Raw genomic sequence first — 144,179 nt, 5'->3', positions numbered from 1 at the left:
CTTCATGATTGCATCTACATTGTTATTATTCCATATTAGCCGTTTTAGATTATATGGTTGAGTTGCTAGAGTGAGTGCACTTGCTTGCTATGTTCTTTCTTGCATGATAGTTAATCTGAAGGATTGAGGCTAATGATCACTGTCTGCTCTTTCCTTTATTTGGAAATTTGAAATAAGAGGGAATAGATCGTGATCCACTAGAGTGAAGTCAATAGTTGATCTTGATTTAACTGTCACTCTTGTGAAGGCTGCCATTAATGCAGGACATTTTGCACAATGTATCACATCTAAATGAATGGTCCTGTCTGGCTCGCATGTATGATGGTAGGTTTTCTTCTTGGGCTTGCAATAGGTTCATATTGAAGTCCCCGGACAATATGATGTTGGCGTGCGAGTATGTGTGTTTTAAAACTCTGAGTGCTGCAGCCAGTTGTTGGATATTTCTCCCCTTCTGCTTATAAGCGGAGTGGATGTAGATGTTCAAAATTAACAAAGTGCAAGATGACGGGCCACAAGTTTTGTTCATTGCATCCAGGGTGAATCCAGGTCAATGTCCTCAACTTTCCATCGAATGTCTGCTGAGATGTAAGTCGATAGACCACCTTTTGGTTTGGCGTGATTTGCCTCCTTTAGTGCTGTAACCTACTATAGGGGTTTTTATTGTTTGCCACTTTTCTTGGAATAGCAGTATATCATACTGTAAGATGAAATTTATGAAGTCTGTTTTGTCTAGTTTGGAAGATAAACTTTTCACGTTCCAGGAACAAAACTTGCAGCCTGGGCTATTTTAGGAGTTATTGTGTAAATATGTTCATGGTGCGTCATATTTTATGTTTGTAGAACTCAATTGTAATTTGTCCTCAAAGGTAGATGTTTCAGGGGGTAAGAGTGTGATTGTGATATGCCTGATTATTTGGCCGGTACCCATTGTTTGATCTAGATTGTCAGGACCTCCGGCTCATTTTAATATACCCCCTGTGCTTTGCAGTTGTTATAGTGGGCTTGGATAGCGCACTGATTCCACCTTTTTTAATTCTATGCCCCATGCTGCGAAGGCGTCCTTATGTCTCAGGATCTGGTCTGGGATGAGTTCATCTATCCAAGTTGCTATTGTTATTTCAGACCCTATTTGATTTGGATTAGGTTTGAATTCTATTTTTTCCAGATCCCTTCATTTAATGTGATTCAGGGCTAGAAGGGTCTCTAATAGCCCTCGTATTGTACTCCTGTTTAATATATTGTAGGCTCTTCTCGAGGTGTAGTGTGGGTCCAGTTCTATCTGGTTGCTGCCTTTGGTAGGAGAAGCATTCGGTTCTGTTTTTTTTCTATTGATCATGGGCCTTTTTGATGCTTCAGGTATACATTGACTAAGTAGTGGCCATTGGTGATTTACTCCGACTTGATTTTGGTGAATTTGTTCAATAGTCTCGCTGCCTTCCCGGCAATGAGAACTTTTGTTCACTTCTTTGATCACTACTTTGATGACCCTGCAATCCTCTTGGACTTCCGTTTGCCTGACTGAGTCATCCTGGGTGGGAATTTCTTTTGATTTTATCCTAAATTCTTGAGAAAGTTGATTTGTACTGGTTTTGTGTGATTTGTTAGTTAGCGTGTTGTTGAGTTCCCTCTAAACCAAAGATTTGAATATGTCATACATTTTAGTTGTTTCTGAAGTTTTGGTGCTTTTTGTTTTAGGGTTTCTTGAGACACCAGCTTCTTTTTCTATTGAACTGTTATGCTTTGGTGTGTTGTTCCTTACCATGTTGATTTTGGCTCCTTTTTCGTGACCATTCTCTATAGGTGCCGCTGATGTTTGTGGGCAAGCCTTATTTAATTTGCTTTTCCTTGCTTTCCTCAATGTTTTTCATTCCCTCTTTGTAAATCAGGTTCTCAGACTTGTTTGTTCCTTGGTTCCCACTGCATCTTTTTGTAAGTGATATTGATTGAGAATTGTGGCAAGTCCTTCTATTTGTTCTGGCTTGTTCTCGGTGTTGGGTATGTTTCTACTTTTGTGGTCTTGGAGCTTGTTTATCACTGTCGCTCTTGGGTCATTGCTGCTTGGGCTCTCCCCTCCAACTCTGTCTGTTTCCCTAGGTATTCTTTCTTTGGATGGTAATGTAGGGTTTATTAGTGTTTCCATAACTGCCCCCAGCAACTCTGACATTATTGTTGAAACCCTTCCGAGATTTTCAATTAGTGGGGGGCAGTAACAGGTATGATATGAAATGTCCTTTTCATGTTGAACCTTCGTTATCATGGTATTTAAATCTTGCAACTTCGGTTTGATCCCCTAGACGTATATTGCTAAGACATTTACTAGCTCGACTTGGGTGTCTAACTTGTCGGCATGGTATGTCATAGCAGATCCGATAATTTCCAGTGTGCTTAGTAATAATGGCCAAACAGAGCTGGTTAGTGGATGTATTTGTGCATCCATCATGGATTTATCTCCTTGTTCTTCAACGATTCTTTGATGCTCATTTTCACAAAACCCTGTGATACTAAAGGAGGGGCCAACATGGCCTCAAGGGGCACAAGGGGCACAACCCCCATTGTCTTTTGTTGTAGTGGCCCCCGTTCCGTTTGGTGGGTGGGCTGGGATGCTTTGGGGGCTACATTTGGGGGTGTCTCAAACATGCCAGAAAGCAGTTTTTGAGCACAAACTGATTGCACCCCAGGTTAGTCTAGTGATTGTATTTGTAGAACTGCTGGTGACCTAGCTGGGACACCAGGGCTTTAAAAACTGAAATTCCAGCACACAAGATCTTGACGCACTCTATAACTTTTGATTGTTGGTATTGTTGATATTGACTTAGTTGACCTAATTCTACCGGGCTCACCAACTGACTGCGTGTAATTTCCCAGTTTGTGTCTGACTCTGTATGAACTAATGCCTCGGCGACCTGAAGATGGTGTCCTTGAGTGTTTGCTGCTGGACTCAAACCATTGTGAGTGAGGCTATTGTGGCTTTTGTCATCACTTAAGGACTGCATAGTATCCCCTTGTTTCATTCTTTGTTCTTTTGCTATTTTATTATCGCCGTCTCATAATGTGTTGTTGAGGTCAGCAATTTCATTAGTGTCAATGTCATTGGTGACATTGGTTGTGTTGATTTGCATGGCTCCTTTAGCATCCCTAGCTTCCTTAGCTTCTTTATTAGTCTTTTGTTTCTCTGGGGGTAGTCTGAGGGCACACTTTTAAAAAGTTTGTGATGAGTGCCTGCTTACTAGATTTAGCATTAGTTCTGGGGATTGAATGGATGGTGCTAGTAGGGCTCAGTGTGCTTTCTTTGACGGTGTCCACGTCAATGTCAATGTTCATGTCAGTGTTCATGTCCTTATGTGGATTAGATTCTGATCCCAGTTCCTGGATTCTACTGGGACTATCTGCCACTTTTTGGTCTCACTTTTCCCATTTAGGTTTCCCTTGTGGTTTTCCTGCAGTGCCTCTGATCTTGCCGGATCTCATTGCGCAGGGACTGTTTCAATTTGAGGTATCTAAATGTATAGTGTTTTGGGAACATGCTCTGTACCAGCAATTTTAGTTTAATTGGGGCTAATCTCCCTCAACCATTTGGTGTGGCTGCCAATCTGTGGGAGAAATTTGGGATTTTCCTGTCTGCGCATTTTTTCTGCTGGTTACGTGCCACCCCAACTGTGATCTATCAATCAGTTCCCTCAGGCCTAGGTAGCAGGCCATATAAATGTATTATGTGGGCTTTTATTTTCTGCCAGGGTTTTGTGTCTAACCCTGCAACACTGTCCAATCTACTTTCTTTTTCGGTGGGCAGCCCATTTTTGAGGATGTAGAAGAATGCGACCTGGAGGCCCATATTGGTCCAGGACTGTCCTGTCTCTCGTCCCCATCGTTCCCTCAGTCAGACTTAAAAGTCATCATTCATTCTATATCTCGGGACCTGGGACTTTTTCACTCAGGGTCGTCCATATTGGTTGCCTGCATGAATTGAAGAGAGCCTTCTCATGCTCTGTATTTATCAGCATGACATTTAGGATGCAGGATCAGGAGACACTGTGGTTAGTCTCCTCTCCAATGAGACTGCTTAGCAGACTTTAGACATTGCTTATTGCTAGGTTTATTCCGTAGTGTTCTTCTTGAAACATGAGATCCATTTCCTCTCTCCTTCCGTCAGTGCAGCCCATTGCACATAGATGGTCCCTGACATGCCCTTCTGCAGTAGCAGACATATTTTGTCTTGGGGCAGTGTTATTGTTTTCTCTCTAATGTAGAGCTCCAATTTTCTTAGGCAATCCTGCTTGTAGGGGAAGTTCGACCTGGGATCTCCTCCTCCGTGCCTGATCCAGTCCTCTGCAATAGCCATGTCCTCTGGTTTGAAGGATCCTCCTTTCAGCCAGGAACTATCATACTGGCCTTCGCTTTTGGTCCAAAGGGATAGCAGGTGGCAAAAAGGGTTGAGCGAAGGTCTCGCCTTCCACTCTTGTCCCTCTCTCCCTTGGGGTCAGTTTTTCTATACTGCTTATTTGGGGTAACAGTGGACGTCTTTGTTGCTGCTCTCCTTGTGCACACATAAAGGTTCCAATTTGTGTTTCCTGCATCTTAATTGAGTCTGTATCAGGCTACCTTGATCCCTCATCACTCGGATGGCCCCTCTGTATGCTGACAATGTGGTGAGGCCTGGAGCACAGTCGGGGTCTGAGGACTGTCTCCATGTACAATAGTTTGAGCATCTTTTTATACATTTCTTGAAGCATCATAAAGCAATTCATAGATCCTGTTTCCAGAGAGAAATGTAGGCTTATTCTTGGAGCAATACATTATTCACACCTGAGGACAAAGGCTAGTGGGTTTCAACCTTAGCGTGCACACAATGAGGGCTAGTGGGTAACTTGTCCAGGTGTTCATCATGGGAGTGAATGATTACTGCACTGCATGTGATTTAAATGATATGTTTTGGCTGAGTGTTCCTAACTTCATGTGGCATCTAACTTTATGGTGTTTTGGGAACATACGCCCCTCTGGCCAAGTGCGTTGAATTGGGGACAATCTCCCAGGACCTTTGTGGTGTCACTGCCGATGTGTGGGACTAATCTGGGTTTTTCATGTTCACACATTAGTCCTGCTAATTACGCGCCACTCCACCTATGAACTGTCAATCAGTGGCCTCAGGCTTAGATCGCAGGTCCTGCTTGACCACGTCTTTATGACTCGGACATGATGGAGAGGTCATATCGGGAGATCTCTATAACTGATTTGATTTAGGTTTTGTACACACACATAACAGTGGAGAAGTGTGGCTCAGGGGTTAGAGGCGGCAGACCCAGAAGCTGAGATCGGCCCTGGACCAGGGTTCAATTCCCCGCCTCGACGGGGCTTGAGCTCAATAATTCCACGGACTCGATAATTCTCGCTCCGGTGCCTACTCGACTCACGGGTTCACACTCTGCGACTCTGGGCAATAGCTTGCTTAATCTCCACAACGGCCCCTCGCGGTGGGATGCCTGGCTTTCACCTTGTGGATACCCTGCCGGAGCTATCTCACAGGGGAATACCAGGACGGGTTCCCTAAGCAAGCGCATAGATGCCTGCGATGTGGGCGATTTGCGCTATATAAATACATTTACATTTACATTGCGTACATAAAAATCAATATTACCACTACAATGCCGTTAGCAAATAAATTGTCAGTACCTTCCTGCTAAAATCCAGCAGTGATAGAAGCCAACGGGTAACCCACCCAAAGAAAGTCAGTTTGGTCTAAGCCCGAGAGAACCAAAATCAAGTGAGCCCAGACACCTCAACCACTACACAAGTTCCAAGGAAAGGTCCCCAAAAGCTTGACTCTCCATCCACCACACTCAACACATGACACCTCAAAAGCAGGTAAAATGCATTCCCACTAGGTCACGCAAGCATAAGAGTGTCAGGGACATTTGTGGTAGTTTTTGATAGCGATTCAGCTCGGCAGAGGAAGAGAGCTTCAGTCCACTGGGAATCGATGAATAGGGTGGGGCTACAGGATTCAACCAGGTAGTCGAGGAGGAAATGAAGGGTGATCTCAAAAGCAAAGTCAGGTCAACAAAAGCAGAACATAGTTCAGAGCAAAAGAGATGGGCCAGATAGCATGAGCTCCTGCTCAAAAGAGAAAGGATAAGCAACCAGAATCAGTCCAAGAGCACAGGACAGAATGCTCCCCACAAGGGAAGCAGAGATAGGTACAGGTGACAGCAATGGGATGAAACAGAGATTGATGAAAGGCTAGTAGCAGAGCTCAGAATCACATGATCCATTTGTCAAAGGAGGAGTGCTGTCCAAGAAATCAGTGATCAAGACAGTCTGGTGCTCACCCACCTGCAATGCAGGAAAAACAAATGGCTTTTTACGTGCTCAACAGGAGAGCAGAGATGAGGATACATACAGCTCCACACGGGTACAAGGCAAAGGATAGACCTACACTCATGGAGATAATAGCAAAAGAGTAAGACAAGAGTTTTGTGTACCTCTTTTGTGACCTGTTACCAGATTGGACTGCGGAGAGGGGCCAATAGGACCGTTCTTAGCCTAGGGAAGGATTGCTTGAGCCTGAGGACATGGCATTACCGGAGAATTGCATCAGACATGAAGGAGAAAATCCCAACTGGAATTTCTCCAACATGCAGCAATGCCTTGAAAAGTGGGAACGCTTTGTTGAGCAAACCCCTGTAGGGCCATTCAGTGTCCGACTGTGCCCACCTCTGCAGTAATTCAAATTCAAAAGGTACTTTATTCGGTTAAAAAGTCAATAACCATAAAAGCAACAAGTAGAATAAAATACATTTACAGTGATTGATAAAACAGCTGTTTGTAAGAGGAGAAGTTGTCACAGTTCTTGGTTTCCATAATATACACAATTTAAATTTCATCCAAGCAAATTGATTTCTGGTATTTAAAAACATATCTAAAAAACTCTGATAATGAAGCAACAATAAAAACAGTGTCAATTTTTTGCAGTTCTAAAAACGCTGGGCAACATCTATTTAAGTTCATCTCTTTTAGGATAGGGACAATACATTTTCTACGAGGCAAAATATAAAATTTACAGAAAAATAAAACATGAATATCAGATTTTACGGATAATTCATCACAAGGGCACAAAGACATTTCATTTGACCAAGAGTTAATTTCAGGGAAGGTAAATAATCTAAAAACAATATTAAGTATGAAGCGTGTGGGAAGAAATCTATCATGGTTAGACATAGGGAGGCTTAAATATGGCTGTAATTCGTCTCCGGTTAGAATCAACTGATGTGAGGAAACAGTCTTTTTCTTAGTTTCTTCAAACAATCTTTTTTCACTCAGGTACTCCATGCACAGCTTTTTCAGTAGTTTTCTAGAGATATGTACCATTGTTGATGGGTCATCATAATATTGTAAGCGGTCAATTTCCGTCAGGAACGTTCTGACGTAATTTAACCATTTGAGAACATTTACATTTTCAAGTTTTAACACGTCCTGGAGTATGGCGCGGTTTAGTACACACTCATTTGTAGTCCATACCATGTGCCACAAAAGAACAGGCTGGGTTCTAATTATATCTGAAATATACGGCAACCCCAGCTCAGCATGGCAAATAAAAGTCACTGTACTTTCCGGTATGGACACGATATGCCACATACATTTATTTTCCACTGTTTGAACTGATTTTTTTATTGGAGTATCCCCAGAGTCCTGCTCCATACAAAGCCATAGATACACACGTTGCATTATAAATAGTTGAAATTTCCCTAATCGTTTTTTTCCCCAGTTTTTTTATAAAACTCTTTAAGGCCATTATTGTCTTAGAGAACAAGAGCGTTCTTGCCTTTCTCCGCACTTGTCCAAGAACCAGTCTCGTGGAACAGGATTCCTAAATAAGGAAAGGTAGATGTTTTTTCTAAAGGAGCATTATTTATATACATCGTTTTCATTTGTTTCTTAGTACGTGTGCCACAGTTCATGGAAAAAGTCTTGCTACAGTTAATTTTTAAATCCAAACTGAGCATAAACCTATTAAAATATATTATCAATTTTTGCAGGGCAATGGGGGTACGGGCCATTAACACAGCGTCGTCTGCATACAAGAGTGCAGGGATAGATCTTTTTCCAGCCCTGGGCATGTCCCCGCACTCTTGCAGCAGACAACCCTCCAGGCCATTTATGTAGATAAGGAATAGAAAGGGCGCCAAAACGCACCCCTGGCGTACAACATGCCCTATACCAAAAGACCTACTACATTTCCCCCCCTTTTCCATAACGAACAGTAGAAGTGGCCCCTGAATACAACTCCCTTAGGAATCGAATGATCGACTCTTCCACGCCCAAACTTAACATTAGATCCCATAATTTAAAATGAGACACACAATCGAATGCCGATGTAAGATCGACAAACATACAATATAAATGCTCCCTTTTTATCATTGTATATTTCTGCTGGATAATAAATAAATTTAGGCCCTGCTCAATTGATCCTATGACCTTTTGGAATCCGAATTGTAGGTCACTTATTACCCCATTTTCCTTTGCCCAGTTTTTTAATTTGGCTAAAATAACTCTACCAAGTATCTTTATAGATGAATCAAGAAGGGATATTGGCCTATAACAAGCACAGTTTTGTCTATCTCCCTTCTTGTAAATGGGAACAATGATTGATGTTAACCATGATGAGCTCAGTCCCTTTGCTAAGGCTGCGTTAAAAAGCTGTACAAGCATTGGACCCCAGATTTCACTATTAGCTTTGTACAAGTCTGCCTGAATCCCGTCTGGGCCAGCCGCCTTTACGCCCTTTGTGGCTTCCAGACTCGTTAGGACTTCGAGTAAAGTTACCACCAACTTTTGTACCTCATCCCCTTTCTCATGTATTGAGTTCAATCTTGTGTTGGCACCCCTGCAGTAAGGAACAGCAGGTGTCCTATAAGTGCCGTGGGCCAAGATGGACAAAGAGGGACTAAGAATGAGGCTACCGTTGTTGGTTGATGAGGCAGGGAAATGTTTTGAGAAAAACACTGCAGGTATTAACCTAGATGTAGGTGACATTCAGAGTTCATTAAGCAGCCTCATTAGAGAACTAACAAGCATGGTGTTTGCCCATGCCTGCATTCCAGCTATAATGCCAACAGTTACTGAGCATGATGGGTTCACATTTACTTCATACCAGCACCGGATATAGACTGGCCCTTAGAGAAATATCTGTGACCATCTAGATATAGGGGGTTAATGGCAAAGACCATGAAAACCAGAGGAAAGCATAAGTTATTTCCTGAATAGAAGGAGGGAACGATGGGGACAACAGACAGGACAACCATGAACTGATACCAACCCACAAGACACATTTTTCTACAGTATTCTTAAAAAGGTGGTTACCCACCGAGATAGATAGGGCTGGACAGAGTGGTTGGTTTAGACACCAAACCCTGGTGGGAGATATAGGCTTGTATGAACCTCTACCACAAGAAGAAGCAAAAAAAAGATAGAGAAGGAGAACAACATCCCTGACCCTTCCCAGTCCGGGTCCCGCAGCAACCACAGCACCGAGACTGCCCTTATCGCCGCCACCGATGACATCAAATCCCTGCTGGACAAAGGAGAAACGACGGCCCTCATCCTCCTGGACCTGTCAGCCGCCTTCGACACGATCTGTCACCACACACTACGAACACGCGTCCACAATGCTGGGATCCAAGAGAAGGCCCTGGACTGGACCACCTCCTTCCTCTCCAGCAGAACACAGAGCATCCACCTTACCCCCTTCCGCTCCGAAGCCACCGAGATCATCTGCGGCGTACCCCAGGGCTCATCCCTCAACCCAAATCTGTTTAACATCTACATGGCACCGTTCGCCCACATTGCCCATCGGCACAACCTCAACATCCTCTCTTATGCCGATGACACCCAGCTGATACTTTCCCTCACCAAGGACCCCCACACCACCAAAACCAACCTTCACAAAGGAATGAAGGCTGTTGCTGAATGGATGAGGAACAGCCGACTGAAGCTGAACTCGGACAAGATGAAGGTCCTCATCCTCGTATCCAACCCTTCGGCCTGGGACGACTACTGGTGGCCCACCGCACTGGGAACCGCTCCAACACCCACCGACCATGCACGCAACCTAGGGGTCACCCTCAACTCCACGCTCTCCATGACTAAACAGGTCAGCACCACCACAGCACCACTCAGCACCACCACAGCACCGCTCAGCGCCACCACAGCATCACTCAGCGCCACCACAGAATCACTCAGCGCCACCACATTATCACTCAGCACCACCACAGCATCACTCAGCACCACCACAGCATCACTCAGCACCACCACAGCACCAATCAGCACCACCACAGCATCACTCAGCACCACCACAGCATCGCTCAGCACCTCCACTGCATCACTCAGCACCACCACAGCACCAATCAGCACCACCACAGCACCACTCAGCGCCACTACAGCATCACTCAGCACCACCACAGCATCGCTCAGCACCACCACAGCACCGCTCAGCGCCACCACAGCATCACTCAGCACCACCACAGCATCACTCAGCACCACCACAGCATCACTCAGCACCACCACAGCACCACTCAGCCCCACCCAGCACCACCCCAGCATCACTCAGCACCATCCCAGTATCACTCAGCACCACCACAGCACCACTCAGCATCACCACAGCACCCCTCAGCACCACCACAGCACCACTCAGCGCCACCCCAGCATCAATCTGCGCAACCATTCAACAACTGGTTCAAATATGTTCTCTCAATGTTTCAAGCTTTTATTACAAATGTCACAAAAAGATGTTAATATTTCACTTCTGTTCTTGGATTTTCGTCACAATAAAATACACTGAGCATATTCTTCACAAAAGTTATTTACAAAAGTTTAAGCTATTGCCATTATAAATAAAATCACTTTTATTTAAGTATTAATTATTTAAAAAAATTAAAAGCCATTGTAATTTGTAATATCAATACATCTAAGTCACGTAAATACAAAACATGTTGCATTACAAATGCTATAGGTGTCACATTTGCGAAAGTAATAACTATGGGCATTGTAAATGACAAAGCTATTAATTTAGCTATTTTCAAAGCCAACACATAAATAAAAAAAATTGTCATTTACAAGACCAATAGCTCAAACTTTCCTAATGCGAGACCTATTGCATTGCAAATGCTTGTTTTTATATCTGTCAGTGCTTCCTGTTGAGGTTTAATTTTCGTGGCAGGCGCCTCATTGCCTACTTGTAACTATTCTCTGACCCTGCTTCAAGGGTCAGAGCAGGGTCAGAGAATAGTTGCAAGTAGGCAACGAGGCGCCAGGAAGCACTTACAGGCTTACAGCAGCAGGTGACCAAGTTGAAGTTAATTTCTTTGTAACCCTTTTGTAAAAGGTTACAAAAAATTAGCTTCAACTTTTGCACCTGCTGCTGTAACCCTGTAAGTGCTTGGCTGAAAATTGGCCCCCGCTGATTTGCGGATTTTACCGCGATTTCGCGAGATTCGCGGATCGCAAAATCACGGAAAATCCGCAAATTCCGCGAGCAGAACGAATTTTCAGCCCATGCTTAAACAGTACTAATTTAGTTTTGAAAGGCGTTTGATGTGATACCACATTTTTGCCATCGATTGAAGCACCTTTAATTTGATTTTTTCAAAGAATTTGGGGTCGCCAAATCTAAAAAGAAATCCTACTGTATTTAATCTAGATAGTTTCAACATTGCTAAAAACATTGAAACTATTATAGAACCATCAGGGGTCTTTGCTAACATTCTAGAATTGTTTAGCTGGAAGGCCCATGTATAGTATTGTATGTCTGGTAATGTTAAGCCTCCCTTCTCCCTCCTCCTCAGCAACTTTTTCCAGGAAATCCTTATCCCTTTTTTCGCCCAGATAAATGAATTTATCGCCTGCTGAATTTTATGTATGGTAATTTTATTGAAGTGTAATGGTATGGAGTTAAACAAAAAGGTTATCTTTGGCGATATTGTCATTTTAACCAGACTGACTCTTCCTAGGATTGTTAACGGAAGATGCACCCAGCTCTTCATTAATTGCATGATCTCTTTAAAGACCCTCCTCAAATTAGTTTCCGCAATTTTATTAATATCCTGAACTATCCTTAGCCCAAGATATCACATTTCCCTTTTATCCTGGGGGTTGGTGCTTAATTGGTTCCATACCATGATTTCTGTTTTATGCTCATTGACTGAGTACCCAGACACTTCACCAAAATATTGCGCTATTCTTAGAATAGTGGGTAGGGCAGTGCTCAGACCTGATGTGCAATTAAATCATCGGCGTAAAGTGCCACCTTCTAGTCCAATCTCCCTGTTGGAATGGAGGGATGTCAGATGCATTTCTCAGTCTGAATGCAAAAAGGTTTCATATAATTTTTAAAAAGTAGGGGGGAGAGAGGGCAGCCCTGTGTTGTGCCCCTAAGTATCTCAAAAGGTGAGGATAACTTCCCATTTACTAACACCCTTACTACAGGCTCCTGATATATTAACTGTATAGCTCTACAACATTTATTGCCAAGGTTATATCTTTCTAATACAGCTAATAAGTAAGACCATCTCACCTTGTTGAAAGCTTTTACAGCATTTAATGTTGTTATTGCTAATGGAGTATTGAAAGATGTCGCAATTTCAATAGTTTCAATTAATTCATAAGTGAGTTCGTGCAAGTGCCTCCCTTCACAAACCCTCTCTGATCTACATGTATTGTGCCGCCTGACAGTTTGGCTAGTCTGCTCGCCAATATTTTTAAAAAGATTTTTTAGTCTGAATTCAAAAGTGATATCGGTCTGCACAACTCACAAACCATCAGATCTTTATCTGTTTTTTAGGATCAGAGTACCTGTAGCCTCATTCCAAGATTTCGGTAACTGCATGCCCTGTTCTAGTACTTCACCCATAACTATTGTCAATAGAGGCGATAATACTTCTGCTAGCGTTTCATAGAGCTCCATGGGAATGCCATCAGGCCTGGCTGCTTTACCCCCTTACTTGAGTGAATAGCCCTGATTACTTCCTCCTGAGTAATCACTTGGTTTAAAAGATCTTATTGGTTCAGACCTATTGGGTGGATTGAGTCCGCTAGCCAGCCCTCTATCTCGACATCCGATGATCCTTCTTTCTCTTTTGTGTATAGGGTACGATAAAACTCTTTAAAGGCTTCCCTTATGTCTGAATCTCTGTTTAGAACAATATTAGATTGGTCATCTTTAATCTCCCAAATCCTATTCCCATTGAGATCTGTCTTGACCTTCCAGGCAAGAAGTTTGCTTGCCCCCTCTCCATATTCAAAGTGGGCTAATTTACTAGCTTCCCACCTATTTTTAACCCTTGTTTGGAGAACCTCTGATAGTTGTTTTTTCAGTGCTAGCCGCTTCTTCTCTAGATCTGCCTTTTGCTCCCCTGAGACTATGCCTTTCAACTGTATGTTCAATAGCTCAATATTTTCCTCTAGCCCTGTGATTTCCCTTTTGTACTGTTTGTTTCTTTAACAGGTTGCACTTGTGATCTGTCCTCTAGTGAATGCTTTTAAGGTGTCCCAGACTATTGCATTTGCAGCTGAACCACTATTAATTGTGATAAACTCCTGAACCTCCTCTTTCAATTTACCCAGTGTTGGTCAATGTTGTGCGATCTAGGGTCCACCTCTTTCCCTGATAGCTGTTATTATTTTCTAATGTTAATAAAACTGCCAAATGGGCTGAAAGGTGTGCTGGCTAATACTCAATATATGGGATATCTTCCCTAAGACTCAAGTCTACTAAAAAGTAGTCTATTCTGGACATACTACAATATTTTTTATTATAAAAAGATACGTCTTGTTGGTTGCCTACCCTTTCTCTCCAAAGATCATAGAGGTTGTGCTGCGCCATCATGGTTTTTAAGAATGCACGCATATTAGGTGTCGGTGTTGTGCTTGTCCTACTTGACTTATCTAATTTTAAGTCTAAAACCACATTAAAATCTCCTCCCAGTGTAATTGGGGCGGGAATTCTAATAAATTAGTACAGAGAATTTTAAAGGTTCACAGTCATCCTGGTTTGGACCATAGTAGCCTACTAGCGTTAATGGGTTATCCTCGATTTTTACTTCTACTATAACCCACGTCCCTACTTTATCCACCCTTGATTTAGTCACGCATAATTTTGTTTGTTTTTTCACAACTATAGCAACTCCTCTAACATTCGCACTCTGTGCAAATCACCTGCTGCACCCATCTTTGTTTTTTAAAAAGATCAACACATTCCTTCATTATTAAGTGTGTCTCCTGTATGATAAGGATTTGAGCAGAGGAGTCTCTAAGATATTGTAGTATACTATCCCTACGGCCATTTACGCGCAGCCCATTGACATTCCAGGTCAAACTTTGAATGGACATGCCTTTACTGTATTTGAACTTTTTTCTCTATCCACGGTGTTTGAGGACTTTATTTTTTTATTTTTTTCCCATATGCTCCCCACCCCATGCTGACCTGCTTCCCAACCCTCCCATCCAGTGCCCTGGAGAATCCCCCCTGCTTCTTCTTCTTGGACCTGATCTTAGTCCAAATTCTTTTCTTTGGTCTGCTGTTCCCAATAGACTAAAAAACATATTGTGTGTCTATCAATAAATGCCAATGTGTTTCAAAGTGTTTCTAACACTAACTTCCTCCTTTACCACTCCCACTCCCTCCATCACCAACCCCCCTAATGTTTTCTAACATCTCATCTGCCTCCCTTATGCTCCTGATCATGTGCATCTTATTGTTATACATTATTCGAAGCGAGGCCGGGAATTTAAGTTGTACTGTTGCCCCTAATTTCCGAAAATCATCCATACGCTTACCCAGCTCCCACTGCCTGTCTAAGGTCACTCGTGATAGATCTGATCTTATTTCAAATTTATAATCTGGGCCTTTCAATGATTTTAACTTTAATGCGGATGTGAGAATTTTTTCTTTCAATGCATATGTCTGAAAGTTGATAAGGATTTTTCTTGGCTTCACTCTACCCGGCGTTTTTCGAAATGAGTCTCTGTGTATTCTTTGTATGTCTTTTAGGATATGTCCTCGCACTCATCTACCTGAACTGCAGTCATGATTAGAGACACTACATGAAGTTTTAAATCATCCCTTTTGGGATATTTAGAATCCTCAAATTGTTCCGTCTCGAGTTATTCTCCAATTGTTCCAGTTTTTCCTGGAAACCCTGCTCCTCTCTACGCAGAGTTTGGAGCTCCATTTTAATAGTTGCAAGATCCTTTTTTAATTCCTCCACAGTGTTCTCAAGTACTTCAGTTCTCTCTGTTAAGGAATGCAACTTTTTATCAAATGTCTCGCAGAACCCACGTATTTCATGTTGATTAGCTTCTGAAACAGAGAACCCCTTTTTTATATCTAGCGTTAATGATCCTAACAACGCTTCCAAAGCACTATACTGTGCCTCACTCACGGTTCTACTATCCAAATTTATATTTGTATTTTGGGCATCTGTGAGGCCTCCATACCCGATGGAGTCATTTGTGAGGGAGTGTTCCTGAGACTCCACTCCGTTCTTACTCAAAGTTCTATCTAACTTTGTAGCCATACTAGTCTCTTGGATTTTGTCCTGAACACCTACACAAGTAGCTCCACTGGTAAATCCTATATCCATATTCGCTAATTCAACTTGAGGGCTCCCCCATCTTGTCCAGACCATGGACCTCATTGAAGTGGCTCCCCCTGGCATTATTAGATTCCTCAGTGGTGTCAATAATGATGGGTGGTTGGGATACACTGTGCCTCCTAGATCGAAGACAGATAGAAGTGTTAAAAATTGTCACACACTTTCTGAAGATGCTATCTGGCATCACACACACAAAGGTTGGACACATCATACTCATCAGCAAGTCAGGTCTTCTTCAGTAGTAGTTGAGTAATCAGCTGGGGTTTGTTGCTGTACCACACTACGAAGGTGTTATGGGCAGAACCTGGGAATCTGGCACAGGTATGTGAAAGTGTATACATCTACTAAACAACCAATGGCACGTTGATAGAATGGAAGTGCTTCCTGTCCCTATAGACCTGTTCTCTCTCCTGCTTTGGTACCAAGGCTATAAGTGTGCCACCAATGGATACAATCACATGTGGGACAGGACCAAATCCATAGAAGTCACTCTTCTCATTGGCCTGCCTGGGGATTTAGATATAACTGTCGATGAGTCTTCTCATTGCTGAAAGTACATCCTGCATTATGCCACTTAACATAGGTTGTGACAATCCACCAGATCTGGCCAGAGTGTTCTGAAAGGAACCTGTGACCAGGAAATGCAGTGCAGGCATTACTTTCACCATTGGTGTCAGTGCTGTGGGATAATGTCCTTGAAAATGTAAATGAGGCTACAACTGGTCACATAAATCTTGTAGTGTCTGTCTATTAAGACAAAACTTCCAGATGACATCTCTTTCTTCAATAGTTTGAAGGTGTTGGAATTGCCAGTATATTGGAGGCTTTTATCTCATCCCTCGTCCAAGGTGTGGATTAGACACAAATGGATATAGGTCATATTTTCCATAATAACATATACCAAAGCACATACAAAGCTGATTTGAATAAACATTAATGTACGTTTGAGCAGTACACAGAAGATTACTTCACTGCATGTACACATCACAAATGTCATACATGGCAACTTTTTGTTATGTGAAAAGTGGCTGAAATGCATTACATATAGCTGGATGCTACATTTCCCCCATTGGTCACTGTTCTGCATTTCCATCAGTAGATCTTGCAGGCTGACGTGCGTCTGGCTAAGCAGAACTACGTCATCTGAAAACATTAACCAATCTCATGCATGCAGATAACGTAGCTAAACTTCTCCCTTTGATTACTTATGGAAGCGAGGCAATGCGGGGAAGAGACGCTAAGGAGCTGAATAACACGCAGGTCAAAGCCTACAGAATTATGTTCAGTCTCCCGTCCTACACATCACCTGCTCAAATAAGGTTGTATTTCGGCCTTCAAAAACACTTCTTAGCCAGGTATGGCACTGACAACATCAGCTGGTATAAGATAAGAAGTGCCACAACAAACATGCTGAACCATCTGCTGTGGCACGACATACAGTATAGGGAGTCCTCCCAGGCAAGAAGCTACCTTCAGTCAGCCTTGGAATATACCAAACTTTTTGGACTTCGGGATGCGCAAATTGACTATCTCAACTTTAAAAAACTAGTGTGGAAAAACCTAAAACAAATCTCCTTAGTGGAGGACAAGGTGAGCTTCTCAAAAAGATCTAATGCCTGGATGACCCTTAACTCCTACAAATCACTTGCCCCGCAGCCATACTTCAATCAGGGCTATCCCAGGGTCATAAAAATGAACCTTTTAAGGTACAGACTGGGAATCCTTTCATGCGCCCAACATCTACCACCATGGATGAGGACAAAGGACAAAATATTTACAGGCTGTGTAACATCGAGAATGGTGATACATAATCTGCCTATGCAAAGATCTGCACCAAGCGTGGCAACATCTCCTAAAAGAACCTGTTAAACAGATAGGCATCAGCAGCAGGATGCAAGCAGTGCTGGCCTGCTTAAACCCAGCAAATATCCAATTAAACTGCAGATTGGTAAAATATCTTATGAGGGCTGGACAAAAAAATGCCAAAAATACCAAAAAATGCTTCACATGCCTTGTCAACGCAAGCTGTCCAGTAGACGGGAAGATGTCTTAGCTGGACCACATTAAGGATGCCCACCAGTGCAGGAGGAAATAACCTTGCAACAAGTCGAGATAATTTGAACGAAGTGGCAAATCGGGGAGTCATGGCTGGAGCAAAGAAAATCTGAGATAGCTCATCACAGCATCCAGTGAGCCAATGACTTCCTTTTAACAAGTATAATTAACTGTGATCTTAAACGGCAAATAATGCTCTACCTTTGGCTTTTAACTGGTTTTAACAAAGTTTTTTTCTGACTAACTGTAACAACTAAAAAGGTAGATAAGATGGTGGAAATCATATGGAATATCTATATAACATTTTTATTTTTTCAAGTGTTAATATTGCAATGGTTTTAGTTAACTATGCAAAATTAAATAAACTTAAACCATTGGTCACTGTTGTGGGAGTGTCCATTCCAAGCGTAAGATAGCCAAAAGTATTATATAGACATTGTACATATACAGGAGTCACCTGAATGATTTGCATTCACTGCTTTCATTACAATTTCCACCTATCATCACCAGTCTGGAGTCCACATTTGTCTGTAACAGCACTGTGCACATCATACACACTTCTTTGGTATTATGGCCACCGTCATGTTGTGGTGTCTGCATTGCACACATTACTACTGTTACCGCCGGTCTACAATGAACCACAGTAGTCGTGTGTACATGCACAGTCATGTACCACACAGATATGTGAGCAAAGGTATAGGCAGGTGAATGGTGTCATACATCATGTGACATGTGACCTCATTCAGATATCTGCAAATACACATTTATAAAACAGTTTCAGAATGTAATTTACAACACTAACATGGTGGATGCCTAGACTCTCCAATGGGACATGCAAGATAGCCGACCACCAGCTAATTTTAACTGCACTGGAGGCTAATTCTACCATGCTCCTCAAATTCATAGGCTACATTTAGAAAATGTGACCATGTCATTACAAAGGATGTGACTGCCTATATGGATTCCTGAGTTCGCCAATGGAAAATAATCATTCTGTGACCGCCAGCAGATCTGAAACATGGGGTAGGCGAATTCTACCACAGCAGTCACTGCCATTGGTTAATGTTGTAAAATGTGACTGCCACAGTCCAATGTCCGTGGCAGACTACACAAAAGACCACCTTTGTGGTGTACGAAAAAGTTGTGGTTTGGGAAATAAAAATTACTTGCCTCCAGACACTGCTGCTTACTACAACTCCTCTTCTTCAGCTGCTGTTTACCACCTCTGGGACCTACCATGTCATGCTGTATGGAGATCAGGGCCCCTTCCTTCAGATGCTGGATGATGGGGTCCTTCCCCTGAAACACTAATACCATGGCTCACTAGAGGAGCGGGTGAGTACTGATGATACAATGTGTACGCTGCAAGATTTATCCTATCCAAGTCCATGGCCCACATTGTGGCTCAGAGTCCGAGACTGACATCAGAGTATTTCATGTTAGATTGTGTGGCCCCAACATAGGACAAAACGAGTTATGGTACATGTGGCACTGAAATTTGTGGAGAAAACATCATCATGGTGATGTGAATAATCCCCAGAATCATAAACCAACTGAATGCACATATTTATGCATGTATAAACCTAATTTTTGCAAATGTTGACTTTACATATCATGATATGGCAGATGTGTTAAAACATGTATAGTCTTTACATCCAAACGAGTATGGTTTATTTGAGTGGGATGTATAGGATATGTGAGCTATTGGCACAATCCTATCAATTGCGCAGGACACATGAGGCATCACCAACATGTCTTCAGGGAGGTAACAAGACCTCACAGACCCCTTCACAGTGACCCACAACTTTAATGTGATGTATGGGATGGCCACCAGATGTACATTTATGTATGGTAAATATGGCCATGTTATGGTTATGTATGACTAGTGTGCTCAGCATCCAGAGATCAAGCACTGACAATGATTTGTGCCTTGTATTCTCCATGGCCTAAGCTGGGGCAGAGAGTATTACCCAATGGAAGTGATACACAGCGTACTCCACCTGTAGAGCTGTGGATCCTCAGAAGTGGCCTGAATCAGTGTAACAGGACCATGAGTTGGCCTAAATGCACCTTGTGATACTAAATTCGGCATGGTGCAAGATGAGAGCCCCAGACACGAGACTAATGTCCATGGACCCATTTTGTAATTGTGTGTCATTGCCTCAGCACAGGCCCCGTACTCCCATATGCCTCTGATTTTACTGTCATATGAGTGATCCTACCATTGTACAGGACTGTTGTTCATGAGAAAAATGTTCACTGTAGATAGTTTGTTACATCTGCAGCACACTTCCGAAGTGCATCACCTGCTGTGTAATTGTGCACAATAATGACTTTTGTTAAATGATATGTTAAATGTTATTCGAAAAACACTGCCAGATATGGCATACGGTGTGTTCTGTGGTATCAGGACTTCCCACACAGACACATGAAGACGCAATATGAAGTCCAAATTAGTAATCAACATGTCCACTAATCCTCAGAGTGGGAGTTCTCATTTACATGCACGGCAACCCTTTTTTGTGACCCTAAACTTGGCACATACTCAATGCAATGGTAGGAGTGATGTTTTCCAGTTTTATTCAAGTCATTTGTCCAGACTGTTCAGGTGTCAATTATGTCTGCAAAACTACTGTAGCCTTCATGAGGACTAAGTGGTGTGCTATGTTACATGGAAACACTTGTCAGACTACATGTGGTGTGGGCTATGGGTGCTTGATGTCAGAGGTATGATGCAGTGAGCATAGGTATGATCATGATAGAGGGTAGTACTCAGATGTCATTGAAATGTGCAATAATGTATTTTCTGGTGCTCAGTATGTGTGCTTCAGGCATGTAATGTGTTAAATGTTGTTAGATGTTTATGCTATCTGTCTACTACCTCTGTGTCACTCTAGCTGATAAGCTATATCTTGTGTGTCCACTCCGCCTCTTCATCCATTGCATCATACAGGTCAACAACCAACAGAAGGTGTCCATGTGGAAATCCATTGCCCGGAAAGTGCGGGCTCTGGGGGGACCTACTTGTAGGACACCCCCGCGCCGCACGGCCACCAGCTGCTGCGTGTGCCCCCTTACCTCGACTGCCTCGCTGCCTGCCTCGCTGCTGCTGACCACGCCTCCTCCCTCGAGCGGCGTGGTCCGTGAGCGCTTGCCGGTATCTCCTGATTGTTTGTCATTGTTTTGTGTCTTCCTTCCTTTGTGCCTGTATTTTATTGATTCTGTGCCCGTTTTTGTGGTTTTCCTTCCTGTTTGCCCGCTGTCTCGCCGCCCTCCGCTCTCCCTCCCTGCTTCCCGCCACCGCCGCTAACCCCGCCCCTTTTTTCCCTTCTGTACCCTCCCCGCTCCCGCCTCCCAGCTGCTCCGCCCACCCGCGCACTTCGCCTTATATGGCAACTGTGCGAACGCGCAGCGGTCACGCGCAGCGGGCGCGCCGATTGTGCGGCGAAGGCGCGCCAAAGGTAAGCCCGTCTACGCCCGTCCGCGCCTGGACCGCGCCCAGTGCCAGGACCCCTGGCCCACGAGGACCCCGAGCGACCCGCCTGACGTACACAGCCGCCACCCTCACCGCACTCAACACCGGACGAATCCCAGGATGCTACCGAGCTACCCCACGACGCTCCCACGGACCATTCAGCTGCCACGCCTGCAAGTTTACCTGCATCCGGACCTGCCCGGCACCAGCACCCGCCAAGCCGAACACCAGCAGCAACCACCTCAAGTGCATCCTGCTCAACACCCGCTCCGTCCACAGACACGCCATAGAACTCTGGAACCTCCTAGACGCCACAGCCCCTGACGTTGCCTTCATCACGGAGACCTGGATGAACGCCTCCTCAGCGCCCGACATCGCCATCGCCATCCCAGAGGGCTACAAGATCACCCGGAGGGACCGCAATGCCAACCAGGTGGGAGGAGGCATCGCCATCATCCACAGGAACACCATCTGCATCACGACCAGCACCGACAACACCCCGCCCTCCGCCGAACACCTGCATTTCCAGATCCACACCGACCCAAAGACCACCCTCAGAGGCACCCTGATCTACCGACCTCCGGGACCACGTGCTCAATTCAGCGAGGACATCGCCGACTTCGTCAGCCCGCATGCCCTCCCCTCCGCTGACTACATCCTCCTGGGGGACTTCAACTTCCACCTGGAGAACAACAACGACTGCAACACCAGCACCCTGCTCGACAACCTCGCCAACCTTGGACTCAAGCAACTGGTGAGCACCCCCACCCACCTCGCCGGACACACACTCGACGCCATCTTCTCATCCAGCAAAGACATCAATTTCAGCCACGCCACAGAACTCCACTGGACGGACCACAGATGCATCCACTTCACCTTCAGGAGAACGACGACCCACCACCACCAGCAACAGGTTGCGCGAAGAAGCTGGAACAAGATCACAGCCGACCAGCTCGCCGCTTCCCTGAGCCAGCACCCTCCGGCCAGCTCAGCAAACCCCAGCCAGGCCGCCGACAACCTAACGAAGTGGATCAGCAACTGCGCGGACGAACTCGCCCCCCTGAGGACCCCGCCCAGCAGACCCGGCAGTAAGAAAGCCCCATGGTTCACCGACGAACTCAAGAGCTCCAAGAAGAACTGCCGAGCCCTCGAGAAAGTCTGGAGAAAGGAACCCACACCGGACAACAGGACCACCCTCAAGCTCGCCACCCGGAAACACCACCAACTGATCCGCACCGCCAAGAAAACGGCTTTCAAGAACCGACTGGACAACAACGCACACAACTGCAAGGAACTCTTCAACATCGTGAAAGAGCTCTCCAACCCCAGCGCCGGAAACAAAGACATCACCCCTTCGCAAGACCTCTGCAACTCCCTCGCCTCCTACTTCCACAACAAGATCGCTGACATACACAACAGCTTCAGCACCCATCCGACCCACGCCACGACCACAGCAACGCCGCCCACCCCTACCCTCCGAGCCTGGACCCCGATCAGCACCGAAGACACCGTCCGCACGATGAACTCCGTCCACTCCGGATCTCCGACCGACCCCTGCCCTCACCACGTCTTCAACAAAGCCGACACTGCCATCGCACCCCACCTGCGGGACATTATCAACACCTCATTCGAAACCGCCACCTTCCCCGAGAGCTGGAAGCACGCCGAACTCAGCGCTCTACTCAAGAAACCCACGGCAGACCCCACTGAACTCAAGAATTACCGCCCCATCTCTCTACTCCCGTTTCCAGCCAAAGTCATCGAGAAGACCGTCAACAAACAGCTGGCCGCCTTCCTCGAGACGAACGGATCCCTCGACCCCTTGCTATCCGGATTCCGTGCCAACCACAGCACCGAGACCGCCCTCATCGCCGCCACCGACGACATCCGAGCCCTGATGGACAACGGAGAAACCGCAGCCCTCATCCTCCTAGACCTCTCCGCGGCTTTCGACACGGTCTGCCACCGCACCCTAGTGCAGCGCCTCTGCAACGTCGGAATCCAGGAGAAGGCACTGGAATGGATCGTCTCCTTCCTCGACGGCCATCGCACGCCAACACAACCTCAACATAATCTCCTACGCCGACGACAGCCATCTGATCCTCTCCCTGACCAACGACCCCGCCGCCGCCAGAGCCAACCTGCATGAAGGGATGAAAGAGGTAGCCGAGTGGATGACGACGAGCCGCAACTCAGACAAGACGGAGGTCCTCATCCTGGGCTCCTCGCCCCCCGCCTGGGACGACTCCTGGTGGCCCCCCGCCCTGGGCACCGCACCCAAACCGACGGACCACGCACGCAACCTGGGCTTCATCCTGGACTCCTCCCTCTCCATGACCAGGCAAGTCAACGCCATCTCCTCGTCGTGCTTCAACATCCTGTGCATGCTTCGGAAGATCTTCTGGTGGATCCCCACGGAGACCAGGAAGACCGTCACCCAGGCCCTCGTCACCAGCCGACTGGACTACGGCAACGCCCTCTACGCCGGAACCACCGCCAAGCTCCAGAAGAGACTCCAGCGGATCCAGAACGCCTCTGCCAGACTCATCCTCGACATCCCACGGAACAGCCACATCTCCGGACACCTGAGAGACCTGCACTGGCTCCCCGTCAACAAAAGAATCACCTTCCGGCTCCTCACCCACGCACACAAAGCCCTTCACGATCAAGGCCCGAGCTACCTCAACAACCGGATCAACTTCTACGCTCCCAAACGCCACCTCCGATCTGCCAGCCAAGCCCTCGCCGCCGTCCCACGCATCCGTAGAGCCACAACAGGAGGAAGGTCCTTCTCCTACCTGGCCGCCAAGACCTGGAACTCCCTTCCGGCCGACCTGCGCCTGACCCAAGACCACCTCTCCTTCAGGAAGAAGCTCAAGACCTGGCTGTTCGAGCAGTAACGGCATCCCCCCCCCCTAAGCGCCTCGAGACCCTACGGGTAGGTATTGCGCTCTACAAATGTCTTTGATTGATTGATTGATTGCTAATTGGCGGAGTGTTCACTTCAGAAAAAGGTGGGAGGACATGAGATGCTGGACCGGGAAGATCATGAAGGTCCAGCTGGGGATTTCCTGCCCAGGCAGAAGGTGCACTCGCCGAACCCTGATAGCCCTAATGGACCACACTCTGGCAGTGGCATACCTGGGCCTTAATGGGCCATGGAGAGCCCAACAGCAGCTAGGATTAAGTGAGTACTTCCGTGAGTAAAACAATATGCATGAACATCTATCTTTTGTTATGGGGAGCTATTACCCCTTCAAGCTTGTAGGTGACAAATGCTGCACACAATGGAAGTGTTGTTGCATGTGTAGGTAGGAGCATTGTGTTCACCTTTGACTATCATACATGTCACTAGGAACTAAGCATGCTAAAGTCAAATATGTGTTTCCGTTTTTGTGCAGCCACATATCTACCTTTTGGCTCAGATGACCTACATCATCTTTGAAAGCCATGTGTGACAGTGATCCCAAAAAGGCCACATGTCAACCTTGTGTTTGGGGTGATGCTCCCTCACTACTGTGTCTCATTTTATGGTAGACCACTTACAAATGGCATGTGACAAAATGCACTCCAGATGCAGACACAGAGCATTACATCCCCTTGGTAAGTGGGGAATGTAGAGTAACATGAGGTGGCAAACACCATTGGTGCCATATAGTTTGTTGACTACATGCTGTCATGTGTGCTTTTATGTGCTGTATGATCACATGTACAACTGTTGCATACATGATCATGTGGGTCTTCATGATTCTCAAACACAATAATTCATATTTTTGTACATTGGCCAATGCGTACATAACAATGTAAATCAGTGATAGGCATAAAGAGTCGGTGTAAACACATACAGTGGTGTTTATACATGGGTTGGTGAGTCACACATATCCAATGACATTGATGGATGTCATTAGGTAGGTACAATTGTTGCAGCAATAACAGATATGTTTGGAACACTTCCAGTAAGGAACTCTGGAAACTCACCACCACATCTACATCTCTTAACTGTACTTGTTTAGTTTAGTCCCACTATCGTTTGGGAACACTTTGAAATTGCTTTTGCCTCGCCTGGGACCCTGGACTGCTGTTTTTACCTTTGCCTTCACCCTTCACCCATACTGCTCGCGGAACCCGCTCCGCGGGTCCCGCTTCGTGTGGGGCTCCTTGTGGGAGGCTGACTCTGCAGGGCTGCGAGCGTGTTGCGGCGCAGAACTACAAGTCCCAGGAGCGCCAGCAACCCCCAACCGCCACCACCTGGGACGCTCTCCCTGCAGCTCCTCCCTGCAAACAACAAAGTTAAAAGGCGTCTCCGCTAGCTGCAAGTTGGATCACTTTGAAATTGCTTTTGCCTCGCCTGGGACCCTGGACTGCTGTTTTTACCTTTGCCTTCACCCATACTGCTCGCGGAACCCGCTCCGCGGGTCCCGCTTCGTGTGGGGCTCCTTGTGGGAGGCTGACTCTGCAGGGCTGCGAGCGTGTTGCGGCGCAGGACTACAAGTCCCAGGAGCGCCAGCAACCCCCAACCGCCACCACCTGGGACGCTCTCCCTGCAGCTCCTCCCTGCAAACAACAAAGTTAAAAGGCGTCTCCGCCAGCTGCAAGCTGGATCACTTTGAAATTGCTTTTGCCTCGCCTGGGACCCTGGACTGCTGTTTTTACCTTTGCCTTCACCCATACTGCTCACGGAACCCGCTCCGCGGGTCCCGCTTCGTGTGGGGCTCCTTGTGGGAGGCTGACTCTGCAGGGCTGCGAGCGTGTTGCGGCGCAGGACTACAAGTCCCAGGAGCGCCAGCAACCCCCAACCGCCACCACCTGGGACGCTCTCCCTGCAGGCTCCTCCCCTTCTTTTAGGATTGTACATCAGTAGCAGCCGTGTCCCGCTGCGCGGAAGCGCGCGGGAGAGCGCCCGGGAGAAGCCCAGGACAAGGGCGGGACCGTCTGTGGCCGTCCAGGGCCGAAGGAGGCCGGGCTGGGCCAGGTCTCTAACTCCTATCCAGTAACTGTGTGCTATCCTTTCCCCTGTTCATAGCTCTTGTGCATGCTGTCAGAGGGTCTAGTCTCTTGTGGTTATCTTTTGTCCTATTGCCAATATGACTAGCTCCCTTCCACCAAGTGCGGGTGTCTCTTTTCAGGGGCCCCTTGATAAATATTTTGACAAGGTCACTAAGGAGATTGATAAAGAACTTCTCCTAGCCGAAAAGCGGGCTGATCGTCGCCGTTCTATTGAACTCCTGAAACAAACATTGTTGACCACTCAGACTGCACCTAACAATTCCCAAGATTTGGCAGTACAAGGGAAAACGATTATTGATTTGGACCTAACAAGCACTGACCAAATACCGAGTATTTTTCGTGTACCCAATTGTTCTCCTGTTTGCTCTCTTATGAATAGCGAGGGTCGACATAATAGTCCAAATGCTGTCCAGAGTAGCCTTATTGATTTTACTGATCATGTTGAGCAGATTGCTGCCCCAGAGTTACATTCAACCCTTACTAATCATTCATGTTTAAGTGAAGCTCAGGGAAGTAATTCGCTGACCCATTCTAATATTGTCTCTGAATCTAAAACCTCTAGAAAAGTACGAGCTGTCTGCCCCCCACCCAGGAAGAAAAGGAAAAAGGGTGGTGTTAAAAGGAAAGGTATAGATCAACAAACTTGTCCCTCCTCCCCAATCACGCAGTTAACCGATTTTTCGGTACTTCCTGTTATTGAGGTACCCGTTGGGTCTCCCCATCTACCAACGCCCTCGGTGGATACCACAACTGGGTTTAACAAGGAGTGTTATGACATCTTTGAGAAACTCCTGAAATCTTACATGTTACCCATCCTGGAACGTGTAAGGCTATTAGGTGAAAAAATGGACCAACTTTTACTCACTGGGGTTCCACCCTTACCCACGAGCATGGTTGGCCAGCTTGCCCCTCAACCAAAGCCTAGTGTTACTACTGCTCCCTCGAATACTCAACCTGGAGCCACCAGTACCAGTAGCAGTATAACACATAATAAACCTAAAACACAGCAAGTGCCAATCGCTCCAAAAAGTGCTTCCAATACTGTTAAAGATAAGCCGAGCGTACCAAGTACCAAGCCATCGGCTGTGGGAAGTAAGGCAACCCACAACACAGGTGTAGCCAAGCCGGTCAATTCCACTTCTAGACCCAATTTAAATCGCAGGAATATGGTAGATCTTCCACCTGAGTCTGCTAATTATGTTATTATTATGACCGGTGTGCCTCCACTCCTAAATGGTAATAGGGAAAGTAATGTTAATCTAAAGAACAAGGTCATCTTTTGGTTGAAGACCAACAGACCTCTTCCGGCCCATCTTAATGGTGATATTATTTCAGTTCGTAGATGTCAGTGGGTGGGTCCTCTCCCAAAAGATATTGAGGGAGATATAGTGATTATTAACTTCAGGGAACACAGGGTAGTTTCCCACCTCACCGACTGGTTTGTGGGTAACTACGATGGTGGTATATCCACGAGGAATCTAAGTTATTTCTACCCTGAGTCCCTGGTTAAACCACAAGGTCAATTACAAGGACAATCACGTCCGATAAGTAACCCCTACCCCTTCAAATGGTCCAATTTCACCCACAGATTTAATGGGCCCCAGATCAACCCAGAAGCCATGTACCATGCCTATTCACAATCAGCATACAACAGTTCTACTTATACACCGTCCTGGGCTAACCATAATGCAAACCCCCAGTTCTCGGGTTATCCCGCACCACATGTTTACCCTAATCCTCGGCAACAGTATAGCCACCCTCCCATTTTCAACAACCCTGGCAAATTCATCCAGCAGAACGAGTTTTGGAACATCCCGCTGAGGAATTTGTATGAGCCCCTATCAGACTTGAATCATATTGATTGACAAACTACCCTTACAAGGGCTGGTGTGGGCAGTCTGGAAATCCCATGGGTTGCAGTTTCTAAACGGAATGATTTCTGTAAAGATTTAGACCCCAGGGGTCATCCTGTTCACAATGTAACTGTTACTTCTGTCGAATTGTATGGGTCCAGGGACTCATTAGCGGTGCTAGAACCTGTTGAACCATTAATTGCATCTATAGAGTCTGGAACCCTAGCAGTAAGCACTCTGGGTGAGCTCTCTGGCTCTGGTATAGTTGATGAAATGGGTGACAGTGCTGCTAAAATGGGAGTTGCTAGTTTGCAGGCAGCTGTTATCTCTATTGAAAATGCTGAGTGTTCTCTCGATAAGGGGATATCTAGTGCTTTATCAGGAGGACATGGTACTATTCTGGGTAGCTGGAATATAGCAGGTCTGGAGTCTAGATTGTCTATACCGGATTGGGTTAGTGTTATACGCAGAGGGGATGTTTGGTCCTTCCAAGAGACCTGGTCACTCCAACCACTGTTCCTTACTGGCTATTTGTCCTTTAGCAAATTGGCTGTTAAGGGACAAAAAGGTCATGCCATGGGGGGCCTGACAGTGTGGGTTAGGCAGAAAGCGGGCATCATAGCTGAAGAAGTCTTTATTGATAGTCCGGACATACTACTTGTTAGCATAAAATCCACAAGTGGCTTGGATATTTTGGTGATTAACATTTATGCCAGGGGTATTCAGGGAGGTAAGATCTCTCCATCCCTTATTACCCTGGACGACTATTTAAGTACAGCTTCAAATTTAGGGTTAAAGGTGGTAATGGGTGATTTAAACTCTTGTTTTGAACCCCTGAGCCAGGATGACGGCTCTTTTACTGAGCCCGAAGACCAGGCCTGGGGGATCCCTCAATTGGATCTAGCCCCGATTAAAAGGTGGTCTCAGGTGGCTATTTTTATTAAAGTAATGTGCTTGGACCAAGGCTTGCGTGCCCTTAACGGTAGAACAACCTCTGATAGATTAGGAAAGGATACTTTTAGTAATGGTAGACATAGTAGTAGAATCAACTATGTTTTACTGGATGTTAAATTGTGGCACTTGTTGGTGGACATGGAGGTAACATCACGCCCTGAAAGTGATCATGATCCCCTAGTGGTAGAATTAAGGGACACAAGTTTCTCAGGCCAAGATAATCATGCTCTTAATGTCATACAGGATAATGTCATTCTCACTAATGACACAAGAAGAGTACGCTGGCCAAAAATTAGTGCAGATCCTGAAGCCTGTAAAACTATCAGAGCTGTGGTATCCGATTCCCTGGATAACATTTCCAAATGTGAAACTCAGGAGACAATTAACTCTATGATCACTGATACTCACACTCTTATGTTTGGGTCTCTAAAGAAACTTTTCATTAAATCCCTCACTAAAAGGGGGGGAAGGGGGTGTACAAAAAGGTTAAATTGGTTCGATGATGAGTGTCGTCGAACCCATGCCGAATTGTTCAAGGCCCTTAAACTGAAGGATCTGTGCCTCATAAGGGATTGTAGGAAGGCTTTTAACGCAGCGAAACATAGAGCCAGGGTGAAATGGGATGAAGAAAGTTGGTCCACACTGGCTGATGCATGTAGCTCCAAGAATCTCCAGCAGTTCTGGCATTTACTTAGATGGGGCCTGTCTCAGGATGATCGGCCGAGCCCTTCATCGGTGGGTGAACAACAGTGGGTTAGCTATTTTGGGAACCAATTTAAGGGTCCAGATTGTTCTCTAAATAACATTTGTTGTCCTTTATCAGCAGACCCCCTAGTGATTACCTCTATAGAAGTGAAATCTGTCTTGAATTCCATCCCGAGAGGGAAGGCTCCTGGACCAGATTGCATCCCAGCCGACCTATTCCTCTAGGATCAAGATCTATGGGTTCCATATCTGGTACACTTGGTTAACGCTCTGGCCTCTGGTGCCAGAGTTCCTGATTCCTGGGCTGGGGCTGAAATATTGCCTATATATAAGAAAGGTGATAGGTCGATTCCTTCGCACTATCGGCCTATCAGCCTAATAGATGCAGTACAAAAATGTATAGCCCGTCTTGTCCTTGTTAGGATTCATGATTGTGTCGTAAATATTTGATTTACCGTCTTAATTTCTATGCAGGTAAGTACTTAATCAATAATAACTCAATCGGAAAGAAAAAAAACAGAGTCCGTGGTGTTAGAGTTCTTAGGGGTTTTATTCCTTAAAAAGGAATCGTTCTAGAACTGGATATCATGTTCCTGCAACCACGAGGGTTCAGGAAGGGATAGAGCAATATTTTATTGACAATACATAGCTTATATACTTAAATCACATCATAGAAACCAATATAGTAGGCGTAACAGCTGAGAGAAGACAAGATAACAGCATTCACGTGGTAGTGATACGTAATCAGAAGGCGTGAACTAGAGGTGTGTGCTAGAAACGTCACATGTAAGTGTCACGAGTGGGTGGCACAAAGCAGAAATGTTGCAATGTCAGCAGAAATCTGAGGCTTGGATGCGCGCGCAGCTGCATGACGTGTGATTGACGTGGAAACTGGAGGGTGCAGGGGACTTGACATTTACACTGGCGGAAAGAGACAGAAGTCTGGCATGTCAGATCAACTCGTACTTCTATCATATCTGATATCTGATGTTTGGGATCCATATTATCTAAACGGAAAAGGTCTCTGGGGCAGAAGCTATTCTATACTGACTGTGAGTGCGTGTATAAGCGCCTAAGTGTCTACATGAGAATGTGAGGGGGCATGGGCCTTCCATGGTAACAGGGGCTATGAATTACTTGCAAGGAGACAGTGAGGCCGGCCCTTCTGCTCTGCAGCTGGGGGGATGTTTACTTAAACTAGTAGGCAGGAATGCATTTTCGAGGAGCGGAACAGATAATTCGAAGGTTGAAGTCAGTCTTGGCAGGCAGCAGGCTGAGCTGAGCGCGCTGGGCCGCGCTGGAAGTAAGTCAGAGGTCACGAGTACAGAGGCAGCCTGGGCTGAGGCTTTCAGAGTCAGAAGCCAGGAAAAAGGCTCGATGGCAGAATTCAGGGCCTACTTCGCCAGAGCTGAAAAACGTGTAAAGTACACTACAAAAAGACGTTGGCATAGCATACTTAGGAACGGACTATTCAACCCATTCAGGGTGGGTCTAAAAGAGGACATGTTAACGTTGGACGCAAATGTATTTGCGTCTTCATAGCTGGCACAGGAGGGAAGTTACATGCACTTTAAGCTGGTACATGGAGACGGTGGGGTACACGATAGGGAACACAATTTGACCAAAAATTTATATTTCCTCATTCCCTCCTTGTTCCCTACGGACCCTTCATGATATATCGATCCTCATGAATCGATCAGTTTGTTCTTGTAATATCATTTGCTCTTCTTTCTTCCTTTCACGTTTTGAGAGAAAACTGGAATGTTCAATGCATGATGTGGCACACAGTCCACAAATCGCTGGCCCACACTGTAGGCACAGGCAGCAACTGAATACTAGGACTAGGCCAATGCCTAGGAAGGATAGGATCTTCCATCCCCAAGCAGTTAACGTTGTCCAGAACCAACCGGATCAAGTCCAGGTGCCTGGATTCTGATGTATCAGATTTGCAATTTTATGAAGACGTGTAATAGCTTTGTATACAGATGGCGCGTTTTCTGGAATGAAAACACAGCAACTTGACCCGATGACCTTACAAGCTCCGCCTCTATCTGCCAAGATGACGTCAATAACAAGACGATTCTGAAGAACAACAACCCGCATGGCGGACTGCTCTTCTGTTAAGTTACCTAGGGCGGAGGCAGTTTCATTTACTACTGCTTCAAGTGTTCTAGTTAATCTGCGTATTAGTTTACTATTCTGGACGGGGCCTAAGAAGAAAAAGAATCCTTTATTAAAATCTGTATATTGTTCCCATGTCGTTTCTGTGTAGTCGACAATCGGGAGATCTCTTCGGAGTCTATTCTTTACTAGATTTGTATTTCTGTGATAATCAGGAGGGGCTAGAAAAACAGGTGGCAGAAGGAATGCAATGTAACAGGTACCATCCCAATCTGGAGGTAAGCGTATGTATGCGGTATGACCACAAACAAAATAGGAATGACGGGTAGCTCTAAAGGTCGATTTGCCTTGATCACTGAATTCGACCACAGTAGTACATTTACTATGACCTAAGTGTACTGAACCTTTCTTACTGACACATAATTCACCAGTGACTGGTAATACTGACATAGCAGGGAGAACTGGTGCAGCTTCGGATTCAACAGTAAGAATCATAAGGTTAATTGTGTAATTACCTAATCCATATACTCCATTTTCTAGATCAGTTCCTATTCTAGTGGGGGGAGTCCCTTCTTATCAGGGTAACAGACATTAAGCAGAACTAAGTTCAAGTTTCCCCAAACCCAGCTCCCTTTGAAAACAGCAATATCAGGATCTAAGGAATTAATTATTCTAAACCATGCACCACAGGAGCCATTGTGAGTGAACGGGTACGGAAAGAGGGGCAGAGCTCCCTTGTATTTCTGGTAAGGAGGGAGTCGGCCACATATCCAGCAGTTTGTAGCATTGTTAGTCTGATGGGAGTGATGTAACATACTAATGAATGTGTTGTTGCGCAGCGCAAGTCTGTAAGAAAGTTCGTGTGGAGGTAATTCACTAAAAGAATGTTCAGCAGAAATATTGTAAGCAGATTGTTCACGCTTGAAAATAGGGTAGTAGATAGGAAGCAGTATACTTGCAACAATAATCAGAATACTTAGAAAAAACATAATCAATAATGTCACTATACAGTGACTGCGGAGTGATTTGCAATATGTACGTTTCTTGAGTTGTCTCTCTCTCTCTCTATCTCGATCTAGGGGATACATGTCAGAAACTATTTAACCGATTCACCTAGGGGAGGACTTAAACAATTAAACTGTCTGACTTGCTAGATCGAAGTTTCAGTTTATACTCCTCTTGGGGAGTTTTCTCTCGTTCGGGAACTTTAAAGTCACTTGGCTCAATACAGTCTTTGGAAGGGGTGGACGAGTCTGGGTCTGGTTTCAGTTCATTGCATTGTTTAATATGACTCGTATGTATCCACCCCTTTCTGCCTTCCACCTTTATGCTGTCCTCGTAGTAAGAAGGACGGTCTTCGGCTCTTTCCAGCAGGGCTCCAGCGGACTTTTCCTGTCGAAGTTCCTAATCAAGACCAGATCTCCGGGACGGACATCATGCGGCTTTACATCAGTGTTGTCAGGGAAGGCTGCAGCAACCTGTGAACGACATGATTGGAGTGCAGACATCAAGGAGGCAAGGTAATCGGTCAGCATATTACAATCGACATCGGTAATTTTCTTAGGAATGGGCGTCCCCCACATATTCGGTGGTCTGCCAAAGACCACTTCATACGGGGATAGTCCTGATCTCGAGTGGGCGACCATCCTCATATAGAACAATGCAACTGGCAGGGCGACTATCCAGTCGACCCCTTTCTCTCCACTGATATCCTAGCAGCAAGGAAACTTGTTTCATTAATTCGGATGAGAATGGCTGTCCGTTATCTGAGTACACGACACGAGGCAAGCCGTACCGTGGGAAGAATTCTCGAACCAGCTGCCTGGCAGTGGTTGGAGCAGTGTAATCTGGGACTGGATATGCTTCGGTCCAACGGGAAAGTGCACAAACAATTACGAGGACATATTTGGATCCTCGACAACGGTCCATCTGGATATTATCCATCTGGAGGACTTCAAAAGGGTGATCGGGAGGATGAAATCCACCTTGCTCTACGGGGACACTTTTTCCTGGATTGAACTGACAACAGATCATGCAAGTACGCACTTTCTGTTTTGCTGCTGCTCGTAAGTGTTTATTGTGCCAGAGATTCTGTAAACTGTCTAACATCGCTTTCTCTCCTAGATGTGCAGGACTATGTGCTGTATTGATTATGACTTGAACCATAGAGTCAGGGAGAAACCATGTAGATTTTCCCTTCGTCATCCAACCTTGATCTGCCTGGATCCCTCCTAGTTCAGTCCATTTCTTTATTTCATCTGGGGTAGCATGTGTCTGAATATCGATTACATCTAGTGCGGGATCCCTGACTGTCATACAATGTGTCGGTACTATTGTCTTTGTCATGTCAGTTGTCTGGGTGTGAGTCAATGCTGTATGTTTTGCTGTCTGGTCTGCCAGGTCGTTACCCTGGGAAACAGAATCTGTAACTTTAGTATGTGCTTTACACTTCATGACGGATATGCCTGAAGGCAGATGTATTGCTTCTAACAGTGCTTGAATGAGGGGACCGTGTTGAATCTTGGCACCATGAGAGGTCAAGAAACCTCGTTCTTGCCATAACATTCCGAAGTCGTGTACAACTCCGAACGCATAACGGGAATCAGTGTATATGTTAACATTTCTGTTCTTGGCTAGTATACAGGCTCGGGTCAGAGCAATGAGCTCTGCCGCTTGAGCAGACAGTGTGTCAATACGATGTGTTTCTTTGACTTCGGTTTCAGTGGTCACTGCATACGCGGCCACTAATTCTCCTGTACTTGTTCTCATACATGAACCGTCCACATAAAGTGTCAGGTCTGGATTTGTCAATGGAACATCGGTTAAGTCTCGTCGAGGCTTTGTTACTGCATTAATGATCTCTATACAATCATGCGGAGCTGGATCTGTCATAATCGTAGGTAACAAGGTAGCGGGGTTCAGAATGCTGCAGCGTCTGATTTCTATGTGTGGCTGGAATAGCGTTAATTCATAACCTGTCAGTCGTGCTATAGTTAAGTGCTGAGTCTGGGTTCTGTTTAAAAGAACCTCTACAGAATGTGGAACTTGTACTGTTAACTGATGTCCTAAAACAATTGAGTCGCTCTGTCTGATCGCTAATGCTGTCGCTGCTACGGATTTCAAGCACGCAGGGAGTGCCTGGGCTACTGGATCCAATGTACTTGAAAAATAAGCGCAAGGCTTATGTGAACCTGCTTGATCTTGGGTGAGGACAGACAACGCTGTACCATCACGTTCTGTAACAAAAAGTGTAAAAGGTTTGCTGTAACATGGTGTTGCTAAAACTGGTGCTTGGCATAAAGCTTTCTTTAATTTTTCAAAGGCTTGTGTGTGTTCCTGAGTCCAAGGGAGGACAGTCGAAGTCGCTGCCTCCTGCGTTGTTAACTGAATGAGTGGTTTGGCTAGAAATGCATACTGAGGGATCCATTGTCTGCAGTACGAGGTGAGGCCTATAAAGGCCCGCACTTCCTTTTGTGTCTGGGGTTGTGGCATATTTACAATTAACTGAATGCGATCAGGAGTGAGCTGTCTCCCCACTTTGGACAGCAAGTGACCCAAGTACACAACTTGCTGAACACAGAATTGTAGCTTCGAAGGAGACACCTTGTGTCCCTTGTCGGCCAAAAAATGTAAAACTGTCAGTGATGCTTGTTCACATTCGGGCTCACTTCGTGCGGTGATCAGCAGATCATCGACGTATTGCAGTAAAGCGGTGTTAACTGGCATTTGAATACAATCTAGTTGTCTTTTCAGTGCTTGACTATAGATGCTGGGGCTTTCTGTGAATCCTTGAGGTGCGCGGGAAAATTTGAAACTTCGTCCATTTAAACTGAATCCGAAGAGGTATTGGCTCTCTGGATCAATGGGTACACTAAAGAAGGCGTTCTTGAGGTCAATTACAGTAAAGAACGTTGCTTCAGAATCAATAGCAGTCAATAGGGAAGAGATATCGGGGACCACAGGATACTGTGGAACAATGCATTTATTCAGTTCTCTTAAATCAATCACCAGCCGATATACTGGCGGTGCATTGGGATCAGTACGTTTAAGAATCGGAATGATGGGTGAATTACAGATATTGGAGTCGGTCTCTACGACCACTCCTTGGGCAATGAGCTCTTCAATGATTTCCAGTAAAGCCACTACAGCATCGGGTGGTAACTTGTATTGTCTGATTCGGGGTAGAACAACACCTGGTTTGAGTGTAACACGGTATGGTGTGATATGCATACAACCTACATCAGTTGGGCCTTGTGCCCACAAGTGATTTGGTACATTTTTCAATCTGACATCAAACTCTCGTAATACATAGTGACCCTTGAAATCCCGCAGAAAGAGTCTAACTCCCTCCGGAGAACAACATATTACGGCTCCTAGAGCCTTCAATGTCGTTATTCCTAACAGATTTTCTGGACATGATTTCGTAAGTAACAGGTCTGTAACACGTGATAGTGGACCCACAGCCAGGGGAACGGGTTCTGATACCTCGTTTACAATAGGCTGTCCTGAAAAACCAAGGGAAACATTCTGTGAGCCTGAGAAGGGTGCCCCTGGGACTTCGTCATGGCTGATTGTTGTGCGGCTTGCCCCTGTGTCAATTAAAAACTTTCTGTCTTTTCCCAATACTTGACTGTGTACATAAGGACCCTCTTGATCTACAGGAATTTCAATAAGAGGCAAGCCCAACTCCCTCTCTAGGCTGTTTCATGTGTATCGCTGGTAATCGGGGTAAGCAGATTGGGCATACTGGTACATCTGTTGGGAAACTTGTTGAGTCGCGGCAATGGGCTGTGGCTGTGATACCGCTACTGTCTGTGCTGTATGAGATGAAGCATGCATAGGCTGCGTATTCTGCATGGGCTGTACGTTCTGTGAAGTCTGTTGCTGGGCCTGGTCTTGTCTCGGTGGATGCGGTCTCTCTTTAGTTTTACCTGTTGCTATGTTATGTTTCAGAACTGGACATTCATGTACGTAGTGACCTGGCTGCTTGCAATAATTGCATGTCCCTTTAACGGGAGCTGTGGCGTGACTTGTCTGGGTCGTACCCTTTCTCTGGCTGTCGGCTGGAACTGATTGGGCCACTAACATTTTCATTTTCGTGTCTTTCATGCGTTTTTGTTCATGATCCTGTTCTTCTCTAATTCTGTTCTGATGGTATTGTAACATTTGTAACATCTGTGATGGCGTATTTGCTTGCCATGTACTCTCGACCTTGTATACACGGTTTTTAACTGCTAACAGGGAATTTTCCACTAATTTTGATACAAAAAGATGCGGGTACGACTCGCTACTTGGTTTAAGACCACTATTAATAATAAAACATTTCTCGAATCTTGAATAGAAGTCACTAGTATCTTCATCTGGTTTCTGTTTACAGGCCGAAATTGCATCCCAATCTTCCTTTCTAGTTGTCAGTAATCTTGGCAGAACCTGTACTATCAAACCTGGTAATGCTTTAGTTTTCTCCCCAAGGCCTACCCCTGGGGTACGTTTGTTCTCCTCGTCTTCTATTTCTGCCCATACAATCTTTTTCTCTCCCACCTCCCATTCTTTTTCCTTGAGTTTCTCGTAGATGCCCGTGGGCAGCAGTACCTTTAACATTTTCATGATATCTTCATATGTGTAATCCCCCATCAGTAACATGTCTTTAAGTTCTCGGTGAAAACCTGCAGGGTCTTTGTCATGACACGGTACTAGTTTCTTCATTTCTAACAGTTCTAACTTGGTCAGAGGCGTGTGTACATACACACGTTTCAAGTTATGATCGGCACCCATAACTGGATGCACTTCTCGTAAGGGGTTCTGACTTTCAATACCATGCAGACGCTCCATATGATACATTTTTCTTTCTGGGGGCTGAGCGGGAACATATTCGGAGCTTACGAAAGTGTTGTATCTATGTCGTTGTTCTAGAATTATTTGTATTAACTTGGTACTTAGACCTCTCCATCTATCCATAAGTAGTGCTTCTAATGTATCGTGTAAGGGACCTGGATCAGAATGTTGGTTTCTGTATAACGTGAGAAGGTGCTGAATCATGTATACACCTGCTAATTTCTGCTCGTCTGGGGAAAGGTTCAGAAATGTCTGCGCTACTGTGTCATCATTGTATATGTTCGGATTGTCAGCCCATAATACTGCTGACCGAGCTAGTTCTTGTTCATCCATAGAATTGAGTACGTGGTACCCTATTCGGTCTCGAAGCCTTTTATCAGTCTCTTGGAACTGATGTTCAGGGGAATTCGGTTTGGTTATGCCAGAGAGAAAAACTCTCTTGCTTTCTGGACGAATGCCTTTCCTAAGGTAAGTTCCCTTACCTACATACGCTATCGTATCTGTAGTCTTTTCTGGTTCTTCAAGTTCTTCTTCCTCCTCGGAGGAAGCGTTTTCTTTCTCTTTTTCGTGTATTTCTATCACTGCTTTTCTTATTCTCTTGTACATACTGGCTATGCAACTCCCCTTATCATGTTTTCCTTCAGATATATTTTGGCCCCACTTGTTGAGTGCATCTAATTCATCCTGTTCTGTTTCAGGCCTGTCTCGTTCTCTTATTAGGCAATTTATAAAAAAACGTAGTATATATGCTTGAGTGTCAACTTTCTGATGCGCCATGGCATCCTTAATACTTTCAGGGTCTTTCCCAGTCTGAACAAAGTGATATATTCTTTCTAGGTGCTCTTTCATTCCTGAGAATAACAGTAGGTAATCTGCAGCATGTCGTAACCGTAGTGATGCCATCATCATTCTATCGTCTTTGCCGGGTACTGGATCATATCTGCAAACTGCAAGTGGTTCTTTGAGTATGTCGAGACGGGGTGATTTGAACGTGAAAGGACTCTGCATATCCCTAAGGTGTAATCTGTGTGTTAATGGCGGGGTCCGAAGACCCCCTATCGCACCTCCTGAGGCGGAAGCTTGGACATTATCTCTCTGTGGAGTCTGTATCTGTACTTGAATTTGTCTTTTAGTAGGGTCAGGTAGAAGCGGTTTCGGTAAATCAACTTTAGGTGCGGGAAGTGGTGGAGGTGGAGGAATGATGGGCTGTCGAACGGGGAAACCTGGTTGCAGTTGTGGCGGGTTGCCACCTCCGTCACCGTCAGTAGGCGGGACGCGGACAGGCAGATTGGTGTAAGCGGGTGCTACATCCTCTAGATAGGAATTCAGGAATATGTCTTTAGTGGTCCTGTGAGTTACTTTAGTTGGAACCAATGGTGGCGGCAGATTTTTCGGTATTTCTGAAGTGGCCTCAGGCGAACCCTCGGCCACGAGATACATACCGTTTACGAGATTGTTTCGTGCGCGGTCTATTTGCTCTGATTTTACTCGGATCCCTTCAGTAACTAATTCATTTTCTTGGGCTTTATCTGATTCTTTAAGTCTGTCTTCTCTACGTAGTGCTTTTTCAGCACGCTTATGTGATTCCTTACGCCAAAACTCTATGGCGTCCTTCTGAGATTGTCTGGCTTTCTTTTTCCATAGTGCTTCCTCTACCTTCATGATGCACTCGGCATCCCATGTTCCGGTAACAGGCCATCTGTGTCTCTCGTCTAGATGCTTAGTATAATCGGCCCATAAATCTAGATACAATATGGCATCTAAGCCATGCTTGTGGTACATAAAATTTCCAGGAGTGTCCCTAGGGGGGATAGGAATTTCTTCCTCTAGTATCCCTTTCCTAGTTCCTATCTGCTTTAACTTGTTGAAAAACGGCATCTTGTTTACTTAATACTGAATGCTCAATCCTTGCTACTTAATACTGAATACAGCTAGTTACACAAGAACACGATAATGCACATTAAAAACAGTCACACTCATACCACGACATTAATCACATGAAAAGACATTTGAGACATATATGACTACCCCCTATACCGGATGTACTGCTAAACAGCACAGATACACTGTCAGAGACAATGCAAAAACTTGAATAACTGATGTACTGCTAAACAGTACAGATACACTGTCTAAAACAGTGCAGACCGGACTTGTGTACCCAAACCCGTCTAGATACGTCCCAGCAATGGTACTCACCGGGAAGCACGGAAACAGAAGGCCTCGGAAAACTCGACTGGACTGGACCGGACTCGACTCGACTCGACACGTGGATACTTCGGAAACTGGTGGGCCTCTTGACACCTCGGACCTTGCTTCTTTCGGCTAGGCTCTGGTCGGGATCCTCCGCACTCCTCACCGCCTCGTCTGGGTGCTGATTGCAGTCTTCGTCACCTCCGTGGGCCAGAGGGAGATACAGGAAATCCTGCCGGTACGCGTAGTTTCCGTCTAACTGATGGCAGGGGACAGAGCTTGCAACGCACCAACCGGCGCGTGGGGTGGGGGAGGGGTCCCTATTCGGGCGCCAAAATGTCGTAAATATTTGATTTACCGTCTTAATTTCTATGCAGGTAAGTACTTAATCAATAATAACTCAATCGGAAAGAAAAAAAACAGAGTCCGTGGTGTTAGAGTTCTTAGGGGTTTTATTCCTTAAAAAGGAATCGTTCTAGAACTGGATATCATGTTCCTGCAACCACGAGGGTTCAGGAAGGGATAGAGCAATATTTTATTGACAATACATAGCTTATATACTTAAATCACATCATAGAAACCAATATAGTAGGCGTAACAGCTGAGAGAAGACAAGATAACAGCATTCACGTGGTAGTGATACGTAATCAGAAGGCGTGAACTAGAGGTGTGTGCTAGAAACGTCACATGTAAGTGTCACGAGTGGGTGGCACAAAGCAGAAATGTTGCAATGTCAGCAGAAATCTGAGGCTTGGATGCGCGCGCAGCTGCATGACATGTGATTGACGTGGAAACTGGAGGGTGCAGGGGACTTGACATTTACACTGGCGGAAAGAGACAGAAGTCTGGCATGTCAGATCAACTCGTACTTCTATCATATCTGATATCTGATGTTTGGGAACCATATTATCTAAACGGAAAAGGTCTCTGGGGCAGAAGCTATTCTATACTGACTGTGAGTGCGTGTATAAGCGCCTAAGTGTCTACATGAGAATGCGAGGGGGCATGGGCCTTCCATGGTAACAGGGGCTATGAATTACTTGCAAGGAGACAGTGAGGCCGGCCCTTCTGCTCTGCAGCTGGGGGGATGTTTACTTAAACTAGTAGGCAGGAATGCATTTTCGAGGAGCGGAACAGATAATTCGAAGGTTGAAGTCAGTCTTGGCAGGCAGCAGGCTGAGCTGAGCGCGCTGGGCCGCGCTGGAAGTAAGTCAGAGGTCACGAGTACAGAGGCAGCCTGGGCTGAGGCTTTCAGAGTCAGAAGCCAGGAAAAAGGCTCGATGGCAGAATTCAGGGCCTACTTCGCCAGAGCTGAAAAACGTGTAAAGTACAATACAAAAAGACGTTGGCATAGCATACTTAGGAACGGACTATTCAACCCATTCAGGGTGGGTCTAAAAGAGGACATGTTAACGTTGGACGCAAATGTATTTGCGTCTTCATAGCTGGCACAGGAGGGAAGTTACATGCACTTTAAGCTGGTACATGGAGACGGTGGGGTACACGATAGGGAACACAATTTGACCAAAAATGTATATTTCCTCATTTGGATAGATTCAGAAAATATTCTGACTCCACTACAGGCTGGATTCAGGTCCCATGTAAGCACTTTAGACCAGGCCTATCGTTTTATGTTACTTTTCTGGAAGACGGTCTTTTTAGGCAAGGGCAACCTATATGCAGTATTTGTAGATCTCAGGTCTGCTTTTGACCTTGTACCAAGGGCTGGTTTATGGAAGTGCCTTTTAGATATGGGCATGCCAGCCCCTATTATCAATTTGTTAATTAGCTTACATAGGAATACCTATGCCCAGGTGCGTTGGGGCAAACCTGGGGAGGTGACTGAAAGGTTTTCCGTGGCTAAAGGTGTTAGGCAAGGCTGTGTTTTAGCCCCTACCCTTTTTTCCTTATATATCAATAGGGTTGTCAACTACTTTGCTGATCACCCCACAGATGCCCCTTCATTAGCAGGAATGAAAATACCTCTACTCATGTTCGCTGACGATACCCTTTTAATATCTAAAACCAGACAGGGTCTCCGGCAGGCCCTCTCTAGGTTTGAGCTATTCTGTCACGAACATGAGTTGGAGGTAAACGTTTCTAAGACTAAATTTATGGTCCTAAGATGCCATAATCAGATTTCCGCAAGGGTCACTTTGGGGGGTTTGCCCTTAGAACAATTGAAGTTGTTTACATATTTAGGAGTTACATTTAGCGACTCCCTAAGCTGGACCCCCCAGATTGAGCTTATGGCCTTGAAACATCTGCAGATTGGAGGTGCGCTGATTAAAGAGCACAAACGCTCCTTTACTAGGCCTATCTCGCCCCTTATTAAGATCTATGGATCCAAGGTTCTTCCCTCTGTTCTTTATGGGGCAGAACTTTGGGGGTTTAGCAACTTGGACCCGCTGAGATTAGCCCAAAACAAATTTCTCAGGGTGGCCTCAGGTCTGCCGCAATCAACCCCAAGGATCCCACTTATGTATGATCTAGGGTGTCTTCCGGTTGAGGAGCAGGCTAGATTTCGCCCATTGGCATTCTGGAGGCGCCTATGGACGACGCCGGAACTTATACTGTGTGCCAGGGCCTGTCTAGATGTTAGAAATACCTCTGGTTCATCGAACATAAGTTGGTTTAGAGATCTTAAATTGTCAGTTTATGCCTTGGGGTTAAGTAATCTTTGGGTGGCCCCTGATTCGGCAGTCTTCCCCACAAAGAAAATATTAAAAGCACTGTATTGGGACTGGGTGACCTCAAACCGTCACCAGTGATTGCCTGCCAATAACCTTTCTAGTAAGTTCATTGATCTCAAAGATGCCCCCAAGCTTGAAAAATATTGGGACCTAATCACCAAACCAATGGATCGCAAATTGTTCCATCAGCTTAGATGTGGTACGTTGCCTTTAAGGGTATTTTCCAATAAATGGTGTTCAAGTGGGTCTGAATGTTGTCCTCATTGTCAAGTTTTGAGCGAAAGTGTTGATCACTTTTTGTATGTTTGTCCACTGTATGCTGCTCCAAGGTCCAAATGCTTGGCCCAGTTTGCAGATCCCTGGGTACTCGCTCAGCTATTGAGGCTAGCAGACTCTTAAGAACCGACCTATCCCCTCTTATTGTTACTGGTGTGGCTAAATTCCTTGGATGGGCGTGGGTGATTAGAACTAGGTATTTAAAAAACAGTCAGTGCTAGGCTTGCCTGTGAACATTTTAATGTGACTTTTAATTGTAGATCTAGGTCTTCCAGGTTTTTATATTCTATTACTAATTATTGCTATGTACCCATTATAAGAATGTCTGTTATAATTGATTTAATACTTTTTAACACCACAATGAATTAATGTTTTGTACCCATTATAAGAATGTCGGTTACAACTGATTTTATGTGAATTTGTTATTTTATCATGTATATTTTGTATGTACGTCTTTTAAGACGAAATAATCGAATAAAGACTTCTTAAATTGTTTGGGAACAATATGGTATTGGTGACATTTTAGTCATCTTGCCGCCGCCTCCAACATGCGCTCTCCCTCTTCCTTTCCCAATGTTATGATACAGCCATGTCCTAAAAATAAATCTTCTGGGGCCTCATTAATGCATGCTCTCTCCCCAAATATAAATTGAAAATTGCAGACTTTATTGAGTCTCAGGAACTCGACCTGCCCTTTCTCCCAGAACCCCGGGCAGACCGCTCAGCTAGTCCCGACTTTTGCATAGCAGCGCCATCAGGCTTCTCATTACACAACCAGGACAGACCACCTAAATGGGTGGGGGGGAACTTGCCCTGATTTATTGTGATGCCTTTAGGGCATCTTCAAGAACTATCCCATCACAAGTTTGCAAAGTTTTTCTCTTCAACTTAAAAATAACTAATAATTTTACCTTTCAAGGCATCTTACTTTATCGCCCTCCTGTCCTAAAGGCATTTTTCAGAGCAACATTAGCTCTCTCCTAGTGGTCTGCACCTGCGACAATGTTTTTCAGGGAAACATCCTTTACAACGCAACTTTTACCACGCAGTGCCTTTACCACGCAACTTTTACAACGTAAACCATCACAACGCATTGCGCTGGGGGGCGCTCTAGGATAGGGAATAAGTTTAATTTACTATCCAACACCTTCCCTAGTGTCAACGGGGACTGGAGTTGGAATAGTAAATTAAACTATTCACTATCCAGCACCCCAAAGCGCTATGCATTGTAAAGGTTTTCGTTGTAAAAACAGCGTTGTAAAGGCATGCGTAGTAAAAGCATGCGTTGTAATGTCATACATCCCGTTTTTCATATTGTGGTCCATTTTAACTTTCCTCTCGAGGCAACGGCAAATAACCATACCATAATCCTGCTAAATACCATGGGTATGTTAGGACTAACTCAAACTATTAATGAACTTATGCATGTTTCTGGACACACCTTAGATAGTTTCTTCAGGAATAGTGCCCTGACCACCATCAAGGAGAACTTACTCTTAGTTTGGACAGATCACCATGCCGTCATAATTGAAGTCAATGTCCCACAAGCTCACCATCTTAACTTAGAAAATAATCCCTGCTCCCATGTTCACGCTTAGTCAGCATCTGTTGCAATCTCAAGCGAACTTGCCAGAAGATACTGAACAAGCCTTTCATATTTTTAACAACTGGCTAAACTCTGCAGGCGATAAACTAGCCCCTTACAAAAACCGCTTCAACAATGGGAAAACTCCTTCAGCCCCTTTGTTTTCTGAAGTGCTTAGACTTAAAAAACAAAGCTGTAGAAGAGAGGAAAGATGCTGGTGGGTACAATATATTGAGAAGGAGCTCTCCATTTACAATACTATCTTATTTAAATATAAAAACTTTCTTATCAAGGAAAAGAGCAAATGCTACTCTCCACTAATAGAGAGAACAAAAAACTCCACCAAATAACTCTTTCAGGTGGTATCTAAGATTAGTACACACCCTGGCAATGCAGTAAGAAGCACTCTCAAACCTTTTGTGACACAGTAGCACTGTCTTTCCAGGATAAAGTAGAATAAATCTATTCTAATTTCAAGGTAGCTTCAACTTCGGCAGCAATGCATGTTAGTGCCCAGTCTAACTCCAGCCTATGCTCCTTCTCTAAATTCTCTCCAGTTACTAGAGATCAGATTGTTCTCCATTGGTTCTCAAACAGGCCCCTGAAATCATCCATCTTCAATTCTATGTTTAGTACTGGAGTCTTTCCTTCCATGTGGAAAAATCCTCTATATTTTGCCTCTCCTAAAGACACACAACTTGGATCTGGCAGAATGTGGAAATTTGAGAAATTGATGTACATAAACAGCGTTCATTTCCCTTTTTTCCACTCCTCTCCCTGTAAGCACCATGAATACCGTAAATTATTGACCGCATCACTCTGCCAGAAAAAGCCCGTACCCATATGTACATGACAGCCATTCTAGGCACCATGGCCTTTTGCCCATTGGAATCCCCGGCTTCCCTCCTGCGTGTATCTTAAACCCCCTCTCACATGCATAGACCATGACACTCTCTCTCTCTGCACGACCCTGCTTTGAAAGGCAACCCTCCTGCTTGATCCACGCAAACCCCCCATTTTCCTCTTGAAGAGGCATCCTTCGTCTCAGCTGACATAACCCCCCCAGCTGTATCTGACTGCCCCTGTTCTCTCATGTACAGGTCACAAGACCTTTCTCTCTGTGCGACTCTGTCCCTGTGCGCACCCTGGCTCCCCCCTCCTCCCTCACATGGACAAGTCATAAACGTTCCTCTTCTGCAAGACCCTGTCCTTGGGAGTCACGGCCGCGCCTGACCAGCACCTCCTTTCCTTTCATGAATAACCCCCCTGTTAAGTAAACCCTCCCTCCGCGATGGACTGTCCACACATGTCCGAGGCCATCGCCTAAGCCGGAAAATACTGTTTATTGCCCCTTATGGTATGGAGTCACTCCTCTTCAAAGAACCCACTATTGATCCCGGCTTCCCCACCCCTTGGGATACGATCAGGCGCACATCTCCTAATAATCAGCGGAACACTCAGCTGCGTCATTGCCCCCTCCCTTATCTACAGTTCAAGGGTCTCTATTGATAACATATGTGGGGTAGGATTGACACGAGGATTATAGGGATGTCTTTTCTTTGTGTCACAATGTCCTGATTGTAATGCCAAGTGATTTGTAAGGTATAAAAGAAGACGTCTCAGCTCACTTGTTAGAGCACCTCCCGAAAGACACTGTGTTTCGTGTCCGAAATGACAGGCTCTCCTCATGAGTAATAAACTCTGTTCTTGATTCCTGCCTCCAGCGCCCGTCTCTTTATTTGGTAATTATTCAGAATGGAAACTAAGAGGCGTCTTGCGCCAGCAGCCTGGGCATCGAGGGTAATTTGGGCTCACCTTTTACAATTGGCGCCCAACGCGGGGCCCATCAGTGACATAAGGTCCAGTAAGAGAGATCCAGACGATGAGGTGAATATCTAAATGATCGGAGTATACCTGCCTTGAGAGGGCCCTCGCCCGGCTGCCGATTGAATGAACTTCACCGATTCTGAACGGACCTCTCTTGAGCGACCTATTGTCCTGACTGGAATCCCACAGGAATGCTGCATGGAGAAAGAGAACAATCGGGCGCTGGAGGAGGAAGACGAAGAACTTTCCGTATGGTCCGGTCCGGGTAAGATTAAGTAGGGCGTTTTGCGCCTGATTGGTAGGATGGTTTTATCCATCTGATTGATTGATTGATTGTATTGGAATCGGTATTTGAATACTGATATTGTTGTTATTGGTTCATTTAGCTTTGGATGCTACTTGAAATATTGGTTCTCTTCTTGAGAACGAGACATTCTCTGTTTGCAAACGGCGGCGAATAGGAACGTTCGTCCCTCTTTGCAGATAGAGAAGGGTAGGTAATGCAGACTTTTGTCCCCGTTGTAATCCGTCATGCCTACTTTTCTCCCCACTGATTGTTTGAAATCGATTAATAATCGATTGTTGCTCTTTGAGATCTTCCCTGTCCACAAACAGAGACGAATAGGAATATTCTGTTTCCCTTTGCAGATTGCGAAGGGCAGGTAATGCAGACATTTGTCCCCGTTGTAATCCGTCATGCCTGTTTTTCTCCCCACTGATTGATTGGTTGCCTGGACATTGTTGTTCCAGGAATTGTTTCGTTTGAGGTATTTTCTACCTGCAAACAACGTGGAGTAGAAATATTCTATCTAGTCTTTGCAAGTAGTAAAGGGTAGGTTATGCCCCTTTGTGAATTCGTCAGTCCTACCCACTCCCCACTGATTGTTTATTTGGGGGGTAGCTCGCATGGTCCGTCCAGGAGACTACCCTTATAGAGGACATATGCTCCCCACTCACGGGCCATTTAGTGGAAGTAGATCATCTGGTCCGTCCAGGAGGCTACCCTAGTAAGTGGAAGTACATCCTTTGGTCTGTCCGGGATGATACCCTAATGAAGGAATATATGTTCCCCTTTTGATTGATAATCTAGTTCCACCCGGACCATTTATTGGAGGTAACTCACCTGGTCCGTCCAGGAGTACCCCTAGTGAAAGGACATATAAAAATGAAGTGATCACCGTACCCTACTAACAGAAAACTTTAGCTCGAAACACGCTAAGGAAAAGAAGGAAAAATAAAAAGAAATCGGGCAAAGTCAGTAACCCCCTGATGAGCTTTCGACTTCACTAAAAATAAGAAACATTAGAAACAGTTCGTAATAAGAAATATAAAATGGCGAAAAGTTTGACATCAAAAATAGCCACGAGGTAGCTAGGCTCCACTGCCTATTCCTGCTCCCAACATGTCTGCCTCATTGCCCACCACGCCCAAATAACGGTCACATGAAATAGAAACAATTCAATAGGTACCTACCCCCATTCCGGAAGCTCCCGAAGTGCAACAGGTCCGCGGCTACGCCCATCCGGGAGGCGAGGCCTCGATGCATGCAGGGCTCGCCTGGCCGCAGTCGGAAGGGGAGGATGTGGGGCGGACGGCCCAAAAATCGTAATGACCTCTCCTTTTCCCCTCTTCTGCTGCCCTGCAGGCCACGGGGGGGCTGTCTTGCCTCGGCCACCGACCACCCCCCCCACTCTCTCTCTCTCTCACCTGATCCGGCTTTCGTCGAAGGCCGAAGCCAGAGCGAGGATGGCGGCATTTCTTTGAGCTATAATGGCTGCAACTACACTCAACGCCTGACAGTTGCAGATAGTCCCGCCACATGCCAACGCCTGAGAGTGACAGGTAGTCCAGCCACACGGCAACGCCTGGATAGTTGCAGGTAGTCCCGCCACATGTCAAGGGGGGCTGTCTTGCCTCAGCCACCGACCACCCCCCCATCTCCAATGGCTGACACGGCCAATACCGAAGCGCTGGAGCCGAAGAACGGCGCGGGATCGCTGGAAGGGGGAGGCGGCGCGAACGACCCTCCCCCACCTCCCTCCAGGTGGAGGCTTCCAGCGACACCCCAATGCTCTTGCTTAAAGAGGGTCAACATCGAAAAGCGGTCTTTTGCCCAGGACGGGCACACGCCCCATGCCTTCTCTCCTCAACTTTGAAGATTCTATGAGAGCCGGGGGGCACCCCGATCCCTCCGCATGGGCGCCCCCGTCCCCCTCACTGGGAACCGCGACATCGGCGCACTCCTGCCAGCGCCAGCCTCAGTTTGGAAATGGCTAAAATACAGCCAAGGCACAGACTTGTTCAGTTCCGGAGGAACACCAGAATGACCCGGTAGGAAAAATTGTTACCGCCCTCCCCACTCTTTGACTGATGGTCCATATTGCTAAACTGTTAACCCATTGCGAAAAACTTTTGAGACCACCAACGGAAGGTTCTGGTCCTACTACGAGTCAGTGGAGGCAATCTGACTATGCAGGGACTTGCCTGACCTCGCCCAAAATGGCGCCCACACAAAATGAGACTTTTTTTAAATAAACCTTGTTGCACCCTGACTGCGCAGCTTTGATGCTCCGAGATATGTATGCAGTTTTTGGACAATGAAAGTAGATAAGAAGGATATTGAGTATGTGCTTGGAAAAGAAAGCGATATAAGATGGATGTTGATTATGTGCTGGAACAATGAGCTGATTTAGAGTGGGTACTAATTATGTCTTGGAAGCAATAAATTGGTATGAAATAGGAACTGACTGAGCATTTGGACAATGAATTGGTAAATATTAGATCTCTAGTGATAGTTGGACAGTGAGATAAAATTATTAAAAAATTGAATTATTGGCATGCATCATACTTGCAGTATAGGAAAGTTCGATATGATTTTATTTCGCTGCTGCACTTTACGAAATGAATGACCACCAACTTTATTCTCCGTAGCCGGCCCACTGGGTTGTAGGCCCGCATTTTGTGCGCCAACCTTTTTCATTAAAATCTTTTTTGAACACGCAAATATTATCGTAGCATTTATATTTATGAATGTTGTTGAAATGTATGACTACTGTCACCGGCATAGGCAAAATACATGCAGTATGATTAAGGTTGAAGGTTAAAAAGGGCCCGGTATTTAGCAGCTACACTATGTATCGCAGGCAGCCGAAAAGGTGTTTTTAGGCGCCCTTGAGCGATACCACAGAAATACCACCTGACCGCCACCCTTGCACACGACCTATTAGGCCACGATCGTGTGATGCATGCAGATCCGCAGACCATCGATGATTATCTATCTGACACTGCTGGTCCCTCTGGGCTTAAATGCCGAGATGGTAGAGAATGCACCACAGGGAGATAGGTCGAGTATGTGGTAGGTAAAAACATTTTCGGATTTATGCGCGCTGATGTGTTTTGAATGTTGCCCCCACCCCCCTTCTTCTCCTCCCTTTTGCAGGTCCCGCCGGAACGTCGACTGAAGTATGGAAAAGTAACGATCGAGCGACCGACAAAGGAGAAAAAGGGGATCTGAGCATAGTACTTATGCTAACAAGCTTTGACAGACGTAGACGTAGATATGACTGTTCCTCCGTTAGAACGTAACGATTGGGAGGATGGACTGACATAGAAACCTGACGGGTACTGTATGACGGAAATTGACTCGACATTAGCACGCTAGATAACGCGATTATGACGTTTAATTAGATAGGGAAGAGACTAGGAAAAGTCCTGAGGTAAGGGTACCCAGGCACCACCCGTCTGGGGAGTTAGAAATATTGTTGATGTTCAAAATGTACCACCCCCTTCTCACCCTCTTATAGATATAACCAAGCTGTCTGACTGTTCTCCTGATCAATACCCTCTGTTGCCTCAGCCTGGAGAACATCCAACCAAAGGAAGAAAATAAAAAGTGGTTTAAGATCCACCTATGGGCAATAGCCCGACCAGGTTAATTTCTGACCGGCTGACCGAGGTGTAAGTATTGGCAATTGGGAGCGCTCGCAGAAGTAGTAAACGAGAAGAGAAGGAGGAAAGGTAAAAAGAACTCAGCCCATGGATAAATAGGATATTTAAAAATGCCGCAAGGAGATTTTCGTTTGGCCAAAAACTGTTTTGTGTTGAACGCTTTTGTATGTAAGACATGTACTGTCTTCCCTTGTCTGAGTTTGTGTGTATGTAATGTACGAATTTATGTCTTCCCTCTGTCTGTGTTCGCGTGTTACCTGACCCCTGTTGTTCTGTGTTGTGAGCGCACTAAATGACCTATTACCGTACACGTCTTTCTCTCTCTCTCCCCTCGATCTCTTTCTCTCCCTCTATCCGTCTCTCTCTCTCTCTCTCTCTCTCTCTCTCTCTCTCTCTCTCTCTCTCTCTCCCTACATATCATATGTGTACTGAATAGCTCGTTTAGATTGCGGACGACTCTCGCTCTCTACGAGAGTCTCCCTATTTTCTCTTCCCTTTTATGGAAAAATGGTGCCTTGCTGACACCAGTCTGATTGGATACTTATTGAATACGAAGGTGTTCAGCGAAATTGTCCGAAACCAAAATGATTGTATCCCGCCATATTACTACCTCTCCTTTCTGCAAAATGAATGAACTGGAATTGGCTGAGAAGGAAAGGACAGGTAAGACGACTAAAGTCCCCCAATCTGGCCTTTTATAGGGGAACTGCATGTCAATGGCACCTTATTTGTCGGCGCACCAGAGACAAACGCCAACGCCTAGATTGACCCCCAACGTCCAGATTGCCCCATCCCCTTTGCACCCAAGCGCGAATGTCCGAAGCATCCCCGCCCCATTTGATAAACCCCAGCTGCTGTCCCGGATATAAAGATGATAACCATGAGTAACTGTCGTCCCTCGAGAAGAACATGTTTTACCTGACTCTTGATGATAGCGCCCCTGCCATATTTGAAAAGGTTAGCCAGCCTTGAAGGGAAATGTTAGACTGTTAAGGCTATGGGTAGAAAGACGAGTCTCCCTGGAGGTTCCGAAATGTTGAGTTTGATGAAATGCACAGTTGATAAGAGTCTGACTTTTCTTAATATGTGGCATGTATAGACGATGAATAAAACTTGGCATGAATTCAGTAGGAATGCTGACATACGCACTGCTTGGTAAATGAACTTCTGACTGTGACCAATGGGCGTACCTCCCAAGTGCGAAGGATTGAGGGAGGAATTCACGTGCATAAAATGTCTTCCCCTGACCAGTTCTCTAAAGCTTGTTTTGTACCTATTTCAAAGATATACGATCACCGGAGGAGAAGGGTCGGACGTGACACACAGCCTGGCCGCAGATCATGGGACACCTGCGACATCGACCAAAGGTGGAGCCCCAGCACGACAGGAATACGGGACGAGACAGCACTCTCCAATGTGGTAAAATGAAAGGATGAAGGGCTGTCCTGAAGCCTTTTGTCTACCTACCCACACGTGCCTGGAGCTTCCGTCCCCCTCTTCAAGCCCGGTTGATGGGCTTGCTTGCTTGTTATCATTTGCTCCCTTGGTCCCTTTGGTGTGTCCCAGGAAACTCTGCCCCCACTCCGCCCTCTCACTCCCAACGACTATCGAAACCACACACCCTCTTTTCCACATGACTTCTTGTCGAAAGGAAGAACAACATCCAGGTGGAAATAGGGTACGCCGCAGGAATATGGGTGCCGAGCATAAGGCGCCACTAAAAGGATTGGTTAGGGAACAGGACTGTGGTCTAACAGCAGAGGACTGACCGCACCCTGCAACGCGTAAGGATGGACCCGAGCTGGACCTATAGCTCCACCGCCGGTGCTCAACAGCGCCAACGAAAGGACACGGACTAGAGCCTACCAGTGATGGCTCACTGCTAAAAAGACTAGAGCCTACCAGTGATGGCTCGCTGCTAAAAAGACACTGCGACGAAGAGATCTTGTGAATTGAACTGAATTCCGCCCTCTACTACTTGGTCAAAATGTTCATTGGTCACATTTTTTAAGTCAGAAACATTTATGCTATGTAGTGCTTTTGAAATGATAGGAACTCGACAAATGCAATTTCCTTTGTGCTGCATTCTGCCCATCACATCAACTGTCCATGATTATATGTCAAATGTTAGTATTGACAAATGCTAATTCTTCAACTACGCCTGTTTACTTGTACCCCTATCAAGTACAAAAATGAACGCTGTAATGTAAAAAGGGGCGACTGTGGAAATTTGAGAAATTGATGTACATAAACAGCGTTCATTTCCCTTTTTTCCACTCCTCTCCCTGTAAGCACCATGAATACCGTAAATTATTGACCGCATCACTCTGCCAGAAAAAGCCCGTACCCATATGTACATGACAGCCATTCTAGGCACCATGGCCTTTTGCCCATTGGAATCCCCGGCTTCCCTCCTGCGTGTATCTTAAACCCCCTCTCACATGCATAGACCATGACACTCTCTCTCTCTGCACGACCCTGCTATGAAAGGCAACCCTCCTGCTTGATCCACGCAAACCCCCCATTTTCCTCTTGAAGAGGCATCCTTCGTCTCAGCTGACATAACCCCCCCAGCTGTATCTGACTGCCCCTGTTCTCTCATGTACAGGTCACAAGACCTTTCTCTCTGTGCGACTCTGTCCCTGTGCGCACCCTGGCTCCCCCCTCCTCCCTCACATGGACAAGTCATAAACGTTCCTCTTCTGCAAGACCCTGTCCTTGGGAGTCACGGCCGCGCCTGACCAGCACCTCCTTTCCTTTCATGAATAACCCCCCTGTTAAGTAAACCCTCCCTCCGCGATGGACTGTCCACACATGTCCGAGGCCATCGCCTAAGCCGGAAAATACTGTTTATTGCCCCTTATGGTATGGAGTCACTCCTCTTCAAAGAACCCACTATTGATCCCGGCTTCCCCACCCCTTGGGATACGATCAGGCGCACATCTCCTAATAATCAGCGGAACACTCAGCTGCGTCATTGCCCCCTCCCTTATCTACAGTTCAAAGGTCTCTATTGATAACATATGTGTGGTAGGATTGACACGAGGATTATAGGGATGTCTTTTCTTTGTGTCACAATGTCCTGATTGTAATGCCAAGTGATTTGTAAGGTATAAAAGAAGACGTCTCAGCTCACTTGTTAGAGCACCTCCCGAAAGACACTGTGTTTCGTGTCCGAAATGACAGGCTCTCCTCATGAGTAATAAACTCTGTTCTTGATTCCTGCTTCCAGCGCCCGTCTCTTTATTTGGTAATTATTCAGAATGGAAACTAAGAGGCGTCTTGCGCCAGCAGCCTGGGCATCGAGGGTAATTTGGGCTCACCTTTTACAAGAACACAATAGCTACTGACCTATCACTCACCTCCAGTCACAGATCCGGGTTTAATCCACCGTTATTTTGCTCACTATGCTACCCCACTTTGGACCCAGCCATATACAAAACAGCTTTGAACCTGTTCCTCATGGGAACAGTCCAGCCAGAACTGCCAGGCCAGGTCTTCCCTGGATCACAAACAGGAATCCTGTGACCGATTTGGGTGTTTCACCCCAATCAGCCAGGCTAGCTTGAATCCAGTGGCAAAGAGAGCAAGGGCCCCACATCTGGGCATACCCTTGGCCACTTAGGGCGAACATAGCAAACACAACAAGATGAGGGACGGAGTGCTGAAACGTTTAGCAGTAGGAAGAATATCATGAGTAGCTAAGAATAATAGTTTGTGCAGGAATATGAGTGGGTGAATGAGTAGCAGAATGAGCAAGACAGAAAGAACAGGAGTATAACAAAGGAAAATAAATGATAGGAATAAGGGTAGGAGCAGATGAAAAGTAAGAGTGGCATTTGGACAAGAAACGAGAATGTGAAGCAGGAAGTGTATGAAAGGTGGAAGTCAGTCTAGAGGTGGGAGTATGAGTAGCCATAGAAGTGCAGGTAACTGTAGAGGACAGGGTAGGGGTAGCAATATAAAGCAGAGGGTGGTAGGGGTCAACAAAGGGGAAAAAAGAGCAGGGGTAAGTACAGGTTGGGTGTAGGTGATGGTGTGACCTCCCTTCCAGTGTCATCACCTACTGGATGTCGGTCACTGACCCAAAGACCCTGCTCATAAAATTGTTTTGTTCATTAAGTTAGCTAGTAGACAGCTAAATCAGTTTCTAGGCTATACCAAAAAAAAGGACGAGCTGTTAGTCTGCTACGTGTATATTCTTTGATGATCTCATAAATTAACTAATTCTTTAAATTATTATTATTATTTCAAGTAGAGTAGATGTTTCTTCGTTATTGGCAATCATCAGACATGGCTGTATTGGCACTTCTGCTCTCATGTAAGCAGGGACATCTTTATAATTTTCTGGGCCCTTGTACAAAGATATATTTAGGGGGCCTGTCCAAAACAACGTTGAATTTATTATCCATCTGTAGCCTATTCATCCCCTCTTACCCCATTTTGTAGGGATTTTGGGGACCTTGCCACGACCATATTCTGAGGATCCTCTTTTGGATAAGTTAATCCTATTAAAGGGCATAGATCTACAACAAGTTATTAAGGTATTACCCATTGAGATACGTGGGAAAGCAAGAAGGACTAGTATAAGCAAAAAACATTAACTTACAAAAATGACAACCCTAATTCATCAATAAACATCAGGGAACCTGAAAAACGAGAAACGTACCTAGGATTTTTTTACAAAATGAAAATTGTTTGCTAAAAACGTGGGATGTATTGCATCATGTTCAGGAATATTTTATACAATCTGTAAACCTTTTTTTAAACTTCTATAAATTCTGCACAGTCTACTTTCGATAGCAAAAGAATATCTCCATGTACAGAGGTTTAAATACAGGCTAATGCTTCTCAAGGTTGCGCTGTATACAAGATTACATATGTTTTACCTGCCCAGGTTGTTACTCATTAGGATTTAGAGATCTCCTACATTCGAAATTTTTAGTCATCTCTGAAATTGTATAAACAGACATTGAAGCCAGCAAACCGGTTGATTGACCACACCCGGGCAGCAATTCTTATCTTGTATGCTGCAAGGATCTTTGAAGCTTAGCTACTGATAGCTTCGACATTTCTTAAATTACACAAAAGTTGAACACTCAGATCTGTAAGAGATGGGCAGTTCTGAGGTTACATCAATCATGCTAAAGCACCTCGAAGATAAATTACTCCCGTGCTGACCCGCATCTTATAGGATCAGTATATAACACTATAAAGTTCCCTATTAAGAATAGTTTACATACGTCTTTCCAGCTAAGTCTTCTGCCAGAACTACATCATGCTACACATCCTTATAGTCGCAAACTTCGTATAGCAAAAGCTATACCAGAGGGTACAATCAGGCACATGCATCATTGTTGGCTTTTGTGATTTCTTAATTGGTATTTTTAAGGAATTGCAATTAAGAAATCGCAAAAGCCTATGCATGAAGAAATAGCTGACAAATATACGAGTCGCAATTAAGGAATGCCTCCCCCTTTATTCCTATGGGCTTACAGGTCCATAGTAATGAATGGGAAGACATTATCAATTTGCGATTCGCAAATTGAGAATACGATTTCAAGGGTGCACGCGTGTCCAAAGGACACCCTGTTGCACCCCTGAAATGATGTTGTGCACACACATGCCCAATAAATACAAATAAATTGTAGGTAAAGTAATCTCTGTTTGAGCAGCATTCCAGGTAGGTAGGGCAGTAATGTCAGCAGAACATAGAAGGTTCAGGCAGACATTTATTAATACTTTATTAGAGGGGCCCTCTGAAAGGCTAGTGCCATGGGCCAGAGCCCAGTTTGCTGCAACGTGTCCCCGCGTGTATGTCCTATAGTGCTGCCTACAAGGTGGAGAAGTGTGGCTCAAGTGGTTGGAGCGGCAGACCCTGATGCAGAGGTCTGGTCCGGACCAGGGTTCAATTTACTGCCTCGGCGGGTCTTGGGCTCAAATTTCCCCGGACCTGACAATTCTCGCCTCGGTGCCTATTCCAATCATGGAGTCCCACTCTGTAACTCTGGGCAATAGCTTGCTTAATCTCCACAACGGCCCCTCGCAGCGGGATGCCTGGCTTTCACCTTGGGGATGCCCAGTAATGGGTTATCTCGCAGGGGAATACCAGGACGGGTTCCCTAAGCAAGCGCTGGGACGCTTTCGGGCAGCCATGCGCTCTACAAATCAAATTTCATTTAATTTCATTTCATTATACATATAAGTCTGCCGGGCTTTAATTTGGAAATTGTTATGTGTTACACGGCTCGCGCTTAATTATATTTCTCTTAATTTACATGTATCATCTCCTCAGAGACGCAGTCAGGACCAAAGCTCATTAGCAGATGTGACTATTAAAGAGTGTGGCATGTTCCATACAGCACTGTGATGCTCTGGCCCTTGCATTCATTGATCAGCCAGCCCTCTTAGATGCACCAGTTTGCATTAAGCTGTAGAGATGAACTACCCTTGTCTGTTGCAACCACGTTCTCAACATCGGAGTAATGCTCCTCAATTTTTTTTTACTTTGCAGACATAAAACGATTTCATCCACAGTGCAATTTTTTAAAGTGAAACTAATTCGAAAATTCCTGTACACCCAAGAAATGAACTGCGAAGGTAACAAACTATATATTACTCTCACAATTAAATTGTCATGCATCTGTAAACTACATGAGACATCGCTTAGTTCGCGTGTGATACATCGCATACCATTACTACGATTACATCACAAGTGGTTACTTGCTGTAACGGGCAGAAGGTGTTGGATTTGCAAGCCAACAGCTTACCTACAGTTGCACAAACTGGAGTGGGAATAATAAATTATTCTATTCCTAAATACAGCGCGCCCCCTACAGTAACGGCATATATTCATGACACCCAATAACAGGCATCATCATTATATCAAGAACAATATATGCTGGCTAAGCAATTTGCGTCTTTACAATCGTGTGAGGAACATGGTGCTCATTTATTTGAAGGGAGTATGCTGGTTGCCATCTTTACAACAGGCAACCTTTGCGTCCTTAAATGTATTAGTTTAAGCCTCTATCGACTTTGAGGGTAACATAGATGACGTATGCTCTAAGCTTCTAATCAGTGGTGGTTGGTGACTGTTCACAATGGTGTGATCTAATAGTTCGACACACATGCTGAAGATACAGCCCAAATGGTTTGACTTGTGATTTGGATTTTATGACAACAGAATTGCAGAAGTACAAAGTAATCGGAAACATACAAAATGCTCTCAGTTTCACGTTTTCTCTTGGTTTCTGGTACACAAATACAAGGCCTTCCACCTACCAAGTGTTATCTGTTCAAATATTCTTCTTGCACAGTTCTGAAGTCCTTAATACTTGATAGAATTCAGCATGTAAAGTGCCATCAATAGCAGGGGTGCGTAACCACTGACATACACAACCTGAAAAAAACCTTCTCATAAAGATCCTCGCCCAGGATCACCCACCCTACTAAGCAGCGCATTATCTGTACCAAGAAGTCGGTGATATAAACAACTACGTGCACTCTGGTTTTCAAAAACATCTGACAGAACAGTGCTGCTAAAATGCCCCTGAGGTTGGAGAAGAGTTAGTCATGTAGAAGAACTGTGTCCCCCCTACTACCCTAAATGCATAAACTAGCAGTGGGTCAGGCACTAGCTATCATCTAAGAGAGTGTTTGTCGTTTAAACGTTTTTTAAAAAACACTACAATAATGCAGCACTTCCTGTCCTAGCGCTTTAAAAAAAATGTATGCATGTTGTGTATAAGCCACACTGGTGTACATTCTTAAAAAACGTTGACAACGCTATTGACTGCCCTTAAAACCACTTCAGACATGTTTAACAGCAGCATCGCTTCTGTGCAGCGTGGCTGAAAGTTTGGAAAAAAGCACTCAGGTGCAAATGTACACGCCTCTTGCACCACCGGTGCATCACGTATTGTGACGTACTGATGGCGCGTTTTACTGCTAAATATTTTCAAGGACGGGAAAAGTCGCCCTTGGTGACTTTTCCTGTCCTTGTCACCCTCGGTGACTTTTCCTGTCCTTGTAAATAATGCCCCTTTACACACAGCACTTTGATTGAAATGGGCATTTCATGGGTGTTACTGTGGGTGTATATAAAATACAGACATGGATATGTTTTTGAATCTGTGGGATAAAGCACGCCTGCTGTATCTAATTTGGAAGCAGCATGTTCCTTCTAGTAATCCTGGGAAATAATCCTAACAGGAGATTTCAACTCAAATCTATTATACTCTCCAGAAGAAGTCAATAACGTCACTGCAGCAAACGCGACCTGGGCAGTACAAACACAATTTTCTTCCATCACAAAACGAGCTGACAATGTAGGACAGCAACTGGTAACCTCGAACATCAAGCGTTGAGTGTACTAAATGGCAGGATGAAAGAGGATAGCCCTGCCACCTGTACATATCATGGCCCTCACTCGAGCTCAGTCTTAGATTATACATTAGTAACTCTCCCACTCTTTGGGCACACAGAAAGGTTTCTGATAATATGCACCACAGAGAGTGATCACTCGGGTCAGCATTTCAAACTAAAAACGACATTTCCAAGACATATAAAGGCCCCGATGGTGGAGTGGTCTACATCAACAAGAAACCTAAAATGACTGCGATGGACAAATGGCACACTACCGCACATAGCTGTGAGGGTGAAAGATCTGATGGTGACCCTTGAATTACAAAAAACATTTACGATTGAAACATGGATTACTTTCCTGGCAAATCTTTCACAGTCAGGGGCATCAACAAAACTGCCAAGTAAAAAGAGGACACCTTTGTCAAAATGCTCGAACTATAAGGAAACAATTATTGAGAAGCACAGTTAGATTGACACATCAATAAACCCCATCCTTCTTAATATGGGATCAAGTATGCCAATTAAATAAAAAATTTAAAGAACACATTTGGGAAGATAATAAACACAATGCAATCGAACCCCAGAGTTTTCTGTGATCAAGTGAATTCTCTAACTAGAAAGGCAAAATTCATAACTGCGACTTGTGTCACAGAGTCTGCTTGGGTACAGCATCTAATTACCACGTTCTCAGTGTCAAACGAGGTCGGGGCAAACTCCCTTGAAACCACTTTTAAGGTGGAGCATGTAGCTTTGGTGACCCCAAACAAGCACAGTAAAAGGGTGGATAAGTTCTCCAAAAACACCCAAACAACAGGAAATGGCATACCACAGAATGGGGAAACACAACAGCCTTACCTTCCCTATTCCGAAAAGGAATCTCAAACGTTATAGTAAAAAGTAGGCTTGATGGGGCCCCAGGCCTGAATGGAGTACCCCAAGCTATTTATAAACAAGATCCCAATGTTTGGGCAACAAAGATGTACTGCTTCTTTTGTCTGGTAGGCTCAACCAGCCGCCTCCCAGAAAGCTGGAGAGGCTCAATAATTAATCCAGTATTAAAAGGAGGAGAGTGCACAGACCCCGCCAATTATCGACTGATTGCATTAATAGAAGCTGAGGCCAAATACCATGCATCCTTGATTTTAGCAGACTTGACAAGTTGGTCCGACGCGAATAAAAAAATCCCCATTAACCAGTCAGGCTTCTGCAGGGGCACAGGTACAATGACAAACCCTAGGGCTATTTGCTGATACAAGCCCACAGCAGCGACAAAAAACACATCTATGTTTTGTGGATTTTAAAGTGGCGGTCGACCGTGTCATTAGACACATTTTGTGGGGTAAATTGAAGCAACAGGGTGTACCAGGATCAATCTTTAAACCAATGATAGATCTATATATCGACACCTAGATGCAGGTAAAAGTCGCAGATGGCCAGAGGCTCACCTGGAAGATCTATACAGTGAGGGTTTAAAACAAGTTTGTGTCTTGGCCCCACACTTGTTCAACCTTTTTATGGCCGACTTAACACCAAGGCTAGACGTGGTTAACTCGCACTCTCCGCATCTGGGTATACTGCCATTAACACACCTGTCATACGCAGATGATTTTGTCCTCCTAAGCCACACGCAAATTGGCTTGCAAAGAGCAATTAGAGAGCTAGCTGACTTTGCCAAATCAAACTAGATGGAAGTAAATACTACAAAAACAAAAGTCATGGTCATAACTCACAGTCTTCATAATCATGCGATGTTCACAATCAATAACGCAAGGTTAGAAGTGGTGAGCAGTTTTAAATATCTTGGGTTACATTTGGATCGAAGGCTCTCCTTTTTAAAGCAGAACAAGGCCATAAAAAAAGGGCAACGCCCTAACAGTTGCATTCTGTAGTTTATCAAAAACTCTGGAAGGCCCACTGTTTACCCACTACTAGCAGTTAGCAAAGCTAATCTGCTTCCAGCTATTGCATACAGAAGTGTTGTTCAGTATGGAAAAAATGCTGCAATCTTGGACAGCATTCAGACACGAGTGTAGAAAAGGGTACTTTCCTTGCCATGCGACTCCTCGTCAGCCCAGGTTCAATTTAAGTTTGGGCTGCAACAACAACAACTATACAAAAGGTATGAGGCGATCAAAATTAGGTATAAAATCTGGCTTAATTTTAGGCTTGAGATCTATAACACGCTTTGGGACCCCTAGTCTGTCTACACAATGTACTTAAAGGCTGCGCTACAAATCACCAGGACGGCTGACCTTCGGCAGTGGAAACTACCTCTGTCATCATTTCAGCTAATTATAAAAAAGATGGTAAAAATGCACTCGCTACTTGAAGATAATGCAATATTAAGATGACTAGCCCTCGCCTGGATGGTATTGCATTCCTATAAAAATCTGGCTTGCCCCATGTGAAAGGACGCATTGCTGGAGTTGTGTTACTTTTGTGACACACTCCAGCAATGAGTCACTTTTGCGCTTACAGATATGTCAGAAATACTGACGTATCAGTAACTCCTTGTGACATGATGCGTCATACATCAAATATGACGCATCAGGTATGTCGCAAGGAGTGCGCACTGAGAAGTGACGCAACGCTGCTTTCACGCAGCGATGCGTCAATTCTCATAAATGAGGACCCAAGTTTTTAGAGTTATGTATGGTAAAGTTGCCCTCTAACGCAGACTTTCCCAGCTGGAAGTATCAGGGTTCAAAAGCATGCACTCTCTGTGGGTCTCCAACACAGGATTTTATGCATCTAATATGCATTTGCCCAGCCTTAGGTCCTTATCGCCGTCATCTGTTGAGGAGATAGTTCAACAAAAGAGGCATCTCTGCCTGTTGAACTGCCATATTCAAATGCCTTGACACTAATGATCTGCAGCTCCTTTGCCACTTTATAAACATTTTCCTCTGTTATAAGAAAGTCATGACACAATGAAATTGGCAACATAGTCGCTCTGTGGTCACTGTCTGCCTTTTAACAACAATAATGCTGTAAATAGAATTAATCAATTATTTTTAATGTATTGAACAAAAAATATGGTGTATCGCCCTTTCATATCAATTTTAACCTTTCAGATGGAATGTTTAAAGCAATGGAGGTAATTATAAGTTTTAACATGTATATATGTCCGTGTTTTTTAGAGGCACAATGCAATTGGTGTTTTGGAAATTGTTCTGGTTTTAGTTAACTAAACAATAAAAAAAATCAATTTCAATTTTCAATTTCACTCCTGCTGTATTTTATTTTTACGGTACAAAAGGCTGAAGATGGCTGGAATGCCAAAAACCGGTCCTCGGAAGCTTGTTTCCGGTCCAGGGAAGACATGGCTTGGCAGTTCGGGCTGGACTGTTCCCATGAGGCACAGGGTCAGACAGATTTGCATATAGCCATGTCTCAACTGGGGTGGCAGAGTGGGCTAAAGAACGGTGATGGATTAAACCCAGATCTTTTGACTGGGTGTGAGTGTTTGATTGATTCAGATGCTCCGTCCATCACCACCCCCTTTTGTAACGTATTTTTTTTTAAGCAGCATGTTCCTTCTAGAATGTGCTGTGAACTTTTGACTTACTGGTTCCATTGGGTTTCTAGGCATGCTGAGCTAAGACAGGATGGGGTCGGGGAAGGGTGTTAACATTTCTTTAAAAGTTAAGGAGTGATGACACAATGTAAGTAATGGTAAGTTTTAATTTCCAACTCAGGACTTTATAATAAACTGTTGTGTAGTATTTACATTTCATAAAAATGAAGCTAAATATAGGTTTGAACTCCCGTTTTTTCACGATTTCTCTGCAATGATCACAAAAATGTGCCACATGAACCTCGTTTTGAAAGAGAGGGAAAGGCTTAACAGACACTAAGGCCCCCATTAAATATGGCTGGCAGACTTTGCCCGCCTGCCATCCACGTGGAAAACGGGACCGCCCGCGATCTAAGTGGCGGTCCCGCAATGCCCATTATGATGCACCCGCCACACTGCACCCGCCGCAATATTATAAATGCATGGTATGCATTTGCATACACAAAGCAGCAGGCACCGCGCGGTGCCTGCCGCATTGTGTATGCAAATGCAGGGGGGTACCCCAGGTACCCCCCATGTTCACCCCCCACCTCGCCTTCAACATGGGGGCCCGTAGGGGGCCCCCAAAGTAAAGACCGCATGCTTTTCCGTGGCGGCATTGCCGCCACAGAAAGGCATCTGCTGAAGCCCATCATAATATGGCTGGCAGTGTCTGATAGACACCGCCGCCATATGAACCCTTTTCCGCCCCGGTCGCAAGGTAATATCGCATAGTAATATGGCAGGGGGAAATGGGTGGCGGGCGGGCAAGGGTGTCGGGCAGATCACCACAGCATGGCGGTGGCGATCCGCCCAACATCCTAATGGGCTCCTAACTGTTCACAAGTGGAGATGCAGTAGTCTAAAATGAAATACACAATGGCATTTGCTACTTTCCTCATGATGATATAGTGGAAAGTTGAAGAGGTTGCCATTTTTGAGTTGCTTTGTATGTGAGTGGTATTCCATTCTAGTGCTTAGTTTTTTACAAATCTTAACAGTGTCAAAACTATGCAGAAAGATCTAAAAAAATATAATCTTGAAACTGAATTCAGAGGTGTGTATATAAATGTGTAAATATTTTAAAAAATACATTAGAAATGATAATGTATATTGGAGTTTGATTAAAAGGAGTATCACAGTGTTGACAAAAAAATGTATCAGATGAAATGTATGTGAGGGTATAGGTTTAAGAGGTTAGTGGTGAATGTTTTGGGAATAAGAGAAACATGTTTTAGATATCAAAACATCCTGTGCAGACTAGATAGATTTGTCATTTGCAAACTGGGAGTTGTGGTACTTTTAGTAATATTATTAAACAGGAATAGTGTAGTGATAAATAAAGGATGTGAACATGTTGTCCGCCTGTACATGAATTAAAAAGAAGTAATACTTTTAGATATGTATTGTGAAATGTTTGTCAATGTGGTTTCTAACTTCATGACCACTTTCCAAATGCTTAGAATGGTGAGATATGGTTTTTGTGCTTGTTCATAGTTATATATATAGTGGGACTTTTGAGATTGCTTAAAGATGCAGGGAGGTATATATTTTGGGAAAAATGGCTCGAAGGTGTACATCTATTAAGAAACATATATGTTTACATATTGATCTATGATCAGTAAGGCTGATGAAAAATTCATGTATATGGTGAGGGTAGCATTTTTCTTTAAACATGCTTTGTTTAAAATTGAGAAGGATTAATAGTGTAGAATGCTTCGAGAATTCTTGTGCTTGCATCAGTTTAAGGGTAACTTTTTTGAGATATGCTGAATATTTGTTTTAGAAGCAGAAGAAGTATTTAAGAAATGATGTAGATATGCCATTCACAAAGGGTTTTGTATTCACAAATTTACTGAGGAATGTAGTCTTTACACAATATGGGTTCTAGGTTTGCTACAATGGTATTTTCTACATAATTACATGGATCCATGAGTAGAGCCTGAGTGTTTCATTAGTGCATGTGTGTGCCTCAGTATTTCATTGACTACATGGGTTGTGGGTGGTTGTTTAGATGGTTGTATAGGTTCTGTATAAATGATACAAGGATTGTGTAGTTACAGCCTTGTAAATTTAGTGTTAATTTTTAAAAAGTGTAGTAGGAGAGATCCAGTGCAACAGAAAAAAACGAGTTGAGAGAGTATTTGAGGAGACCTTTGCTTTGAAGAGGAAGCTTTTTATTTTGATTCTAAATAAAATTAAGACTTGACAAAATAGTGTTGTGCATGAGGAGACAAAACCAGAAGACAAGATCAGTAAATTGAAGTAACTGTTGTACAGTTTTTAGTCGACAATGGATACATACATCTTGTACAGAGACTTTCTTTAATGAAGAAAGCTATTTCCAGGATAACAAAGTAGTAAATGCTGTTGATTATAGAGGACAATGTTATGAAATGAAGAATGGTAGTCATTTAGCAAAATAGGTGATGGTACTTAGATAATAAATGTAGAAGAATGTATTGCAGAAGAGGTACAAAAAATATGAAGTTAGGGTACTGTATACAAATGGAACTGTAGCATTGATTCTAGTATTAGACAGCAATCCACATAGATATTTAGAACATTTCTACTTATCTTTCCAGGGTAACGTTTAAAACACAAAATAAGTTATGGCACTCAACAATGCAAACTTTAGGTAGGAGGCTGTATTATGTGAAAACTCCTGCTGTATGTTCACTAGAGATAAATAGAGCACTTTTGCTTGGTAGTGTCTCAGATGTGGAAAAGCGTTGTGGTGATGTGCAGTTTTGTTTCTTTGGTCCTGAGCAAGACTCTAGGGAAAATTAAGAGTTGTTAAGAGGAATATATCACAGTTGATCATTTTAAAAAAGAGATTACAAAATGTACCATAGTATACTGTAAAAACAGAGTATGTTTGTACATGGTGTTGATGCACGTACTAGAAGATCAAAAAACAAACGTTACCTGTGTATTTATTTGCAGAGGGACAATTAGGCTTGTCTATACAACAAGTTATATGTAAGTAGGGTTACAATTGGAAGATAAAATGAACAACACATAGATATTAGATACCCATTTTGTAAGATAATAAAATGTCTGCTAATATAGAAAAACTATGAAGAGCCCCAAAAACAAAAATCAATATTTATTACTCTTTCCATTGGGGAAAACTGTGGAGCCAAATCTTGAAATTGAGTTTGAACTTTTGAATGGACTATCCTAATCTATTAATCAATCAGGTGTTTGAAATGTCAGCTACTCATCCGAAAGGGCCTCAAGGCGCTGAGAGGGTTGAGGGGGGTCAAACAGCTCCTGGATGATTATGGTAATTTTTAGAAGAGCTAGGTCTTGAGGTCCTTTATGAACTTGGAGAGTGTTGGTGTTTGCTGGAGGTAGAGAGGAAGGGTGAGCCATGCCTTGTCCGTGAGGAGGGTGAAGGAGCCTCCTCCTGTTCTGGTCTTCTTGATGGTTGCTACCATTGCAAGAGATAGCTGAGCTGAGCAGAGGGATCTTTGGTGTGGTTGGAACGATAGACAGTGGCTCATGTAGGTGGGTCTGGTGCTGTGAGGGGTTTGTGGATGTGGGGGAGAAATTTGAAGGTGAATCTCTTTTCAATTGGGAGCCAGTGTAGTGTCTGTAGGTGTTTCCTGCTATGGCAATGGCCTGGAGTAGAGAGCATTGCTGTAGTCCAGACTTCTGCTGATGAGGGCGTGGGTGAAGGACTTCCTATGTTCAAGAAGAATCCAGTTGAAGGTCTTTCAGGGTAGGCAGAGGGTTTGTAAGCCGGAGGAGGTGACAGCATTGATCTGGCGATCCATTTTGAGTACGGAGTCCAGGATGATTCTGAGGTTGAATGCCTGGTCCGTGGGGGAGAAAGGGTTTCCAAGGGGGGGCCACCAGGTGTTGTTGCAGGCATCAGGTCTGGGCCCATGAGTACTTCGGTTTTGCCCATGTTGAAGACATGGCTTGGCAATTCGGTCTGGACTGTTCCCATGAGGCACGGGGTCAAGACTGAATTGCATATGGCCATGTCTGAACTGGGGTGGCTTGGTGAGCAAAATAACGATGGATTAAACCCAGATCTGTGACTGGGGGTGAATGTTTTGCCGTTGTGCAACATTCCGTCCATCATCTTGTGTGTTTTGCAGTTCACCCTATGTCAGAAGGGTATGCCCAGACAGGGGTCCCATGCTCACTAGGCCACTGGAGTCAAGCTATCCTGGCAGATGAAGGCTGGTAGCCAGAAACCGGTCCTAGGATGCTTGATTCCAGTCCAGGGAAGACATGGCTTGGCAGTTCGGTCTGGACTGTTCCAATGAGCACAAGGTCAAGACTGATTTGCACATGGCCATGTCTGAACTGGGGTGGCTTGGTGAGCAAAATAACAATGGATTAAACCCAGATCTGTGACTGGGGGTGAATGTTTTGCCATTGTGCAACATTCTGCCGATCATCTTGTGTGTTTTGCTGTTCACCATATGTGGGAAGGGTATGCCCAGACTTGGGTCCCTTGCTCACTAGGCCACTGGAGTCAAGCTATCCTGGCTGATGAAGGCTGATAGCCCGAAACCGGTCCTAGGATGCTTGATTCCGGTCCAGGAAAGACATGGCTGGGCAGTTTGGTCTGGACTGTTCCCATGAGACACAGGGTCAATACTTATTTGCATATCGCTATGTCTGACCTCAGGTGGCTTAGTGAGCAAAATAACAATGGATTAAACCCAGATCTGTGACTGGGGGTAAATGTTTTGCCATTGTACAACATTCCGTACTTCATCTTGTGTGTTTTGCTGTTCACCCTATGTGGGAAGGGTGTGCCCAGACGTGGGTCCTGTGCTCACTAGGCCACTGGAGTCAAGCAATCCTAGCTGATAAAGGCAGATAGCCAGAAACCGGTGGTAGGATGCTTGATTCTGGTCCAGGGAAGACATGGCTTGGCAGTTCGGTCTGGACTGTTCCCATGAAGCACAGGGTCAAGACTGATTTGCATATGGCCATGTCAGAACTGGGTTGGCTTGGTGAGCAAAAAAAATTGGAATAAACCAAGATCTGTGACTTTGGTGAATGTTTTGCCATTGTGCAACACTCCGCCCATCATCTTGTATATTTTGTTTTTCATTTTGAGTTGTGTGCAGCTGTTCTTCATCCACTTGGTGACTTCTTAAACATTGTGTTTTGAGATGTTAGGTACGTTGGATAGGGAGAAGATGAGTTGGGTGTTGTCTACATACAATACGATGTTCAGTCTGTGTGATCTGACAATGGATGCAAGCGGGGCCATGTAGATGTTGAACAGGGTGGGGCTGATGGAGGATCCTTGGGAGACTCCCCATGTGGTTGGTTTGAGTTCTGAGAGGATACGAGGGGGTCTGACACTCTGCATTCTGCCAAAGAGGAATGAGCCGATCCAGTCGAGGGCCTTGTTATGGATTCCTGCGTGGTGGAATCTGGGGGCTACGTCGTGGTGTGAGTCTGTTAAAGGCAGTGGAGAGGTCCAGGAAGGTGAGGCCTACAGTCTCTCCACTTTCGAGACGGTAGTGGGTGTTGTCTGTAGCTCCGAGAAGGGAGATTATGGTGCTGTGATTCTTCCTGAAGCTTGATTAGGAGAGTCGTGGATGTTGTTTTCTTCTATGAAGGAGGCTAGTTCACTGTTGATGGCCTTTTCCATGACTTTCGCCAGGTATTGGAGTAAGGAGATCGGTCTGAAGTTCTTGAGGTCAGTGGGGCCTGCCAAGGGATTTTTAAGGAGATGGTTGATTTCAGCATGTTTCCAGTTGTTGGGAAGGAGTTGTTCTCCAAGGCGCTGTTGATGATTCGTTGAAGCTCTCGGGTGATGATGTCTGCGACTCTGTGGTACATGTGGTGGGGGCTGGGGTCCGTGAGGGCCCCACAGTGGGTTGTCTTCATAGTCTTTTGGGTGTCTTCGATGCTAAAGGTGGTCCAGGTGTCCATTGTTGGCTGCGTAGTGTAGGGACTGGTGGGAGTAGCTTCCTTGTGGAGATTGCTGTCATGGAAGCTGTGATAGATAGTCTTGATTTTGTGATGGAAGAAGCCACTGAGTCTGTTGCAGAGGTCCTGGGAGGGTGGAACGTTGGTAGTCTCACTGTTGGGTTGGGCAAACTCTTTAATGATTCTGAACATTTCCTTGCTGTTCTGTGCGTTGGTGGAAATTCTGTCCCAGAGTTCTTTCTTCCTTGAATATCTGATGAGTTTGTGGTGGGTGGCAGTGGCGATTTTGAAGTTGTCGAGGTGTGTTGGGGTTTGGGAGTTCCTCCAAAGATTTTCAATGCATCTGCAGGTCTTTGTGGATTCTCTGAGTTTGGTGGAGAACCAGCTGGCTTTCTTGGCTTGTGGGTAGGAGGTTTTCTTGAGGGGCTAATGGTATTGGCATAGTCAGTGATCCAATTGTGAAGGGTCCGTGTGGTGGTGATAGTTCGTTCTCTGTGGTGGTGGGAGCTGTGCTGCTGAGGGAGGAGGTGAGTTGGTCGTCGGGATCTTTTTCCAGTTCCTGCACTGGTGTGGACGACTCCGGGGGATATTCATTTTGAAGGTGAAGTGGACACAACAGTGGTGAGTCCATGAGAGTTCAGATGTGTGGCTGAAGGTGATGGAGTTTCCTCCTGTGAAGATGGGGTCAAGGGTGTGTCCTGCTGAGTTTTTGGGTTCTTATATGATCCGCTTGAGTCCAATGTTGTGGAGGTTGTCCAGGAGGGAGGTGGAGTTTGGGTCTTGGCAGTTGTTGAGGTAGAAGTTGAGGTCTCCCAGCAAGATGTAGTCAGTAGAGGTGATGGCTTGTGGGGTGATGATATTGGTGATGGAGTTGGAGAAAGGTGTGCGGGTCGGTTGGTCTGTAGATGAGGGTTCCTTGAAGGGTGGTGGACAGGTTGGTCTGTATCTTGACGTGAAGGAATTCTATCAGGTCGGTGGGCCCATCGCTGTAGGTGCTGAGACGGAGGTTGGATTTGTCAGTGATGGCAATGCATCACCCGGGGTGTTTGGGGAAGTCCTTCTGGGTGATCTTGTAGCCTTTGGGGATGGCAAATGTGATGTCATGTCCCGAGGCAGCATTTGTCTAGGTTTCAGTAAGGAAGGCGAAGCCAGGGATGTTGCTGTTGAGGAGGTCCCAGATTTCCATGATGTGTGCCTGTGGAGGGAGCGGACATTAAGAAGGATGCATTGCATGGTTTGGGGTTTCATGGAGTTGTGGTGGAAGGGTGGAGGTGGTTCCCGGGTCTCAGTGAAGGAGAAGGAGTGTCAATAGTGTCAGTAGGTAAAAGGTCCATGGGTGTCAATAGGTGAAGAGGGCTTGCAGTTGTTGTTTTTGCTGATGTTGAGTGTGTAATGAGACCAGGAGCTGTACTATTGGCAGGTCAGAGGACCAGGGCTTCTGGCACCGGTTGTGGTTGGGTTGCGGACGGGTGCAGACAGGCTTGCCTTTGGCACTCCAACAGCACGGATGCATTGCGGCCCCCATTAGGTAGGGGTCGGGGAGGGCGGGACAGCTGGGAGGCAGGAGAGGGAGCACACAAAGAGGTTACGATGAGGCTGAGAATAAAGGTCAAAGGAATAAGAAGAAAAAAGTAAGATAATAGGGAAGGAGAGGAGACACAGAAGAGGAGCAGGCTAAACGGAGCGGAGCGAGGAACAGGGCGTCGAACTGCATACAATGGTGGGCGCTGAGGGAGAAGTGCTCACTGTGGAGCTGCACTCACTGTGGAGCTGTGCGCCGGGAGAGCAATAACCTGGCCAGAGGTCAGGGGTCTTGCTTTGGTATTGTGCTGCTATTTAAGTTTTGGGTTGTTAAGCTTTGCATTCCCTTTGTGGCGCTCACCATTGTGAGAAATTGGCCTGGCATATGATGTCGACTATTCTAGTGGACACCTTGCACCAGTCCAAATGACCTTTACTGATGGTAGGTTAAAGACAACCTTATAGAAATCTATCCTAGTGGTAGCTGTGGAGAGCAGCCTTCAGGTTATGCCTTGAAGGAATGTAAAGCAGATTGTTTTACCAGTCTATATTCTCTTGAAGGATCAAATGAAAGAGCACCACACCAGGTATATATATAAATTATATGTATTTATTCTAAAACACACCCCTCTGGTCTCTTTATGAGGCTAGAGTCAAAAGTACAACACAAGAACTTAAATAGCACACAGTAAATAGCACAATATACATTTTTCCCTTAGAACCTCACAAACCATATACTAAAATAGTGGCATAAGAACCAAATGAGGGATAGAAGTTAGACCTAGGGCCTGTCGAACCGCTGAGGCAACCAGGAACCACCCAAGGTAGGGACACTGGAGACCCACGGGGGACACGTGCAGTGTCTAAACACAGCTGCGAATCACCATAGGAGTGGAATGTGAGGGAACCTCTTCAGTACTGGACACTTCGAGAGTCAAGACCCACGGGAGCACCAAAGTACTCGTGTTACCTCATCCAGGGAAGCCGGGTGCATAGGTGTCTTTTCATGTCGGGTTTTATCGTCGATTCCTATGAAGAACTGCAAAGAAGTGCTGCAGGCAACCAGGAGCGAAGTGTCTGGATGGATCCAAGGGTGGATCGGAGATAAGAAGAACTTGAAAGCAGAGGGGACAGAGTCTGGGCCACTAGCCAGTGACCAGGATGGCAACAAGAAGATGGCAGCCGATGTCGGGTGCTTTAAGGTGAAGTATGTAAAGCTTGACTCTACAGCCACGAGTTCCCGGAGGCGTCAATGACGACCAGGAGCTGGATTCAAGCTGTCCCACGTCGGATGTCGAGTGCTGCAGCATATGTATCCGGATTGGACCCAACAAGCCTTGGCAACAGCAACCCACGCAAGATGACAAGATTGACTTTGTTGTAGACCAGCGAGGTCTGGGGACTCACCATTTGGAGGGGAGTCAGAGCACGTCTGGAGCAACCAGAAAGCTCAAGAAACAAAGTATTGCCCTTCGGAGGGACCCACTAGCCAACATACTAGAGATCGGGAATGAGCCAAGAGCTGCAGTGAAGAAAGCGGGCTCACGGAACACTCGTGGAGTGTAGGCCTATCAGCTTCAGTGCAAAAGATGCTCTGGGGCAAGGGCAACAAATAGGCCAATGCACAACTTTGGAAATCTTTGGGAAGTAGGTGCAGTTGCAAAATTGCAGGATGTCCAGGAGTTCCGGTCCCACGTCTCTCGTGTTGACTGCAGGTCTCAGCTTTGCTTGGATCTCGTGTCGGCCTCAGAGATGTCTGGAAGTCCATGTACTGTGTCACAGATTCTTCAGGATCCGGTGGGAGCCTTGAAAATGCAGACCTGCAAGATGCTTCTTTGGTGCCTGTTTGAACGGGAAGGTCACTCCTTGACCCCAATGGAGATTCCTTCCGTCTTCCAGTTGATATGGAATGTCGAAGGTCCAAGATTTCTTCTTTAGAGTTTCATCCAGGGTAATCTAAAGTCCTAGTGACTGGGTTCCCATACTTATACTAAGTTTAGGGGGTTGTACTAACTCTAGGGTCCCACCTATCGGAGGACCTGGGGAGGGAGTGGTTACACCCCTTGCCCTTTGTCCAGTTTCATTCCAGAGCTGGGGCAGAGTGCCCCAGCAACTGGTTTGAACTGGGAAATGCATGGAGTACCTTGTGTGAACCAGGCAGTGTCTGAAAAGCATTCACTGAATGCAACCCACCCTGCCCCAATACAATAAAGTCTGTCTGGGGAGGTGCTGGCACCTCCCTGGACAGGAAACCTATTGTCCAGGCCTCCCCTGCCGGAGTTTCATCCAGCAGCAGGAGGTCAGACTCGTGTCTGTGGCAGCAGCATCCATTTTGTGATGCTGAGGCTCTTTTAAACATTTACCGGGTAAGTAACTGTGTACATGTCTTCTCCCTCTATAATGGTGGAGTGCTACCCCCGCCACCAGAACTGGCAGGGGGGTAGTATTCCGAAGTGTTTGACACCAAACATGACATGTTTTGATAAAACCAAACTAAAGTTAACATTGACTGCGAGGATTATAATGCACTTAAGAGTATATGGTCTAGCCATATCACTCTGCCTTCAGGATTGTCAAGGCCTGCCATTGGAGTGATTTATAGTTTAACATGTATCTGTTTTAAATTATGGATATAGTTATACTATATCCCAGTAAGGGGTGCTTACACCACCTTACCCAGGCTGCAAGTGTAGACCTGTGGTCCAATTTTAGAAGGCTTCCCATGGGTGGCATAATACAAACTTCAGCCCCTGGTAGGCCTCTTGGGTACATATGCCCTTGGTACCTAAGGTACCATATACTAGGGACACTTAAGGGTTACCCAGTAACCAACCTGGTATGTACCTAAAGTACATGTAATCTATTTAGAGAGAGAACAGTTAGGCTGTGGTCCTGATTAACAGGGCCACAGCCAGACTAAAGTCGCAAAACCAGTGAAACACACCACAAGCTGGGGGTAACCATGAACTCCTCTTCTGAAATGTGAAAAAATATAGAAGGGGAAATAGCTGTAACACACTGCTCACAATCAGTAATAACAACAGTACAGTCTATGCAATTAGTTGCCTTTCTTGAAAACTCTGGGGCTATATATGTTGCAGAAATCTGTACTTCTGAAGTGACTTTCCTTCTGGGAATTGCTGTTGCTAATGCCACTGATGTAGATAGTCTGCCAGCTTCCCTCTACTTGATTGCAGGTCAGAGATGTTTTCTATGTTAGGTTTTAATATGATACACCATGGACATCATCCCACATGCATATTTGTTATTTGTCCCGCTAGCTTGGATCTTTTCATAGAGTGTGCATTGTATTCAATTTGGAGCAGTTTTAATTCTGTTGAGTTTGGGTAAGAATTGGTATTTTTATGGGTGTTTTGTAGATATGTTCTGTTCGTGAGTTCAGATGTTGAAAGTTATTTTTTGAAATTGTTCTTTTTGTTAAATGTGTTTTTAAGATAAAGTTAAACAATTATTTTACTAAACATCTGGACTCAAAGTTTGTGTAAAATATGTTTAAATGTCTATTTTACATTTTGTCATTTATATTTGTGACTACTAATGTCATTGCGGCGTTCGATGTTGCTGTGAAGAAGGAAAATGCATTTTTGATGAAGTAATTTCGACAAATGTATACAATGGAGAAGGTTAAATCAGACTTTTACTAAAAATCTAAAGTGAACTTTATGTAAGATATGTTCATTTATGTGTTTTATACTTTGTCAAAAACACCCTGTATTCGCAGTGTGTCCTTGGCAATGGCACTCATTGAATCTTACAGGCACTACCTGTGCAATCATCAAGGAAGTCCTTTCTCCATCGCTCTGTAAAGGTTCCTCCCGGCACAGTACTTGTTAGGGGATGAAGTCACCTTGGCTATTGAGGGTCTTTGTTACCTCCAGTAAGTCCCACACAGTTCGCAGCCCCCTTTCTGCACCACTCTACAAATGTGTTTCGTGGAACACTACTAATGTTACATTGGATGCCAAGGGATCTTGGGGACCAAGAAGCCCCCCTGGTACTTTCTGTAAGTCCTACACAGAGGGATTCCTGGTAGTTGGTCAGAGGCCCCACCCCATTTTCAAACCATTCTGCAAATACCATTTCTACTCAAAAGAGCATAAACATTCATAGAAAAAAACTCAGGTTAAAGGAAAATTATAGTTCGGAATTAGCATTTAAAAAAATCTTAGATATTCACTGAAAAATCCAAAGGTTACAGTGACGTTATAGTTAGGCTCAGATTTCACACGCACAAAACCCGAGAAACTTAGCAGTTATAGTTAGCTGACCTAACTATAACTCGCACCACCACATGGTACTGCTTAGGACCTCACATATTACATCACTCATGACATGATCAGTGGGGTAGGTCTGACACGAGCTCACACATATTAGACTGTTCACTGTAGATTACGATGTGCTTTGCATAGATCTCAGGTGCACTTAGGCTGAATATTATGGGTTGGATTCTGTTATACAACAGGGAAAGCCTATTTTAGGTACTTACATGACCTTATGTTGTTTCAACAGAATAGGCTACATATTATAAAACCCCTCACATCTTTAGACCCGGAGAAGGGTCTTCCCTACATTCACTGGCCCTAAAAAAATACCAAGGATTTGTCTGGATCACCAGAACATGACACATGTCAACCTAATCAAACATAAACCGCATTGCATTTTTGCTCTATTTACCAGATGGTTGTGCTCCCTAACCTTGCCTCGACTGCCAAGTATTTATCCCTTTTTAATCCCTACCACAGGGATCCCTTAATAAACTTATCAAATGGCACCCTTGAGGTAGTTTTAATATCATTTATTCACTCAACTGTCAGCTCCACTCAACCACATATACCAACACAGCTTCTGTTTTGAAAAGATGTCCGTCAAAGAGCCCTCTTGTGGAGTCCATAGGGCATTGCAGCGCCAGCTCCACGAGGAGCAAAAAGCAAGATGATAAAGAATGACACCCACATGGGTGTGTGACGGCATCACTTCGTAAATAGAAAAATCCCCTCACATTTTTCTTTTTCCAATCATTTCATTTCCTTCTTTACTAGACAGGAACAAGTACCCTTTTTTGTTGGTACACTTTTAACAACAATTATGCCTTTACCACCAGTGTAGCGAGTTTTGTTGTAAAGGCATGATTGGTAAAGGCATATGCATGCTAAAAGTTTCATGGTAACTACAGGTAAGTGCTTAGTGCTTTAAGATGCATGTCTGTAATGGCAGGGTTTTTGGCTCTATTTAGCAGTGATATAGATCTTAATCTTGCTCACATCTAGGATAGGTATTCTTAGCTTGTGTTGGCCCTTTTAAGCCCTTTCTTCCAGACCTAGAAGAGGATAGCTGCTTAATATGATGATAGATCCCTTATTCTTGACTCTAACCTGTCTATTGCCTATTGGCTTTGACATACTTGACACATTGGTATGGTTTATGTAGGTATTCTGACAGAGCTAAGGGGTATTTCATCCCTTTCAGGCCTACAGGCCTAGAACTAGAGGGACTCCATCTTGATGGAGCTGAGAGGCTTTTTAGAGTAAAGGTAAAGTTTATAGTTAAGGCTGTTGTTCGCTTGGAGAGAACCGGCTCAGGCTGGCCCTTATCGAAGGAATGTATTTTTCTCCACTCCGAAGACACAACTTCAGGCTGGCCAGCTGGGAACGTGTCCTTGGTACAGGGAGGTACAAGAATTTGGTGCGCGGCAGGTTACTGGCCGTAACTTTCCATGAAAGGACAAGCTTCCATATTAGCGAGCTACAGGAGAGGAGGAGTGTTCATTCCAGCTTGTGTGCAGTTCAGCCTGGAGCTCAGTTCAGGTTGGAGCTCAGTTCAGCTTGGAGAGAGAACAGGATGTCTGCTGGAGCTGAAGAATAGAGTGCAGTTCTTGAATGGAGAAAGAAGGCAGACGATTGCTGAAGATGAGGAGAGAGAGCGGTGCAGAGAGCATCAAAGAAGGCTGTCAGCTGGAGCAATTGAACCAGAGGCGTGGTGATGTGGTGAAGGAGGGAGAGACAGAGAGAGCCCTAATCCCACCAGAGGCAGAGAGAAGTCTTCCTTCTAATAGGTGAGGTAGTCTGAACTAGTCCCCTTTACACTTACACCTTAATCTTGTTCTTATTCCCTAGGCTATTGTATGTCTAATCTTTTCCCTTTCAGCGGTGTGTTAAAAGATCCTATGTTTAATCCTTTTCTTTAAGCGGTGTGTTAAAGTTACTGCTAGTTATAGAGACCCCATAGTTTTGTATATGTGTACTTTATTATTGTTACAATAAACATCCCCATTAATTAGTGAACTACAGTGCATGAGTTTTTTTATGATAAAGCTAGCTTAGCTTCTAGCCAGTTGCCGTTGAGCCACTGATGGATCAGAAGGGAGTAGGAGCGCTTAAATCAAGTAATAACTCAATCACATAGTGTGTATATCTTTGTCCCCATACAGTGAGGGTAATCCCCTTTCCTAGTAGGTATTACTGTTTGAACAGATGCTACTCCTGATCAGGTAAGTAATAGTGAATAATTAGGGAGAGAGGAGACCTGCAACTAAGGGACCAAGTTAGTACACCCTCCCATAATCCTGTAAACAGCGTCTTCTGTTCCAAAGCATAGGTAACCTTTTTCCTCCTAGTCAGATGTTACAGCCAGAACAGATGCTGCCCCTGATCTGGTAAGTCTGAATAAATAGGGAGAACAGGGAGCCCTTGAGCTAGGGAATTGTTGACACTAAGTAATTTGGCTATCCCATAATATTATTGTAGTAGCAGACCCTTAGTGAAGAGATAGAAAACTGAAGGTGTTCATAGGAATGTGGTCGTCGTTGATATACGGCGTTAATGAGAGCACTGATTGTGTGTATACCCACAGGATTGTGGCTTGTGTAAGTGAGAGCGTTGGGGGGGATGACCAACGTGGAGGTTTGCCGGATTGCGAACCGTTTGGAAATAAGGGAGAGCACTGGGGCTACAGACCCACGTGTGTAGACACGCCAGATTGTGTGTCATATCTGCCCCAGGGTAGATTAGTCTGGGTCTGAGTGGCCGCGAGACTATAAGGTATAAGTGTAGTGTAGGGCATGGATATCCTTAGTAATCAGTGAGTATTCTTAGTATCCCTATAGATTTAGTGGTGTTTCTAATAATATGAGCTTGTATATTGCGAGTTCCCCATCCTCAGGTAGGTACCCAGGTGCCTGGATAGATGGTCCTGAGGAGGGATGTGGTTACGTTCTGGCTGGGTTGGAGGGGCCCCTAGGGGCTGATCCCATCTAATCAGAAAATCCGGCCATTACAATGTCACACTACTATTCATGCAATTACACACATGTGTCTTTAAGACAATTATGTTTTTAACACACATGCCATTAAAATGAATTTCACTGCAAAGGCATGAATGGTAAAGGCAAGCACAGGTAAGTACAGAGTGGCATATTTACAAGCCCCTATTGCCTCCACAATGTCACTTTCAGTGACATTGTGATAGCGATAGGGGCCTCACCTTATTTAAAAGGCAGAGTCAATCTACTTAACGTGGCTTAACGTTACCTTGTTAATAAGGCACCCTTTCACGCTGTGCTTAGCGTGAAAGGGGAGGGAAATGGGTATTGTGGTAGGCGTTTAACCGCAACACCCCTTGAATTTGGAGCTGCTCCTTATTTACAAGAGCAGCATAAATAGGATGCTGCACCAAAATGAAGACCAGGGAATCCTGGTCTTAAACAGGCTGAACGAGGAAAAATGCTTGATTTTTCCTTGTTTTTGATCTTTCCATGTGTGTTGCCTTGGGCAGCACGAGTAGAAATAGCAAATTGCCTATTATTGTTTATGTGCTGAATGGTCACCCTTCCTGCATATAAACAATCATTTTTTTTTTAAATAAATCAGTTTTTCAATTTCTATGTGTGTAGCATTAAGCAGCACACAGACAAGCAACAAAACAGGATTTAAAGATTGTTTATATGCAGGAAGGGGGACCTTGCTGCACATAACAATCTTCCCCCAATGTAGAATTGGCACTAGGCAGCTAAACGTAGTGCCAGTGGTAGGGGAAAAGCATGGCTGCACCACATTCTTGTGAATATGGCACATCCCTGCATTTTCAGAATGGAAAAGCATGGTGTAGCAATGTTTGCTTAACACCACACTCCTCCATTCTGCAGTAAATATGCCCTGAGTGTTTATATATATATTCACTGAACAAATCCAAAGGTTACAGGGACGTTATAGTTAGGAAATGCAATTTAAAAATTCTAGAAATTAACTGAAAAAAATTAAGATTACAGGGACGGTTTAGTTAGACTGACATTTCACTCCTACAAAACAAGAGAAATTCAGAAGTTATAGTTAGCCAAACTAACTATAACTTCCGCCCCTGCAATGCAATGCTTGTGACCCCACATATTACATCACTCATGACATGGTCAGTGACATCACTCATAACATCTCATATGACATCACTGGTGACATCATCCAGTGACTGTGAGAGTTTTTGAAATATTTATGAGTGTTAAATATGTATACCAATGTGTATTGATGAATCAGTGTGTGTGTGTGAGTGCCTGTATGGATAATTTAGTGGGTGAATAACTGACTGTATAAGTGAGTGATTAGGTGTGTCAGTGAATGTATGAGTGAGTGACTTGTGTGAATGTCTGTATCTGTCTGTCAGTCGGTATCTAATTAGTTGTATAATTCTATAAGTGTGTGACTGAGTATGTGAGGTTCTGTATGGGTGTGCAATTGGTTGTCTGAATACATGTATGGGTGTCTTAATGTCTGTGTGGGTGGGTGAGGAGTTGTGTAACTCCCTGTATGGATGATTGAGTGGGTGAGTCAGTGAATCTATGGGTTAGTGAGTGTGTGTATAGGGGCTGTATTGATGAGTGAATGTGTGTATGGGTGTATCGGTGAGTGAAAGAATATGTCAGTGGTATATAGGTGAGTAACTGCATATGTGAAAGGCAGTATAGGTGAGTATTCGTCTATATGAGTGTGCGAGTGTCTGTGTGACTACGTGATTAAGAAAGTTGCCTTATAGGTGAGTGTGTACTTGTTTCAGTGACTGTATAAGTGAGTGAGTATGTGTTAGTATCTGTATGAATAAATTAGTATGTGCATGTATAACTGGTTAGGTGAGTAAATGGCTGTCTGATTGACTCTATAGGTGAGTGAGTAGGTATGTGATGTCAGTAGATCTATGAGTGACTGACAGTGTGTGAGTGCTGTATGGCCATATGAGTGAAAAAAATACTGGCTGTAGTAGTAAGCGAGTTGGTGTATGAGTAGCTGTTTGTCTCTCTCCTTAACCACCATTTTTTTTCCTTATTTCCTTAACTGCTGTGTTTTTCCTTATCTCCTTAATTGCTGTATCTCCATTATGGTAATTGTGTCTTTACGCCTGCATTTTGTTTAAGTTAGTTTACCTTTTTTCCTCCTTGCCGATTGTCCCTCTCTGCCTTCTGTACCCTCCACTCGATTGTCCTCCCGCTGCTGCATCCCCTGCGGCCTGCCCCACTGCTCGCCCATTTGCCGCCTGCTCCCCCCTCCACGCTGCTCCTCCCTCCCACCTCCCCATATGTGGCGGCCGCTGCGCAGCCACCCCACTGATGCTTCAAAGGCGCGTCTAAGGCAAGTCCTTCTGCGCCCATCCGCAACCTTCTGTGCCTGGACCGTGCCCAGCGCCAGAACCCCTGTCCCCCGTGAACGCCACAACGTCCATCTCCACTATGACACCAACGCCCTCCACGCACTCAACACCAGATGATCACACACCTGCTTCCTGGCTGCCCAGGAGTGCACCCAAGGACCCTTCTCCTGCAGGCACTGCAGCTTCACTAGCATCTGACCTGTCAACCCACCCACCGAGAAAGGATGCAACCACCTCAGGTGCATCCTACTCAACACCCGCTCTGCCCACAGACACGCCGTTAAACTCTGAGACCTACTTGACTCTACCTCCCCAGAAGTCGCCTTCCTGACAGAGACCTGGATGAACCCCTCCTTGGCACCCAACATTGCCATCGCCACCCCTGATGGCTACAAGATTACCCGCAGGGACCGCTCCAACGGAACAGGAGGTGGAATCGCCATTCTCCACAGGAACACTCCCAGAGTCTCGACCAGCACCAACGACACCCTCAGCATCGCCGAACACCTTCACTTCCAGATCCACACTGATCCCCATACCACCCTCAGAGGATCCCTAGTCTACAGATCCCCAGACCCCGGCCACAGTTCTGCGACTCCATCGAGGACTTCCTCAGTACGCACGCTCTGGCTTCCACAGACTACATCCTCCTCGGGGACCTGAACTTCCACATTGAGATCAACAACTACACCAACTCCACCGCCCTGATTGAAAACCTTGCCAACCTCGGACTCAGACAGCTCATCACAACACCCACCCCCTCTGCCAGACACACGCTTGACCCCATCTTCTCTGCAAGCCCCCTCGTCTACTTCAGCAACACCACCAAACTCCACTGGACCGACGATCGCTGCATCCACTTCACCTTCCGAAAACCCATAAGACACCACGGCACCTATCAGATCTCCCGCCATTGCTGGAGCAAAGTCACTGAGGGCCAGCTAAACACCACCCTTTGCCTGAAGCCCACTCATTGACCCCACCGACATCAACACCGCCGCGAGCAACCTCAGACAGTGGATCGACGACTACACAAACACCGCCGTGCCCATCAAGAACCCCTCCTACAGACGCACCAACAAGAAAGCCAGCTGGTTCAGGGGGGAACGCCAGGCCTCCAAGCAAACCTGCTGGAAACTAGAGAAGAAACGGCACTGTGAACAGACACCGAACAACTATACAGCCCACAAGAACGCCATCCACAGACACAACCACCTCATCAGATCTGCCAAAAGGGCCTCCTTTAAAGACCACCTAGACAACAACGCACACAACAGCAGAGAACACTACAATATTGTGAAGGAACTCTCCAACTCCAGCTCCAACACCAATGACATCCCACCCTCAGCTCCCTTGCCACCTTCTTCCATCGCAAAATCACAGACTTCCACGACAGCTACAACACCTGGACCGCCTCGACAGCCACCAAGACCACTAACCTCATGGCCACCATCCACACCAATCTCCTACCCACCTGGACAAACATAAACAATGACAACACCAATAAAATCATGAACACCATCCACTTCTGCTCTCTGTCAGACACATACCCACACCACATCTTCAACAAAGCCAGCACCACCATCGCACCCTATCTCCACAAGGCCATCAACATCTCCTTCGAGTTAGAGACCTTCCCGGAAAGCTGGAAGCCTGCCGAGATCAACGCCTTTCTCAAACAACCCAAGGCTGACCCAAAGGACATCAAGAACTTCCGACCCAGCTCCCTGCTTCCGTTCCCAGTGAAGGTCATCGAGAAGACCGTCAACAGACAACTGACATGCTACCTCGAGGAGAACAGCATCCTGGACCATCCCAGTCTGGGTTCTGTAGCAACCACAGCACTGAAACTGCCCTCATCACCACCATTGATGACATCAGGGCCCTGCTGGACAATGGTGAAACTGCAGCCCTCATCCTCCTGGACGTGTCAGCTGCCTTCAACACTGTCTGCCATCACATCCTACGCACATGCCTCCATGATGCTGGGATCCGAGGCAAGGCTCTGGAATAGACCACCTCCTTCCTTTCTGGTATAACCCAGAGCGTCTGCCTCCCCTTTCCATTCCAAAGCCACCAAGATCATCTGCGGTGTACCCCAGGGTTCATCCCTCAGCCTGACATTGTTCAACATCTACATGGCACCGCTCTCCCATGTCGCCCGACTGCATGTCCTCAACATCATCTCACTCGCCGATGACACCCAGCTGATCTTATTCCTCACCAAGGACCCACTCACCGGAAAAACCAAACTCCACGAAGGAAAGAAAGCCGTCGCCGAGTGGATGAGGAACGGCTGCCTGAAGCTGAACTCAGACAAGAAAGAAGTCCTCATCCTCGGCTCCACCCCCTTGGCCTGGGATCACTCCTGGAGGCTAACCACACTGGGAACAGCCCCAACAGTCACTGATCACGCACGCAACCTACGGTTCATCCTCGACTCAATTCTCTCCATGACTAAGCAGGTCAACGCCGTCTCGTCCTCCTGCTTCAACACCCTCTGCATGCTCTGCAAGATCTACAGGTGGATTCCCAAAGAAACAAGAAAAACGGTCACACAGGCTCTCGTCAGCAGCAGGTTGGACTACGGAAATGCCCTCTATGCCGGAGCCTCAACCAAACTCCTGAAACGACTACAACGCATACAGAATGCCTCTGCATGCTTGATCCTCGACATCCCCCGACACAGCCACATCACACCACATCTGAGAGACCTGCACTGGCTTCCCATCAACAAGAGATTCACCTTCAAGCTCCTCACCCATGTACAAAAGGCACTCCACAACACCGGACCGCCATACCTCAAACGACAACTCACCTTCTACACTCCCAACCTTCAGCTCCGCTCCGCCGACCTTGCCCTCGACACCGTCTCCCGCATCCGAAGAGCGACCACCACCAGCAGATCATTCTCCCACCTCACTGCCAAAACCTGGAACACCCTCCCCATCCTTCTTCGGCAGACCCAGGACCTGCTAGCTTTCAGGAGACTACTCAAGACATGGCTTTTCGAGCAATAGCAGCACCCTTCCCCCCAAGCGCCTTGAGACCCTCACTGGTGAGCGGTGCGCTCTACAAATGTTCTGATTGATTGATTGCTTATGATTGACTGAGTGAATGTGTGTGTAAACCCATGATTCAGTGAGTGGGTGTGTAAGTACCAGGATGGGTGTTAGTGGTTTGGAGAATGGTGGTGTGGAAGTTAGAGTGGGTGTATGAAACATTTTATTGGGGTGTGAGTGGGTGCATCAGAGAGTCTGTGGATGATGTCATCAGTGATGTCATTTGAGATGTCATCATTGATGACAACAGGGATGTTGCTGACCATGTCATGAGTGATGTAACATGTGAGGTGAGGTGAGAAGCAGCACATTGCCTGGCATGAGATATAGTTAGCTCAGCTAACTGTAACTGCTGAATTTCTCTGGTTTTGTATGAGTGAAATGTCAAACTAACTATAACATTCTTGTAACCTTTGTTTTTTCAGTGAATTTTGAAGTTTTTTTAGAATTCTATTTCTTATTTTAAGTTAGGCTCTATATTTTCATATTTTCTTTCTATTATTGGATATTGTATATTATATTTATATTATATACCACTCAACTTTTGATTTGTTATGGGTTTATCAGAAAGTACATTAATAACTGGTTTTATGTTTAACAAGTTTTTTGAGTCGGCACAGGTAAGTGCTTAGTGTTTTTAAGATGCATGCCGCACTACCATTCATGCAATTACACACATGTGTATAACATTAATAACTGGTTTTATGTTTAACAAGTTTTTTGAGTCTGCACAGGTAAGTGCTTAGTGTTTTAAAGATGCATGCCGCACTACCATTCATGCAATTACACACATGTGTCTTTACAACAATTATATTTTTAACACAAATGCCATTACTATGAATTTCACTGCAAAGGCATGAATGGTAAAGGCAAGTACAGGTAAGTACAGAGGGGCATATTTACAAGCCCCTATTGCCTCCACAATGTCACTTTCAGTGACATTGTGATAGCGATAGGGGCCTCGCCTTATTTACAAGGCAGAGTTAAGCTACTTAACGTTATATAATTAGGAGAAAACCACCTTCACACAAAAGTGTTTATATTTGTAGCTACTGACATCATTGCGGTGACGTCAGTAGTCCTGACGAGCATGTGTTTTGACAAAGTTTAAAACATATAAATATTGACACATTCTACAGTATATTTAACAGCAGAGATTTATAAGTGTACTTTTCAAACTCATATTTTCTAAAACAATCATCTTCAAACACTATTTTCTGTTTTCAGAAAGACAGCTAAAGTCGCAATGATGTCGGTAATCGCTAATATTGCATGTTTTTTAACAACTCTGAAATTGTATACAAAGATATTGTGAACAAGTTTCCATATAGCTGTTCACCATTATAGTATAAAAGTTCTGCTTTTCATTCGATTTTTAAAGAAAAGTACTTTCAACTTGTATTTTGAATTTCTGCTTCTGAGCGGGAATCGTGAATACTTCGGTCACTGTGAAAATCACATGACTGTGAAAGCAAAGTATATCATTGAGTAATATAGTTTTGAGCATAACCCATTGGAAATACACACCCACTCATTCTTGAATCGTCTTTCATAAAACTTTATTCTGAGCAGGTGGATTGATCTGGCTGTCGAGAGCTTCTGCCCATTTTTTTTAATTAAAACTAGCAACACAGGAAGAAGATGAGGTTCAGATCAACAACAGTAGGACCAGGATGTGGAGGAGGTGGAAACTGAAGATTTAGAAGAAGAGGAGCCTCCATAAAAGAGCTAGTGTAGCATGGGATTTTTTCAAAATCACTTCTGGGGAACCTAAAACACACTTTATTCCCCATTTTGCGGTTAAATACCTGCTGAAATTTCAACTTTGATGCTAGGAGTCATATATTATTCACAGTAGGATTCTTAGATATTATATGGATCAAAAAGGATTTTAATAAAACATTTCCTCATATAGTCATTTTTTTTTAATAGTGATCACCAACCCTGTTGATGGTTCCACATATGAAAAGCAAGCCTCATTCCTTTACTATCACCTTTAAATACATTTGTTTATAACACTAAGCACAGAAGCCTTACTGAAACATGAAAAGTTTGCGTCACTTTTTAAAGGTCAGTAATTATTTAACATCAGAATCACAGATGTGCTTATTAAAAAGGCAATAAGAAAAAGAATCCCTACTTTTCATCTTTTTCTCTGTTATCCAAAATAATGAAACTGTCTTTTCTTACTTTTAAAATCAGCAGTCTGTAATGCATGCCTTCATCCCGTGTTTGCACTAGTTGACCCAGCATTTTTCCTGCATTGCTTGTGACCAGAAATAGCAATGTGTTATTGACTCAGCTGTGCTCTGACCAGCATGCGACAATTTCTGCACCTTTCTCAGAAAAAAACCCCTTTGTTGCATAGTAATGTCCGGAAAAAGTTTAATCTCCTTTTGTTGTGTCAAACAGCTTCTTCTCAGTTAGACAGCTTAAACACAACTGTTTGAAAGCACTTTTTCTGCTGCTGGAACGTAAGTACGTTACAGTTTAATTAAAACTCAGGCATTTCAAGCCAGTCAAAATCTATCGTTTTGTAATGAGGTGTTTATTTCAGCAACAACCAAATTACTCAAATGTTGTGAATGCCTTTTAATATTAATACAATGTATCTAAGGAGAATGCTATAACATTTTATATTTTAGCCCTAGTTATTACAAAGCACACAATTTCGTTTTTTCTTCCTTTCTTTGAGGCCTATTTTACTCCTATTGAATGCAAATTCTAATTTTATCTTTAGCATTGCGGCAATTTGCACACATATATAGTTTCATACTTTTTCAATGTTAATGGTAGTGTGCAGCTATTTAGCATATGTTACATAATTCATTTCTGGATTTTTTTTAAATGTAATTCATTCAATGACATTTGCATAACAGAATGATGACAAAAACCAACAAATTGAGCTCATTCCAGACATTTTCAGAAGGGGGTCATACACTCAGAACACACAATACTGTTTTGTGTCACTTGATGACCTATCAGTCGAATTCAGGCAGAGCCTGCCCCCTAATTAATCGGCCCTGACACGGACATGCAACAGTTATCATTGGACTTATTACACTCGGCCACGGACAAGTTTTCAGATGACTATTTCCAGCTTCACCTGTCCCTTGAACTAGCAATTTCTAGTCTGCAGCTATACTTGCTTGATTAGCACTATTGGGCAATGTTCGCATTTGAGGTTTTAGCCTCACCTGTGTTATCAACTTTTTTGTCTCATTATTTGCACTTAACATCCGCCGCTCTCCGGTCCACCACAGTGCATTAGGGCCATTTGTGTGGAGAGAGTTGGCAAGATGAAGCTGACAGCCGCATTAACGGCCACCGTATCTGGGCAGTTGATGGTCTAGTAGTTGAATTCAGGCAGAGCCTGCCCCCCACTTAATCGGCCCTGACGCGGACATGCAGCAGTCATCATCGGCCTTACTACAATCGGGGTGCCCCCTTTCTGAGCCACGGATGAGTTTTCTGATTACTATTTCCAGCTTCAGCTGTCCCTCGCACTAGCACTTTCTAGTATGCTGCTATACGTGCTTATTTTCAATGTTCGCAATTTAGTTTTCAGCCTCAGCTGTGTTATCAGTGTTTTAATCTCATTAATTGCACTTAACTTCTGCCGCTCTCTGGTCCACCATGGTGCATTACGGCTGTTTGTGTGGAGAGAGTTGGGGAGAAGGAGTTGACAGCCTCATCGACGGCCTTCATATTGGTGATGTTGACGTCTAGTAGTCTAATGGTATGCGCCCATCCGTGCTTGACCTGCACGCAGTGCCATCCAGCTTGCCGGTTTCAGGTAAATCCCACTTGCCACTATGTACACGTACTCTTTAGACACTCGGCTGGCCCTGTGCACTACCAGTCCGCGCTGCTTAGGTCCAATTTTTAAATGTGAAAAACGTTCATTCCCTTGAAAATGTCACATATGCAACCTAGAGCTTGCCAAAATCAAAAGAACATTCACCGCGACCTCCCGTAAGGCCCAGTCAAGGCTCCAGTGTGCTCTTATTAATGCACGCTCGCTTATCAAACATAAGTTTGAATTTGACAACTTAGCTGAAGAGCAGAAGCTTGACATCCTGTCAATCGTAGAACCTGAACTTTAGGGCCTGACCTGGGGGTAGCTATTCCGCCTGCTTTCTCCATCTCTAGGAAAGATAGCTGAGGGAAAAAAGGAGGGGGGCTAGCAGTTGTTTATAGGAAATACTTAACCCCTTCAGTGCTGATGACAAAGCCAGCTCGTCATGGGCTTTACCTGCCCTGTGCTTATGACGAGCTGGCTTTGTCATGTAAAGTGGGATTTAGTGAATGGCAGCACCCAGCGGGAAAACCCCTAGCAGCCAAGGTGTTAAAGTCACCTTCAACGATATTTCCACTGGACCATCCTGTGAGACACTTTCCTTTCAAATAGCTATCAATCACACTCCTTATTTTAATGGAATTCTGATCTATCACCCCCTGGACCCAGGCCACCTTCCTACAATCCTTGGGGCAATTACTCAAACATAAAGTCAGCTTCTAGGATTATACCATCCTTGGGGACCAAAACTTCCACTTAGATAATGCACAGGATAATGACTCGATTGCCCTGATGGGCCTTTTTACTAGTGTTGGTCTGACACAGTTGACCAAAGTTCCTACCCATACTGCCGGTCACCTACTCGATGCTGTTTTGTCTGATTGTCCACTCTTGAAATGTAAAGGCACCTTGCAGCTACTCTGATATGACCACATTGCAGTCAAGCTAACTCCCACACAGCCTTTCTCTTCAGGTAATAAGCAGGTGCCTATAAAAAGCCACAGGCGTTTCCTCTGGCATCGCCTCGACCACACTGAGTTTTTTTTTTTACAAAACTTAGCCTTAACAAACAGCTCCTATCCCTCACCCTGGAGAGAGCAGCTTTAGAATACCACGACTGTATTGGGTCAGCAGTCCAGGTGACTGTCCCCTAAAAACCAGGGAAAGTCACGAGGACAGCTTCCACCGAACCCTGGTTTTCAGAAGAGGTCAGACTTCTCAAAAGGGAATGCCTGAGGCATGAAAGGCACTGTAGACTCAATTAAGAGCCCAAGGAAAAAGTGCGCTAGAGGGAATTACTTACCCAGTATAAAGGAATGATCCACACTGCAAAAGTACTTTTCAGAGATAATTGGTAAAGCCAAGAAAATTTCTAAAAAACTGTTTGCCTCAGTTCAAATACTCAGTCAAGTGCAGGTCTACAAATTGAATATTCCGGATCAAGCCTTTTGTGATAATTTTGCTTCTACCTATTGAAGCGAGATTCACTGTATTTCTGTCAAATTTACGCTGGATCCTACCCATGTGGCTGCTGAAGCACTTCAGCAGCCCTGATTTTGCGCATCTTTTTGAGTTTCCACCAATAACCTACGAGCAGGTACTCAAACCTCTTTCTGCTGCCAAATCTGGCTCACCGTTGGACCAGTGCCCTCTCAAGATCATACTCTTAGCAAACAAACTTATAGCCTGCCACCTCACAGAGCTATGCAATCTTGATCTCCAATCTAGTACTGCCCCTAAAATATGGAAAAAGACCTCCATTTCACCACTATCAAAAATAACAATCTTAGGGAAAGATTGTGGAAGGCGGGCCTGATTGGATCCCCGGATTGCTTGAGATGTTGCAGAGAAGTAGGCACTTTCCTTCATACTGTATGGGCGTGTGCTGGATTGCAGTGGTTTTGGTCTGGTGTGTGGGACTGCCTGTCTGAGGTTCTGGGTTGGGAGCTCCCCCGCTCGTCCCCACTGGGTCTCCTTCATGTTATGGAACAGATAGGGGGAAATATTTATAAAAGGCATCTGCTATTACTGGGTCTTATTGTGGCCAAGAGAGACATTGCCCGTGCCTGGAAGGACCCTAGGGCCCCTCTGGTAGGAGTGTGGAAAAGGGGGTTAGACTTCTACATGGGCCTGGAACGCCCGATCTTCGCAGCTAGGGGCTGTCCCCGGAAATATTATAAAATCTGGAAGCAATGGGCGGATTATCGTGGACTATGGCTGGAGCCGCCGCCGCCTGATCGGCCTGTGGAGGAACTCTTGGATGCTGGGCCTGGGCCACAGGCCACACACACTAAACGCTTCTTCTTGCCATTGTACTTGAATGTTGTTTCGACGCTGTGCCAGGGGTGAGGGGGGGGTTCTGGCCTGGGGTTGTGGGAGGGCGGAGGACGGGGGGGGGGGTTGGTTGCATTTCTTTATATTGAACTGTTGACCGTATTGCTTTCCTGTGATTGCCATTATGATGCTCACAGCTCCTCCGATCTCCGGGGTGCTGTGCTTGTTATGCAATTTGTCAACACCAAAATAAAAATCTGTTCTGAAAAAAAAAAATAACAATCTGGACAAATCAGATCCAGGTAACTATCGCCCGATAGCTCACCTGCCACCGCCAGCAAAAGCTCTTGAAAAATATAATAATCAAGAACTTACTGCATATATCAATAACAATGACATTCTGGATCCATCTCAATATGGTTTCCAAGGCAGACACAGCACCGTACTTGCACTGATCATGGCGTCTGAAGAAATTATGTGCTTTGTCGACAAGGGAGGCATGGGGGCACTGACCTTGTTAGATCTGTTGGCAGCGTTCTTACTACTTCACCTCCAACAAATAGGCATTGCCAGCACCACCCTATCATTGTTCAACTCCTTCCTCTCCAACAAGAAACAATTTGTGGAGATGGATATCCGTAGCACTCAGGGTTTTAATCTTCCGTCTGGGGTCCCACAGGGCTCATCCATTAGCCAGACTCTTTTTAATCTCTATGTGGTTCCCCTGGCCAAGCTCAACAAATCCTTTGGATGGAGTCATAAGCTGATGACACCCAGATCATAGTATCCATCTCAGAGGATTCCTGCAACACTATTCATAACTTTCATGCTTGTATGGGACAGGTGAGTAGATGGATGTCAGAGAACTGTCTCAAACTAAACTCCAATAAGACGGAGGTTCTACTTTTCGGCAGAGATGTTTCCCTCTGGTCCTCGGACTGGTGGCCTATCGAACTTGGCCCCCTCCACATTCTAGTCACCAAGGCAAGAAACCTGGGATTCAGCTTTGACACCACCCCCTCATTCCCCCACCATGTGAATGTAATCACCTCAGCTATCTCCAACACCTTAAAGATCCTGAGAATAATCTTTCCCTTTATACCACCTGGCCTACAGAAAATAGTGGTTTCAGCATTAGTTCTGTCAAGGCTTGACTACTGCAATGACCTTGTGATCAGAATTAACAAAGCCCTTCTTGTCAAAATGCAGGTCTTATAGAATTCAGCCACCCGTGTGCTCTTTAAACTACCCCAATATGCTTTTGCAAAGGTGGCCCCTAATTTTCCTCACTGGCGCCCGGTGGAAAAAAGGATCAAATTGAAGGCACTCTGCATTGCCTTTAGGGCTCTGCACAACCAGGGCCCTGCATGTCTGATTGACCACTTCCTCTGGTACACAACTTCCAGAATGCTGCGGTCCTCTTTACACCGGCTGGTGGAAGTATCCAAGGCACAACTTTCCAACTGGGGTGGCAAAAGTTTTCTATACATTGCTACCAGCATGTGGAATCAATTGCCACTCTCACTGAAAAACTCAACATAACTGATATCTTTCAGGAAGGGACGAAATGTGGCTTTTTTTGTTTTTTTAAATCTTTTTATTATTTTCAGGGTGTGACAGTTAGAAGAAAAAGGTTACATACGCCGGCAATAGTGACATAGCAGAGAGCCAGGGTTGGTACATAAACATAACAGGTACAAGTCCAGCAATAGAGTGATCACAATGCCACAGTATTTAGACCCTATATGATGGCAACATCCCTTGGTGGCGGGACACACATATCTCTCCTCTGTACATGTTCCACTTCTCCCAGATCTGCAGCCATTTGGTAGGGCACCCCGACTTTCATATACGGTTTTTTCTGTAACCATACCCCAGTCCATGTATTTGCCCCAGTCAGTTAATCGTGGCGGGCCACATGCCTTCCACAATCATACAATATTCCGCTTTGCCACAATCAGACCCAAGGTTATCCAAGCATGCTCTTTCGAGTTTAGATCCATAGGGCCCCAGGTGTTCAAGATAACCAACTTAACATAACAGTCAATATTTTACCCCAATACCTCTTCCATACGTCCCACCACAGCAGCCCAGTAACTTTGGATAGCTGTACACTCCCAGAGAACATGAATAAAGGTACCATCTTGCCCACAATGCCTGGGGCAATAACCTTCTGTACAATAGCCCATTTGAACCAGTAAAGGTCCTGACAAATAGGATCTATGTAGGATTTTTAATTGCACTCATCATAGCCTAGAGGAAATGGCCACTTCTCTAGGAGATGCCACCAACGCAAGTCAATCTTCGTCTTGTAGCCCGCTACATCATGATCCCACTGCGCCCGTAGTCATACCAACGGATCAGCTGTGTTGATAATCAGTTTTCTGTAGATAATTGATGTGGCCTTCTCTAGAAGGTCCCCATCCAGGACAAGATCCTCGAGAGGGGAGGATTCAGGAATTGACTCTCCTCTGGACAGCACAGCGAGCAAAGTGCCTCAAATTTGCAAATATCTAAAGTATTCCGTTTTTGGCAGCTCGTATTCTATCTGCAGCTGGGTGAATGGATCTATGTCGCCCGCCTTCCACAAGTTTCCCACTCTTGAAATACCTATAAGGTCCCAATGAACAAATCCTTTCGAGCAAGTCAGTTTGCCTAATTGCTCGCTGTGCCAGAGAGGTGTGGCCTGCGTGATCCTATCTTGTCAATCTGGAAAGCAGGGTCTCCCTGTGGTCTGTAATTGCATTGGTTACTTGCTGCAAGGTGGGACACCCACTAGTGTTTTTTGATATTGGTTAGGCCAATTTCCCTGTCAAACCACCCCAGTCTGAGCTTATGAGTAGCAATCCAGGGTGGTGTTCCCCCCCCAAAGCAGGTCACGTAGGGTACTATCAATTTCTTTGAAGTATGTCAACTTAACTTGATGTAGAATGTTCTGTAATGCATAAAAGAATCTAGGGAGGGACATCATATTGAATAGGGCTATGGGCCCTAGGAGAGACAGGGGGAGCGATTTCTAGTGCCGGACTTCACTCATAAAGCGCAGCAGGGGAGGCTGGAGATTGCACTCATAAAACCTGGACGGGTCGTTGGAGACCCAGACCTCCAAGTATTTGAAGCTGTCTATCGCTTCAGTGATCTGCAATGCCCGGGGAAGCAAGGGCACAACCTCCACGGAGGACTTAGAGCACTGACTTGGTCCAATTTCTTCAGTAGCCAGCGAACCAACCAAATACCAGAAATATGTTCAGTACTCTATTAAGGTAGGCCGCCGGGGACACCAGGTAGAGCAGATTATCATAAGCATATAGCAAGATACGATCTTCCCAGCTCCGCATTCACTTGAGACTACTAACAATGGGATAATAATGTCCCACTTCGCCAGTTCCCCTAGAGTCAAGGCAAAAAGGAGTGGGATAGGAGACAGCTCTGTCTAGTACCTCTGCTGAGTGTAAAGGTGCTGGATTTTCTGTTGTTGACTACTATCTGGGCCAACGTTTGTTGATAAGTAAGCCAAACCCACCCGATATAGTCCTGGCCCAGACCGAGTTTCTGAAGCACAGCAAACATATGAGGCCACTAAATAGTGTTGAATGCCCACAGCCGCATCTAGGTTCGCACCTACTGCATCTTCCCTAATTGTCATGGCTCTGCCCAACATTCCATGGAGTCTACGCAGATTAAGGGAGGTGTTACTAGCAGACATAAATCCCGATTTGTCCGGGTGAACCAATTATGTGATAACCTGCAGTAAGCGAGTGGCAAGGACCTTCGCCTATACCTTAGCTTCTCCATTTAGCAATGAGATTGGTCTGTAGGAGGAGCACTTATTATTTGGTTTAGCCTCCTTATGGATAACCACACTAGTTGCCAGTTGCTGGTCAGAAGGTAATAGACCACCCACCTTACTCTCTTGAAACATTTTTGTATGGTAGGGAGCAATTTTACTTGAGGTGAGCTATTGGGGCCTGATGTTTTGCCACTACACAAGTCATTGATGGCTTTTCCTACCTCCATACTAGTTATTTCTTGGTCAAGGTCAAGGCGTTCATCATCGGTAAGTACTGGAAGTGTGATATCTTTCAGGAAAGAGGATGCTTCCTCTTCCGTGTGCGGAGATGGAGACGTGTGCATGGCCTGGAAGTACTGGCCAAAGTCGTTGGAGATATCTTGTGGTGCTTTAAGTCGGGTCCAGGATTCTGACTCTATTTCAAGTTGGAGAACCGGGCCTTATGGGTTCACCTGCCTTGTAAAAACAGAGACACGAGACACTCCGTTGAGCGTGGAAGACAGGTTTATTAGCTGCAGCTAAGCACAGTTGTCCCAGAAGTTACACTCAAGGTGGATTCTAAGGTGACTGCCACTTCAATCTGTGCTCACAGTCTTTTATAGAAAACACATTTACAGTATCTCACTCTTTACACATACAAAACGAACCAATGAGAAAAATTGGAAAACAAGATATCAGGTGTCTCAAATACGCCCCTCTCTCAGACCCCGTGTACTACCCCTCCCGACAAATTAATCAGTTGTGGCGTTGACAATCCCCTCTTGCAGGTGGCAGGACGTATTTGTGTGCCCCAAAAAATGGTTGTGTAATAGGAGCATACAAGGAGAGAATAGTGAAGGCCAGTCGGATAAGATAGTATAAAGAAAGAATTGGAGAGGGCAAATAGTCGGTCGAGACAGGGATCAATTGAGCCAGACATGGATTAACGAACTCAGCCAGACCCTGACATCGGGTTTCGTGAACAAGGGCAATGAAGTTACCTTTTAACTGAAAAGACACGTAGCAGCTGGAAAAGCAAAAACACATTGTTCGCCGTGCTGCCTGAGTGAGGGCAACACAAAATGGCGACAGGACACAAAATGGGGTCTAGATACAGGACGAAATCCGAAATCAAAGAACCTCAAACTACAACTTGGTGAACTTGATCTCTACGATCTAGCCAGGCTAGCAATTCACCTGCCTTGTATCTGACCTCGTAAATTTTGCTAAGTGTGACTCTATGCAATGATTTGGTTGCATCGAAGGTCAATTCAGTATATTCCTTCGCCTTAACATGTAACGCCTGCTATATTTCGTCCATGTTTTGTGCCCGAAGTTCCCACTCTAACTGTAGTATCTCGCCTTCCAGGCCAGCCACGCTTGCCGTTTCTCTGTACATTGGCCCACGATTCAAATTACAGCCTTGTACACCTTCCAAAACATTACAGACAATTATACTGATCCCTCATTCTCCTGAAAGTAAAGCTCTGAGTCACTCTGGATCTTCTCACTGATTTGGGGAACTTTAAAATACCAGGGGTTATTCAGGGCTGTCCTGCCCACAGTGGGCTCACCCACCTCCAGTCGGCACAGAATGGGCGAATGATCAGAAATTCCCCTGGCCAAGCTATGTATGTCCTTGATGCTATCTATCTGGTGATCTAACGTCTGGATGTAGTCAATCCGGGACATGCTACAGTGTACCCCTGAAAAAAAGGTGTATGGTTGTTCAACAGGATGCAATCTTCTCCAGACATACACGAGGCCCAGTGCCCCTAAAAAACTATGAATTTGCATCAGGGATGGAGGCAATGTCCTCTGGGGCCAGTGGTCAAGAGAATCAGAGACAATGGAGTTAAAGTCGCCTCTGATCAGCAGCCTACCCTCCAGAATCTCCAAGAGGAGACTTCTGAGGTCCCCAAATGCTTGGGCCTGCAAATCTGGTGGCTCATAAGCCAAAACAAGGTGAATTGTGCACCCCCCCATGACCCGGAAATAGCTACAAATCTTTCCAAACTATCAATCCGGACCTGGTCAATCATCATGGGGAATGATTATCGCAACATTATATCCACACCCCTGGAACCCGACCCAAATGCGAAATATGCCGCCAGTTTAAACCCCCATCGCAACATTGCATTGCAAGCATTACCAAGTAAGGGTGTTTCCTGTAGGAAAATTACGTTGGGGAGCGCCGCTATAGAAAGTGGAGCACTATGCCCTTTTTAATATTGTCCTCAAGTCCGTTGAGCCCTGGTTTAGCAGACTTACTCGTCATTGTCTAGGGGTTAATCGTGCGGTCGCGAGGGGGAACCCCCCATGTCGCCATAATCCACTGTATCCACTATCCGACCTACCCCGTCAGACATTGACATCTCAATGTGGAGTACGCTAATCACTCTCACAGTAATTATGCTTTGTTTGTCATCCCTGTATATGATAGAAAAGTTAACAGAACTACCCTCCCCCCAACTCCGGCACCAGAGTCAGATATTGGCATATCATCATCCCGGACATGTCCGACAACAGTGATACAAAGTGCACAGGATCCTCCCCCAATAACTCAAATAACTTTACCCCCTCCCTGCATCCCTGCATGGTGGTACCGGAACCCTCCGCCACCTCAGACCTGCAGAAGGCCTTTCGCCCACCCCAGGAACTTAAAGGTGCTTGTGATCAACCTGACACCGTTCACTGCATTTGTGGCTTCTGCTGAACCCATGACTAAGACTAACCATCAGTTACAACATTGTATAATATTTGGCAGTCCATTCATTGCTATTTACATTACCAGTTCGTACTCTGACCCAGCGGGTAATCACTTAGCTCTGAAAGAGTTGACCTATAGAGCCCACCCTAGTATACCAACCAGGTCTCGTTAGTCCCCAGCTGTTGTCTCACGCTCCACCGGTGGTGATCTTGCTTCTTAATCTCCTTGCGATTGTTTTCATCCATGATGTTGGCAATGGTTGTCTTTCTTCCCGGCCTGCCTCCATCCATCAAGCCAATCCCAGGCCTCCTCAGGAGCGTCAAGGAACAAGACCTTTCCCTCTGACTGCACTGGCAATCTGGACGGTAAGAGCATTGTGCACTTGACGTTCAAGTCCGGAAGTGCCTTCTTGACTTCTAGGTCACTGTCATTGCACCTTGAGGCTGAAACCCGGGAAGAAAGTCGCTCTACTATTCTGGAATTCGATTGGTGGGGCATTGCGAGCAGTTTGAAGGATAATATCCCAGTCCCTATAGTTGAAGATTTTCACAGCGATATGTCTCGGGGGAGCACTGGGTTTCGGTCTGCCTCCTGGTACTCTGTGTGCTCTCTCCACAGTAAAAGAATTTGACAGTCCAATAGGTTTAAGGTAGTTCATGACCAGGTCTTTAATTAATAAGTCCATCGCAGAATCTTCAGTGTGCTCCAGGACCCCCAATATGCAGACATTGTTACGCCATGAGCGTCCCCCGTATTCATCAAATTGCACCTCCAACCTCTCGCTCAGGATCTGGAGGTTGTCCAGCTTCTGCTGCAAGGCCGTCGTGTCTGTAACGAGGGAGCCCATGGTCAACTTGGCTTCCCTAAGTCGGCTATTCATGGAGGGCATATAGGCTCTGATCAAGGAGACTTCAGAGAAAACAGAATCAATTCTAGTCTCCGACGACGTTCACACTGTTGTTATAGCTGTCACTATCTCCTGCAAGGCCAGTTCTTTCGCCCAGTCTGGTGCCTGTTGTGTCTCATGGGTCTTCCCATCCCTTTTAGGTGTGGCCGAGGCCCTTGTCTCATGCAAACTTTTCCAGCTTGGCCTTCATGGAGGTCTTTGGGTTGTGGCCCTCAGCCATGAACGGGCAGAACCGGTTCGAGTAAAAGTGGATAGGTACCAGTGGGGCAATTCCACTGTAACGTATAGAATAGCATTGACTGGATGCGCCCCCTGTTCAAGCAAATTAGACGTGTTGAGAGTCACAAGCTCATGCACTGTGGCATGTGAGTAGGACTGACTATATCATACCAGCCATTGAATTATTGTGGTTGCTTTTGTTGGCATGGTAATCATCGAGACCCAGACTGGTGCCATGAGGTTTGTGCCAGCACTAATAGATTTGCAGAGCAAATGGATTTACAGCGAATGGCCACCAACAAGAGCCTCAGTGAGTAAAGTAGTCCACCCCTTGCTCAAAAACATGTGCTGTTTATCTTTGGTGCCACCACCAAGATAGGGAAGGCAAAGCTCACTGCTGTTGTGGTCACGGGGGAAAGTTTAAATCATTAGCTGCACTAGCGTGGCCATTTTGAATCAAGTCAGCAAAGGCTCACACTTCTCACGATCTTTGCCGCCGCCTGCATGTGGCGTGGCATCACTCCAGTCACCGGACTGGCCCCCAGCTTGTGCCTCAATCAGCTGCACCGTCCCCCAGCAGGGTTGCACCAGCAATAGATGGATCTGATATCACAGCCATTTCTATTCCAAACAGACAGCCAATGTGGGACACAGATGCCACCAGGAAAGCAGACAGGAGGCTCCCGCATCACGTCACTGCACAGCCGGGGCGAGAAAGGCTGGCTCCAGTGCCTGGGGCACACATTCTTAGCTCACCCGGCAGGCAGGACCCAGTGCAGATAAAGTCACTGCTTCTCCTATGCCCCGGGCCGGCCATGTCCGAGGCCGCTCCTGCAGAGTCACACCCCGCCTACTGGGATTTCCGTATGTTCGGGGTCTTGTTGGTGCCGGAAGTGTTTCTCTCTTTGCACCCTCTAGACAGTGCAGAGTAAATCCATGCAGGCGAACTAGGGTAATGAGAGCTGGGAGGCTAGTTAAAGAGCTCAGGCAGGCCTCCTCGCTCCTCCTCCACCTCCTCTGTCAGCCAGTTGCATCGCTTGTTCAAACTCAGTAGGACCGGTCCAAACCTGCACATTCATGGCTCAATATGATCCCGATGGAATCAGGGACTTTATTCCACCACTAGTGGGTCAGCAACCCCAGGATAAATTAGCAGATTTATTGTGGAAGGGCTGATCGTGGACAGAGCCGCCTCAAGATGCGGCCATGATGTTCGGCGGTGGCTGCGCTCCAACTAGGCTTTTTAAGGCCTAGTTGCGGCCACTTGCTTCTTTTCCTTTTCCCTTTTAAAATCAGTCTTTGTTCCTCATGGATAGCAGGAGGTTGGACGTTAAGTGCCTAGACGCCTCTGGGTATTAGTTGCGCTATATAAATATATAAATACATAAATAAAAAAATCAGTGTATGGGTAGTTCCGGAGTGAATGGATCAGTGCCAGGGGAGTGGATGAGTGCAAGGGTAGTGCCTGGGTGATTGGATAACCATATAAGTAGTACCTGCGTAAATGGATGAGTGCAAATGGAGTGTTTGGATGAATTAAAGAGTGTAAGTGTAGTGCCTAGGTTATTCCTTAACTGCATTAGTAGTGACTAAGTGAAGGCATAACTCCATGAGTGCCACCTGGATGATTGGATGAGTGCCTGAGTTGTGGCTAGGAGAATGGATGAATGAAAGTGCAGTACCTCAGTGATTTGATAGCTGCCTAGGTAGTGGCTGGGTGAATGCATGAGTAGAACTGTAGTGCTTGGAAGATGGGATGAGTATATGAGTAGTGACTCAATGAACTCATTACTAGATCTAATTGTGCCACTTCTATGAGGTTCTTTGCGGGGGAACACCCACCCTGCATACATTATACCTGTTGCAGGTATAATGTGGCACATGGGTTTACAACGTGACACATCTGCATAGATGCATCACTTCTTAATTCTTCAAGTAAACTACATAGTTATGAAGACATTCTTTTATCTACCTTTTCTTTAATAGAATTTGTAAACTGTTGCAAATGTTGAAGTCTACTTAACACTACATGTGCATACCAGTTCACTCCAGATTTATAATCAAAGTGATAACTTTCTATTTCCTCATTCTGCTGCAGTTTTCTTCTGTTAGTAGCACTGTAACCTCTTGATATTCCATTTTAAATTTTGCTCTAAGTTCAATACCTCTACTTTTTCCTGTTGCAATAATTGTCCATTGCGTTTACGACACTCTTCCAGAGGTGGCATCAAATACACAATAAAGTTCTCTTCCTTAACAAAATGATATAATACTTCTGTAGCTGAAACATTAGTTGGAAACAGATTTTTGATCAGATTGTTGGGTAATGCTCTCTTTCCTACTTTTCTAAGAACTCCCAATCTAATGTCTTTTAGTATATCTCTGTGTTGTGTATTTGATGCTTGGCGCATATATCTGATTAACTCTTTGTACTCAAAGTTTTTTCCAAATGTTTATATTTCCAGTATTTCCTAGTGAATTCCTAGTATCATTGTGTAGTAGTGTCTTGAAGACCGGTTGAACTTTGCCTGGAATTAGTAGTAGCAGGTCTCCAAAGACTATTAAGTGCTTTTCTCTAAAAAGCATGGGATAGTTTTTAATATTTGAGGCATTCTCAAATGTATAAAAGCTACCATTAGGTTAGATACTATGCTGACTTTATCGATAATTAGTAGCTTAAATTTCTTTAATACTCTTCCCACTTTAGGACAAGCATCACCAATTAATGTGTTGTATTCTAATTTGTTATTGTATTCAACAGGCAGCATTAATAATCGAAGAAGGGTAACTCCTTTAATATTATGTGCAGCTAACCCTGTTGGTGCTGTTACTACATATGACACATTGCAATCTGTTGTCATCTGTATGTAATTGGTCATTACAATAGAACTGGCTTAAATCTAGAATAAGCACATCCTTTTTTCTCATGCAGACCCATGTTCTATTCTACCACTTACATCATTAAAAATGTATTTCTGTTCTGTATTCAATTGATGTATTAGTTCTTCTAGATCTAGAGTGCCTGTCTTGGTTGCTGCATTGCATTCTCCACTTCATTCATAGCTATTGCATCTTCATTGTGAATGACTGACTGTCCAAGAGGACCTTGACTTCCAGGTGCTGAAATTTGACTACTCTGAGAACTCTCTCTTGCTATCTCAGCAGCAATTATTTCTTCTTTTTTAATCTCATCTGTCAATATTTGAAGATACACTGGAAGCATTCAATGCTTTCTTTCACAGCATTAAATGAGACTTCATAACAGTCGAATTCTCCAAGTAGCTCGCTTGCAGATCACCATGGCTTGAATAACTGTAACAAGGCTAAATCGAAATACTCTTTTTTGTCTAGAGTTAGTGAACTTAGCTCTCGATGGTTGATTAAACTTCCTGTTATGTCTGACCAAACATCCTTCACACCTAATGACAGCAAATTCTCCTTCTTCCCTATTTTCCCTCACTTTATTTCTGTATGTATAATGTTGCCTGTCTGTTTGAATTAATATTTGCATGCTTCTCTAACTTCCTCACTAGGGGCCCGATTCACGGAATGAATTTAAGACTCAATCCTAAACTTACTACTATTTTGGTATTCACAGAATGCACTTACTACTTTTGGCATTCACAAAATGAACTTACTACTTTTGGTTTTGGTATTCACAGAAGTTAGGATTTTGTCTTAAGTCTGTCTTAAGTCTGTCTTAAGACTGTCTTAAGTTTGTCTTAAGACAAACTTAAGACAAAATCCTAACTTCTGTGAATACCAAAAGTAGTAAGTTCATTCTGTGAACGCCAAAAGTAGTAAGTGCATTCTGTGAATACCAAAATAGTAGTAAGTTTAGGATTGAGTCTTAAGTTCATTCTGTGAATCGGACCCTAGGTGTTTCAGTCTCTGTGTGCTTTTCCACTTAGCTATCTCATATTTAAGTCTGGATGTAGGGTGGATACGCAATTGGGCACATAGGTTTCTATGAGTGCATATAGCTCAATGAAACATCAAAATGCATTCCTTTGTGTCATCACGCACAACGTAATTGTGATGATCACAATGAATTTGCAAAAGAAACCGATTCTTAAAACCAACTTTCCTTTATACTTTTATATTTCTATCACTGTACCACACTTTCTTGGAACATCCTTACCAGATACTCCTACCTACCTTATAAAACAGTGAACTTAAAACTCTCCAATTTTTTAAAATTAAAACCTGTTTCTTTAACACCCTTCCCCAATACACCCTCTAAAGATTCTCCATAGAAACTTACTAAAAAGTCACAGATTCACAAAACCTTCCTGAAGGACCATACTAATTGCAAAATAAACAAAAGCAGGCGTGGTTTACTGCACATAATGTGAAGGATATCCAAGTCTGTCTTGGAGACAAGGAAACATATGTTTACTAATCATTTCCAATTGCAACCGACTTCTATTCAGCTACATAATGGCCATATTTAATCAAAATTCAAGTGTTTTTAAACCACTAGGACACATCCATTTTCACTGTCTTTCATACTACCAACTGTGATATTGAGCTGCAGACCTGTCCTTTGTTCTACTCCTGCAAAATGCTTAGAGTGTGGATTGTGGACCACGGCTATGTCTATTGGGCTAAAGAGGTTACAAAAAACAAGCATATTGACAGGAAGTTGAGTTTGCCAAATCAGGAGATTAGTTGGTTTGGCCGGAGAGGGTTACCGTTTCATAAGCTACTGCTGTGGTTAAAACCATTGTGGATTTACAAGCTCTGCACCTCATGATTGTGCACTGTGGTGGCAAATTGACTGGGGATGGGCTGGAAACCCTAAGGAAGAATACCTTCGCAGAACTGATGTGGCTTTTCCCTCACCCTGTCTTAGTGTACTCTAATATATGCCAAAGACAGAAATGGAAGTGAACAAATCAATTCTGGCCACAGAGTGACAAAGCCAGGAAAGATGGTATTAAAACGGTTTCTTCTTCCCTCAGAGATAATACAATGGGCTCTATTTATATCAACAATCTACGTTTTGCCATGCATGGAATGTATAGAAGTGAAGGAGTTCATTTTACAGACAAAGATAACAGGGTGTTTCTACGCAACTTGAAACTCTGTATACTATCTTAACTCTTAGTTGTCTTACACATACTCTCAACATGGAAGCATTGCAAAATGACAAAACAGTTGCAGACATTCAATAGCCACCACAACATTCAACACTTATAAGTGCAAAATGGATTATAACCAACACATTATTATCTAAAGGATTGTATAATAGCAAGAACAAATCCCTTAGTATCTATATAACACAATGCATAACTTTTTAAGTGTAATCTCTGACTGTATGCATCACTGTATCACTAAGTCTCTCATTCACTGTATAAGTATCGGAGGGGATCTGTGAGAAAGTGCATCAGTCTATCAATACTTTTGTAACAAAATGTGTGACTACCTCAGTACCTCAGTACATCTGTGAGTGGGTGCATCATTGTCATAATGGGTCTGTGATTGGTTGTGAAAGTCTCTCACTCAATCTGTGCGTAGGTGCATGAGTGCATTTGTGCATTTGTATGTAGGTATATGACTGTCTGACTGGATCTGTGAGTGATACATGAGTGTCTAAGTGAGTGTCTACGTGGGTGAGTTTGTGGGTGCATGAGTGTCTGACTGGATGTGTGAGTGAGTGAATCTCTGTAACTAACTCTTGCTGCTATTTTCCACACATGCAGCACTTTTTTTTACTGTGGGAACTGTTTTAACTTTCTACTGCCCCTGTTCTGAGCACACCGCACCTTACCTTACTCCAGTAGGGAAGCAACGAGGACTGCAACATCCAGAGCGCATCGCGGCAGGAGCCGCATGCATCACAGAACTCGCGGCAGGCAGCGCATAATGTGGGGCTAGGCCACTGTGGTGTGGGAATCTCCGTAACTCACTCCTGATGCTATTTTCCAGGCACTACTCACTTTATTTACAGTGGGAACTGTTTTAACTTGCTCCTGCCCCTGTATTGAGCATGCCGCACTTTACCTTACTACCGCAGGGAAGCAACGAGGACTGCAACATCCAAAGCGCATCGCGGCAGGAGCTGCATGCATCACAGAACTCACAACAGGCAGCGCACAAAGCGAGGCTAACCCTTTGTTGCGTGGGACATGTGTGAGAGCACCTGTGCGAAGTCTGGGCCAAGGGTGGGCCCGCCTGAGACCAGAGGAGGCCGGGCTGGGCCCCCTCTTGGTTATATTTTGCAACGCAAGTGCAAGCGATAAAAGACTGCTACAGGATACACGAAGGACATTGTATCCCATGGACATTGGGGCAATGAGTAAGACTTGAATATCTTATATGTAGTGATAACTGATTTGAGGGAGGCCCAATTAAATGGAGCTGAAGTTTTTGGGTCTGGTCATTTAGTGGTATATTGGAATTGGGTGAGTATAATGTTTCCAGCCAGGGTGAGCAATCTAGATCCGAATCCATTTGTCAGACTGACCCTGTCCCTGGATTAACCCCTTCAAAAAGTATTAGCGTTCTTTTTTGGAACCTAGCTGGTCTCCGAAGCAAAGTGTATAATATAGCTTGGATGGACTTCATTGATAAATTTGATATCTTGTGTCTACAGGAGACTTAGGTGATAGATGAAGTCCATATAAATGGATTCAAGACATATCACATGCCAGCAATTCTCTCACTACATGGGAGACCCAAGGGAGGAATTTGTGTTTATGTTTCAAATTTGGTTGGGGCACTAAAAATTGAAATGATAAAATCTGAAACCTATTACCAAATAGTATTGATTTGATTAGACTGAAAATGTACCCTGACTGTAATTAACTTTTATAATAATCTTGAAAAAGAACAGCTGGGTGCTATTTTGAAGTTGCTTAGCTATTTTTTTGGTAGATTAAAGGCAACTAGTGGTACTGAAATGAATACTATCAGGGGAGGCAACTTTAATATTGGTTTATGTCCGCTAGTTGGGCTTGGAAAATGTGGCTTAACAATAGAAGAGGATGATGCCCTGATTTGTTTTGTGCAAACTGATAGAAGGGAGATATTTAATGAAGTTTTGTTTTCACGTGACATCAGTTTTGCTATCTGTCTATTTTCCCCAAGAGTGGATTTTGAGCATACTTTTATAGGTTGGAGATTAGAATCCATAATAGATTTTATAATTGCCCCTAATCCTTATGCAATTTAAATTACAAATGATAAAATCCACAAAAATTGACTGAGTGATCATCTTCCTTTAAGCATCAATATCATCTGCCCAACTGTTCTAGAGCGACAAATTGCCTGAAACCAGACTCTATCATTGGGCAGACTGAATGGATACACTTTGCATTGGTCGAGCTGTAGCACAGCTGAGTTAAATAAACAAATTATAACTAAGGCTTATGATCCAATTCCAATGTGCTTGGGAGAATCAACTACATAAGAAAATACATTGATGGCTGTCTCCCAAATTACATCCACTGTTCAAAACTTGCTTAGAGTAGAAAGCAAGGGTATATGTATTTATGGAAAGAGGTGCTTTGACTCACATTGTACTAAAACATATACAAAACTAAACCAGTCCCTTCATAAGTCAGAGAGAGACAAAGAGGAAATTTGAGAAAGTAGGAAACGATATTACTTAGCTCCACGAATAAAACGATGCCGCATGGGCGGCCGCTCCTTTAAAGTCCTAGGAGCAAAACTATGGAACAGTCTGCCACAAAACATTCGCTCCATAGAAAGTCTACCGGCCTTCCGGAAAGCCATTAAAACGCATCTATTCCCTCTTCCCTAACTCCCCCCCACCTTTATTCTCAGGCCAGGGTCTGTGGTTCTCTAGCACCGGGACGCCTCATTGCTGGGGCAGCTGTTTTGCGCTTTACCAAAACTATAGAATAGAATAGAATAGAATAGAATAGAATAGAATAGAATATAATAGAATAATGTAATAGAATAGAATAGAATAGAATAGAAGATCACAAAGGGAAGAGTTAAAAGAAAAAGCCTGAGTTACTGTCCTTGAAGCCTCCCTGAGTAAGGATAGCTCCTCATTTGGCACGCAGTGGATGCACTGTTTTTTACTAAGTCTGATGCTCCAACAATGGAAGTGCCAATAGGTGAGAAGACATGGGTAGACTTCTTCTCAAATCTCCATAATTTTCAGGAGGAAACAGTAAGCGTAACAGATTGTTTGTGTCAGCAGGGGGAGGTCCCCTTGTCTTTTCACCTATTGACTTTCAAATTACACACAATGAGGTAATTGCAAACATAGAAGATATAGAATACAAGACACCTGGAGAACTGTGCTCTTTGGATCCAGTTGATGTATGCAGGTATTTCAATCATAGATTTGAAGCTATGATGTCTTTTATCACAAACAAAAAAAAATCATCCTCTTGGAGAGGTTCTGGACTTCTTTTGGAGAAAGGAATATCAAGCAAGAGGTGCTCCTCAAATACATATGCTGCAATGGATCAAAGATGCCCCCAAATTTGGAACAGATTCAGATGACACAGTGATGAGTTTTATTGAACAATATTCTACATGTGATGTACCAAAAAGTACAGAACAAAAGAATTTAAGACATCAAGTCTTACGATTTCAAACCCATCGTTGTGGAAAATACTGTTGTCGAAAGTACAAATCTAAGGATAAGTTCTACACAAAATGTTGATTTGCATTTCCACGTCCAGTATTACCAAAAGGTAGAGTGAACAATTTTATGTCATCTTTGCGACATACTGTCACAAGAAAATCACCGAAAAATACCTACAACTTAAGAAGAAATGAAGAGTCAAAATACATAAATGACTATAACCCAGTCATTTTGTCCATGTGGAATGCTAACATGGATATTCAATATGTTGCAGACAACTCCATTGCTGTGGCTCGATAAGTAACATCTTACATTACTAAATCTGAAAAGACGGAACTAAAGGAAATGTGGAAAGAAATTTCTCATGAAAAGAGCCTAAGTAAGAAATTGTACAGCTACAGTCTGAAGAAGTTGTCTCATCGAGAAATCGGAGCATATGAATGTTCAGGTTGCTTATCATCTGCAAGTCTATACTCCAAATCTAGAACAATCATTTGGGTGAGTTTAGGTCTTGCAAGAACATAAAACTGAGTTTTGAAATCTGTAAAAGAAATTGAGTATTTAGCAGAGAGAGAACCAGACAGTACAGATATTTTGAAGACAAATATGTTGGACACATACTATCTAAATAGAAGTAATCATCTTGAGAACGTTTGTCTCTATGAAGTACTGCAAAGCTATAATTTTAAGAGGAATACTACAGAAGATATCAATAACGGAGTATATGTTGTGATTGGATCTGAAGGATGTTTAGTAAAACAAAGAAAAGGGCCTTTGATTAATCACCGAAAACTGAGTTGCGAAACTCCTGACAAAAGGGAATTTTACTATTTAGCTCTTTTGCAACTCTTTAAGCCATGGTGTACAGAACTGGAACTACTTGGAGATTTTGACAGTTACGAAGATTCATTCAACGCAACTAAAAATACTATAGAATGTTGTGTTTTTACTAATTATCTGAAAATGTTGAACAACGAAATACAGCAAGCTACAATTGCAGAAGAGATTGCTAGAGACAGTTCTCAAGACAGTCAAAGTTCTATTTTGTTGAGTCAAGATCCACTAGGAGAACCAATTATCCAAAATGAAGCAGCAACTGCCATGGATGAGGTGGAAAGAGCAATGCAACAAGCTCAAGAGGATGTAATAAACTTAGAAGAATTGGAAAAGCAACTAAATGTTAAGCAAAAACAAATATACGATCAAGTGACAGAACAGATTGAGCATGGTTTATAGCATGAGAAAAAAGAGTGCTCATGTACGTCATTTGAACCTGTCCGACTGTACGTGAGTGGAGAAGCAGGAACTGGAAAAAGTTTTCTAATTAAAGGAATTGCAACTTATCTACAGACAAGAACTGAGTCGTCACTGTCTTGTGTTGTGACTGCTCCAACTGGATTGGCAGCACATAACAAATAAAGGGATTACTTTACATCGTTTATTGATGCTGCCAGTAGAGCATGAAAATAAATTAGAATACCACAAGCTATCTGGAGAAGCTTGTTGTGAAGTTTCTAGAGCCTTGACAAAAATGAAACTTCTCATTATTGATAAGGTAAGCATGGAATCACATTTAATGCTTGCCTTTGTGCATTTAAGAATGCAACAAATCCTTAAATCAGAGTATGATATGTTATTTGGAGGCAAACACGTCATAGTTTTTGGAGATCTACTACAACTAACTCCTGTAAAAGGACAGCCAGTATTTAAAACAGTTACACATGAAGACACCAGAACGTGCCTGGGAAGCATTGGAAATTTTAATATTTGGTCATATTTCGAATATTCAGAACTCATTACAAATATGCAACAGGCAAAGGACGCTGATTATAAAAGTATTCTTGAAGATATAACAATTGGAAAAGTGAGTGAACATGCAAAGAATCTTTACAGGCACGATTACTTACAAATTTGTTTCCAAACGAAAATATTCTCCCAGAGAATATATATAGAGAAATTGCAGAAAAGAAATCAGTGATATGCTTGATGCCAACTCTGCAAAAATGTTCCATATTCAATGAAAAAATGTTAAAGTTAGAAAATCAAGAAATTATAAAACTGGAAGCTATTGATAGAATAGAGCATGAAGGAGCTACTATTATTTTGTCAGAAAAGTTGAAGTCAAAATTGGATTCTTTAGAGAATTCAATATCTAAAACTGCTCTTGCTCTTCCTCTCTCTCATTCTGTCCCTCTCTCTCCCTTACCATTAAACTCCTTTCCTCTCTCTTTATATCACTCCTTCTGTCTTCCTCACTCACATCCGCTCTCTCTTAATTTTCTTCCTTCTTCCTCATTCACCTTCCCTCACCCTCATACTCCTTCCCTAACTGTCACTGTCCTTCACTCACCGTCACTCCCTTTCCCCCTCTGCACTTCATCCTATCTGTATTTCTCACCCCTCCACTTTCCCGCTCCCTTTTCCTCACTCCTCCTCTGTCTGCTTCTCTCACTTCCCTTCCCTCACTCTCCTTCCTTTACTCCTCTTTCGTCACTCCCTCACTCCATCTCACCTACTCCCCTTCATTCACTCCCTCACTCACTTTTTTTCATCCATGTTTCTCTCTCTGTCTCCCTCTGTCTCACTCACTCTAACTGCCTCACTCCTTCTCAGTTACTTGCTCTCCCTCTCTCTCACTCTCTCCCTCTCTCTCCTTTACCCTTAATCGTCTTTCCTCTCTCTTTCTATCACTCCTCCTCTCTCTCTCACTCACTTTCATCAGTGATGTCATTTAAGATGTCATCAGTGATGTCATCAGTGATGTCACTGACCATGTGATGAGTGATGTAATATGTGACGTCATCAGCAGTGCATTGCGGTGCGCGAGTTATAGTTAGCTGAACTAACTATAACGGGGGAATTTCAAAGGTTTTGTATGACTGAAATGTCCATCTAACTATAACATGTGTGAAACCTATGGTTTTTTCGGTGAATGTTTGTACATAACTTTATTTAGAGTGTATAAAAAAGAAGTCATAATGTTTTGCTATTTTGTGATTGTTGTAAATATCCCTTAATTACGTAAAATATTGCTGTTCGAAAAAGACATTTAAGATATGTTTTTTTCTAATTGTTACATTCTTAATGAAAATGTTGAATGGGTTTTTGAAAGACAATCTTAATGCCCGCTGTTATATGATGAGCACTATTGAACTCACTGTTTTCAGTGAAATTCAATATATTCTGATAACAGCAAAATAAAATACATAACATATTGTACACATTATTTTGTATTGTGAAATATATATCATAACTCATTTTTTTCTTCTCTTCCACAGATAATATGTTCATTAAAAATATATTATTAACTTTTCATTACTTATAAGGTGAGTATGACAAACAAAAAATACTTTCTCATCACTCTTGTACTTCTCTTTCCCTTTTTCACTTTCTTCACTTTGTCTCTTACTCTACTTCCTTTGGTCATCTTACTCTCCTTCCCTCACTCTCTTTACTCCCCTTTACACTCCTTCTCTCACCATCAGTACCCTTCATTCCCCCCAAATTTACCTTCTCCTGCTCCCTCTTTCCTCTCTGTGACCCTCACTTCTCTTTTCTTTCTTCTTCCATCACTACCCTTCGTTTGCTCTATCCCTCACTGTTTTCTCTCTCCCCCTCACTCTCTTTCCTTCACACCATCCCTCACTCACTTTCAGTCACTCCCGTTCTTTTATTCCCTTACTTCTTTTTGCTCACTCCCCTTCCTTTTATTCCCTCCCTCACTCCCCTTTCCTCCATCAGTCTCTAAGTCTCTTCCTCTATCTCAGTCACTATAACTGCCTCACTCTCTCACAGTCCCTCACTCTCCCTCTCTTTCTCTTTCTCACTGTCTCCCTCTCGCTCCACCAATCTTCCTTTTCTTTTCTCTGTCTTTCCATAAATTCTTCTCTCTCACTCACTACTTTTTGCTCTATCTTAATATGCTTCTTTTTCCCTCACTGTCACTGCCCTTCACTCAATATCACTCCTTTTCTCCTACTTCATATTCTCCTGTCTGTGCATCACTCCCATTCCCTTTCACCTGCTCCCATTCCCTCACTCTCTTTCCCTCACTCCATCCGTCAGTCCTCTTCCCTTACTCCCCTTTCCTCATTCACTTTTGCTAACTCCCATTCGTTTAGTTCCCCACTCCCCTTCACTCTATTTCTCTCGCCCTCTCTTCCTCTGTCTCACTCAGTCTAACCGCCTCACTCCCTCTCAGTCACTCACTCTCCCTCTCTTTCTCTCTCTCTCTCTCTCCCTCACTCTTCCTGTCTTTCTCTTTCTGTTTCCTTCACTCCTACTTTATCCCTCAGTCCCCTTTCCTCTTTCTTAATCTCCTTCCTTCTCTCTCATTACCCTTTAATCACCCTCATACTCCTTTTCTCACTGTTACTGCCTTTCACTCACCCTCAGTACTTTTCCCTCACTCACCTTCCCTCACTCCCCTTCCTTCACTCCTCTTTTCTCACTCCCTCACTCCATCTCACTTACTTCGTTTATTCCTTCCCTCACTTTTTTTTCATCCATTTTTTTCTCCTTGTCTCCCTCTGTCTCACTCACTCTAACTGCCTCACTCCTTCTCAGTTCCTTGCTCTTCCTCTCTCTCATTCTGTCCCTCTCTCTCCCTTACCATTAATCTCCTTTCCTCTCTCTTTATATCACTCCTTCTGTCTTCCTCACTCACATCCGCTCTCTCTTAATTTTATTCCTTCTTCCTCATTCACCTTCCCTCACCCTCATACTCCTTCCCTAATTGTCACTGCCCTTCACTCACCGTCACTCCCTTTCCCTCTCTGCACTTCATCCTATCTGTATTTCTCACCCCTCCACTTTCCCGCTCCCTTTTCCTCACTCCTCCTCTGTCTGCTTCTCTCACTTCCCTTCCCTCACTCTCCTTCCTTTACTCCTCTTTCGTCACTCCCTCACTCCATCTCACCTACTCCCCTTCGTTCACTCCCTCACTCACTTTTTTTCATCCATGTTTCTCTCTCTGTCTCCCTCTGTCTCACTCACTCTAACTGCCTCACTCCTTCTCAGTTACTTGCTCTCCCTCTCTCTCACTCTCTCCCTCTCTCTCCTTTACCCTTAATCGTCTTTCCTCTCTCTTTCTATCACTCCTCCTCTCTCTCTCACTCACTTTCATCAGTGATGTCATTTAAGATGTCATCAGTGATGTCATCAGTGATGTCACTGACCATGTGATGAGTGATGTAATATGTGATGTCATCAGCAGTGCATTGCGGTGCGCGAGTTATAGTTAGCTGAACTAACTATAACGGGGGAATTTCAAAGGTTTTGTATGACTGAAATGTCCATCTAACTATAACATGTGTGAAACCTATGGTTTTTTCGGTGAATATATATATATATATATATATATATATATATATATATATATATATATACATATATATATATGCAGAGATCCGTCACTTTCACGCTGAAGCAATCCACGTATACAGCATGCAGGAATGGACAAGGACCACGGTAATAAGATGCCAGTAAATTTATTTCAGTGCTGTCGCCATAACGTTTCGGCTCAGTAGAACCTTGATCACATGTATATCACATATATATATATGGATGAGCGTATAGACATATGAATCACTGAGCAGGTATGTACTAACTGCTAACTAATTGCTATTAGTGTCTATGGTTACGATATTGGCAGTATGTATTTTAGAGTGCGTGTATGAAAGGTTTTATTAGGGTGTGAGGATGTGCATCAGAAGAACACGTGAATGACATCATCATCATGCTTTTTAATATCTATGTAGCGGACTTGGCGAGGATAATAAAGGCCTATGGGATACAGCTTACATCGTATGCAGACGATACCCAGCTGGTGCTGGGTATCCATAAGGATGGTCTCACTGTAGCAGCCAACTTTCAGAAAGCTATGCTTGAGGTCAGTAGCTGGATGGCTCTGAACTGCCTTCGCCTCAATTCGGATAAGACCGAGATCATGACCTTTGGAAGACTCTCCCCTGAATGGTCTTTTGGTTGGTGGCCAGAAAAGCTTGGCCCTCCACCTGTCCCAGTAGAAAAAACCAGAAACCTGGGAGTGATCTTTGATAACAAGTTGGTTTTCGACCTCCACACCAACAAGGTTGTGTCGTCGTCTTTTTTCATTTTGAAAAAAATCAAGAAGCTGCTGCCTTATCTCCCGCCGTCAGCTGGGAAGACCCTGGTCTCTACCCTAGTCTTCTCCAGGATAGATTATGGGAATGCACTTTTCCTTCACACCCAGAAGCGTGTCACAACGAAGCTGCAATCTATTCAGAATGCGGCTGCTAGGATTCTTCTCAACATCCCTCGTCGCAAATCTACCACTCTTGGTATTCGTCAGCTTCATTGGCTGAGAGTGGAGAGCCGCGTCAAGTTTAAGGCCCTCTGTATTGCTTATAAGGCTGTACATGGCACTGGACCTAGGTTCCTGGTTGAAGCTTTCCAGCTGTATACTCCTAGGAGGCAATTAAGATCGGCCAATAACAGTCTCCTCCCGGTGCCACGCACAAGATCGGTCACCTGGGGAGACAGGCGCTTTCTTGTGGCCACTCCAAAACTTTGGAACCTCTTGCCACTAGCCATCAAAACCACCCCGAATCTGATGAGCTTCCGCAGGCTCTTGAAAACATGGCTGTTTAATCAGTAAGAGGATGACTTGATGATAGATTCCAGTTGCTCCACAGCGCCGAGACACCTTCGGGTATTTGTCGCGCTATAAAAGTTGCGTAATAAAAATAAAAATAAAAATAGAGAGGTCATCAATGATATCATTTGAGATGTCATCAGTGATGTCATGAGTGATGTCACTGAGCATGTAATGAGTCATGGTGTAATATGTGACATCATCAGCAGTGCATTGTGGGGGTATGAGTAATAGTTAGCTCTACTAACTATAACAGCCAAATTTCTCTGGTTTTCAATGAGTGAAATGTCCAACTAACTATAACATTCCTGCAACCTATGTTTTTTTCAGTGAATTTTTAAGGTTTTTTAAATTCTAATTTCATACTATAACGTCCCTGAAACCTATGTTTTTCCAGTGAATTTTGAAGATTTTTTTAAATGCTAATAAACTATACCGTCCCTGAAACCTATGTGTTTTTCAGTGAATTTCAAAGGTTGTTTAAATGCTCATTACTAACTATAACATAGCAGTCATGTTTGCAGAGTAGTGGAGAAAGGTGAGCATGGCCTCCAAACACCTCTTAGCAATTTCACGGAGTGGGATTTACTGAAGGTAACAGGAGGGGTAGTTGGGATAAATTTGGTGTAATTCCATTCACCAGTTCAGGCGGTAGCCATGTCTAAAGCTTCCTATGAAATTAACATGGAGAACACATGTTTTGGGACCCCTTTTTTCTTGCCCCCCCTTGAGGAGCTGCACTGAGTGAACAATTTGTTTCTGTACTGTCTGAATGGATATTTTAGTGGGTGCATGACTGACTGTATAAGTGCGTGTTAGTGACTAAACTATTTTAAAGTCTGTATTAGTCCATCAGTTGATTTATAATTGGCAGTATGGCTTGGTGAGTAGCTACATGAGTGTCTATATGGGTTATTTATTGGTTGTCTGAGTATCTGTATGGGTGCCTGAGTATCTGAGTGGGTGGGTGGGGTGTGGGTGACTCCTTGCATGGATGTGTCAGTGGGTCATTCACTAGGTGTATGGTTCATGAGTGGATCTGCAAGTGGGCTGTATTGGTGAATGACTGTGGATATGGCTGTGTTAGTGAGTGAATGGATGTCTCAGTGGTATATGTGTAAGTAACTACATACTTGAAAGGCAGTAAATGTGCGTCTTGGAGTATATAAGTGACTATTTGTGAGAGAAAGTGATTGTGAGAGTGGCTGTGTGGATGAGTGTGTGCTTGTGTCAGTGATTATATCAGAGAGTAAGTATGTGTTAATATCTGTATGAATAAGTGAGGTGCTTTGTGCAGTATAGGTGAGTACATGGCAGTGTGATTTATTCTTTGGGTAACTGACTAGGTGTGAGAGTAACTCTATGGGTGAGTGGCAGTATGTGAGTGTCTGCATGGGTGTATGAGTGCATATGACAGTAGCTGTATTTATGAGTGACTGCACCTATGAGTGACTATATGGATGAAGGAGTGGATGTTTGTGTAGACCTAGGAATTAGTGAGTGGGTATGTAGTAACTGGTATTGATGTGTCTATGGTTTCGAGAATGGCAGTCTGTTATTTAGAGTAAGTGTATCAAAGTTTATATTAGGGTGTGAGGAGGTGGATCAGATTATCATGAGGATGATGTCATGTCACTTAAAATGTCATCAGTGATGTCATATTTGATATCAACAGCAGTGCATTGCTTGGGAGTGAGTTATAGTTAGCTCAACTAACTATAACTGCTGTATTTCTCAGGTTTTGTACAAGTGAAATATCCAAATAACTATAACGTCCCTGAAACCTGTGTTTTTTGAGTGAATTTCTAATGTTTTTTAAATGCTAATTTTAAAGTATAATGTCCCTGAAACTTATTTTTTTCAGTGAATTTCAAAGGTTTTTTATGCAAATTTCTAACTATAACATTCTAGAAAACTATGTTTTTTTCAGTGAATTTCAAAGGTTTTTTTAAATGTTACATCAAGTAAGTATTTCCAGTTATATGTAAATAACTTTAATATGTATGTTATACCAAGCGATTATTTAACATAATTGTAAATATCGTATATTTGTAACTGGAATAAAGATATATTATTGTTAAATATATTTTATGGGATTTGCGATGTGTGCATGCAGGTTGTGCGCAGGGTGTGCAGATCCCATGTAACTTCAAAAGAAAGTATTTCATTGGTTATTAACGTTTCTATTCTAGAACTTGCAGGACCATACCCAAATTTGTCATTCTTCCAATAGCATCTTCAGAAGACACAGCCCTTGGTTTTCTGCTCCTCTTTATTTCATTTTGAAATGTTTTTTTTAATTCACTTATAAAATAGCTTCCGCTAATCCACCACTGAACATTCCTGCAGAAGACAAGAAAGTGGAAGAGCCTGTCAAGCGACGAAAGGAGCGTGTTGTGTGGGCTTTCTTTTCTATACTACCTGGAGAGAAGAAGGTCAATGCACAGAGGGTGACCTCTACTATTTGTGGAAACATCCTATCTAGGGTATGCGGGAAAAAAAATATTCATGCAGAACTTCAACAATGATGAAGCACCTACGGACCACACACCTGAATTGTCTTGCGCGAGAACAACATTATCGCCAACTGCAACAAAGTCAGCAAGATGATCAGGTTGCAGGGCCTTGCACTTCAGCAGGTCCTTCTGCATCCACATGCACTGGACACATTTTTGCAGAGTTCACTGGACTTGAACAGCAGTGCATAAAGTGCATAAACCGACGTTGCGCTGGAGAGTAAAAGGTTGAAACTGTTGTGGAAGCTGCAAGGAACCGCCAGTGTTCATTTTTGTTTTTTGTTTTTGCAATGCCTTGATAATTGCCTTGATAATTGCAAAAAACTTCAGTTAATGCTGTAGGTTTTTAGATTTTTTGTTAAAAAAAGAACAACAAAATGAATAAAGGAGTTCAAAAAGCACAAAACAAATTTAAAAGAAGAACAGCAATGGCTCTTTTTAGAACCGGCTATTCGGTTAAAAATAGACAACCATGCATGTGCTGTATCAATTGCTGCAAGTGTAATATGTGAATCAGTGCATGAATACTGCCTGAGTGAATGAATGAGTACAGCTGTAATGTGTGGGTCATTGGATGAATGCATGTATAGCGCCTGAGTGAATAGATAGGTAGTGCCTGGCAGATTAAATGACTGCAAAAGTAGTGTCACAGTTGTTAAATGATTGCATGGATAGAGTCTCAGTACATAAAAGAGTGCATGGATTTTGCTTGAGGGAATGGATGAGTGCAAAAAGACTACCTAAGTGATTGGATGATTGTAGGCGTAGTGCCTGGTTAACTGGAGGAGTATATGTGTTGTGATTGGCCAATTGCACGACTGCAGGGGTAGTGTCTGGGTAATTGGAAGAGTGCTTGGGTAGTGCCTGAGTGATTGGATGAGTGCAGGAATAGTGTTTGAGAGAATGCATGAGTGCATGGCTACTGTCTGAGAGAATGGATTAGTGCAATAGTAGTGCCTGAGTGATTGCAGGACTGCAAGAGTAGAGCATGAGTGATTGCATGAGTGCATGGGTAGTGTTTAAAAGAATAGATGTGGGCAATAGTAGTGCCTGAGTGATTGGATGGATGCATGGGTGGAGCCTAAGTGCATGGATGAATGCCCGAATAATGTTTGGATGATTGGCTAAGTGCATGGGTAGTGTCTGAGTGATTGGATGAGTGCATGGGAAGAGCTAGACTGCATGGATGAGTGCAGGAGTAGTGCCTGCATGATTGTAAGAGTGCATATGTAGTACCTAGGCGATTTCATGAGTGCAGGGGTAATGGCTGGGTCATGGGATGAGTGCATGGGTAATGGTTAAGTGATTGCATGAGTGCAGGGGTAATGTGTGGGTGATTGGAGGTGTGCATGTGTACTGGCTAAGTAATTGAAGGAGTGTATGGGTAATGCCTGGGTCAGTGCATGAGTGCATAGGTACTGCCTGGGTTATTGGAGGAATACATTGATAGTACCTGGGTGAATGGAGGAGTGCAAGGGTAGTGTTTGGATGATTGGAGTAGCACATGACTAATACATTGCTGATTGCATGACTGCACATTTAATGACTAGGGGGTTAAAGGAATGCAAAGGTAATGCCTGGGTAATTGCATGAGTTTAGGGGTAATGTGTAGCTGAGTGCATGAGTGTAGAGGTTGTGCCTGTGTGATTTTATAAGTGCATGGGTATTGCCTGGGTAATTGTACAAGTACATGGGTAGAGACTGGGTTATTGGTGGAGTGCAAGGGCAGTGCCTGGATGGTTGAAGATGTACAGGGATAGTGCAAGGTTCAATGGAGGAGTGCATGGGTAAATGCCTGGGTGCATCGAGGAGTGTATCCATAGTGCCTGGATGGTTTTATAAATGCATTGGTACTACCTGAGTTATTGAATGAGTGCATAGGTAATGCCTAGGTGATTGCTTGAGTGCAGGGGTAATGCCTTTGTTATTGGAGGAGTGTATGATTAATGTCTGGGTGGTTGGATGTGCGCAGGGGTAATGTGTGGGTAGTTGGAGAAGTGCATGATTAATATCCATCTGATTGAAGGAGTTCCAGAGTAATGTTTGGGTCATTGCATGACTGTAGTGGAAGTGCCTGGGTGATCGGAAAAGTGTATAAGTAGTGCATGGGTGATTTTTTTATTACATGGGTACTGGCTGGATGACTGCAGGAGTGCATGGGTAATGTGTATGTGCATTGAGGAGGGCATTGGTACTTCCTGTGTGATTGCATGAGTGTATGGGTACTGTCTGAGCGATTGAAGGACTACATGGGTAATAGCTAGGTGTTTGCATGAGTGCAGGGGTAATGTCAGGTTCATTGGAGGAGTGCATTTGTAAAGTGTAAGTGATTGCATGAGTGCAGGGGTAATGTGTAGGTAATTGGAGGAGTACATGACTATTGTTTGGCAGATTGCATAAGTGCATGATTAATGCCTGTGTCATTGCATGACTTTAGTGGTAGTGCAAGGGTGATTGGAAAAGTGTATAAGTAGTGCCTCAGTGATTTTTTAAGTGCATGTGTACTGGTTGGATGATTGCAGGAGCGCAAGAGTAGTGCCTGGGTTATTGTATGAATGCATAGCTAGTGCCTGGGTGATTGCATGAGTGCAAGAGTAATGTCTGGGTGGTTGCATGAGTGTAGTGGTAGTTTGTGGGTGATTGCAGAAGTGTACAAGTAGTGCCTGGGTTAATGCATGAGTGAATAGGAAGTACCTGGATGATTTTAAAAGTACAGAGGTACTGCCTGAGAAATTGAAGGACTGCATGGGTAATAGCTAGGAGATTGTATGAGTGCAGCTTAAATGTCTGCATCATTGGAGGAATGCAGATGTAATGCCTAAGTGATTGTATGAGTGCAGGGGTAATGTGTAGATAATTAGAGGAGTGTATGGGTAATACCTAAGTGATTCCATGAGTGCAGGGGTAATATCAGTGAGATTAGAAGAGTGCATAGGTATTTCTTCAGTAATTCCATGAATGTTGGGGTAAAGTCTAGCTAATTCCATGACTGTAGAGGTAGTGCGTAGGTGATTTTATAAGTACATGAGTTTTGTCTGGGTAATTATATAAGTACAGTGCTAGTGCCTGAGTTATTGGAGAAGTGCAAGTGTAGTGCTTGGATGAGTTTAAGGAGTACATGGATAGTACCTGGCTGATTGGAGGAGTGCATGACTAATGCCTAGGTCCATTGATGAGCGCATCACTAGTACCTCTGTGTTTGCATGAGTGCATACATAGTGTCTGGATGATATTATACATGCCTGGGTACAGACTGAGTCATTGAAGGACTGCATGGGTAAAGGCTTAGTGATTAAATGAGTGCAGGGGCATTGTCTTGTGGATTATAGTATTGCATAGGTAATGCCTGGGTAATTGCATGAGTATAGGGGTAATGTCTAGCTGATTGCATGAGTGTAGGTATAGTGCCTGGGATATTCCATAAGTGTATCAGTACTGGCTGGGTAGGTGCATGACTAAAGGGGTAGTGCCTGGGTGATTGGAGGTGTACAAAGCTAGTGTATTGGTGATTGAAGGAGTGATTGGGTAATGTGTGGGTGATTGTATGAATGCAGGGATAATAGTTAAGTGTTTGGAGGAGGGCTTGAGTAATGTCTGAGTGATTGCTTGACTGCATGGGTAATGTCTTAATGATTGCATGAGTGCATACTTATTGTCTGAGGATTAGAAGAATGCATTGGTAATGCATGGATAATTGCATGAGTGTAGGGGTACTACCTGGGTGATTGGAAGAGTACTGAAGTAGTGCCTGCGTGATTGGAGAAGTGCATATATAGTGCCTGGGTTATTTATAAGTCCATGTTTACTGCCTGAGTGAATAGAACAGTGTATAGATTCTGCCTGGATGATTTTAAGAGTGAATGAGTAGTGTCTGGGTGATTGCATGAGTGCAAGGGTAATGTTTAGTGAATATGAGAAGTATATAGATAACACCTGGGTGATTAGAAGAGTGCACAATTAATGTCTAGCTGATTGCATGAGTGTAAAGATAATATCATGGTGATTGTAAGAGTACATAGGTAGTGTCTGGGTGATATTATAAGTGTATGGGTGCTGGCCAGGTGATTGGAGAAGTGCATGGATACTGTGTGGGTGATTGGAGGAGTGTTAATTAAATTATTTCATCTTATTTTTTTATTAAAGAATATCTAAAACTAATTTAAAGTATTTTACTGTAGTTTTGTTGTAAACTGAATTTAAATCCTTTTCAAATTTTAACATTACTTTCTGTAAAAAAAGAAGAAAAACTGTTATTGCATAGAAAATAGTTTTAAGAACACAATATATTATTAGAATTGCATAACATATTCAGTTTCCCTTTTTTGTTCTCAGATTCTACTGAATTTCACCATCCACAATGATTTTAATGTAGATCATCATATAACAGCAAGGAAAAAAATATAATAAATCAGATTCTTGTTGAACTGTATTCTCCAGCTGGAATCTGTACTGCTCGTTCATCATATTGCCCACCTTCTCCAGTGGGGAAGAGCTGTGGAAAACAAGAAGCTTCTAACATTTTTTCCCATACACTCATGGGAGTTTCCTTTGCTTTCTTCATTTGAAATAATTCAATAGTGTTTCCAATCACTTATTTTGAATGTAGAGGATGTATACTGTTATGTTCGTAAATCTCTTTACTTCTGGATTTGTCCACTTTTTCTATTTGTCCAGTTGAAATTTATGTATCTTCTTCTAAACATATTTCCCGTTCTTTCACATTTACAGTTTTATAATAAATATTGTTCTGTACAAGATATAATATAGCCTTTTGAAGTTTGGTGACATCTACTAACTCTTGCCATATTTTCCTGCTCTTTGTTGGTACACCATTAACTAGAATAACTACAGGCTCACTTTCCTTTCTCTCTATATACCAACAGTTTCAATATTTTTCTTAAAATCTAAAGGTATGCACACAACTCTTCTCGAGAAGTCTTTGTAAATCTGTTGGAGGAAGTTTTCCTGTTTTAGTCTCCATACGAATATTAGCCTGAGATGGGTGCTGAGACTGAATAAGAATGGACTCATATGTAGGTAAATCTGCCAGTTCTGGAGTAATAGCTACCAACTCAAAGTTGTTATGTACAGCTCTAGCCAGCATTTTATTCTCTTCTAATTTATTGTAACAATATTTACAAATACGTTGATCAGTACCCATCTCAAAATGACCACTTATCATTACTTCCCTTTTCACTCTTTAAATATACATCAACATTCCCAGTTTGACTTTTATAGTGAGTATGTCAAAAAAATACAAACATATTTTGATTTTTCACATGAAAGTAATTTAAACTGTAATTTCTCCTGCAAACTTCTCTGTTCTAATATCGTCCACCTGTTCTTCAACAACCTACACTTATCAAGGTCTCACTTTCTCTACACTCCTCTTGACGACCAAAGGAACAAAACTGAATATCATCATAAACTTTTTTTACATACAATACTGTACTATGCAAAAGAGCTGTGTTCATTTCAGTTAAACATAATGCAGGATCTTTTACATAGTACAATCTCCTTACTAACTTCCGCATTTCTGAGTGATGTACTGCTAACATTCTTAAATGATAAAAAGTACTTCAACACACTTTTCTAGAAGAACAAGCCAGAGAATGACTCTGCAACCGAGTATATTTTCTCACTTTACAAAGATTTAATCCTTGCAACATCTTAATCTTCTGTTTATGACTTTTTTGACATATTAAGAAAACTCACAGTATATCAATGGATTCTTGTTGAATACTAAAATTACTGCTACAGTCCGACTTGTACACTGGACCTTTTGTATTTCTCCCTTGAACTTCTTCAGCTATTACTTCTTCAACATCTCTAAGACCTATCTTTTGCTTTTCAATTGCACAACCATTTTTGATTTCATAACAACGACAACTGGTATAAACTGCATGGAACTAAGAAAGCCAACACAAATCCTTCTACCATGTTACTATCTACATACTATTTTAATACTCATTTCATTACAATAATACAAAGTACGATCAAGAGCTGTACATTTCATAACATATTGCATACATCACATTTGTCTTACAATTTCAACACTTTTTTAAAGTAAAAATATAACTAGAAACAATAAAGCAGTGCTGAATAATATATAATACACCTTACAAATTGGTTACTCACATTTGTGATGGTATTGCAGAATACCTACTATCAGAAACTATTAACAGATTTCCTTTTCCTCAGAAGAAATGTAATGCACCTCTCTCAGAAAGGTGAAACCAGAAATGGCAAACTTTCCCTTGCTCTTTCTGCACTCTACTACATGTAAGTATCAACTCACATTGCTTCCATCATTATTTCAAATTCTAAAACACATTTCTATTGGTTGCACATATTAACCCTTTGTAATTGTCTTTAAAAGGTGCCCAAACTGCTTCTGTATTTTTCTGGAGGCGCAACTCCACCACGGTGGAGCAGCGAATCCATACAGTAGTTCAAAAACCTATTTTCAATAATACCACTAAAGATTTTCAGCAACACACTACTTCTCTACATACTACTCTCTTAGAAAACCTATTTTACTAACTTTTCACTTATATTTAAGTATCCTTTTCACATTTTAAGTCCACAGTTAAGTTTCAACCCTTCCTCGATTCAACTTAATGCCAGTTTCCATAGTAACAGTTCATGGAACTTTCAACTGTACTAGCAGGTTACAAGTTCACCGTAGTTTCAAGTTCAGCACACAAGCTTACTAATGCAAACAGCAGGTCTTGTTGACTTTTGCAAAATGTTACCTTATGATATCTACTGTACCTTTGAAACATTTTCTAATAACAAATCAGAAACATGAAACCTCAGCAAAGTAACATGCATCCTATTTTTGAGTGCACAGCCAATCATATATCAACTTTTTAAAAAACAACATGCTCTCCGCCATTTTAGATACCTCTCATTCTATCACCTGACTACCTCAGCTACAGACATCTTTTCGTTCCTTCCAGACATCCCTTCAAGATTGTCCCAGTGTGTTGGGGACTGTAGGGGGAGCCGCAATGCCCCCACGGTCCCCGCCGACTCCCCGCCTCCTGCAGGAGCCGGCATTACTTTTGGGCAAGGGGAGCTGCAGACATGCAAAGTCAGCTCATGCTCGGGAGGGTTCGCAAATCCTCCTTTTCTTGTGACCCGGTAACTGAGTCACAAGAAAAAGGTGACAAAAAGATGAAAAACAATAAAGGGGGCCAGGGTAGAAACACCCTGATCCCCTAGGCCTGCTCAGGGGGTTTCACCAGAAGTCTAAGGCCAAAGAAGCATTTTTTAAAATCATTTTGGCCAAATTTGCACTCGATGCACGAATCCGGCTGAAACTGTTATTTTTTTTAAAATGAAGCACAGTCTCCTGTGCTTAGTTCGTTAAAAAGCCCCCAGGTGGGCCAGCACAAGGGCAATTCTATATTATTGTGTGGGTGGCTGCGCCCACAGCCCTGGGGACCGCCATCTCCCTGGGGCTTTAAAATGTATGCGTGGGGGCCTTCAGCCCCCCTCACAGTCCCGGGGACTGCCACCTCCGTGGGGCTTTAGTAAAATTGGGTAGAGGGGCCTCATGGGCCATCCCAAGCCTCAGGGGACCACCACCTCCCCGGGGATATTTACATGTTGGAGTGGAGCCGCACAGCCCACCTCATGGAGCCCTTTATGGCCCTGGGGACTGCCAACCCTCAGGGCCGATCCTGCATTGTCCCACCCCAGGGGATGGGGTCCCTGGGGCCAGAAGTGGCATGGGAGGGGGCCACTCGGCCCCCTCCCCTCTATTTATTTATTTATTTATTTATTTATTTATTTAAATAGGCCATGCCCTGGGAGATATAGGCAAATAGTGGCCTGAGAGGGGGGCCACTCAGCCTACGTCCCTTTTAATTATTATTACATAAAGAGGCCTGCCTGGGGGATGGGGCCCCCTTGCCCTATTAATATATTTATAAAAGGCCATGCCCTCTGGGATGGGGTCCCCGGGGTGGAAATCTGCCTCTGGAGGGGGGTCAGGCAGACCCCTTCCCATTTAATTTTTTTTTTCAAAAGGGTCAGGCCCTGGGGGATGGGGTCTTCAGGGCTCCCAAAAAAACTAAAAGAAATGGGCCACATATTCCCACCTCTTTAAAAGATATATATAAAAAACAGAAACCAGCAACTCACCGGAAGCCTCGCCCCTCCCTTAATGACTCTGCAAACGCACCCCATGGTGCGTTCTAAGTTGGAGAATTAAGTCCCCTTGAGTACTGTGGGTCCCTTGGGGCCAAATAGTCCACCAGATACTTTCAGTAAGCACTGCACAGCTGGATTGCATAGAGATGGTCCAAGGTCACACCCCTTTTTACAGAACTCTGCAAATTCACCTCTAGGCGCACTTCTGGGGGGTGATGAGGTCTTCTTGTGTCCTGAGAACCTCAGCACACAAGTGGACTTCATCCCCCAAGCAGCAGTGGCGCGTTTGCAGAGTGGTGTAAAAAGGGGGCGTAGCTTTAGACCACTCTCAACAATCCAGCTTTATAGGGCTTACTGGACGTAACAGGCCAGCTAGTTGGCCCCTAGGGACCCTCAGGAGGAAAGGGGACTTAATCCCCCAACTTAGAACTTGCCAGATGGCACATTTGCAGAACAGTGGAGAAAGGGGGCATTGCCTGTGTCCACCTCTCATCAATCCCACTGTGTGGGGCTTACTGGAGGTAAGAGGTAGGCTAGTTGGTCCCTAAGGGCCCCCAGCAGTGAAGGGGACTTTAATCTCCATCAGAGAGGGCTCCAGGGAGAGGATTTACAGAGTGGTGGGCAAAGGGGTTGTGGGCTGTTATGAGAACTTAGAAATCCTGATGTGTGGTACTTACTGGAGGTAGTAGAGGGGTAGTTGGCCCCCAAGGATGTCCTTGGGGGCCAACTACCCCTCTTGTTACCTCCAGTAAGTCCCACACAGTAGGATTGCTAAGATATCTTTGGAGGCCATGCCCCATTTCTCCACTACTCTGCAAACGCTCCTCCTGGTCGACTACGAGATGGGAGATGAAGTCCACTTTACTCCTGAGGGTCTTTTGGGGCCAAGAAGACCTTCTGGTACCTTCTGTAACTCCTATGCAGTGGAATTCCTGAGAGCTGGTTGGAGGCCCAGCAACCTTTCTTCACCACTCTGCAAACATGACTACTAGTTAAAGAAGTGTTTGCAATGTAATAGGGTTCACATCTGCAAGAGTTAGAGCTATCGGCGTTCTAAATGTAAACGTTTTTTAGTAATGTTTTTTTGGAGTGGAATGGATGTACGTTATGTGTAGTGGAATTATGTGGTATGTTGTGCAGTGACATGGATAGAAAGTATATGGTATTTAGTGTATAGGAATTATGTAGTGTGGGATTATGTATTATGGAGAATAATTAAGTGGTATGGTAGTTTGTGTTGTGGAGTGGTAACCTCAGGTTTAGTCTTCACCGTTTCCATAGAAGCTCAACTATGAACTCAGTGAGACAAAAAAAGAAGGAATCACTGAGGAACATTTGTGGACCTCGTCAGAGGTATGAGCGGGACCACTGGAATTATGTGACGGTTTGGCTGCACCGACTTTCGCACAATTATACATTTTCTACATTAGCCACATAATTCTTCATCTGCTCCCTAATCTGCAGGTGTGAACAAAAAAAGCCTTGTTTCTAGGTCAAACGCCTCAAATGTTACCAAAATGCAGCAAGAAGTGTTACAGCATGGTGGAAGGTCCTTTGCAAACCTAGAATGGTCAGCTGTTACTCATTGCTGAATGAGGTTGTTAAATTATTACTAATGGTGTGCAAGTCATGTTTGCTTCCTTCTGCACCTCTCTTGCTTCTTTTTGCACATTTCTTTTTCTTCACTTCTCTTGCCTCTTACTGCAAATCTTTTCTTCTTTCTGTACCTCTCTTCCCTCTTTCTGCACTCCTATTGCCTCTTTCTGCACCTCATTTGCTTCTTTCTGTACCCCTCTTGCCTCTTTCTGCACCCTTCTTCCCTCTTTTTGCACCTCTCTTGCGTTTTTCTGGATCCCTCTTATGTCTTTCTGCACTCTTTTTGCCTCTTTCTGCACCTCTGTTACTTCTTTCTGCACTTCTCTTCCTTCTTTCTGCACCTCTCTTGCTTTTTTCTGCACCTCACCTGCCTATTTCAGTACCTCTGTTGCTTTCTTTTACAGATCTATTCCCTCTTTCTGTACCTCAGCTGCCTCTTTCAGCACCTCTGTTGGTTTCTTCTGCACTGCTCTTGCTTCTTTCTGCACTTCTCTTACTTCTTTCTAAACCTGTGTTGCTTCTTTCAGCAATTCGCATGCCTCTTTCTGCACTACTCTTGCTTGTTTCTGCACCTCAATTGCGTCTTTCTACATCTCTGTTTCCTATTTCTGCACTTCCCTTGCTTGTTTCTGCACCTCTTTTGCGTCTTTCTGTACCTCTGTTGCTTCTTTCCGCACTTCTCTTGCCTCTTTCTGCACCCTGGATGCCTCTTTCAGTACCACTCTACCTTCTTTCTGCACTTCTCTTCCTTCTTTCTGCATCCCTTGTGCCTCCTTCTGTACCTCTGTTGCTTCTTTCTGCTCTTTTCTTGGTTCTTTCTGTCCTTCTCTTGCCCCTTTCTGCACCCTTTGTGCCTCTTTCAGCACCTGTTGCTTCTTTCTGCACTTCTCTTTCTTCTTTATGCACCCTCCTGCCACTTTCTGCACTTCTATTGCTTCTTTCTTCACTTCTATTGCCTCTTTCTGCACCTCTCTTGCTTCTTTCTGCACCTCACTTTCCTCTTTCAGCCCCTCTGTTGCTTTTTTCTGTAGATCTCTTTACTCTTTCTGCACCTCATTTGCCTCTTTCTCAACCTCTCGCTTTTTTCTGCAAATCTCTTGCCTTGTTCTGTACCCCCTATTTTACCTTTCTGTACCTCGTGTGTCCCTTTCTGCACCCATGTTACCTGTTTGTGCACCTTTCCTGGCAGTTTCTGTACCTCTCTTGCCTCTTTCTCTACCTCTGTTGCCTCTTTATGCACTTTTCCTGCTCTTTCAGCACCCTTCATGCCTGTTCCACCACATCCGCTGGTTCTTTCTGCAATGCTCTTGCTTTTTTCTGCCCCTCACATGCCTCTTTCTACACTTCTCTGGCTTCTTTCTACACATCTGTTGCATCTTTCAGCAATTCCCTTGCCTCTTTCTGCACTTCTCTTCCTTCTTTCCGAACCCCTCCTGCCTCTTTCTGTACCTCTCTTGCCCCTTTGTGCACGCTCCTACCTTTTTCTGCACCCCTCTTGCCTCCTTTTGCACCTCTGTTGGTTCTTTCTGCACTGCTCTTACTTCTTTCTGTACCTAACATGCCTCTTTCTGCAACTCTGTTCCCTGTTGCTGTACCTTTCCTGTCTGTTTCTGCACCTCTATTGCCTCTTTCTGTCCTCTGAGTTAGAGGTAGTTTTAAATCCCTGCCCTATGTACTAGGGTCTTACAGTGGAGATCATGCCAATCACAGGGATACCCCAACCCATAGTGTTCCTTAGTGTATGTAGGTGTTTTCACTGTATTCTAAGTGACTTTCAGCATAGCACTGGCTCCCGGCCTGGTTAGTCATAGTCAGTTACCACCAGTACCAGTCAGTAAAAAGTTGGGGGCACAGGATGACTTTGCACCAAGGCCTTTTTCTGCACCTCTGTTGGTTCTTTCTGCATACCTCTTGCTTCTTTCTGCACTTTTCTTCTTCTGTTACCTCTTTCTGCATATTTATTGTTCTTTCAGCTCCTTTCTTCCTCTTTCTTAACATGTCCTACCTCTATAGGCATAGTTAGAAATTAACATTTAAAAATCCTTTGAAATTCACTGAAAAAAACCATAGGTTTCAGGGATGTTATAGTTAGAAATTATCATTTAAAAAACCTTTGTAATTCACTGAAAAAAACATACGTTTCAGGGATGTTATAGTTAGAAATTAGCATCACAAAACATAGAAATTCACTGAAAAAACCTTAGGTTTCAGGGAAGTTATAATTTATTAGACATTTTACTTGTATAAAAAAAGAGAAATTTGGCTGTTATAATTAGTTGAGCTAACTATAACGCGTGCCCTGCAATGCAGTGCTGATGATGGTACATTTTACGTCATTTATGACATGGTCAGTGACATGACTGATGACATCTCAAATGACATCACTGATGACATCACTGATTACATTATCCACATGATAATCTAATGAACCTCTACACATCCTAATATACCCTTTAATACACAGACTCTAAAATAGAAACTACCATTTTTGGAACCATAGACACACCAATATCAAGTTACTACATACCCACTCACTGATTCCTACGTCTACACACACTTCCACTCATTCACTTATACAGTCACTCATCCATGCAGTCACTTATCAATATAGCACTATCATTTATACTCATACACCTATACAGACACTCACACATCGCCACTCACCCAAAGAGTTTCGCACACACCTAGTCAATCATGCAAATAATCATTTGCTCATCTATACAGTTATACATACACCACCTCACTTATTCATACAGACACTAACACATATTTACTCTTTTATACAATCTCATACAATCACTGATACAAGCACACACTCATCTACACAGCCACTCGCACAATCACTCACTCTCACATATAGTAATTTATGTACGCTAACACTCACATATACTGCCTTTCACATATGTAGTTACTCACACATATACCACTGAGACATCCATTCACTCACCAACACACCCATATACACACCCATCCACCAATACAGCTCTTCACAGATGCACTCTTGAACCCATACACCTAGTGAATTACCCTCTCACACATCTATGTACAGAGTCACACACACTCCACCCACCCACACAGACACTCAGGCACCCATACAGATAATCACACAACCAATCAATAATCCATATAGACAATCATATAGCTACTCACAACCAATGCAGCTGCTTATACAACTACTGACAGACTGATACAGACATTTACACAGTTTGCTCACTAACCCATGCCTTCAGTAAGACACATTTAATCACTCATTCATAAACTTTATGCGACAATTAAGTCATAAAAGCAGTACATAATATACACATTTCCCAATATATAAAACATCATTAAAAATATTGTATATTAAATATTTAAAAAGGGATTAAACTGCAAAGGACTATTGTCGAATATCATATATCCATAAATTCATAAAATCCATAAAACTCATCAAATATATAGTACAGGGTGATATTTCACAGGGCCCGGTTAACTAGTACATCCCCTATATTTACAACAATGTTAAGCAGGTGGAATTGGGTTCATAACTCATTGCCTTAATTCTTTTGCCCGAAATACCCATGCCCATTTTAAAAACTTGGCCACAGCTATGGCAATTGGAGGGCTAGGCTCTGTACATAAAATTCTAAGTGTCTCTTCATGTCTGCGGGTGCCAATTAGTTTACAAATCGGTTTGACCCACATTGCTCTAGGAGCCACATAAAGGAGACAAAAAAAATAGACCTATAGTCTCTTGTTCTTCCCTGCACCTGGGGCATTTATCATGGTCGTTTTCTCCTGCCCATTTAGCTGTAAACAACCTTGTTGGAAGGGAGCCTACTCTAAGTTGGAAATAGAGTTTACAGTCATATTGCTTTTCTATGGCATCCCAATATGGCTCCAGCTTAGGATGAGCCTTGAATTCCAGAAAGCGACCTGTAAAATGCAGTGAAAGACCCTTCGTATATGTTTTTAGATTAACCAATTCCCAGTATTTTGCCTTCATCATTTTTTTGGGGGGGAATACAGCATTTGCAGGGTCATCCCAGAGTTCCCTCATTCCCAGGCTAAATAACAGGGACCTTATGGAATTTTAAATCACATTCACTTGATGTCACTCTATGAACTGTTTGATGTGTTATTCCCCCTTGCTGATATTTTACATTTTTCCTTTCCCCTTAGGCTACTGTGTAATTCTCTTTAGGCTTTAATGATTGTCCTGATGATGATCCCATGTATTGTGTTTTAAGGGATCGAAACACCGTCGACTTGTTTAGACACCATATTGAAATGTATAACGATTGTGCTATACTTATAATGGTGTAATTGAATTTCTGTCATTTATCAACTCTCAGAAATCTCTCACTCTTTACCTAAAAAACTCTCTCCCTTCTGCCTTTTCTATTCCTTCACTTTGCCAATTTGTAAACGTTTGGGCACAGGCTTGTGTCCCACTCTCTTGAATGTAAGGCAATTCCTTGTTGAAACCTTTTTATATGTAAAACATAGTGATCCCTGTCCGGCTGGACAAATCACAATACTCAATATAGTTCCACTGTGTCTATATTTATTGTTTTTCCTATACCTATTAATGCATGGGACCACTGTTGCTTAAAAAATATGTTCCCCGAGGTCCTATGCTGACTTGTTGGGTGCCCTTGTTGTTTTTTGTTATGCTTCAGTTGAATTGCAGCCTCTGTCTATTTTCTTACAGGGTTAGTATCTAGTTGGGGGACTCCCCATCTACAATCCTCTTTGTCTGTTAGGTGCATGTCATCAAGGCCAAGTGACTCGAAAGTGGTATTGAAATCTCCTGCTATTATTGGCAACAGATTTGCAGGGGTGGCCTGGAGCATTGTTTTCAGGGCTGTTACAACCTCGGATTTCTTACCACCTGGGAGGCCCCTGGCATAAACATTAAAGATGTCAATTTTTAAGTTCGATTGGAATCACTCACTTATACAGTCATTCACACACCTACTAAATCATCTATTCAGACACTCATACACCCACTCATACTTCAATGCACCTTGGTGTGTGTGTGTATATATATATTTTATAACACGATTGAATACAAGCAAACATGCTGAGAAACGTAAAAGAAATGTTGTGAAAATATCCGGAGGCCGTGGCAGAGAAAGGAAAAAAGCGGAAGATTAAGGAAGTTTAATCTAAGAAGATCGCCGTGAAATTCACCTGAAAGTCCTTCTTCACTTTTTGGCAAAGGAATGTATATATGAACCTCGCTCACCTGCTCTCTCATGGGGGCGTATGATTAAGACTGAGGAAGTCGAAACCGGTAACGCTGTGTCTGCTGAAATATATATGTGTCCTCTGATGTCCAACTGGTGGGCTTGTTTTCGGCGCCGAAGGAGGCTGGAAAGTTTGGTTTCATATATATATATATATATATATATATATATATATATATATATATTCAGTGAAAAAAACATAGGTTTCACACATGTTATAGTTAGGAATTAGCATTTAAAAAACCTTGCAAATTCACTGAAAAAAACCATAAGTTTCACACATGTTATAGTTAGCTGGAAATTTCACTCGTACAAAACCATTGAAATTCCCCCGTTATAGTTAGTTCAGCTAACTATAACTCACGTGCCTGCAATGCACTGCTGATGACGTCACATATTACATCACTCATGACATGGTCAGTGACATCACTGATGACATCACTGATGACATATCAAATGATATCACTGATGACATCATCCAGTGAATGTGTGTCTTAATGAAAAATACATATTTTTTATATATGTATATCTAAAGATTGTTGGAAAAATAAATGGGTAAATAAATGTCTAATTGGATGTTTTTTTTTAAATGATTGCATAACTGACTTATTAAGTGTATCTTAGTGAATACATGTATTAGCGACTAATGTTTAAATATGTAAATATCTGTATCAGTGTCTCACTTTGTCTATAAGTGGCTGGATGGGTTGGTGAGTAGCTACATGAGTGTCTGTAAGAGTTATTAGTTGGCTTTTTCAGTATCAGTATGAGTGTCTGTATGGTACCGTGGGGAGTGAAATGTCCAGCTAACTATAACATGTGTGAAACCTCTGGTTTTTTCAGGCAATTTCAAAGGTTTTTTAAATGCTAATTCCTAACTATAACGTGTGTGGAACCTATGGTTTTTTCAGTAAATTTGCAAGGCTTTTAAATGCTAATTCCTAACTATAACGAAGCTGAAACCTATGGTTTTTTCAGTGAATATATATATGCACTGGAAAACTAAACACCCACTTCCTTCACAAAGAAATGGAAAGTTTGCATCTCTGCAACTTCTCTAATTTTTCACCTTACTCATCTTCTGCTCAATCAACACAACAACCACAAATACACACACCTACTTGCTACCATCCTTGGCTGAGCTTATCAATTATTCTTCTTTAATTCAAATTCAAAGTGGAGACCCTTTATTCAGCCTTCTTGGTAACTACTACCCGTGAATATCAGTGAGTAATTTGCACACTTCCATCCTTTCTTGCGTCTTTTCTACCACACACTAAGACAGGTTTACAAACTCCTTGCGCCACTTTTGCATCATTTTTCCCACAAGCTTGTAAATCTGCCCAACTGTGTGTACTTTATTCACTAGCTTTATTTCTTAGATGTGGTTCTAGTTTCTCTTGCTCCCACTGCGGAATCCAACACCCCATCTGTGTAATGACCTGGAAATCCAAAGATCCACTTCACTGACAATACAGTGGGTAGTTTGCGTCTCTCCACCCTTTCTTATTTTTCACGTTTTTCATCTTCCACTCGATCTACACATCATCTACACATACACACATCTAATTGCTGCATTCCTTAGACATGATTATCAACTAATCTTCTATTTTATATTCATATTCAAAGTGCAAGCCCTTTATCAAGCCTTTTTGTTGTAACTAGTGTTCCAGGAATTCTGCTCATACACAGAACTGTGCTTAAAGACTTTGGACCTCAGTGAATAACAGTGTACCAAAACCCATCTTACTACACAAACCCCCTACCAGACTAAAAATCAGTGACTAGTTGGTTCTTCGCCCTAGACCAAAAACACCAATGACTAGTCAACCCAGAACATGCGACTTAGATTACATGAAGTAAAGTGGATAACAAGAGCACTCTTTCATTATAGTCTTACACCAGTCCAAAACAAGATGTAAATAAAGACACGTGCAACTTTGAAATGTTTATTTCTAATGCCATAATCTCATGCACAGTACCTTAGATAATACAACCAAACGTATTATCAGAAACAAGGTTGTCAGCATTGTTACTATTCTATGAAATACAAACGGAAAAAGCATCCTATAATGCTAAAGGTAAACACATTTAAAATATACCTACATTTCACCCTCCCTGCATAGTAGATTAGTTTATAACTGCAGAAAGTCTCATAGGATTACATGGGCAGACCCATACCTCTGGTACTCAGCAGTAGTGGATCACATTCAGTGCTCCACAAACTGTCAAGATACGAATGTTCTCCACCTGTGTGTAACTTTGCCTCCACAATGCATTATGAAACACACCAGTATCAGAGGTGGCCACAGCTGCATATGTGTTATGGCTCGAATGTGCGAGGATCATTCTGAATAACAGACACAGTATTCAAGATAACCTTGATGTTCCATGCTCTCACCATACACACAAAACTAGCAATGCAGTTTACAAATCTAGCATACCAAATTATTATCATACAAAGCAAAATACTCAGCCTTCTCTAAACAATATCACAAGTACGTGTCGTGTGCAAAGCAGAGCAGGAAAGCAAAAATAGCGTGTAAGCTTCTAATAACCCCATGCTAACTTAACAGGGTGTGAGTGCAAGGCTCAGCCCCACAGCACCCTTCCTTGATCGAAGCATGTGATATAAATGTGAGTGAATTAGGAACGCAGAGTCCAAGCCTAAAAAGCAGAGTCAAGTTCACATTTCCAAAAAAAGTTATTTGCTCTTTCATAGAAAGCAGTAGCTAAATATTAAAGAATACGCCGAAAAATCTAAGAGTCTTAATTCAACAGCGTTTAAGCAGAGTATGTGGCAACAGCCTCCAACAGGAAGTCATTGTTCTCATCTGAAAACATTTCAGCCATCCAATTCAATAGTGGGAATGAACATACATGTTCCTCAATGACCGGAGCCTCTATCACCATTGGAGGAAAAATCGGGTCATCTTCAATGTCACTGCGTACCAAGAACTCAAGCGCCGCTGCAAAAACATTCCAACGTCCCATTATTCCATGTATCGCAGCTAAGGCCATAATCCCGCCGCCAGACAGACCATGTCATGAACCACTAAGGGGCTCATCAGCTGGTCATAATCCGCATTGGGAGACACCGTACTGCAGAGACACAAATCCAGGGCCCAGTCGAAATCGCAGCTCAGGCAATGGAACACAGGTTGAATGCATGTAAAACAGGAAAATCAAAACGATAATCCATAAGCTGCACTCAATGTAGCCAGAGGCAGCGCTCCGTAATAACTAAGCATTCTTTGCGAACCATCAACAGCCGGGACATACTGTCGTCTGCTGCAGCATGTGCATCCATATGTATGTAAACAAATTAATAAAAGCACACCAGCAACTAATGCGAGTATTAGGTGCAATCCACCAAAGATGCTGGAAAAAATCGAATGAAAAAATTCTTAAAAGACACCAAATATAGTTTCTACAAAAGTCACAAGGACACTGCTTCTAACTTTAAAAAAGTAAGGTAACCCCATAGTCAAGCACACATTAAAGATATTCTAAATTAACTCCCCAAAATTCAAGAGCACGTCTGTATTTAATAAAGCATGCACTTCTGTGCGGGTGTTTGCTACATGAAGGACAAATGTTTCTGTAGCAGATATAAGAGCAACCTCTTTTTGAGACAATAGCGCTCTTATACGACTCATTTGGTTGACTCTGCTTTAAAGGTCGAAATCGACAGCCAGATGGAAATATCCAGCTTCCCATGCAGAGGAGTTAACACAACTTTTTTTTAATCAAACCACACGCTCACTTACCGTGATCATGTAAGCGATGCCTGCAAACATTGCACTATTTGCATTATTTCAAAGTAAATAACTCCCGTTTCCAGTAGCCTGAACGTTGTTATGATAGCACGTGTCGGACTACCTTTCAAAACTCAGTCCAAATTAGATGCATCTCGTTTACAAGAGCCATGAAATTGTATGTGTCTACAAATTAAGGAGTGATTTGGTGCTATTGTGCAAACCTCGCCATTCACATAGACTTCTTTTCCCTCCCTCCGGCACCTATATCAAAATGGTAATAACCAAGCTTCATAGAAATAAGCGCTGCCTAAACATCCATATCTGCCTATAGCATAGTATTTCATGCAAACCTCAAACTTAAACAGGTTAAAAAATAACGTTATGATACTGTGGATAAGCCACACACCTGAATTGAATCTCCAATGAGTGACCACTTCTAACCATTCTCATAGCGCGCCCTGTGCTCTGATTTGACAGTGAGAGTGATCGCACCATAGTTTGTAATGCTAATCATTCTCAGCATACGCTACGAATACGCTTTGACGTTACGCATCGCATCAAAGCTGCTGTGTGACGTCATGTACGGCGCCCCGTACAAAAAAGACGAGAATGTTTTCAATTGTTTAAAACATATATTCATGTTTTTAATGAACATACTAACAGAAGACTTGATCTAGAATAATTATGAAATCATTTTTTTTTAAGTTTTAAAAATCCTATATTACTTCTATATTGTATGAGTGGAGCTGTGTGGCCCTCCGTCTGGTGCCCTAGACTCCACCACGCTCAAACCCGATTCATAAGCACGCGTGATCGTCACCACAAAACCATTAGCACGCATATCGCTTTACCACACATGCTTTTACAACTAGTATGCATTTACCACGCATGATAAATGCGTAATCTTAATAATGTTTTTTTGTTGACGAACACGCGTTGTAATGGCTGTGGCTTACGTCCTTCAAATTAGTTTCTAGGTATACTTGTGACCAAGTCTGATAAGATCGAAGGCCAAGGACAAACACTGTGGTGTCTGTGGCAGGAAATCTCATCGATCACAGAGAAAATATGCACAGGGTAAAATTAAAGTAACAGGTATAATAAAATTAACGGAGGAAAACTACTAAAATGGCGGTTGGACGGAGTATGTAATCAACGTTTGGCGCCTCGACACTACATTTCAAAGAAATATACATACAATATGTTTATTAATATATTACAAAAGTATAGCACCGGATGACACACACGACCCGGGGAAAGAAAGCGGCAAATTTAATACCTAAAATCAGGAGAGGTTTGCTTGGCGAACTTGAAAAAAAAGAAAAAAAAGTGCACTTGCAAACAAGTCTGCACATGCGTAGAGAGTACAACTGATGCGGGAAAAAAACCCGAAAAGTTTTACATACTATCAAAGAAAAATAGCTCTAAAAATTGGCCCCGGAATTTGCCCCCCGAGATCTAATGAATAAAACGGACTTCTATTTTATTTCCCTTTTCCACCACGTACATATACCATACACGTACCCCCCGATTTTTTATTTAAAAAAATTAAAATTGACCATAAAGATCCATGTACGACCCCCTAAGCAAGCCTAGAGGGTCAGGATGTTTCTACACTGCCCCCTTTCATTATTTCTCAACTTTGTTTTACTGTTTTCTTCTGAGTCACTTCTAGTGATGAACAAGATAGCTGCCAACACTTCCTGGTTTGGAGTGTTCACGCACAGTTGACAGTCAATCAGCATGCAGCTCGTGCTCGTAATTGTACGGATTTCCTTACACGTGCTGTACTCCGTCTCTAGATAGCGCTATGATTTTACTTGTAATTTTCTAAGGAACTACTGAACGGATTTACTCCATTTAACAAAAAGCACAATCTGCGAACCAAACTCTACCTCTCTGCCAAATTTGGTGTAATTCCGTTCAGCCGTTCGGGCTGTAGCCCTGGCTAAAGGTCCCTATGGAAAATTGCATGGGGAAAACAAGTTTTGGGACCCCCCTTTTTCTCAGCCCCCACTTGACGAATCACCCCCAAACTTTCAGGGAAGGAGGAGAACCGAGAAGGTTATTTTCTTGGAGAAATTCACAAAGATTCATCCACCGAAGCCAAAGTTATTCCAAATAGAATGTTGTGAATTCCCTATGGAAACTAGGTCCTAACTATAACTACCTACTGGCAACCGCCAGTAGTTAATATATATATATATATATATATATATATATATATATATATATATATATATATATATATATATATATATATATATATATATATATATATGTATATATATATATATATATATATATATATATATATATATAGTGGGAGCCACTGCTGCAACCTGGGAAACTGAGTCCCGAGATCGTCTGGACCTGTTAAACGGAGCTAACTTGAGCCTAGGGGCAGAGCTGACAATGCACCTATCGTGCTGTGGGTGGACTCATTTAAACCGCACATCGTGGGATTCCCTTTGAACTTTCACTGGCGCTGACGAAGGCCACACTGGCCGAAATGCATTCGCCTCAGTTATTTAATAAACAGAGCTGCCTTCTTACCCCCGCTGTGGCTTCCGCTTCTTTCATTGGAGAGGAGATTGCTGTTTCATTAATCAACGCGTGTTCCAGAAGCGCGTTTCGGAAGCCCCCTCATCGCGAGTGGCATGGAGACTCTGGCCCATGCTGTTGCATTTTTGTTTCTTCCTCGTTGGAATTTCTCCAGGCTCGCCTGCAGTCCGAAAAGACATGGAGCGGTGCAGTTAGGAATTTCACCTTTAACTCTGCCGGGATTCACTGTTGTCCCGCCTTCGCCTATTTCCTGATCGGACTATCGGCAGATGAGGTTCGGGGACCAGAGGCAGCCCTGCAACTTGGGGGTTCCCGCAACGCTGTGCTAGTGTCTCACCCCCTGCTATTTTCCCGGAATTTACCTGGAACGTCCCTAGGCTTTACTTACCTGGGAGCCACTGCTGCAACCTGGGAAACTGAGTCCCGAGATCGTCTGGACCTGTTAAACGGAGCTAACTTGAGCCTAGGGGCGGAGCTGACAATGCACCTATCGTGCTGTGGGTGGACTCATTTAAACCGCACATCGTGGGATTCCCTTTGAACTTTCACTGGCGCTGACGAAGGCCACACCGGCCGAAATGCATTCGCCTCAGTTATTTAATAAACAGAGCTGCCTTCTTACCCCCGCTGTGGCTTCCGCTTCTTTCATTGGAGAGGAGATTGCTGTTTCATTAATCAACGCGTGTTCCAGAAGCGCGTTTCGGAAGCCCCCTCATCGCGAGTGGCCTGGAGACTCTGGCCCATGCTGTTGCATTTTTGTTTCTTCCTCGTTGAAATTTCTCCAGGCTCGCCTGCAGTCCGAAAAGACATGGAGCGGTGCAGTTAGGTATTTCACCTTTAACTCTGCCGGGATTCACTGTTGTCCCGCCTTCGCCTATTTCCTGATCGGACTATCGGCAGATGAGGTTCGGGGACCAGAGGCAGCCCTGCAACTTGGGGGGTCCCGCAACGCTGTGCTAGTGTCTCACCCCCTGCTATTTTCCCGGAATTTACCTGGAACGTCCCTAGGCTTTACTCACCTGGGAGCCACTGCTGCAACCTGGGAAACTGAGTCCCGAGATCGTCTGGACCTGTTAAACGGAGCTACCTTGAGCCTAGGGGCGGAGCTGACAATGCACCTATCGTGCTGTGGGTGGACTCATTTAAACCGCACATCGTGGGATTCCCTTTGAACTTTCACTGGCGCTGACGAAGGCCACACCGGCCGAAATGCATTCGCCTCAGTTATTTAATAAACAGAGCTGCCTTCTTACCCCCGCTGTGGCTTCCGCTTCTTTCATTGGAGAGGAGATTGCTGTTTCATTAATCAACGCGTGTTCCAGAAGCGCGTTTCGGAAGCCCCCTCATCGCGAGTGGCCTGGAGACTCTGGCCCATGCTGTTGCATTTTTGTTTCTTCCTCGTTGGAATTTCTCCAGGCTCGCCTGCAGTCCGAAAAGACATGGAGCGGTGCAGTTAGGTATTTCACCTTTAACTCTGCCGGGATTCACTGTTGTCCCGCCTTCGCCTATTTCCTGATCGGACTATCGGCAGATGAGGTTCGGGGACCAGAGGCAGCCCTGCAACTTGGGGGGTCCCGCAACGCTGTGCTAGTGTCTCACCCCCTGCTATTTTCCCGGAATTTACCTGGAACGTCCCTAGGCTTTACTCACCTGGGAGCCACTGCTGCAACCTGGGAAACTGAGTCCCGAGATCGTCTGGACCTGTTAAACGGAGCTAACTTGAGCCTAGGGGCGGAGCTGACAATGCACCTATCGTGCTGTGGGTGGACTCATTTAAACCGCACATCGTGGGATTCCCTTTGAACTTTCACTGGCGCTGACGAAGGCCACACCGGCCGAAATGCATTCACCTCAGTTATTTAATAAACAGAGCTGCCTTCTTACCCCCGCTGTGGCTTCCGCTTCTTTCATTGGAGAGGAGATTGCTGTTTCATTAATCAACGCGTGTTCCAGAAGCGCGTTTCGGAAGCCCCCTCATCGCGAGTGGCCTGGAGACTCTGGCCCATGCTGTTGCATTTTTGTTTCTTCCTCGTTGGAATTTCTCCAGGCTCGCCTGCAGTCCGAAAAGACATGGAGCGGTGCAGTTAGGTATTTCACCTTTAACTCTGCCGGGATTCACTGTTGTCCCGCCTTCGCCTATTTCCTGATCGGACTATCGGCAGATGAGGTTCGGGGACCAGAGGCAGCCCTGCAACTTGGGGGGTCCCGCAACGCTGTGCTAGTGTCTCACCCCCTGCTATTTTCCCGGAATTTACCTGGAACGTCCCTAGGCTTTACTCACCTGGGAGCCACTGCTGCAACCTGGGAAACTGAGTCCCGAGATCGTCTGGACGTGTTAAACGGAGCTAACATGAGCCTAGGGGCGGAGCTGACAATGCACCTATCGTGCTGTGGGTGGACTCATTTAAACCGCACATCGTGGGATTCCCTTTGAACTTTCACTGGCACTGACGAAGGCCACACCGGCCGAAATGCATTCGCCTCAGTTATTTAATAAACAGAGCTGCCTTCTTACCCCCGCTGTGGCTTCCGCTTCTTTCATTGGAGAGGAGATTGCTGTTTCATTAATCAACGCGTGTTCCAGAAGCGCGTTTCGGAAGCCCCCTCATCGCGAGTGGCCTGGAGACTCTGGCCCATGCTGTTGCATTTTTGTTTCTTCCTCGTTGGAATTTCTCCAGGCTCGCCTGCAGTCCGAAAAGACATGGAGCGGTGCAGTTAGGTATTTCACCTTTAACTCTGCCGGGATTCACTGTTGTCCCGCCTTCGCCTATTTCCTGATCGGACTATCGGCAGATGAGGTTCGGGGACCAGAGGCAGCCCTGCAACTTGGGGGGTCCCGCAACGCTGTGCTAGTGTCTCACCCCCTGCTATTTTCCCGGAATTTACCTGGAACGTCCCTAGGCTTTACTCACCTGGGAGCCACTGCTGCAACCTGGGAAACTGAGACCCGAGATCGTCTGGACCTGTTAAACGGAGCTAACTTGAGCCTAGGGGCGGAGCTGACAATGCACCTATCGTGCTGTGGGTGGACTCATTTAAACCGCACATCGTGGGATTCCCTTTGAACTTTCACTGGCGCTGACGAAGGCCACACCGGCCGAAATGCATTCGCCTCAGTTATTTAATAAACAGAGCTGCCTTCTTACCCCCGCTGTGGCTTCCGCCTCTTTCATTGGAGAGGAGATTGCTGTTTCATATATATATATATATATATATATATATATATATATATATATATATATATATATTCACTGAAACAACCATAGGTTATAGACCATATATAGTTAGGGATTAGCTTTTAAAAAACCTTATTTTATTTGCACAAAACCATTGAAATTCCATATATAGTTAGTTGCACTAACTATATATCGCGGACCCGCAATCCACTGCTAATGATGTCACATATTACATCATTCATGACATGGTCAGTGACATCACTGATGACATCACTGATGACATCTCAAATGACATCACTGATGACATCACTGATGACATCACTGATGACAACACCCGGTGACTGTATGTTTCTGTAAAGTTAAAATATGTCTTACATATTGAAGAATGAGTGGATGTATAAGTGTCTGGATGAAGGATTTAGTAGGTGCATGACTGACTGTATGAGAGAATGATTAAATGTGTCTCACTGAGTGTATGGGTTAGTGATTAAAGTGTCTTAATTTGGCAATCAATATTTATGTTGTTCTGTAAACTGCTGCATGTTTAAATCAGTAGCTATATCAGTAACTATATGGGTTATTTAATGGTTGCCCAAGTATTTGTATGGGAGACTGAGTATGTGTGTGGGTGGCTGGGAGGTGTATAACTCTGTGCATAGATGTGTGAGCAGTTGATTCCCTAGGTGTATGGGTTCAAAAGTGCGTTGACTGTGTGCATGAGTATATTGGTGAGTGAATGGATATCTCAGTGCTACATGTCAAAGTAAGTACATATGTAAAACACACTCCATGTGAGAGTTGACATATATAAATAACTGAACATAAGAGCCAGTGAATGTGTGAGTGGCTGTATGAATCATTGTGAACTTGTATCAAGGATTGTATAAGAGAGTAAATATGTGTTACTATATGTTTGAATAAGTAAGGTGTGTATAACTGTATAGTTGAGGAAATGGAGATATGATTGATTCTTTGCATGACTGACTAGGTGTGTGAGTAACTCCATGGATGTGTGACAGTCTGTGAGTGCCTGTTTACACTGAGTGTATCTAAGGTTATATTAGAGTCTGAAGATGTATTATCACATAAATGATATCATCAGTGATGTAATCAGTAATGTCAAATGAGATGTCAGTGATGTCATCAGTGATGTCATTTGAGATGTCATCAGTGATGTCATCAGTGATGTCATTTGAGATGTCATCAGTGATGTCATCAGTGATGTCACTGACCATGTCATGAATGATGTAATATGTGAGATCATTAGCAGTGGATTGCGGGTCCGCGATATATAGTTAGTGCAACTAACTATATATGGAATTTCAATGGTTTTGTGCAAATAAAATAAGGTTTTTTAAATGCTAATCCCTAACTATATATGGTCTATAACCTATGGTTTTTTCAGTGAATTTTCAAGGTTTTGTAAATGCAAATTCCTAACTATATATGGTCTATAACCTATGGTTTTTTCTGTGAATTTCATTGGTTTTTTAAAAGCTAATATCTATAGCTGTAAAATATATTCTTTATTAAGTGACGTATCACGTAGCCCGTGAGACGCCTCATGATGCATCGCATAACCGTGACGTATCGTCTCTGCAGCGCAAACCAAACCCAAAACGTAAGCGCGCCAGAACACGCTTAAAGATATATATATATTTTTTTAACCTTAATTAGACAAAATCCACACGTGCACATATCACAAACGTTCAAAAAACACAATATGTCGGACTCCCGTTACGCTGACGGTTAGCTGCCCGGTTAACGTACCAGGAAGCACCTTTACCGCGAAAAATCGCAATTTTTTTTTCTTATGCCCCGCAGGGAACTTTAATAGCCCCCTCATCAATCCTAGGGGTTCAGGAGGGGTCTGCCTTACCCCTTTCATTCATTTACACCTTTTTTTTTCCACCTCTTGTCTCTCGATCCTACCGAGAGACAAGATGGCGGCCGCTCCGGACTGTTTACAATGTTGACAGCCAATCAGCTACTCCTCAGACTCCCGTTACACTGCCGGTTAGCTTCCCGGTTAGCTGCCTGGTTAGCTGCCCTGTTCTCGTACCAAGACGCGTCTCTACGGCGAAAAAATCGGATTTTTTTTTTTTTTTTTTTTGGCCCCGTGTGGCTTTATAATATCCCCCTCATCAATCCTATGGGGTCAGAAGGGTTCTACCTTGCCCTCTTTCCTTCATTTCCCCCTTTGTTTTGGTCTCCTCTTGTCTCTCGATCCTACCGAGAAACAAGATGGCGGCCGCTCCGGACTGTTTACAATGTTGACAGCCTATCAGCTACTCCTCAGACTCCCGTTACACTGCTGGTTAGCTTCCCGGTTAGCTGCCCGGTTAGCTGCCCGGTTCGCGTACCAAGACGCGTCTCTACGGCGAAAAAATCGGATTTTTTTTTTTTTGGGGCCCCGCGTGGCTCTATAATATCCCCCTCATCAATCCTAGGGGGTCAGAAGGGGTCTACCTTGCCCCCTTTCCTTCATTTCCCCCTTTGTTTTGGCCTTCTCTTGTCTCTCGATCCTACCGAGAGACAAGATGGCGGCCGCTCCGGACTGTTTAGAATGTTGACAGACACCGGAGAGCCAATCAGCTTTGCTTCGCAAAGTTCCGATACGCGAAAAGTACGCGAACCGGAGCGCAGCCCGGAGTGCTGTTACAGATATATATCTTGTTTTAAACGTTAATTTCTCAAAATCCACTGAAGCACATATATTGAGACCTAGCAAAGGCACATCGGGCTAACAGTCCCTACAATTTTGCCAAGTTTCGTGGAAATCCATTCAGCCGTTCGGGCTAAAAGTGAGGCCAACCGCCCTATGGAAATTAACATGGGAAAAACGCGTTTTGGGACCCCCCTTTTTTCTCGGCCCCCCCTTGACAAACCCCCCCCAAATTTCCAGGAGCTGCTCAGAAACAAAATGTGCCATTTTCCTGAAAATTTCAGCCAATTCCGTCCACAAACGCCAAAGTTATTAGGCATAGAATTTTCAAAAGTTCCATAGAGAAAAAATCCTAACTATATATACCTACTGGCTATCGCCAGTAGGTATATATATATATATATATATATATATATATATATATATATATATATATATATATATATATATATATATATATATATATATGTATATATATATATATATATATATATATATATATATATATATATATATATACTTAGCGCATAGATGCATGAATGACTGACTCACTGTTTGTATGTGTTTTGAAGACAGCATGTGTGCAGGACTGTATGGGTGGATGAGTGTGTGTATGGGTGTGTTACTGACTGAATGACTGTCTCAATAGTATATTAGTAACTACATATGTTTTAATCTAGTATATGTGAGTATTGTTGTATTTAAGTGAGTAAATGTGAGAGTGAGAGATTGGAAGAGTTCCTGTTTAAATAAGTATGTGTTTTTATAAGTGATTGTTTAAGAGAGTAAGTATCTGTAAATTTCCGTAGACGTAAGTGTGGTAGTGTGTGTATAGCTGTATATGCAAATAAATGGATGTTTGATAGTTTATTTGCATGTGTGAGTAACTCTATTGATGACTGTCGGTGTGTAACAGGATGTGTAGGTGTATCAGTACATATGATGAGTGAGTACATGTATGAGTGACTATATAGAACTGTTAGCGAATGAGTGGATGTGTATATAGATGGTGTAATTATTGAATAGGTTGTTGTAACTGGTATTGGTATCTCCATTTTTTGAAAATGTTAGTTTCTATTTTTGAATGTGTGTATCAAAGGTCATATTACGCTGAGAGGAGGTCTGCCACTCTTTCACAAGGATGATGTTGTCAGTGATGTCATCAGTGATGTCACTTGAGATGTCATCAGTGATGTCATGAGTGATGTCACTGACCATGTCATGAGTGATGTAATATGTGACATCATCAGCAGTGCATTGCGGGCGCACGAGTTATAGTTAGCTGAACTAACTATAACGGGGGAATTTCAAAGGTTTTGTATGAGTGAAATGTCCAGCTAACTATAACATGTGTTAAACCTATGGTTTTTTCAATGAATTTGCAAGGTTTTTTAAATGCTAATTCCTTACTGTAACGTGTGTGAAACCTATGGTTTTTTAAGTGAATTTGCAAGGTTTTTTAAATGCTGATTTCATTACAAGACCGGAGGCTACCATTTTGCTTACAACTTTTAATGCAGACCCAAGCAGCCGCATATGTCATAAAGTAAAAGTTCTACACTAGAACATAACAGACCAAACAATAGCAGTAATCACTAGGCAATCAGCCTCTTTCAAATGCGGCTCCAAGCAGATAAGTCATGTTTTTCTTATCCTCCTTATCATTACTGGTTTTATTCATTGTTATCTGATTATCTATCTATTATAACCTATGTTATCGGTCTATACATAATGTTTACACTTGCCTTCTCTTTGTCTAACGAACGCTTTGCCTTTCAGGTGAGTATTATTTTGCATGTATAACTTGTTCCTTTCCCTATCCCTGACTCGGGTACCCGTTCCCCAATTTACGGAGTTCGGCTTCCCCCCCCTTCTCTCGCCGCTTTTCGGAACTGTTTTTCGTATGCATATGTGTCTTATACTCGCCGATTTCAGCTCTCAGCGCTCTTGGGGTTTTTCATGCGCCTTTACATGAGAGGTGTTTTTTACCTCGCCTTTCTTTCGGCACACTTCGGGACGTTTTCCCATCACTGCCGCCATGTCTCCAAGCCCACCGGGACCCGAGGAAGGACCGTTGGCAACACACGCGCTGCGTGTTATGCAGGTACCTTCCTCAATCCCCTCATTTTCTATGGACGTCTCTAAGCAACAGAGTGATCGCGCTCGAGGAGACAAACTGTTTCCCGACGCGATCAGCTGTTTTTGACACAGCTACCGTTTTTTCTTGGCGCTCTTTCTCAAATTATCATTTTACCTACATTTCATTTAAAACGATTGTCTAATCCAACCCTACCCTCACACCTTAACAGTTCTAAGACTGTCTTATATTGACTAAGTATTAATTAAGAGTCTCTTCGTCCTACTGGACCCTCCCCACCCAAACCTGCTATATTGATATATTTAAAAAAAAAAAAAAGAGTACCGAATTATAGACTATTTAAACACTATATTAAAAAAAATATATATATATTTTATAATTATCCTTTGAGGCATTAAGGCATCATATATTTTATTATAATTTTACTCATGTCTGATTCCGACTCGGACCAAGCTAACGCAGCTGAATCTGATTTTAATGATGAGTCTATCAGGAATCTTATACATAAAGAAATGAGATCTTGCATGTTCTCTACTCTCTCTCAGGTCATGTCCTCCAAGAGATCATTCCCTCCCGGAAGGGATGACTTTAATAACGATGACCTTGAAAATGAGAACACAGAAATAAGGGGTAAGAGGCATAAAAAGAATAATAATATTGATTTTACCCCAGAGAGCATGGGAGGTCTTAGCACCTCAAATTTTACAGGAGGTAATTTCACCTCACTTGCCTCAGGTGTCCCTAGCGGCACAAAATCGAAAGGTGTCCTTAGCGGCACAAGAGTTTCGGGTGTCCCCCGCAACACATATTACCAAAGTGCTCAGAATGATACCAATGATGATCTCAATGATGATGCCTCAGAAATTCAAGATGAATATATCCTTGATCTAGATGAAAATGACAAAGATTTTGACTCACTTCTCTTTGGCAGTGACGTTCCGTCATCTTCTAAGGATAGTATTTTAGACCCATTGGGTTAAGAAATGTTTTCCCCTCTTAATATTAAACACCCTAGAAGTTCTGAATGGACCCCCCATGACCACATTTGTAAGTTTATCATTAAGTGGATCAGAAATCCTTTGGAGAGGGAGACTCGAAATCTTTTGAGAGCTGAATGCTCCAGGCCCTCTATAGAGGGTAAGGTTTGCCAAACCCCAAATCTCGACCCTGAGCTTATCACTTATCTATTTAAACTCGGCAGGGACCCTCGTAAAGGACTGGAAAGATCCCCAAAAATATGCCAAGATAAGGTTTTAGACATCCTGGGTCCCTTGACTAAAATAAATAACGCAGCAGAGGAA

This window comes from Lissotriton vulgaris, chromosome 5, assembly GCF_964263255.1.
Source record: "Lissotriton vulgaris chromosome 5, aLisVul1.2, whole genome shotgun sequence".
Classification (NCBI taxonomy): Eukaryota; Metazoa; Chordata; class Amphibia; order Caudata; family Salamandridae; genus Lissotriton; species Lissotriton vulgaris.
The sequence above is the reverse complement of the archived record's forward strand: the minus strand, read 5'-3'. Positions refer to the sequence as shown.